The sequence below is a fragment of the Ziziphus jujuba genome, chromosome 10, assembly GCF_031755915.1.
Source record: "Ziziphus jujuba cultivar Dongzao chromosome 10, ASM3175591v1".
NCBI classification, from domain to species: Eukaryota; Viridiplantae; Streptophyta; class Magnoliopsida; order Rosales; family Rhamnaceae; genus Ziziphus; species Ziziphus jujuba.
The window spans coordinates 5701651-5814167 of NC_083388.1; the positions used below are offsets into that span (position 1 = coordinate 5701651).

The 112517-nt window shown below is 32.2% G+C and overlaps 10 protein-coding genes and 1 long non-coding RNA gene across 18 annotated transcripts in view; 6 read left to right on the plus strand and 5 right to left on the minus strand.

The window, feature by feature from the left end:
- Positions 1-16122: 16122 nt before the first annotated feature.
- Positions 16123-22240, minus strand: LOC107410661 (beta-hexosaminidase 3). Of its 2 annotated transcripts, XR_007239005.2 has the most exons (15): positions 21535-22240; positions 21066-21143; positions 20338-20373; positions 20097-20208; positions 19701-19771; positions 19487-19617; positions 19329-19394; positions 19077-19177; positions 18842-18901; positions 18601-18634; positions 18267-18365; positions 18121-18180; positions 17667-17917; positions 17260-17543; positions 16123-16339 (listed from the first exon to the last, which is right to left on the minus strand). XR_007239005.2 is itself a non-coding variant. In XM_016018113.4 (14 exons), the coding sequence occupies exons 1-14, from the start codon at positions 21859-21861 to the stop codon at positions 17374-17376; spliced, it is 1596 nt and encodes a 531-aa protein (XP_015873599.2). In that variant the 5' UTR covers positions 21862-22240; the 3' UTR covers positions 17145-17373. The 2 variants fall into 2 exon arrangements, 1 of the variants encoding a protein (XP_015873599.2); XM_016018113.4 differs by lacking the exon at positions 16123-16339 and having other exon boundaries at positions 17145-17543.
- A 4499-nt stretch (positions 22241-26739) lies between these two features.
- LOC107410665 (protein FAR1-RELATED SEQUENCE 5-like) lies at positions 26740-30548 on the minus strand. Of its 2 annotated transcripts, none has more exons than XM_025070337.3 (3): positions 30391-30548; positions 27850-29875; positions 26740-27119 (listed from the first exon to the last, which is right to left on the minus strand). In XM_025070337.3, exon 2 carries the CDS (start codon positions 29872-29874, stop codon positions 27898-27900), a length of 1977 nt encoding a protein of 658 aa, XP_024926105.2. In that variant the 5' UTR covers position 29875; positions 30391-30548; the 3' UTR covers positions 26740-27119; positions 27850-27897. The 2 variants fall into 2 exon arrangements, with proteins under 2 accessions (XP_024926105.2, XP_015873603.2); XM_016018117.4 differs by having other exon boundaries at positions 26740-27130.
- Positions 30549-32135: 1587 nt separating this feature from the next.
- LOC107410675 (type II inositol polyphosphate 5-phosphatase 15) lies at positions 32136-41093 on the plus strand. Of its 3 annotated transcripts, none has more exons than XM_016018132.4 (11): positions 32136-33077; positions 34388-34640; positions 35491-36283; positions 36964-37088; positions 37489-37573; positions 38171-38479; positions 38585-38852; positions 39145-39268; positions 39742-40102; positions 40275-40665; positions 40810-41093. In XM_016018132.4, exons 1-10 carry the CDS (start codon positions 32240-32242, stop codon positions 40626-40628), a joined length of 3510 nt encoding a protein of 1169 aa, XP_015873618.3. In that variant the 5' UTR covers positions 32136-32239; the 3' UTR covers positions 40629-40665; positions 40810-41093. The 3 variants fall into 3 exon arrangements, with proteins under 3 accessions (XP_015873618.3, XP_015873617.3, XP_015873619.3); XM_016018133.4 differs by having other exon boundaries at positions 32137-33077; positions 38171-38336; positions 38439-38479; positions 40275-41093; XM_016018131.4 differs by having other exon boundaries at positions 40275-41093.
- Positions 41094-41934: 841 nt separating this feature from the next.
- Positions 41935-42844, plus strand: LOC107410653 (auxin-responsive protein SAUR32-like). The gene has a single exon (XM_016018104.4). The coding sequence runs from the start codon at positions 42070-42072 to the stop codon at positions 42445-42447; it is 378 nt and encodes a 125-aa protein (XP_015873590.3). The 5' UTR covers positions 41935-42069; the 3' UTR covers positions 42448-42844.
- Positions 42845-44176: 1332 nt separating this feature from the next.
- On the plus strand, positions 44177-47420 carry LOC107410676 (2-alkenal reductase (NADP(+)-dependent)). Its single transcript, XM_016018134.4, has 5 exons — positions 44177-44784; positions 45353-45530; positions 46137-46303; positions 46440-46522; positions 46754-47420. Exons 1-5 carry the CDS (start codon positions 44557-44559, stop codon positions 47130-47132), a joined length of 1035 nt encoding a protein of 344 aa, XP_015873620.2. The 5' UTR covers positions 44177-44556; the 3' UTR covers positions 47133-47420.
- A 3384-nt stretch (positions 47421-50804) lies between these two features.
- Positions 50805-61744, plus strand: LOC107410679 (replication factor C subunit 1). The gene is made up of 23 exons (XM_048468256.2): positions 50805-50951; positions 51099-51175; positions 51311-51463; positions 52125-52706; positions 52797-52864; positions 53238-53313; positions 53393-53454; positions 53542-53687; positions 54631-54797; positions 54966-55154; positions 55268-55389; positions 55495-55702; positions 56232-56285; positions 56783-56952; positions 57144-57234; positions 57909-58090; positions 58233-58272; positions 59261-59385; positions 60096-60168; positions 60278-60370; positions 60451-60694; positions 61107-61163; positions 61311-61744. The coding sequence occupies exons 2-23, from the start codon at positions 51173-51175 to the stop codon at positions 61451-61453; spliced, it is 3048 nt and encodes a 1015-aa protein (XP_048324213.2). The 5' UTR covers positions 50805-50951; positions 51099-51172; the 3' UTR covers positions 61454-61744.
- A 665-nt stretch (positions 61745-62409) lies between these two features.
- On the minus strand, positions 62410-71018 carry LOC107410657 (acetolactate synthase small subunit 2, chloroplastic). 3 transcript variants are annotated; one of them, XM_016018108.4, is made up of 13 exons: positions 70710-71017; positions 69542-69755; positions 68658-68741; positions 67603-67671; positions 67225-67308; positions 66330-66482; positions 65281-65364; positions 64974-65078; positions 64765-64887; positions 63802-63954; positions 63515-63580; positions 62908-63038; positions 62410-62772 (listed from the first exon to the last, which is right to left on the minus strand). In XM_016018108.4, exons 1-12 carry the CDS (start codon positions 70928-70930, stop codon positions 62955-62957), a joined length of 1440 nt encoding a protein of 479 aa, XP_015873594.3. In that variant the 5' UTR covers positions 70931-71017; the 3' UTR covers positions 62410-62772; positions 62908-62954. The 3 variants fall into 3 exon arrangements, with proteins under 3 accessions (XP_015873594.3, XP_060668309.1, XP_024926891.3); XM_060812326.1 differs by lacking the exon at positions 70710-71017 and adding an exon at positions 70239-70330; XM_025071123.3 differs by lacking the exon at positions 64974-65078 and having other exon boundaries at positions 70710-71018.
- An 11589-nt stretch (positions 71019-82607) lies between these two features.
- On the plus strand, positions 82608-84874 carry LOC107415298 (putative glycerol-3-phosphate transporter 5). 2 transcript variants are annotated; one of them, XM_025072309.3, is made up of 3 exons: positions 82608-83628; positions 84106-84434; positions 84563-84874. In XM_025072309.3, exons 1-3 carry the CDS (start codon positions 82638-82640, stop codon positions 84590-84592), a joined length of 1350 nt encoding a protein of 449 aa, XP_024928077.3. In that variant the 5' UTR covers positions 82608-82637; the 3' UTR covers positions 84593-84874. The 2 variants fall into 2 exon arrangements, with proteins under 2 accessions (XP_024928077.3, XP_015879083.3); XM_016023597.4 differs by having other exon boundaries at positions 84106-84874.
- A 928-nt stretch (positions 84875-85802) lies between these two features.
- Positions 85803-87476, plus strand: LOC107415299 (uncharacterized). The gene is made up of 3 exons (XR_003055728.3): positions 85803-85915; positions 86065-86115; positions 86858-87476. It is a non-coding gene; the product is annotated as an uncharacterized LOC107415299 (long non-coding RNA).
- Positions 87477-90587: 3111 nt separating this feature from the next.
- LOC132799663 (uncharacterized) lies at positions 90588-97822 on the minus strand. The gene is made up of 3 exons (XM_060812098.1): positions 97307-97822; positions 97137-97231; positions 90588-90642 (listed from the first exon to the last, which is right to left on the minus strand). The coding sequence occupies exons 1-3, from the start codon at positions 97682-97684 to the stop codon at positions 90588-90590; spliced, it is 528 nt and encodes a 175-aa protein (XP_060668081.1). The 5' UTR covers positions 97685-97822.
- Positions 97823-109459: 11637 nt separating this feature from the next.
- Positions 109460-112517, minus strand: part of LOC107410658 (endoglucanase 12) — a 3982-nt gene continuing 924 nt past the window's right edge. The window contains exons 2-5 of the mRNA XM_016018109.4: positions 111355-111659; positions 110622-111219; positions 110244-110416; positions 109460-110070 (exon numbers count right to left, since the gene is read on the minus strand). Of these exons, the coding sequence (XP_015873595.2) occupies positions 109669-110070; positions 110244-110416; positions 110622-111219; positions 111355-111659 (1478 nt within the window). The 3' untranslated portion in view covers positions 109460-109668. The remainder of the gene's footprint in view (positions 110071-110243; positions 110417-110621; positions 111220-111354; positions 111660-112517) is intronic.

A 112517-nucleotide genomic window follows, 5' to 3' on the forward strand; every position in this document is an offset into this window, starting at 1 on the left:
AACTTTATTTTGTTAATTCCTATTTTAAGTTTAATAAGGTTTTGAGTTGATTAATTACTAACACAATTAATTTTTTTTTTCTTTTGATACAATTTTTTAAAGTCAATACTACACTACAATTCTAATATTTTAGTACCATTGAAAAATTATCTAACAACTATTGATCAATATGCCCTGCAGCCATTTCTATCACATTCATTCAACACAAAATAACACATTTTATTTCTTCCGAAAGCCAAGGAAAAAAAACCCAAAAAGAGAAAAAAATAGAAAAAAAAAAAAGAGAATATTCATATACATACATATATATATATATATATATGGAAAGTAATATTCTCATTTCATTTTTTTTCTTTTGTTCTTTGTTTTTCCTTTTTCCCCCTTTGTTAAATAAGTTCAAATGCATGATGGCACATAGCAAGGTGTATACGCCACTGGTATTTGTTTGGGCAAAAATGATTGGTCCAATATAGATGGGAGTCAAAGTTCAAACTAGTGCAATAGACTTTTGTCAAAAAAAAAAACAAAAAAAAAAGGTACAAAGGAGACCGGAAAATGGATCTATGCAGCCAGATTTGTAAAATATACGAAAACAATTTTTGTAGATTATATAATATATATCTATATAAATATATATATATATATATATATATATATTTTTTTTTCCTGTTATAGCTAAAGGTTAATTATGGCATTGAATATTTTTATGCCTCTTGCTGCTTTCCATCATTTTCGCCGACACCACTATGATTTGTTCAAGGTCGTTACTTGGTATGCCTGGCTCTGCAGGGAGATCCATACATGTAGACTGTAGTCTAGATCAAAAATATAAGCGACTCAATGGAAAAGAACAATTTAATTCAATTTTACTGGATCAATTGAATTAAATTGAATTGAAAATTCTGAAATCCAATTTGATTCACCGATTATGAATTTTGATGTTTAAAAATAACCAATTTAAACTGATCCAATCTAATATATAATAATATTAAAATTGTATTATATATATTATTTTTATTAGTTAAGTTATAAATTTCAAATACACACACCATATTAGATTATTTCTTTTACGACATTAGATTGAATTATTGGTTTCATTGTAATATTGCACAAGTTTTTTTTGTAGAAATTGAAGTGTTGGTTTTATTGTAATATTGTGGAAGTTATTTATGGAACTTGAACTTGGATTATAAAGCTTTTTATTTTGTTGATTATATTTCTGTAATATTGAAAATTAGTTTGGATTAGGTAACAATTAAATTTAATTTAAAACTAATAGAAATAACCAATCCAAACCAACTAATGTTGAATTGTACTGAATTAAATTTTTTTCTTACCCTTAAATTAAATTAGATTAAAAAATACAAAAACAATCCTACATTGGATTGGATTGAATATTGACCAAATCCATTGAACCACCTTTAATATAATCTCTTTCAAGATTTAAAATATCCAAATTTTTTTGAAATTTTTATTTTTTTAAGGGATTGAAATAAAATTTAGATTATAAATGGAAATGGATAAAATTTTTATAATATCCATTGAAATTTTCATGGAAATTTCCATCAAAATATCTACATTAAATCCTTAACAATTTGATTAAAAATCAATAATATCTATCGAAATTTTGAAAATTTTCATATAAATTTTTGAAAATTTCTACAGAAATTTTGAAAATATCTATAAATTTTTTTAAAATTTTTTTATAAAAAAATTCAAAAATATTATTAATGTTTTAAATTATTTTACTCAATTAACTTTAGTGATAGTTTTTTTTTATTTAACTTTTTAATTGTTTTTAAAGTATTTAACGATATAAATCAAATGATATGAAGTGAATTCAATAACCTTAATAAGTTATATTCATTGATAATATATATATATATATATATATACTTGCGATATATTTTGTATAAGATATATTCATTAGAATCGCATAATTACAAGTTAATAATTGATTATATAAGAATAACATAAAATAATAACATTAAAATAAAATAATATATAGAATTGATATTGATAGCATTTAAATTAATAACATTAAGCAAATAAAAATAAAAAGATAATAAAATATATTATACTAAATATTAAGGACAACTATATTTAAAAAATTATTAAGGAGATACATCTTTTAATAATTACTTTTCACATTTGATATTTCGAAATGAAAACAAGAAATATACTATATAATATAATTGTAATAATTGTTTTTTCTTAATTAATAAACAATTTATCAAATATATATATTTTTTATATATTTTTATCAATAATAGTTTATTTATGATCGTTATGGTTTACTATAAATTAAATTGATTAAGAAAAATATAATATCTATTCAATATTTTTGCAATTTTTATAATCAATTTGATAATTCATTATTTAAATAAGCTAATGCTAAAGTGTCAACAAAAATTTTTATTTTTTAAAATAAATTTTTATCATTTGTTGTAAATTCTTATCAATATTCGATATGTTTTGATATTTTTATAAAAAATTTCATATTTTAAACTTTTGATATTTTCACCGATACTGAAATTTTGAGCTTTGGTCTCTTTCTCTCCAACAAGTTCATTTGTTTATAAATTCTAGCTTTGTCTTTTATTGTTACATCATTTGGCTAATTGTCTTGTTTGGTTTGAAATTTTTTTGGCTGTTGATGAATAAGTATTTTGCACTAAACAAAAATAAATTTTGAATGAGGTTGAAGGTATCGAGCAAGGTCAGTTTAATGGAGATGGACAGATATGGGCAAACCCTTTCTAAAAGATAATTAATAATAAAAGAAAAATAAAAAGTTGATAACAGTGCTAGATGATGATTTTGACATCGTAATATAATGCGTGGTTAATGATACAGATGGCTTCTTTTTATTTGTTATGTGTACCAAATCATATGCCACTTGGTACACATTGAGCACTGAATGATATCTCCTTCATGAGACTTTGTCAGGATAGGCTTTTTTTCAACAATTAATCCTTCATTATGCTTTGGTACAAGTATGGGAGGGCCGAGGGGCCATAACTGAATAATTATGCTTAACTATATGAAACATCTTCTTTCTCAGGATAGGCTTCAAAGGGATTGAACCAAACTTCACCCCCTTCCATCACCCTCTTCAAAAGGTAAAATTTTAGTTAAGCATATTATTCTAAATTTGCACACTCTTGAGGCAACTGACTTAAAGTAAAGTGGCTCCCCGAAGATGTTTTGAACCACAAACATATCTGAAATATGTGCAGAAAAACCACAATTCCTAACAACAACATATGATCACATTATATGGGTCACACTATGTTGTGTTTCTCAATTTTTCAGAAAGTGCAGTGATGAAAATTTTGGCCTGAACATAAGGAAGCAGCGATAGGATGTTGCAATTAAGTCCATCCACTTGCTAAGATTTGGAGACCTTGAAATGTTAAATTTTATTTTATTTTTTTGGCTTCCCCTGGTACATGAAGTACCTGACTAAAAAGTTTTTTCTACATACATGTAGATGACAAATAATTTTGCTGCATAGAAATCTTAGGATTGGAAGAAGCCTTTTCGGGTGTCCATTCTGAATCCAAATAAACATGATTTGAGCTTACGTCAAAGCAAATTACCAACTGTGATATTAGGCAAGAAAGCGAAGCTTTTTTACAAGTTTCACTAATTTTAACCATCATGCTTAGTATTAAATATTGGCTGCAATTCATTTAGTAATGAGATTTGATGCATGTTCTTGATAATCTTGTGTATTATGCAGCAGCTTAATTAGCCTATTAAAGCTTTAAAATATATAGAAATCTCAAAAACCAAACCATAACGTGCCTAAACCATAATGTGGGAACAACCATCTAAGCCAAACCAAACCATAACGTGCCTAAACCATAATGTGGGAACAACCATCTAAGCCATTTGGGTGCTTATTTTGAATATGTTATATCCATGAACCAAAAAAAAAAAAAAAAAGGGAAAGCAGTTTACGTTAACAACCACTAAACAGGAAAATGCGCTAAATCTAAGCCAAATCAGAAGAAAGAAAAGCTTCAGTATTTGAACTTTGTGTTGAAGCTCTAAGCTTCTCATACTACTTGTACATTGAAGATTAGCTGACTAAGCACAATTGCAACTGTCACTAACTGAACAACGATCGTCACAACCTCACCGTTTCCATGCATATTTTAAAGTGTTAAAAGGACAATAAATCTCATAAAAAAATATATAACCATAATCTAATCTAATCTATTGATTTTGATTTCCTCAAGAATAAAACACAGAATTAGAGGTTCAAAAACTGTTGATTTTTATATGTTTAAAAATATATTTTATAATTATTCTGATACAACTTTCTTGGTCATATATTTGATTAAATCAAACTTTCTTGGTCTTCCTTTCTCTCTAAATGTAGTTGAAGGCGATGTTGGCTTTTCCATGGGCATCGAATATTAATTACACATCCTACATCTTGACTAACCTTTATTCTTTGGTCGTCCATCAAAAGTCTTTTTTTTTTTTGAACCCTCTTATTTAAAAGTAACAGGAAATAGCTAAAGCTCACCGTATTTGACCCGTTGATGTTTATATGGTCATATATTTGATTAAATCAAACTTTCTTGGTCTTCCTTTCTCTCTAAATGTAGTTGAAGGCGATGTTGGCTTTTCCATGGTCATCGAATATTAATTACACATCCTAAATCTTGACTAACCTTTATCTTTCGGTCGTCCATCAAAAGTCTTTTTTCTTCCGGACCCTCTTATTTAAAAGTAACAGAAAATAGCTAAAGCTCACCGTATTTGGCCCGTTGATGTTTATATGGTCATATATTTGATTAAATCAAACTTTCTTGGTCTTCCTTTCTCTCTAAATGTAGTTGAAGGTGATGTTGGCTTTTCCATGGTCATCGAATATTAATTACACATCCTACATCTTGACTAACCTTTATCTTTCGGTCATCCATCAAAAGTCTTTTTTTTTCCGGACCCTCTTATTTAAAAGTAACAGGAAATAGCTAAAACTCACCGTATTTGACCCGTTGATGTTTATATATGCATTATTGGCAAACACATGAAGAAGGTAATCAAAAGGTCTTTCATAATTTTTCTTGGTGTTGCAATAATAGTCTTTTGCTATAATAATTAATTTATTTATTTATTTGCACACATTCTTTCTCTCTATGCCAAGGTTCTAAAAGGCATAAATTGTGGCAAGGTCGTAGATCAAACTTGAAGCCCTATGAGCCTAGGTATTATTGGGCAAAGCCTTTTTTATTGTTACTTTAATTAAATAAAACCTCTAGATAAATAAAATAATTCATATTTTAAAAGTTTAGATATAGTTATATTTATAAGTTTATATCATCATAATGCATGAAATTAATATAAATTAGCAGACATATATTCATAACAAGTTCATAAAAGGACAATAAATCTCATAAAAAAATATATAACCATAATCTAATCTAATCTATTGATTTTGATTTCCTCAAGAATAAAACACAGAATTAGAGGTTCAAAAACTGTTGATTCTGCAAAATACCAAGAAATTGAGAAAAATTCAAAATATCATTCATAAATAACTGTTTTTTAACAATTCCAAAGCTGTCTATAAGGGGACATAAAACATGAAAATTTCCCTAAAACATAATAATTCGAACATTAATCCTGATTAAAACTACTCACTAAACTTTAATATATTACTTGTTGAAAAATCTGTTGATGGGCTTGTTCCATTTTTCAACTCTTGCCTTCTGGGTTGCTACCCCTCGCCACTTTGAGATTTTTGATCGGGCTTGTTGAAGGGAGAATTCCAAATCTTTGGTTTGCTGTTTGAAAGCTTTCACCTTCTGTTCACTTTCACCATAAGCAGAGCAAATGCAAGCCACGCTCTGATACAGATGGAAAGTAAAATAATTTGAGTAAAGTGTTTTTTTTTTTTTTTTTTAAATATCATCCTCCCTATGTTAAAGGATAAATAACCTCCCCAAAGAGATCAATTTATAAAATCCACATTAATTCTAATCATCATAAGCAAGCACCCCTTTTTCATTCAATTGGAGAATAATATATATATATATACACCAAAGAACCCCTAAACAAGGGACACTACTACCCATCAAATACTTTGTGATCATGATAGTGAATCACCCAAAAAAAAAAAACTTTTACCTGTTTAATGGTGATGATGGGTTGAAGGATTTGCTCGTGGGAAAAATTATTCTCTACCACTTAATCTGCTGCCTCAATCGTCGTACCCTTCTTCTCATTCTTCATCACTTTTCTCTTTGTTCCTTGTTGTTGTTGCTGGGTGGTCTCTTCCGTTGGCCACAAGGAATTCGTAGAAACCATTCAACTTCATTCTGGCTGACTGGCAAAAAGCACAGGAGAATCACCAAATTGACAACACTGATATGCGGACCACGAATATATGAACATCGACGACTTCTGAAAAGACTCTGATCAATACTATTAATTTATATATTAATAATATTTTTTTCAAAAATTATTATTAATATTAAAAAATTTAAAATTATGGCACACTTCGGAAAATAACACCTGAACCGAAGGCCAACCTTGAAAGTAATAGTATCACGTGGACCATCTAAAGTTTATTCTTGTCTTATACCAAAAAAATAAATAAATAAATAAATAAAGTTTATTCTCGTTTTAAATTGTACCAAAAAGCTTGTAAATTTTCCAAAACAACCCACGTCGTTAAGCATACTTCGTTAAGGTTAACTGAATCAAGTAAAATAGTAATTAAATATTTTTACAAATCTGAAAAGTGATATCTCTAGTAGATATATGTATTGGCAATCGAAATACAATATATGATAATAAAAATAGAAAAAAAAAATCCATTTTAACTGAATAAATATGAATTACTTTTTATAAAATGTATGGGAAAAAAAAAAAAAAGTTTGGGACAATCAATGACCCCCTCCTCTTCGTTTACTACAAGATTTTGTTCTTCCATGGTTTCCTCTACTTCTTCCTTCACTTATTTTGTTGTTTTTTTTTTTTTTTTTTTTTTTTGCTTCTTTCTTCTTCTTCTTTTACTGGATTCATATCAAAGCCAAATCAATACCCAAACAAAAGTTGACGTCATTGTGAGAGAAAATATGAGATTTGGCATAATCTTTATCAAAAAAAAAAAAAAAAGATTTGAACATATATTTCTTTTTATTTTGTTCAAAAAGATTCGGGTGCAAAATTTTTACTCCATTTTTTATTTTTTATTTTTATTTTTTTGGGGATGGGTAAGAAGAATGGTGTAAAAAGTAGAGAGAAGAAGCATTTGGGGCAGGCTTAAAAAGAAAAGGGGAAAAAAAAAAAAAAAAAAACAAGGAAGACAGTTGGTGGGTTTAAATAGAGGTGAGATATTTGGTGGGTTGAGAGCTACTGAGAGGTTTCAGGGAAAAAAAAAAAAAAAAAATGGAGAGCTACTGAGAGGAGAAAATAAAAGTTTTTCCTTTTTTTTTAAGCTTTTTTTTTAGATGAATAAGAGAAAGGATACTCCCATATAGCGAAAAATATTATATATAACAGTTACTTCATATTAACCTATTTAATATGGTATCAATATTTATCATCTTTTAACACATATTTTTGATTAAGAAAAAATGTGTTTTAATTTTCCAAGTTAGATTTCCAATTTAAAAAATACACAATAATAATAATACTACAAAAGGAAAAGGCATCATGGTTTTCCTCTTAAGGATTTGGGTTGCAATTTTTTATAGTGGCCGCATGGGCTAAGGTTCTTCTTGATTGCAGCACAAACTAGGGTTTTTTCTTGAAGGCAACAGTGTTAACGTTCTTGTCGATGGCGTCAAAGGCAAGGGTCTTCTTGATGGTAACAGGTTAGGGTTCTTCTAGGTAACGATGATGGAAGTTTTGTCATCAATCATATATATATATATATATATTTTTTTTTTCCTTTGCCAATTAGCAACTCAGATGTAAACAAGTGCCAAAAAATGAATAAATCTTGACAGCACATTAAATATGCTAATGTGGAATAACTGTTACAGACAATACTTTATCAAGAGAGAAAGAGAAAGGAAGAGCATGCTCAAAGAGATTAAAGAGAGAAAGGAAGAGGAAGAATACTGGCACGATTTTCATTTTTCAGTACTATATTAATTTTAGTGTTGTGTTTTTCTTTGAGAAAAGTTTAAATTTGTTAGAGAATATTTTTATTTTTTCAGTACTATAATAGAAATTCAAAAACATATTCATAAAATTATGTGATAAAATATTTTAATGATAAAATAACAAAAAAAATTTTTGCTAAAAAAAATATTTGTTTTTAATGAAAATAATTATTATATTTTTTAAATAAAAAAATTCATTTCATAATTATAAATTAATATATATATATATATATATATATATATATATATTTTTAAAGAAAATATAGGAAATCAAATTTAATATTTTACAATACATAGACATATAATAGAAAATGAAAATATATATGTAAATATTTAGCAAGCAACTAATCAGTGTATACTAATACTCACAAAACAAATGGTAAAAGGAATAAATTAGAAAAAAAAAAAAGGATAAAAATTATTTCTTTATTATAAGGGCACTTAAGTAATTTTATCATGCTGCATAGAAGAGAGATATCTTTTAGACAAAGGTTAACTTTTAAGGGGTACATTATTTTTTAAAATTTTTTAAAACTCTGGATATGATTTAAAATGAAAATAAATATTAAGGATTTAAGTGAAATTATCCCTTTTTAAAAGTGCATTAATTTTTTTTTGGAAAAATTTTGTTTAAATTTGTTTAGTTTTTCTAATTGTAGTTAGATCCTATGTTTTTTAAAAATCATCATTTGCAGTTTATTTATCAATTCTTAATAGTTAAAAGTCATTTTATTTTTTTGACAGTATTACTTAATCATAAAATATTAACTTTTAACCTCTCATCAGCCTTTAATTGGAAAAAAAAATTGATAAATAAGTCTATTTTATTAGATATAGAAAATTAATAATGATTTTTCAAAATATGGAATTTAAATATATATATATATATATATATGACAAAACTAAAAGGATCAAACTGAAATTTGCAAATTTTTATTGGAGATAAAATATTTAGTTTTAGGTGCCAAACATTGTTTAAGAATTGACAAATTACTTTTACATTTCTTTAGTTTTGTCATTATTTTATTTAGATATCACGCTTTAAAAAAATTATTATTAACTTTTTTTTAGTTTTTTAATCTATTGAACAGGTCTAAATGTCAGTTTCTTCCGTTGAAGGCCAAAGGGAAGTTAAAAATTAATATTTTATGATTGAATAATATTATAAAATATAATTTTGATTTTTTAACTGTTAAAATTAATTGGTAAAAACTAATTAATCTTTTTTTTTTTTGGGAAAAATTTAGAAAACTAAAGAAAGATAAATAATAATTTTTCAAAAATATGAAATCCAAATAAAATAATGACAAAACTAAAAAAAATATAAATGAGATCTTCCTTTCAAAAGTAAACTCTAATTATGGAATATTAAAATTTTAATTATGGGTCAAATAAATAAATAATATATATATATATATATATATATATCAATGCCTCCACTATATTGAAAAACGATAGAAATACAACTATGAGATCGGGTCCAACCAATCCGAACCATCCTCCATTCAAGTTTCAACCAAATGCAAAGATTGTGAATGGCGAGCTAGACCATGAGCTGCTTTATTCCCAATACTTAGAACAAAAAAGTACATCGAAACTGAGAATGAACTAACAATAAATACTAGACTTCATCTAAAATAATAAATTCCACATCTAAGAAGGGAGAAAAAACTTCAATGCATCGGTGAATGTGTATTGCTGACATGTATTAAAAAAATCCTACTATTATTTTTTATATTTTATATTTTCTCTTTTCATATTTAATGTTTTAATATTTAATATTTTAAATGATGATAGAGAATAATAATGAAAAACTTTTTTAATATGTGTCAGCAATGCATTGGAAATAGTATCAGATGGGCTGGTATCACTGATATACTGAAGTTTTTCTCTTAAGAAGGAATTAGTATCATAAATTAACCCTTTCCCCAAAAAAATAGTAGTATCATAAATTAACCTCACAGCCTCCTTTGAATCAGTGGACACTTGCCCCCACTAAAGAAACCGATATCCAAACAAAACAGCACCTGCTTCCTTAGTCGCTAGTAACTATGTCATCAAGTTCAACTAATGAAAACCGAAAATACTCTAGAACTGAATTGTGTATTGTTTGCTTTAATACGAATTCTGATCCTACTTTTTAGAAATTATCTGTAATGACTCTCAGGTGTATTCCCTCTGATGTAAGCCTCAATATTCAATGCTTTATTTTTATTATTACCAAAAAGCAGAACATACTTTTATCAAAAATAAAAATAAAAATAATTGACATTTAAAAAATAATTTTCTTTTATCGTATAGAGGAGAAACATAAAAATTTAATTGATTCATATGTAATACATTTTATCTATATATTTTATTTAATTATTTTAAATATAAAACTAAATGAGTTTAAGTGAAATTTGCCATTTATTTATTTAAGGCCTATATACATTCAGTTTCTCTCTCTTCCAGCTTTTCCAAAACATTTTGGCAACCCACTTTCTCTCTTTACAGACTCATGGCGGCTATTCAACTTTGGTGTGTAAATAGAATTGATTCTCTTCATGGTTCTCGTTAACTGTTTATAATACTAGTTTAATATATATGGTTGAATCCACTTCCCTTTACGATATGGTAATTTAAATTTGAGGGGCCTAGTTTGTCGACTAATTGATTTTTTGTTTAACATGGTCAGGTTTTTGAAATTTTTTTGTCAATGTGTCATCGTCTGTGGAAGAAGATACTAAAATAAATATGATGTCAATGAAGCAGAAGGATCATGTTTCAGAACCCTTTATATGAACCGCACACATAATCTTAATCTTATTCTTATTCCCTCCTAGTAATGAGTGATGATACCTCCACAAGCTGATTTTTTTGGGGCCAAATAAAGTAATTATATTGTCCTCTAATTTTTTTTTTGACCAAATTTTTTTTATTACATATGCACAAGCAAATTCTATAATCCTTAAAAAGATGGAAAAATTATTATCCATCATTTTACTCAAATACATTCTACATATTTTAAATAATGGACAAAGATTCTCTCTTCCTAATTACTAAATTAATTACCATAAAGTTAGGGCATAGTGTTTACTATAAGTGTTTTTCTAGCATCCAATTATTTACAATTATTTTATCAACTAAAAACAAATTTTCTTAAAGCGTCATTTCGATGGTTTTCAAATTTCGTCTTCTTGTTTAAAAAGGTTTCTGAAAATATAATTGGCTGCACAGTTTTATTTTAGAATCTTTTTATTATTATTAATTTTCTTTTTCTTTCTTTTCTCCTCTTTTAATTGGCCAAACAGGTTTTAAGTGAATAAGAAGATCCTGCATGCATGTTTCTTTTTAGCTGAAAGGAGAGTTATATTAACCAAAAGGAGCTGGCAAACATACAACAAAAAGGCGTCCAAACGAAACACAGATATGCTGCCTAGCAGGTCAGGAGGTGGAAAGAGAACCACTCTTCTGAGACCAAACGTTTACAAAAGGCTGAGAGTGTAACAAACAGGAAACAGGGAGAACAAAATTGCTAGTAGTACCCCATTTTGAAACTAAGTGAGCTAGTTGATTACAGTTACGTGGGATCCAAGAAAAAGTAACAGCATGTTTCATGTTTATATATCTTTATCATATTATCTCATCCAGCATATCAAAGTCCTGATAAGACATTCGTGTGTATTATTTGACCTATCTCAAGACAAGACGTACAATAGTGTTTTTTTTTTAAAATTATTTACAATAATTTTGTTTATATTTTTATATCTTGAATTTATAACCTTTCAAATATTAATATAATTTATTAGCATATTAACTGCGTGAATCTCATAACAAATAAAATGATATTAAAAAAGAAATATAGATCAGACGTATTTGGATGTGTAGAGCTTTAATAAGTGTTTTGAAAAGCAAAAAAGCACCTACAATAATGTTTGATGTAAAATTAAAAAGTATTTTTTTAGTAAAAAGTAAGCACTAAAAATGTTTCTCCAAATAAACTAATTAAATGAAGATTGAAGAATTTTGGTGCTCCAACATCTTGAAAGTCTTCAATCTTTTTCAATCCAAACTCTCTTCAAATTCTTCTATTTCTCTCTCTAAAGTCTTCTTTTATTTTTGTTTTTCTTTCTTCTCTCTCTCTCTCTCTCTCCCCTCCCTCTCCAAAAAAAAAAAAAAACTAGTCTCCTCCCTCATAACTCTTTTATCTTCTTGTAAAAACCCTACTAGAAAAATGAAGATTAACCCTCCATTTTTCATCAAAATAGCTCACGAAATGATACCTCAACCTCGCCTTAAGTTAGTCATGTAGGAAGAGCATGAGTGGAAGAAGGGAATAAGCCGGCGTGAGAAAGCAAGGAAATGGCGTAGAGCTTGTAAGAGACCACGCTGGTTCGGCATGGAATGAAACCAACCTTGCTCTGAGGAGAAGCTCCTTGGCATGGAGAATTTGAAGCGACATGCCAATCTGGTGTAAAGGAACGCCACTTCCACTACGAGTTGGAACCGAATTTGCGTGAAAGAGAGAGAAGGACGTGGAGCTACTCTTGGACACACCATTTTGACATGGCTCAACGCCACACCTACTTCCAGAATCAAGCTCAAATTTTGCTGAGTGAAAAGAGCATGGTATGGAGCACTTGTTTTAGGCGTGGAGATGGCTTTGGTGCAGACTAAGGTGACGTGGAGATGGTTTTATGCGTGGAGATGATGCAGATGCGGCTTAGCGTGGAGCACTTGATTTGGGCATCTATGGAGCTACTTAATTGCGGTGGAGAAACGCCACCCTTACATGCGCATTCCATGGAAATCACACACATGCCCAAATCAAGCATTAATGCTACAAAAATTTATTCCAAAATTCCACCCTTCCACAAAGCTTCCCAATTTCCCATAAGAAAAAAAAAAAAATTTAATTTTTTGCCACCTACAAAAATTCACCAAAGCATCAAATATATCAAGAAGTTTGAATTTTCAAGCAACTAATCAATGTTAAAGAGCCAAATAATTGAGTGCAAAACTTAATTATCAGTTTATTAAATGATATCAAATGACAGGTTTCAAGATATTATTAGTTAAGTTATTTATATAATTTTAAGTAAACCTTTAAATGAAACTGACAAGTGAATAAAAAAAAATAAACCAATTAAATATTACCATATCATTCACTATATTATTTAATAAATAAATTTGATAAATAATTTAATAACTTTAGAATTATTGATGAAAATTTGAAAGTGAATTGTTGTCTTGATAAAACAACAACATTCAAGTTTCCATTTTAAGGGATTAAAAAAAAAAAAGTTTCCAATTTAAGATTACCTAAGATTTGTTGGGTTTATTTACTTTATTTTATTTTTGTTTTCATTATTTAAAGCATTTAATGAATGTGAATTGTAGATTATGTAATATAAAAATTAACATTATTTAAATTTATGTGACACAAATGCACATTGTGTTTTAAAATTTTTCTCCAATGGAAGTATGTAAAAAACTATTTATGACTATTAGTTAATTATATATATTTTATTAAGTTTTTATTTTTTTTTTAAATTACTTTGTTAAGGAAAATTTTATTTTTAAAAATTTTTTACACTGTTTAATAGAACTTTCAAAAGTAGAAAATTATGTTGACAATGTCTATTTTTCTAAACACATAAATTTGATAGGATGTTTAAACAAACCAATTGGATATTATTTTTAAATAATTACCTATTTTTTTGATATGAGAAAAAAATCTAGAAATAAACAAAACTATTGAAAATGCTTTTTACAATTATTTCTTTCAATTACGACTCCTATCCACAACTTTTTAATATAAATATGAATAATATATCAACTGAACCTATTCCACTTGACAAATTAGGAAACATTTTTTCATTCTTTGTTTAATTTATCCCCAAAAACTTGTGTGCAAAGGAGATCTAAGTGGTATTTTGCTCACCTCAACGGCTCAAGCCGCTCTCTGTCTATATCTCATCTTAAATCTTCTAATAAGCGTAAGCAGCCTACAATTGCTGTAATTAGAAGTAATAAGGTTAAAGAATTCAGAGGCCTGTTACAGGCCCATCAGTTATAAGGACAGAGGCCCATCCAATAGGTCACGTTTCACAATTCGCACCATTCTTTTCTATTTTAATTGCATTTCCCAAATATTTACAAGAAACAAAAATAAAAAATAAAAATTTACCCCCAAAAAAAAAAAAAAAACAAAAACAAAAAAATTGCATTTCCCAAATGCCAAGCCAAACATATAAACAATCCTGACTCAAGGCCAGCAAGGTAAATTGATTCTAGTCCACATACACCAGTTAGGTTTTTTATTTTTATTTTTTTTCCTTCTAGTCCAAATATGGTATAATATTATACTATATGGATTTGATATTAGACTTTCTTAATTAAAAATGTAACGAAATCCATTTAAATATTTTAACATTAAAAATAAAGCTAATAATTTTTTGAATATTTGCAAATTTTTATAAAATTCTAACAAATTCATTATCCCACTATTTTGATAAATTTTATAAAGTCCAATTAGAACCGAATACATTAAAATTATTTTAAATTTATTAAATTTTAAGCTGAATACATTCTTTAATTTACTTAATTGGTTTTTTATTTTTTAAATTATTTAAAAAAATTTATTATTTATTATTATTGGTAAAGATGATTAGTTTATATGATAAATCTTAATTAGTAACATTTAATTTAATTATTTTTTATATTAAAACTTTAAAAGTGAACAATTTAATAATGATCATTTAAATTAACATTTGGTATATAAGTTCGTTAATGGTCATTCACCAACGACAAATAGCATCTTTTAATTATTTTAGTAGTTAATTGATAATTGTTATATAACATAATTAGCAAAAAAATTATAACAATTAACAATTGTGTGTGTGTTATCTGTTTCCATGTATGGTTGGTTGGGCGAATTTAACCGAGAGAAAAATAGAAGAAAAGGAGTTTAGAGAGAGAAAATTCGATTAGAGTTAGGTTGGTTGGATGAATTTGTAATTTACTAAATTGTCCTATATTTGAATATGGTTTGAATGTCAAAATGGAGATAAATTTGTAAATTTCAATAAAATATTTATCAATATCTAAAATGTTTTATAAATATTATTTTTGATACTTTAATATATCTTTAAAAAGTCAAACAAAAATATAAAAGTTAATCGCTTATATCTTTAAGATATTAAAATTCACTTATATCTATTAAGATTTAGGACTAAAAAAAAAAAAAAAAAAATTAACAAACAAACATAATCTTAATCAATGAATCATAAAATGATTTATCCAAATATATTATTTTGTGCTATAAATCTTTCAATAACCTCAAACTATCAATACACCTAAAAGAATTTCAAATTCATAAAAGAAAAAAAAGCCTTAGAAGAATTTAAAATTATAATTATCCATACACTTGGAAAGAACTTAAAATTATTTTAATATAAAGGAAAATAATTAATTAAATACTCAAAAATAATTTTTTTCATCTAAAATGTCTAAATTAGACCCCAAAAAAATATATATATGATAGCAAATTTGATTAAATTAAAAAAAATTTCTAAAAAAATTGCATATAAGAAAATGTTATAAGCATTTTTTTTTTTCAAAATAATAAATATAAATGAGAGTATCCCCTTAATAAAATAAGGACCATTGAATTATGTCGGCCATTGAGTTTACCAGCCACCTCAAATGACACAATGCAAACCAGATACATCAAACCACACATTACAAAGGGATTTGCCACGAGAAGAACCAATCATGGCAATGTTTCTAAAACACCAAACCGATGTTACACATCATCTAATCTAGTTTATTAATTTAATCAAATTTGTTATTAAATAACAAATAACCACATATATTATGTTTAGTTTATGAATAATTATTTATTCTTAAATAGTTACAAATAGCTTTTAAATTATATAAATAAGGCTTGGCTGAAAATTCAAACCCAAATTGTAATTAAAAAAAAAAAAATCAAATTTATGACTTTAGCAAGTTAAAGAATTTAGAATAATTTTAATATGTATGTACAATATTTGTTTAAATAATACAATATCTATTAAATACTGAAATAATTTGTACATTAAAAAATTGCTTTACATAAAGCTATTTGAATGCGTTGCCATGGAGTGTAGAAGCTTTTCTAGATGCAAAACGCGTAAGCGGAGCTGTAGTACAAGCGGTTTCTTCTGCCGACTCGTGGCCTATTTTCATAGCAAACAACTTTTCTATCAAGCAAGAAACTTCAGTACCAAAACAACAGAGGTGGTAGAGAAATAAACTGCATTAACATAACCACAACAATTCTGTTTCTTTAACTCTTTCTGAGTACAGAAAAAAATCCCATAAAAAAAAATAGAAGAAAAAATAAAAAATAGAAGTTCATTGTGTGTGTATAAATACATATAGGGCAGAAAAAGGCCTTCAACTATTTGGTACCTACTGATAATCTTCATGCCACTCTTTGAGTGTACACCATATAAACAAGTACACGACTTATTACCCAAAAAAAGAAAAAGAAAAAAACACAAGTACTCAACTCTCAGTGGTATACATAGAACAAAGGAAGCTAACCTTGATGCAAAACAGGCTTTGAGAAGGGTTTTGAACAAAACTCTATACCAGGGATTAGATTGCTAGACCCTCACTGCCCGTTTGTCTTGCAGGACTGTACTTGATTGGACTGGACTGATGGAAATCCCATCCAATCATATTGAGTTCAATTTAAAATACTCTAATTTGATTGGTCTGTATTTAAAGTAGTCCAGTCCAACCTTGCAACACTACAGGTGTTTACAGAATGCTAGTTTTGCTTGTTTACTGAAGTTTTTTCCTTTGTTGCCTTTTCCTGGCAAGATTAGCAGTTCTTTGTTCGTTATACAGCTGATTATTTTAGGAAATATGTATTACATTTAGATCACACATTGTCATCAGCCTATGGAGTCCAGAGTGATTTCTTTCATCTCTTAGACATAGTTTTTCATTTGAAGAATGCATACACCATAAAGATAAAGCAAAAAGTGCAGAATAAACACTTTTCATTAATAAGAACTTGGTAACGTTGACATGACAAGAACATAATCAATCAAGGAAACCCTCCTGGAGCTACAATAATGAAAGCTACCTGCTGATTTTTATCAGAAGCCTGTCTTTATTTCCTTGTCATTTCAAATTCATATGGTATGAATTTTTAATGATCTGCACGCCGACCAAGAACTAGCTAGAGATTTTCTGCAGCTTACTTTTGCACATAGCAAGAGCCAGGCTCTTCAGGGGCACCTCTTCCTCGTCCAGCTAATGGAGCAGCAGCAACTCCTCTTTGATTCAGTAGACACCTGAAATGTGCTAGCCTTCCAGTAACTTTGCTTGTATCTTTAGCCAGCCTGTCGTAAGGTGTCCACAGCCGCTCTTCACAACAAAGAGAAACAAGGAAAATATTGAATACTGGTTGGCACAAGATTCTTATTTTTTTGTGAAAAAAACACTCATGAAACTGAATTCAACATCAACATCAAAAGCATCAATAAGTACCTGCAGCTGCTGCAGCACGAGGCCATATGGTTTGTTCAATGTCTGATGCATCAACGGTTTCACCCCACATGCATACCTCTCCACCAATAACTAGTTTTTGCTGTGTGGGGTCTGTGATATTTGTGAGTGGTTCATTCAGATAGAATTGTTGCCATGTTACATCTAAGTGGTCCAAATACCATTTATCCTGGTTGCTTACAATGCACCTTAACCCAGCTGCGGTAACTTTCTGTGCCACACCGTCTCCAAGCCTGCCACGAAATTTGGTATGCAAGAGAAATCAACTACATGAAGCTTTCAAACAGGCATAATACAGATAAACTCCACACACTTTTAAGTTGTGAAAGTAGTTTCTAATTATATATTGTTTTGGAAACTGTAAATTGAAATTGCAAAATAGTAGTATAAGCAGAGTATATAATGCAGGATCTTCAAAATTTAGCCATAAACATACCAGTTGTGCACCACCGTCTTTTGGCTCAATTTATTGCCAAAGTTATTAAAAGTCTCTTCCCTGTAAATTTCATGAGTGGATGATAAGAAACGAAACTAAATAATTTTATATGCAGCACTTAAAACATAAGATTTCTGATTTCATACCAGTTAACAATTTCAAATCCATGAGACAAAGCTATATTTTGTGCTCGCAAAACAAAGTATTGATAGGCTTCGGACTGATTCAAGCGACGCGATACTAACCTGTTCATCAGGAAATATGGTCAAAAAGATATAGCCTTTCTCGTAATTTATCTGGCTACTAAATATCAGGCAGAATTTTTCAAATTTTCTAATACATGATGATTTAGAGGGAAAAATAAATAAATAAATAAAACTTATAATAGTGCTGGCTAGCAACTTTTAATTTACTTGATAGGAAAATGAATTTTAGTTGAAGGCCATGAAACTAAATAAGTAAGAATGTTAGTATTATTACCATCGTCTTACACGAGCAGTTGATGCCCAACAACCTGAAAATACAAAAGCATAAGTTTATCTAATCTAGGAAGATTATTATTTAGATAAGTTAAGGAGGGGCCAAAATATACTAAGAGATAATTGTATAAAAACATTTTCAATCGTAAAATTGACAGAAAAAGAAAAAAAAAACAGAAGAAGAAGAAGGAAAACATCAGATGAAGCAGATATGTAAGTTATTGTTTGTTTATGAAACTTACTTGTATCAACTTCGTCACCTCCCAAATGAACAAATTTGAACTTAAAGATCTTGCTGAAATCTGAAACATGTAAAAGAAGGAAGATAAGTTAAAACCTTATAAAAATGAAAAATTAATAAATAAAAAAAAGAAATGAAAAGAAAAGAAAAGACGAAAGAAGGTTATGTAGCAATATTTTGTGGTATTTTTGTGTCAAAATTACGATATTTGCATTGTAGAAAAATATGAGATTTACCTGAAAGAATTCCATCAATTACTTCAAAAGTGAACTCTCTGCTAACGTCGAGTGGTTGCGTACAAGCACTTGCTGGCAATAGAGATGGATAGCCAACACCCCTAAAGATTAAAATTCATAAGTTTCTTGAACAATATGGTGCAAAATTAATTCTAAAAGCAAATTAACATTTTTGTTTTGAAATTGCAAAAACTATATGGGTATCCATCTAAAAGCAAAGTTTATATGCAATTAGAGATGGATTTTAAATACCATGATTGAGCATGTCCTGGAACATCAATTTCAGCCAATACATTAATCCCTCGTCTTTGAGCATAGCTGCAAAATATATAAATCAAGCTATTAGAAAACAGAAATAAAAGGACTATGGAACAAATATTGCATATAGAAACAGGGTAGAAATCACTTGCCTCACAATTTCTTCAGCATCTTCTACTGTATATCTTTCTGATTCTGAATAAGCACCATCCCAAAGTTTTGGATATGAAGGTATCTCTAAAGGAAAAGACTGTGTATCTACAATGTGCCAATGCAACACATTCTGCATGAAATAAATGAATCAATACAAACATTGTTATCAAATAACAATCAGAAACTCTGCAGCTGGTTATAATTTTTTCATACCAGCTTTGAATAGGCCATAGAATCGATCACTTTCTTTATCACAGGCAATGGCAGATAGTGTCGAGATGTATCTGTACAAATTTTCACCCATAAATCAGACAATTTTGAATTTGACAATGTTATTGCGTCATTTTCTAAATAATATTAAGGAGGTATTTTTGTAAGTAGATAAACAAAGATTACCAGTACATATCAAACAAAGAGCATTCTCATACATAAGAAACATAGACTTAAAAAGTGTAAAATGCAGGTTGTATTTTAGCAAAAATGACCATGACTGGTTTGTTTAAGGTAAAAAAAATAAAAAATAAACAATATGATTGATCTCAATGCACCTATTCCCTTATACTTTTGCTGATGAAAATGTAGCAAATAGAGCATAACAAAGCATCTCACCAATTAAAAGCCCTCGATATGAGAATCTTGGCTCATCCACAATGGTCCATGGTACCAAATGAACTTCGATAACCTTGGTGGTGAAATTAAATTGGCATAATTGGCTGAATGTCTGCACGAAGCCATAACAAAGAAAGGAAGTTAAAAATAAAAATAAAAATAAAAAACTTTTATTTATCCATTTGTCTGATGGACATCCAGAACAGAACTAGTGTTGGTTGTCATTAGAAACAAATATAACCTGCAGTCCATGTAAGGCACCATAAACTGTCTTTGCCTGCATTATTCATGATAAAGATAAGTTTATTAGAGTTTTCATAACTAAATGGAAATTATATACATCATCTCTTCTATTGTTAATGATACATTTTCCATTTGCGCTATCTCATTGTATACATGTATATACCCAAGTCAGAGAATATATCAAGAATGGGAAATGCAACATTCAGTCTGTTTTAAGGCTACCTAGGCACAGAACATAATCCAAAGTAGACACTGACAATATCATATTAAAACTCCTTCAAACTAAGTAACACTGATAATATCATATTTAGACTCCTTCAAACTAAGTCTGCCAGCTTCAACGAACAATAGTTGCAGTGCTAAGTATGAATGTCTAGTCTCTCTTACTTAGGATTGATGGTGACTTAACATGAATATGCCAAACTAGCCATATCTACAGAGAATTTCTGCTATGTCTAGAAATTAAAGAGAAATAGAAGGGTCACTTGGTTAGAAAAGCAGACAATGTCCAGTTGATACGTGGCCAACGTAGGTCTCAATTTATCAAACTTACGTTTTTCTTTTTTCTTCTTTTTTTTTTTTTTTTTTGGGGGGAAAAAAAAAAGAAAAAAACTATTTGCCAGACAAATACATGTTCCTAGGTTGCATTAACCGGGAATTTTGCAGTAGAAAGTTCAGTTATCAAGTCAAGCAGTACTTAGCCAATTATGGATTAGTAACACCTACCTCAAGATATGCATAAAGTGGCTGTGAATCCGGCGAAGGGATCGATAACTTGTAAGACTCATCTATGCCATATTGTAACTGCAAAGTGGAAAAAGCAAGAAACTTAAGCACCAGAAACAACAAATGTGGTAGAGACATAATTGCATTTATATATAACAAATCACAAAATTTCTGTTTCTTCAACTCTTGCCGAGTACAGAAAAAACCCATAAAAGAAGGAAAAAAAATAAAAAATCCTTAATTTCGAAGAATGAAGCATCGAAAAAGTGCTTTTTTCAAGTCTTTACTTCACTAAGAAAAACCAACCACAATTAAGATACAGAAACCACAGATCAAATTTAAAACACAGATCAAATTTAAACTTTCAGTTGAAAAAGTTAAAAAATAAAAAATAAAAGAGAGAGAGAGAGAGATAAGTTTGGAATGGAAAATAGGACAGTAAAAAAAAAAAAAGAAAAAAGAAAAAAACCTGTTCATCGTTGGAGGAGATGACAACATTGATACCCTGAAGAATGAGAGAAGGATCAACAAGGCTGACATTTCCTTCCACAACATGTGAAATACGAATGATATCCACAAGCCTAGAGAAAGCACCACTGAGAATGGAAGAAGAATCAGGGTACTGGGTATTCAGATGGAAATCACTGCTCAATACCAGACTCTGCTGTCCATTGCTCACTGATGCTGGCAATGGCCAAATGTTCAATCCACTAACACCACCACCACCATTAAGAAAAAGAACAAAAAGAAGAAAAAAAAGCAGAGGCAAAGAGCTAATGCCTCCCTTTAACCCCATCAAGAAAAATAGTAGATCCCAACAAAGGGAATGAAAAGCTTAGAGCTGAAATAAATATTCACCGGTGAATGGGGGGGTTAATGGTGGGGTAGGTATGTAATGTGGGTCAGTGGATGGTGGGTAATGGTTTTTATTTAAAAAGAAAAAAAAAAAAATGGTTTCTTTTGGAGCTGGTTTGTTTCTTTTGGAACTGGTTTTGTGCCTGTAACTTTTTGGAGTTGGGAATCTCAAATACCCACCTCTCCTTTTTGTTTATTTTACGATCAAAGATGTAATATATTATAATAATAAAGGATAATTATATTTCGACAAGGAAGAAGATGATGGAAGAGTATACAAACTGAAACAACTGCAAACTCCGTGGCAGCAAATGAGCATGTGAGTTGTCTGTTCGTTTGTTGGCTTGTGATTTTTTTTCTCTCTCTTTCTCTTCTCTCTTTTATCTCTCTTATTCATGACTCACGTTTGCGTTTTTTTACTGGCCACATTGTGTTGCATGCTTTGGTGGTGATCAGGTCATGGGGTTTTTCTTCTTTTTTCCTCCTTTTCATTCATTTCTGTTTTGACCCATTTGGAAATTTATACCAAAATCCAATCTTTTTTAAGCAAATATACCGTATTATAGTATCATATCCAGGTGCTTTAAATTTTTGAGAATGTTTGAATCTTTTTCTATCTGTTTTATTGTGATCTTAGAAATTTTGAATTTATATATTTTTTTACTTTTTTAAAACTTTTCTTTCTAATTTTGAGGAAACAAATAAGGTAGAATTTTCAATTCAAAATAAGTAATAAGTTGATATATATATATATATATATATATTGAAATAATATTGGTCTTATCTTTACACTTGAAAAAACGAGAGCGTTTGAAAACATTTTGGGCCAACCTTCCTTGGTAATTTTAGTGTCATAAATTCACAAACCAAAACTCTTGATCAATCCAAATAATAATTAAAATAATAAAACCTTTTTATCAATTTTTTTCTGTTTTCATGTCACACCTTACAATACCAAATGTAATAATTATAATACCCCGTTTCGTTTATCAATTTTTATTTATTTATTAAACAAAATAAATAAAAAGATCCTATGAATTAAATTTATATATAAATAAACGGAGATAAAGATTTTATATACAAAATTACAATTAATTAATTATGTATAAATATTTTTTATGGAATTAATTATATATATATGTATATTTTTTTCAAAAAATTATATTTGTACATAAATGGAGAGAGATATTTTAAATAATACATAGTTGTACTTAAAATGTAATTAGCAACAAACAAAAAGTGGAAGGTTACATTAAGGCACTACCATAAATGGAGGTTTTGTTTACTATCCAACTTGTTTTCAACATCATCAATTTATTTATTTATTTGGGGGGATAAAATCAATTCATAGTTCAATACAAAATTGTTAGTTTTTGTTCCGAAAAATTTGTATTTATCTTAATATTACAGTTTCTAATTTCTATAGATGCCATAGATTCATATTAAGTCACTTACCAAAAAGATTGTCACAGCATTAAAATATAAATATGAGTAGTTCTAGTTGCACTATCATTTGAACTCTATACAGTTTTATTATTGATTTACATTTTTATCCCAATTTAATATTACTATTAAGGATATTTGTTAACTAAATCTATTTAAATAATTTATTTATATAGTCTCATTTTTCCTCTCAAATAATACGTTAAATATATCTATCTAATTTATACTTCATTAAAAATTAGGATTGCAGATACAATAATTATTCACAAATTATGGAAACTCAAAAATATGAAACAGTAAGATGAATTTATTTATTTTTTATTTTTTAATATTGTGTTGATTGCTTTTGTTTGGATTTTTTTCTATCGCTTACCAACAAACAGGTTGGAATAACATTCTTATATTTAATCCTGGTACATTAAAATTCATCTTTTATTTGGAAGTTCAAAATTGAAATTTTTTAATTGTTCAAAAGTGTCCATCTGAACATTATTAAGATGTTTAGAATACGTTTTTTACATGAAGTTTAAAACTGAACATTTTTTAATTATTCAGAAGCATCCATCCGAACATTATTAAGATATTTAGCTTTTATCCATCAAACATTGTATGTACATACAAATATTAAATACTGTACATTATGAAAAATATGCCATTTTTTTTTAATCATTGATAATTTATATGCAATTTAATATAAAAAAAATATGCAGGATGAAAAAGATATAGATAATGGAATTGTCTTGAAAAATAAGATTGAAAAATAATAATAAAACTTTTTGGTCTTGAAAAGAGCAATTATCTTGAAAAATAAGATGCTCATGTTAATCCCAATCTCCAGTACCCTTCATTTTCGTTGGTTTTTTGCTTTCGAATAAATAACATTTTATGCCATTAAAAAAAGAGAAAGAAATAAAAAATAAAATAAAAACTAACCCTAATTCAAAACGAGAAATAAGGAAAAAAAGAATAAGAATATTTTAGTCAATTTAATTTTTATGGGACTGTATATAGTTATTTTAGAATTGTAAAAAGAATTTTTATTTGTAAAAAATATATAATTTTGAAATGGTATGAATTAGGAATATTTTAGAAATAAATAATATTGTATTAAGTAATTTTATATTTTTTATTCATTTAAATAATAGTGTAAAAAAAATGAAACTACAAAGAGTTTTTTTGGAATTATAAAATAAATCACTCTGTAAATATATATATATTAAAAGAAGTTGTTTTACTGTCGCCAAATTGTAACAAAATTTATTAAAAAGAATATAAAATAATATATTTGATTATTATGTTTAACAAAATTCGAAGTTAATATTCTTTAAAAAATAAGTTCAAGAACTAATTTAGTAACCAAAAGTTCAATTAACCAATTTATAATTTACCCTTCAATTCATCAATCAATGCAGCATTCACTTGTTTACAAAAAACATAGTACTGTATAAGCAGATTATTATTTACACTCCTCCTTAATCTAAAACATATTCCTTTCAAAAAAAATCAAAACAAAAAACAAAAACAAAACAAAACAAATCTAAACACATTGCCATATAAGCAGCTAGATCGCAAATGTACATTAACAACATCTACTCGAAATAAATTTTAATAATTAATACTAAAAATTGACTAAAATATATATATATATATATATATAGGACAACAAAATTTCATATGGTTGATTGTCGTATTAAACAACTTATTTGATTTTATGCTGCAATATAGGTGTGATATTTTTTAACAAATAAAATATATATTTTTTTATATTAATTAAAATACGACAGAAGATAAGATGCCGTCCAAACAAGAATGGCTTTTCATAAATAAACAAATAAAAGTAGATATAATATGAGCATAAGAGCATTACAGCTAACTCTCACCTACAAATCTGGAAATGAGATTTTTTTTGTTGACCAAAAATCACATTTCATAAATGAGAAGCAACAAATTGCTGGTCCACGTTTTCATATTTTATATTTATATAAAATAACCCTTAAGATTCATTATCCGGTAACTTTCCCTCCACTTCTTCATAATTTAATATTTCAGTATTAAAAAAAAAAGGATTTGTATAAAACGTGATTAGTGTATATCCTTATTTGGTTGGAAAATATTCTTTTTGTATGTTCTTATTGTCCTTTGATATTACATTACAGATTCTCTACCTTATTTATTTATTTGAAAATGGATTATCAACCTTATTTATTACAAAATATGGGAATCCAGTAGATAACATAACAAGTACAAACAGAAATTCAACATGAGGTTCAAACTTTAAACTACAAACTAAAAATGGAAGCCAAACTAATGATGAATCAATGTTCAAAGCTCTTTTTTTTTTTTTTTTTTGGGTTATCATGTTGAAAGTCAATTCAATGGTGTGTTCCTTGCACTGTATGTTTGCTTTTATTTTTTATTTTTTTGGTATTTGCAATTAATTAATAGCAAGTGGTAACGAAGATTAAATGCTTAATAGCTATTTGATTTAACATTTTGATGGTGGGCTGCTTGTGGAGATCGCTCTAGTGCTAGCAAAAGCTTGATAATGGGCTTAATATCACAACTTTTTAATGAAAAAGGAAAACGAAAGACAGAGAAAGCCATTTGTTTACCAGATATTTTTAAGACTCGCGTGGGAGGAGCAAAGTGGTTAGAGCACCATAGACCGGCTAGTGGACGCTGGGTTTGAGTTTTGGGGGAAGGGAAGACAGGGACTGTTATCTGTTTTAAAAAAAAAAATTATTTTTAAAAATAAAAAATTATTTTCAAGATAAAAATGTATTGTTAACCATCAGTTTTCAAAAATTATTTTCAGAAAACAAATAGAAAATAAAACAAAAAACAATAAAAATATGTTTTTTTTAGTTTTTAAAAAAATTAAAAATATGCTGATTTATTATATTTGATATTTGAGCGTACAAAATCGAAAGAATGACAATTTGTCCCGCATAACTTAAAACTGCATACATTGCTCCTAAAAATATGTTTTTAATTTTTGAAAATTGTTTTTAAACACAATGGATCAAACACTAATTATTTTCATAAAACAGTAGAAAATTGCTTTTGTTCTATAATTTGAAAATAATGTTTTGAAATAAAAATAAAAAACATAGCCAAATAGGAAGCCTTTTTGGTTCATGTTATTATTAGGGGGAATAATTTTAAAATAAAAATAAATGGCTGTATAACTTGGAAACTATTCTACCGTTTTTAAAAAACAACATTTCTTGGGCAGATTCTTAGATCCAAAGATTTGATTGCACATGTTCGCTAAGCTCTCTCAGCCCACCAAATTCTTAACCCTACTAAAGCTCTTGCAGTCCAAGTCACCAAACAACAGATTCTAAGAAAATGCCCAAAGAAACAGAGAAGGGTGGAGAATAAAAAATAATAATAATCATTATAATAATAATAAAAGAAAGTTATAATAAATATATACATATATATATATATATATATTCCATAGAGAATGAAAAAATCCAAAAACAAAAAGGGTTGTCAAGCTACACAGATGCACAAATTGAGCCGGCTACCACACCAAAAAGGAAAGAACACTAACTTTTAACCTACAGAAACTAAAAAGAGACTACCAAAGATTTTCCAATCGCTCAAAGAGCAATCATCATCATCATCTTCATGTTCTGTCACTACTTTCTCTATGAATCTCTTGCAAACCTCCCTCAATCACAGCTTTTTATCTTGATGGTTCGCTTCCACTCTGGCTGTAAGTGAGTACACGATCCGACTGGCAGATTACTAATGAACACCTAATATTTCAAGTGCACATCGAAATATCAAGGAAAATAATGAACTTAGAAGGAGCGAGAATTCCACAAAGTGAATAGCTTTTTAAATTCTAGACAGACATGAACAAGTGGATCCAAAAATAACCAAAAATGAGTACAGGGCATTAATATTATACATCCAGAGCTTCTATAGAATGCTACTGATAAAGCCATGGAACAATGCCTGAAACATTTGAAATTCAATTCGTACCGAACACAAATGCCAACTGATAAGAAATAACAACAGTTTCAATGGTGTGGTTCATAGCACATGAAGTTTTTCTTTGCATAAATCCATCGCACATGAAGTTGCTAAAATCAAGTTTAGTACCCTGTTATTTAATCATAGCAATGTTCAATACAGAAGAAGTAGTCCTAGGTTAATCACATAAATGAAGTATATACTGTGCTTTCCCAACTGTTGACTAGATTTCACATCTCACAACTTTAGTTACTTTTAGATTTTCATGCCACAATAAACACCTAAAAGCAATCAATTTCGGATGCTTAAGAGGATATGAAGTTCAAGGCAGTCAGTTATTGAAGATGCAACTTAAAGAATTCAGCTTATATAGCTCTCAAAAGGGTCTCATGTTAGAACAAACATAAGAATGATATTAGTGGTTAATGTGAAAATGCAAGCAGTAAAGAGAAAGAGAGAGAGAGAGAGAGAGAGAGAGAGAGAGAGAGAGAGAGAGTACGCTTTTGATCTTCTGGAGATTTATACTCCAATATCCTTCAATGGTATTTCATCTTGTTGACACATGTTCAACACCATTACCCATATTAATTTTCTTAACTCTACTTTGAATGTCTTCCAACATATTCAGTAAGACATTAGTCCCTTCCTCAGTGAGAGATGCATCATCGATAACAGTTGAAAACAATTGAGACAATTTTGCATGCCTTGACATCAATGATCGGCTCTGGAAACTTTTTATTTCTCCACCACTCTTTTCCCAAAGAGGACCATTTTTTGCACCTTTCGTCCATCTTTGAAGAATATACTGAGTTGGCAATTGCAGGAATTGTTTAATCCTAAAATATGTCAGCATATGCCTACATGGAATTCCTTTATATTCAAACTGTTGACAACTACAAGATACAAAATCCGACAACTTATTATAAACAAGTTTTTGAGATTTTGATGAACATTCTTCAAATGTTTGAACAGCATAAGAGACACTCACTTCATCTTCACACAGGTTATTTATGATACAGGCACTGCTCTCAAATATCTCATCTTGAAAAGATTGAAAAACTTTTCTTGTATAAACCCTTGCCATTTGTTTCTCAATCGGCCACATGGATTGCAGTAGTGGTTGTTCATTAATATCATAATGGTCAGCCATCAACTCTTCATACCGTTGTTGTTGAAGTGCTCTATTAAAGCGTATGATAAAATCCATCAATGAGTGCTTCTTTGAAATGCGCCTTTCAAGAAATGAATGACAACTTTCTGTTGCTTGACTACTTGACACTTCTGCTGCAAACATGTGCTTAACATATATTGGGACCCATCTACCACGCTCTTCATATAATTGGCAAAGCCAATCATTATCTTCCAATTTATTTTTTTGTATCTTACCCCTCCAGCTTCTTTCAAACTCTTCAATTGTCTCTGAGTTCAAAATAATGTTCCTCAACAAATGATAGTTTTCTACAGAAATTAAAGGATTAATCTTTTCAGAAAATTGATATAAGATGTGCCATAAACCATAACGTTGAAAAGTCTTTGGAAGAACTTGGGCGACAGCTTTTGAAATTGCAGGAACTTGGTCTGTGACTATCATTTGAGGTACAACTTTAGACATCGCATTCATCCACTGATTAAATAACCAAACAAAGGATTCCGTTGTCTCATCACATAAAAGCCCACAACCCAACATAGTAACCTGACCATGATGATTAAACCCTGTAAATTGAGCAAAAATCATCCCATATTTGTTTGTGTTGTACACTGTATCAAAAGCAACAACATCGCCAAAAAAAGTATACGACCTCCTCGAGTAAGGATCGACCCAAAAGCACCTAACCAATCTGTCTTCTTTGTCTTTTTCAAAACCAAAGTAAAAGCCATGATTTTTTTCCCTCTCTAATACAAACAATTCAATCAACGTCTCTCCATCGATTTGCATCACTTCTTCTCTCAACTCTCCTTCATACAACTCTGCTTTACAGTTTCTAATATCTCTTTCTGTATCTGCACCATGTTCAATCCCTGTTACTCTTGCTTTTTTACTTGTTGATACATTTTCATCAGATGACCGTCGAACCGATGTCTCTTTTGCACTTGACAACCGAGAATGGGATCTTAGCAAGTGGACTTTACTAGGAGTTGCAAGTTCATGATTGTGTTCCTCTACAAATTTACTGACAGTCCAAAGGGGGGGATTTCGCTTAACCAAAGTTAACTTAGCCTTACAACCCACACGGACAATTCCCCGAGTCCTTTCACCACTTCGTGCCACTGCATATTTAAATTTTTTCTGATAAGTTTCATTTGTTTCTCCTTCCTTATAGCAAACAATTTTTTTCCAAATGAGTTCACCGGTACCAGGTCTCTTCCTACTATTACTCAATCTAACACTAAATCCAGCTTCTCTTGCATATCTATTATAAAACGCATATGCCCCTTCAATTGTTTGAAACTCCTGACCAACTTCAGGTTTATGTTCATCTGCAACTTGGGGTATGTATGGTTGAACAGAAGGTTCTCCTTTCATCCTAAAAATAAAAAATAAAAATAAAAATAAAAATACCCTTTAACAGTATTAGAATTTTCTGAAAAACAAAATTTTAATTTTATCAAATTCTAAAAGATTAAATTAGTCTAATAAACTAATTTAACAAAAACGCTCACATGCCAGTATAATACAGTGAAGTTGAGTATAATAGAGTAAAACTGTAGTATGAATATCGCTTGGTAAAGCATTGTATACTAGCAGTAATCTCATGCAACCATTTTAACAAATTACTTTTTGATTATGAGTTTGACAAATCTTTTACGTGCTTTCATTTGATGTATCTTCGGCTATGCATTCGATCAAAGGTAAAGATTGATATGAACTGCAAACTTTTACAACAAAAAAACAACCAAGAAAATCTACTTCCAATTCTAAATGATTAAAAAAAAAATAAAAATAAAAAAACCCAAAAACCCCCCAAATAAAAAATTGTATGAAATTTTTTTGTTAAGCTAAATTACATAATCCACATTTAAGAAGGATAAATAAACTCACACGAAGATTTGGGGGATGAATCGGTGAATCACGTCGGTCTGACGATCTTCCGGCGATGCTCCGGCGAAAGCGCGGGTTCCAAATGGAGTGAAGCTAAGAAATGGCAGTGAGATAGACTACCAATAGAGAAGCCAGTCGGTGAGAGTGCATTATTCAGTGGCAGTTTGAAAACGACGTCATTCTATAGCTTAAAACAAAACCACGTCGTTTTTCTCATGTGATTCTATTTTGTCTTTATTTACAACTATGCAAATGCCATTTTGTATTTTTCGCCTATACCTCTAAATTTTGCATTTACGTCCTAAACTTTGTAGAAATTTGCGCTTATGCTTCTAGATTAGAAGTGTAGTTGCAAAGTTTTTAATATATTTAAAGGTATAAGTGAGAAATATAAAATTTAAAAAACAACAAAATAAAGTATTGATTGAGTTGATAGTAAATTGTAATTCTAGAGAATCAAAATTAAAATTTAAATTGAAATACCTTTTATTGAAATAAAATATATCTATTAATACTTGAATATTACATAATGCTCTCAAATTATACATGCCGTGCAAGAAAAGAAATTCCATTATACAATAAATATTATACATTATTATTATTATTTTTTTTTGGTAGATACAATAAATATTATACATTATATATCTATGAACTGAAAATTTGATAAGTGATACGTGATGAATGTGTTATCTGCGTATGTTAAGAGAGGCTATGTTTGTATAGGTGTTTGAAAGCCTCACTTCTCATAAATAAATAATTAAATCAATCAATATATAAAATGCATATATGACTTTGAGATCCATCGGTGTAGCTAACTTTCACCTAGAAAGTTAAGAAAATAATTTTGGTGCATTGACCAAAATCACATTTCATAAATGAAAACACTACAAACTTATTCCTTCTCCTCCACCACTAATAAAATTTGAAAACAAAAAACAAAGCCACCAACTTGTTGCTCCTTATACACAGATCATCTTAATAGGCCATCTTACATGGCAAAGTTGATTAGCAATATTTCATATTCAATCTTTCACTTCCTTTTAATCAAAAGCTTAAGTCACATGTATAATATAACACGTTTATTGGATTAGATCAATAGTTAACGAAAAGAAACTATTGAACGATAAATTGGTTTTTTAAATTAAAAAATAGAAAGAAATAAGTATTCAATCAAAGCTCATGTATACTTTTTTTTTGATAAGTAAGCTCATGTATACTTCGTTAGAATGCCCGTACGGACAATTTTATGTAATTAATATTAAAAAATAAAAATAAAAATTTATGTAACTAATAATCATTGAATATGGCATTATTAATTAAATGTCCGTTCCATCTGACCGAAAAATTATTGCAACCAAACATGTGACTATTTTACAACCAAAAAAAAAAAAAAAAAAAAAAATCGTGTTCTTTTAAAAAATGGAAAAAAAGAATGAAGAAATATTTAAATAGTAAAATCTTTCAGTTTCGACGTGATATCCACACTAACCACCGTTGGATTCGAGATCGGATGTTGAGTTGGCGGTGGGATCCACATAGGACGTAAAAAAATGAATTACACGTCCACATCACATCATCGAAATCGAAAACATGACCTTCACGTTCTTAAAAATAACTTCTCGTTTTCTCGTCATTCACATGATCTCATCTACTATTCTCATATTCTCGTTATAAATCGTCCGAAATTCTCGTCACGGACAAACTTTACGCACTGTAAGGTTTTTTTTTTTTTTCCCCTTTATATTCTGTGCCTAGATTTTCTCACTAACTCTGAAACTCCTCTCTCTTCTTCATCTTCTTCTTCTTTCCATTTCCGACATCAATCTGAACATTTTCTTCAGCTCCTTCAATGGATCCGAATCTCGACGAGCCCGACTATTTATTCTCCGGAGCCGGCGCCGGAGCCACTCGTTCATACTCCGGTGACCTCTTAACTCCGTCCGCTCCATCTTCTCAATTCCTCGACTCTTCCTCCGACGATGAAGAGCAGCAAAACGACGTGAACAGAAACGACGCCGTATTGATGGAGTCCACCTCTAAGCGACTCGATAACATGCTCCAATTCCTCGACCGCAAGCTCTCCATGAAGAACGACGACAATACCAATAACTATTCCGCTACTTACTCCACCAACTGCGTCACTTCCATTTTGGATAACGATTACGTCCAAAACGACGTCGTTGGGCAGCGAAACGCTTCGCTTCCCGAGTTTGTCGCCGGTGGCGGAGGCGCCGGAATCTTCAGGCTTCCGCTTCGGGCCGCCGTGCACCCCAATCGACCTCCGAGCCTCGATGTGAGACCCCACCCGCTCAGGGAGACTCAGATTGGTCGATTCCTTCGCACCATTGTAGCTACACGCTCTCAATTGTGGGCTGGTGCTGAGTGTGGACTTAGGATTTGGGATTTGAACAATTTGTACGGAGCTTCTTCGACGACGAAATGTCATGGGGATACGCTGCCGTTTAGGGAGTCTGTAAGGACTTCGCCGGCTCTGTGTTTGGTGGCGGATGAGGGTACAAGGGTGGTTTGGAGTGGGCATAGAGATGGAAAGATTAGGTGTTGGAGGATGGAGCAAGAGATTGGTGTTGGGGTTGAGTCTGGTTGTGCTACTGAGACTCTTTTCAAGGAAGGGTTGTCGTGGCAGGCTCATAGGGGTCCTGTTCTTTCGCTTGTTATCTCTTCCTATGGTAATTGTTGCTCAATACCTGTTATTATTTGCATTTTGGTATACATCTGTGTGCGTGTTTTTTTTCGCGTTACTTGGTTGTTTTAATTTGATCGTATAGTGCAATTATTACATTAGTATTTTTAAGATGAGCAAGGAAATTTTGTTGGAGCCAAAATAAACCAGAGATTAGGATCTTTAGAAACAATAGATAAATGGGTTTATAAAGTACGGCCTCTTATTATCCAATAAATCAAAGACGGGGTCATAAACATAATGGCTCCTTCAGAAACTCAAAATTGGTTATTGAAATCCCATAACATATTTTTATGTCTTCAAAAAATCTTTTTGCTCAAAATTGGAAAATAAAATTACAATAATGCTCATTATGGTTTTACATATCTTCTCATATATTATTATTATTATTTTTTTCAGTTTTTTTTCATTACTTCTCCTTGGATTTTTATTCTTTTGCACTGCTTTCTTGCGTTGGTCACATGTCATCCAACAGTTAGTCGATCAAAATTATTTTTTTAATGGAAAACCTACCCACATATTTATAGACAAGTAGACTAACCTCTCATTTACACTTTATGGTAAGTGTTGCTTGCATATAGTTAATAAGAAAGTAAAGAATTAATGTTTGTTTAAGAGGAGGTTTAATCTAAAATTTTGTGTCCCAGTCGCAAATTCTGACTCCATTACATGTTGCTAGGGCATGAGCCAGAACAAGTTATTTAAAAAGAAAGTTATGTAACAATTAAGAATAGAAACTTATATTTTGGCAAGAATTTCATATTGGTAGTATTGTTTGGGTACATTACCCTATTATTTCTCCCCCACAAGGCTATATTTTTATTCTTTTCTCTCTACTATTTGTTTTAGATTGCCTATCCTATCTCTCAATAGTTTAATTGAATATTGTGATTGCAGCCTCTCTTTGTTTAGTTCAAGCTTGTTTTTTTAGGCAGTTATGAACAAATATAGAAAAGTTAAATCTTGATGTCAGTATTATCTTACCAAGCAATATGTTTCTTTGCCACCTGAAACTAAAACAAAGAAAGAGTGTCTGGCCAAAAGAGAAGGAAAAAGAAATGATATTACTTGCAATACCATAATTTTTTTTTTCTAGTATTATAAGTCTGTAACATCGTATGGTCGGTTATAAAGATACACATTTACAATATTATCAGTTGATCCTTTGATCTAATCAGTCAGCTTAGCAAGTGGGATTGCAAAGATAGTTCCTTTGTTTCATTTACAATATGATCTGTGTTGATCCTTTGTTTTCTGTTATTCATTATTTTGCTTTCTTCTTTCTCTTTGATGCAGGGGATCTATGGTCTGGTTCAGAGGCTGGTGCCATTAAAATATGGCCGTGGGAAGCCATCGAAAAATCACTTTCTTTAACCACTGAAGAAAGGCCCATGGCTGCATTAATAGTTGAGAGGTCATTTGTTGACCCTAGGGGCCAAGTGGCTGTAAATGGTTTTGGTAATATATTAACTTCTGATGTTAGGTACTTGTTATCGGATACTTCTAGAGCAAAAGTGTGGAGTGCTGGTTATGTATCATTTGCACTATGGTATGCCTACTTTATCCGTATATTTCATTTACAGTTTCGAAGTATTTACTGTTGCTGGATTTGCAGATTTGTCTTTGGAGTAAACTGGACTCTTCTTTGTATATGATTATAAAATAAATCTTAAACTCTTCTTTGTTCAATATCAAGTATTAATCTACGCGATAATTGCTTTACATTATTACTCTTGCTGAGTAAATTAATACTAAAACAATATCAAGTTCTTAACTTTTTTAGACTTGTTCAAGGAATTATATCTCTTGTTGTTTATGCTATGCTGGAACCACCTACTCCAGTCTGTCTTCAGTTATTTATTCATTTACTGTTTCCCTCCCTTTGTCTATGAAGTTGGGCACTCTAATCAGTTTACTTATTAAAAAATATCCACATATGATTACTGTGAGAAGAAATGAGTTTGATTTTTTTTTAACCACCATTTTGTTATCATATGCTTAGCTTCTTTTTCTAATGTAATGACCTTAGGCTTTTTGGTTTATAGCATATATAAGAAGAAACATTCTATGGGAATTTAATGGCTCATCAATGTTTGCTTATAAAACTTTAGAGCTAAAATGAATTATTTTTGTCACATCACTATCTGAAAATAAAGACAATATTGGTTTCTGGAGAGGGAAGAATTTTCATATTGACCTTAAATTTTTGCAGTTCTCTCCACAATTACATGCTTAATGTGCCATGTGTGGATCGAATATGTGCATTGTGTATTTTTGTATATTATGTGAAGTGGTACATGTTTCTACATTTCCAAGTGATAGCATGTAATTTCTACATTTCCAAGTGATGGCATGTAAGTTCATGGATTTAAGTTATGCTACTAGTTGTTATATTACAGGGATGCTCGTACAAGGGAGTTACTGAAAGTGTTCAATACAGATGGCCAGATTGAGAATCGAGTGGACATATCAGCGGTACAGGACTTATCTTATGAATTTGTTTCTGGAGCTAAAAAGGAGAAAGCACAAAGTTCTGTTGGGTTCTTCCAGCGCTCACGTAATGCTATAATGGGAGCAGCAGATGCTGTACGTCGAGTTGCAGCCAAGGGTGGCTTTGGAGATGATAATCGAAGAACTGAAGCACTTGTGATGACTGTAGATGGTATGATTTGGACTGGATGTACAAGTGGCTTGCTTGTGCAGTGGGATGGAAATGGAAACCGTATACAAGAATTTCATTACCATTCTTTTGCTGTGCAATGCTTCTGCGCATTTGGTCTGCGAATATGGGTTGGCTATGCGAGTGGTACTGTCCAGGTACTGGACCTTGAGGGTAATCTGCTTGGAGGATGGGTAGCTCACAGCAGTCCTGTTATAAACATGAGTGCAGCAGCTGGTTTTATGTTCACCTTGGCTAATCATGGTGGTATACGTGGATGGAATGTTACATCACCAGGACCTCTTGACAGTATAGTGCGTTCAGAGTTGACTGGCAAAGAATTTTTGTATACACGGATAGAAAATCTGAAAATTTTAAGTGGTACATGGAATGTTGGACAAGGTAGAGCTTCTCATGACTCGCTTATATCCTGGCTAGGTTCTGTGGCCATTGATGTTGGCATTGTTGTTGTTGGGTTGCAAGAAGTTGAAATGGGTGCTGGTTTTCTTGCCATGTCTGCAGCTAAAGAGACTGTAAGTTATAATACAATATTTTATGTTTTCCTTCTTTTGTTTCCCTTAACTTTCTTTCTTTTATTTCTCATTAGACTTGGGTTTCAAGCCGAAATTATTTTTAAGGAGCTTGCAAGCCTTTACCTAAAGAAGATTGGGTAAAAAGAAAAAAAGTTATTGAAGGTGTTTTATAGTGAAAACTAGCAAATGAAAAAGAGAACTTGATCATTTATAGAAAAAAAGCTTAAAAAGTGATGCTTCACTTATCCTGCTTTTCTAACTCTAAATCAAACTCAAATATGAAATGCACCCTCTGTGTGTGGCTCCTCTAACCAACTACAGTATTATGGTGCTCCTATTATGCTTCCTTATTGATCAACCTTTTGCTGACTCACCATGCTCTTCTACTCTAGTCTCTAACGATCCCATAATTTATACAAGCTGCTTTTTTGATTTATTAAAATGTCTGTTTATAATTGTGTTGCGTCTTGATTGTTAGTGATGTGTAATTTTCTGTATCTACTCATTTAAGTGCTTCTTAGTATGCTTTAATCTGGTGGGTTGATATCTTATTATTTTATTCTTGTGAATGAAAGGATGAAAATATAAAATTATGGTAAGATGTATTCATGTCTTTTTTATATGCATAAATATCCTTGGGTGTTTCATTTGTCACTGGCTTCTATTTTGCTTTTCTGTAGGTAGGTCTTGAGGGGAGTTCTGTTGGGCAGTGGTGGCTGGATATGATTGGGAAAACATTAGATGAAGGATCAACATTTGAACGTGTTGGCTCTAGACAGTTGGCAGGCTTGCTTATTGCTGTGTGGTCAGTTCTTTTCATAGGAATATCCATTGTGAACTTTTGTTATTCATACATATATATTCCGCTGTTAGCAAGTTGTCGTCAGCTTTATTCATATAATATGTAAAGCTGGTTTCTTTTTTCCTTCAAGGTTAAGTGTTTTTCTTTACATTAAATGAAGGCTTCTCATTTTTTTCTTTTTTTCCCCATTTATATGACGTTGTTACATAGTATGCTTGCATAATGTTGCATCAGAATTGAATATGAAGCAATGTAGTGATAGAATTTTCTTCTGAAGTTAAGGAAAACCACATTTATTTGCAGTTTTCAATAGTGTTTCATTGCATTTACTTATTTAATCTGTAATCATACTATGGCCTCTATCCTTCACTATTTTCTCATGTGGTTGAATTTTGTCTTTCAGGGTGAGAAGTAATCTTAAGGCTCATGTTGGAGACGTTGATGCAGCAGCCGTTCCATGTGGCTTTGGGCGAGCTATTGGTAATAAGGTCTGGCTTGCTTTTTCAGCTGATTTCATGGTTAATAAACTGGGGCATTGTTAATTTCATTCATTTTAAGGTCTGGCTAGCTCTCTTAGCTGATTTCATGGTCAATAAATTGGGGCATTGTTAATTTCATTCATTTTAAAGGCTTTCTGTAAAGAAAATGAAAACTAATAAGATAAGCTAGGTTACTTGGTCATAGTTAGTTTTTTGTTCTTGGATGGATTATTTTAGCTTTATAAATTGCATTTGGATATTATACAGTCAAACTATATATTTGATGAAAATTAATCTGAATGTGAGTTATAAACAACAAATGTTTCTGTTTCATTTTCCTTTAGATGCATTGTTAGTTATTACTGAACAAAATGTATTACCCACTCCACTCTTTGTTGATCAAAATGTCCCAGTTCTTGTCCTGATTTAAGTATTGCGGTATCCTCTAGATGGTTTGCATCTGCCTTTTGCATCTAATCCACTTCATGCACATAACTGTTGGAATTTTGTTCATATAATGTTATATTTTCCTCCTAGCAGAATGGATTTTCATTATGTCATTTAGGCTGTTCTTATTATTGATGTGGCAAATGGTTGTCTGAGCAGGGAGCTGTTGGATTGAGAATCAGAGTGTATGACAGGATAATGTGCTTCGTTAATTGTCACTTTGCAGCACATTTAGAAGCAGTTAGTCGTCGCAATTCAGACTTTGATCATGTATATCGAACAATGACCTTCAGCCGACCAACCAACATTTTCAATGTTGCTTCTGGTACAGTGCTGTACCTACTCTTGTACTGTTCACTTACCTTATTAATGTATCTATCATGGCTTGTTTATAGATCTGGCTTGCCATTGGTCCTTTCTATTGCAGCTGGTGCTTCATCTGCTGCTCAAACATTTCGTGGTATCAATGTACGTATATAATTTGATTGTCATTGTGACTTATTTGATCTTTAAGTAATTTGTTAAGAGCCAATTTTCTTCCGCTATTGTGATAAAATTTTGATTCTTTAACAGGCTCTTGGTGCTAACTCTGCAGAAGGGATGCCTGAATTATCTGAAGCTGACATGGTCATATTTCTGGGTGATTTTAATTATCGGCTTGATGATATATCTTATGATGAAGCTAGAGATTTTGTTTCACAAAGATCCTTTGATTGGCTTAGAGAAAGGGATCAGCTCCGAGCAGAAATGGAAGCTGGAAACGTCTTTCAAGGCATGCGTGAAGCAGTTATTACATTTCCTCCTACATACAAGTTCGAAAGACACCAAGTTGGCTTAGCAGGTGCAATTTTCTCTATTATTTGGTTCAATATAACTGTATTGGGTAGGAACCCTATAAAGGGAAAGAAATTTTAGTAATTTATGTTTCTGGTAACTACTTTATTTGTTTATGTAATTTCTATGACCTTTTTGGTGCCTGAAACTCATGTGATTATAAGTTTCTGCTTCCAATTAGATATTTAAAGGGGTGAAAGGTCTCTGAATAAGCATTTCAGTTTCTTTCTTGAAGACTTCTTGATCAATGCTGCTTAAAAGCTTCTTAATGTAGACTCTTTTACATTGTCTTTCTGTAGGGTATGATTCTGGTGAAAAGAAGCGCATTCCAGCATGGTGTGATAGAATCCTCTACCGTGATAGCTGCACATCATCAGTATCAGAATGCAGTCTAGAGTGTCCTGTTGTCTCTTCAGTATTGCAGTGAGTTTTATTTAGCAAATATATTCGTTTCATTTGTGGAGAATTCAATAGATACTGTTTTGCCTATTAATATTTTTGGACGTGCATTTTTCAAGGCCATTTTTACATCACTTCAATTCCCTAGAGGTTTCCTAGTATAATAGACCTTGTTCAACTTATTTGAACATGTCTGCTGTCAAGGCCAAATTTAGACCACATTTTACCAACGGCTATCATGCTCATCAAATTTCATGCTGGCTGGAACACTCTCACCGTTTGGTTTGCATGAAATCCCATCTTGATGTTTGATGTGTCAACAAATGGATACGATTTGTATGACAGAATATGCACCCCATGAATTAACTGATTTATTTGACATCCATCCAGTTGCAATTTGTATATACACATATAATTGTTAAATATTAATGTATAATATATATACGTGTTTTTCAACCATTCTTTTCCTGTGAAATTTGACACCCCCTGTTCAATAGGTATGAGGCTTGCATGGATGTCACAGACAGTGATCACAAACCTGTTCGTTGCATATTTACTGTTGATATTGCTCGGGTTGATGAATCAGTTAGGAGACAAGAGCTTGGAGAAATTCTTAATTCGAATAAGAAAATCAAATGTATGCTTGAAGAATTATACAAGATTCCGGAGACCATTGTCAGTACAAACAACATAATTCTTCAAAACAAGGACACCTCCATCTTAAGAATCACCAATAAAAGTGGGAAAAAAGATGCTTTATTTGAAATAACTTGTGAAGGACAGTCTACCATTAGGGATGATGGCCTTGCATCAGATCATTGCCCTAAAGGTTCCTTTGGCTTTCCGCTGTGGCTCGAGGTAACTTACCATACTACGAAATATGTGCTTTCTTATAGCAATCGTGCTCAAGGTGAATTTACATCAAAATTCAAAGCTATGAGATACGGACTAACCATCTTACTTACGAGCCGTTGTTTAAAAATCAAAATGTGTTCTTAAGCATTCATGTTAGTAATTCTTCTGTAACCAGGTCATTCCGGCAGCTGGCATTATCAGACCAGATCATATTGTAGAAGTGTCCATTCATCATGAGGATTTCCAAACCCTTGAAGAATTCGTTGATGGCATCCCACATAACTGTTGGTGTGAAGATGCCAGAGATAAGGAAGTTATATTAGTGGTTAAGGTGCGTGGGAAGTACACAACTGAGACTAGAGACCATCGCATCCGGGTGCGCCACTGTTTTCCAGACAAGAAGAAACAAATTGGTCATGACCCTGATACAAGGCAAATCAAAGGAACCGTTCTTCACCGGTCTGATGTCCAACGCCTCAGCAGTTCATATGATGTGGTTGACCACCTGAGAAATTTGCATAGCCCTTGAAGTTTCCAAACGTTTTCTTGAAAATGCACTTATTGAGGTGAGAGAAAAAAGGGGCTTAATCGTCCCCCTTTTAGTCAAACATTAATTCTCCAAGAATCTGGGTGTAAATACAGGAAAATCCAGGTTGGCTTTCTGGGGCCTTTTTTTTTTTAAAATTTTTTTTATTTTAATACTTTTGCAGAGTATTGTCCATAGCGTCTTCATCGAGTTTGGTGTCATTCTTTGAACTTTATTCAGTTTGCAAGCAAACGCCCAGTCCAATTTATTTTATAGTTTTCAGGGCTGGTTTTTAGTTACAAACTGTACAGGAAAAGGGAATACCAAAAGCAGCACAGAGGGTGTGTAAACGTATGAGTTTTTAAATTTTCCCATTTTCTTATCATAGTTTTTCGTCGAGTTCCTTCTTGAGGGTGTATTGACAATATTTGACATTGAATGATAAAAGCTACTTTTTGGCTTTTCTTCTTTTGTTCTTCTTTTCGGTAATATTCTCTTGTTTTGTTCTTGCTTCAATTTTTATTGCAACTATTCATAGGGGAGTATATAAATAATAAAGTGAAAAGTAAATTCTTCTGTACGGACTACAAAAAAAACCATGCATGGACAATATTATGTATCATATACTACCTTTTTAACCAATTATAAAAGCAAAATTTGTTTAATATGTACATTTAATATGATTATTATTAATATTGTTAAACCGACATGTATTAAATTTAATATTGCTAGCTGTGCATGAATCTCAATATTATCATAAATTACAAAAACTCCTAGACTATTCTATTCCCTTGTAATCCTAACGAATCCGAAGGGCTGCTTGGATCTCATACGAAGCTTCTTCTATGATAAGCACGAAAGATAAGGTAGAGGCAAGAGCTTCTGTACTGTACCTTGTCTTTTCATATCACTGTAAGGATATGCATGATTATAGAGATTAATAAAAGTTATATAATATTAAGTCTACATTATTTGTTATATGATATATAAATTTTACAAAAAGAATATGTAAATCCTGTATTATAAAAAACTTGCCATTAGTTTACTGTTGATAATAAATTTGAAAGTCTAATAATAATCCAATTTATTATAGCAGAAATGATATGTACATTGCCAAATTTATGGCACCGAGGACAAGTGGCTCCATGTGTAGCTCAATTATTTATGTCACAGTACACCATGTGGGGTCTTATCAAAGAAGGAAAAAAAAGGAAGGACAACATGTGAGGTCTCTTTGATACAAACGTAAATATTGTTTATGTGGAAAAGTCTCAATTCATATGGTCCATGCTGAGAGATATTTTATTAAAGAAGCAAGATGGAATGATCGGGTATATATATATATACGGTTAAGTACGCACACATTCAGCTCTGGGTAGAAAATTCAAGGTTTGTGTGCTAGAGGTTGTCCACACCTTCTTCGTCGACCTTCAACTACCACAATATGAAGAACTCTGCAAAAGAAGGTCATCAAAAACAGCAGGCAACAACAACGATGAAACGCAGAGTGGCCCCACAAGGTTGCTTCACTGTGTACGTCGGACCACAGAAGCTGAGGTTCGTGATCAAGACCCAGTATGCAAACCACCCTCTGTTCATGAAACTGCTTGAAGAAGCAGAGTCGGAGTACGGATACAACAGCCATGGCCCTCTTGTGCTTCCATGCAACGTTGATGTATTCTACAAGGTGTTGATGAAAATGGAGGGTGAGGATCGTGAGGTTGCTGATGGGAAAGGGGGTGGATTTGGTAGCAGGCCATGTCCTCATGCCTCCTACCAATATCTCAGCCCTTTCCATTTGTATGTTGTAAATCAGATATAGATATACATATATATATATATATATATACACATGGTCTTGATGGTCTCTGTCTCTGTTTCTGATCTAGATTTACATATATTATATATAATAATAATAATATTAGTTTCCTTAAATATATATATATATATATATGTGTGTGTGTGTGTGTGTGTATGATCTTGATAGGAGAGACATAAGAGGGTTTTGCTAGATGAGACTTATGCTTTTTGGGTTGTGCTTTGATTGGTTAGATAAAATTTTATACATATTGTAAAAGTCGGAGAGGTTTAATTTCTGCGTATTTTTGCTGTGCATGTATGAAAGGGGACTGATATATTCCCCAAAAGAATATTGTAATGAAGATGATGATGATGATGATGATAAATGAGTAACACTATTTTGGTTTTTGCTTTGTGTATATCGTTTGAATTGGGAATTTTTGAATCGATATTATATTTCTGATACATAAACATTGAAGGAATTATATATATATATATATATATAACTAAGAGTAATTTATTTCAATATGTATATATATATATATAATTATATATGTATGGGTTAATTGAAAATTATGAGTTGTGGTGATCTGCTAATGAATAAGGTAGGTAGATCCATCCAAGGCTATGAACATCAAAAGAGAATGATACACAAACTATTAAATCTGAAGCTAGTCTTGGAGTATTCTTAGTATATTCTTGGAATAAAAAAGTTGCGAAATTGTAAAGAAAGGAATGAATTTTTGTTTTTTATTTTTTTATTTTGACAAATTGAAAAGGAGGAATTTTTAGCATAAAGCCTTGAAGCAGGGAGATGGATATCGTCATTGCCAGAACGTTTTTACTGACTAATCAAAGACTTCTATTTCAATTTTGCTGACTAACAGCAGCACAAAACGTTTTTGGCCTAAAAAGTCTAATAACGTTAGCACCGACCTAAAAGAAAAACGTTGACCATCATAAAAGTTTCTCCTCGGTCCATGTCATGCCAACGATTTCATACATAGGAAGCCAGAGGAAAAATCAACAAAAGTTCACCATTTTCAATTGAAATTATAAGTCAATAAGTACTTTGTTATGTTAAATTCCATGAACATAATTGTTTATATGACTTAATTAAGAGCAATCATTTCCTAAACTCGAGTGTATATATATGTGTATATTTATGTATAAGCAAGCTATATATACATACAAGAATTGGTTAATTAGGCGAGCTTTAAGATTTTTTTATTATTCTTATTTAATGAAAATAGAGATTTAAGAATTGATAATGTGGATGCAGATTGTGTAAATTTTTAATGATGATTAATTGAGCTTAAAATTCAATAAAAATGTTATTAGATTATATATTAAGAATTTTAAATTAATACTTTTCAGCATCCTTTTATATTTTACCAAGCTTTATTTATTTACTTTTGCTTTATAGCATATGGAAAACTGTCATAAAACAAGCAAAATCCTTGGCATTATATACATGCCCTGTAAAATATATATGATATACCCTTTTTTTTATTTTTTGAAACTATATATATGGTAATATCGTTTAAACGTTTGCTCAAAAAATACTTATAATATCTACCCAAATTTTCAAAAGTTAAATATCATTGTTCTAATTTCCTCAGGGCCCCAAAAAAGAGCATGGTATACTTTTGGCATTTATTGTTACAAGCTGTGAACTGACCAATTCTGTGTTTCATTTTTTGTTGGAATTATATGTATCAACTATAAACTATAAATTATGATCATTTTAATAAGATGGTAGAATGGTAGCTGATTGCTTTGGTCGTCCTTTTCCGGTTTTCAATGCGAATGTCTTACTAACCAATCAGAAAGAGAAAGAAAATTTTCTCAAATAAAAAACTGGGTTTGGTTACATTGATAGCATGGTGAGGGTTAGGAACGTATGCCCAAAAAGACAAATTGGGACGGAACAACCATGGTTAGGTAGTTAAAAGCTCTGAAAGAGGAAAGGAGTGGTTGAGACTGTGAGACACTCCAGAACCCACATAGAAGAAAGGACTACAAACTCAAAAAAAAAAAAAAAAAAAAAAAAAAAAAAAAAGACCCTTTTGCTTTTCAATCAATTCCCTTCCCATTCCCACACCACACTACCATTTCGGTTTGCTTTGTAATGGAGGGAGTTGAAGTAGCTAACAAGCAAGTGATATTCAAAGGGTTTATAGATGGGATTCCAAAAGAGACAGACATGGAAGTGAAGGTTGGGAAGATTGAGCTCAAGGCTCCAAAAGGGTCTAGTGCCCTTCTGGTTAAGAATCTCTACCTCTCTTGTGATCCCTATATGAGGGGTCGTATGCGTGAGTTTTATGATTCTTATATTCCCCCATTTGTTCCTGGCCAGGTAATGTTATGGACCCTCCATCGGCTGTTTTTTCTTCTTTTTTTTTTTTTTTTTTTACCCTCTCATTATTATATGTTTCTTTTGCCTAATTTTATGTTCTGTGTTGCCTTGAGTTATGTGCTTTTCATATCCAAATCCTGGTTCTGGTTATTGATATTGTTCTTGTCTTCATTTGGGTAGTTGAATTTGACCCAATTCCCAAGAGATTTTTATATCATATTTGGGAACTTTTCTCTTTTGTTGTGTTTTTCTGTTTTCTAACGTGAATTATCATTTTTTCTCATTTGCAATTGCTGTGACATCTTTAACTGCTTGAATATGCTTAACTTGAACTATTAATTTACATCCTCTAATTACCTAGCTGACTTAAGCTGACTCAAGACCATCAAGACCACCTCTGTATCTTCCATTGTTCGCTTTCGATTTGATATGTTATCTTGTCTTGTTTATGAATGTAAAACCATAACAGCAAAACAGAAATCCCAAAAGTAACATTTTTACTGATGTATAGTTTTGTTATGCAAGTCCTTTTCCAAACTTTCTTAGCAATTTTGTACTTTTGATGAAGGCACTTGAAGGATTTGGGGTGTCCAGAGTTATTGATTCGGATAATCCAGACTACAAGCCTGGCGATTTCATCTCGGGGATTACTGGATGGGAAGAGTACAGCTTGGTTCATAGAACAGGACAGCTAAGAAAAATTCATCCTGATGACATCCCTCTTTCATTTAATGTGGGCCTTCTAGGTATGTTACCTATGTGGTACAACAATAAAATTAATATGCATCCATTAATTTGAGTGCTTTTCTTTGATATTCAGGAAAATACAAATCTAGACTTTACCTATAATTGTCAATTCTTTTGATACTTGGTGTCTTTACTTTAAATGGTGAAGATATTTCTGGTAGGAACTGTTTCATAATGTCATATTGCAGCAATTACACTGGTTAGGATGCAAAGTAAAAGAATGTTAAGAATTTAGATGAGGTTATGCTCTTCAAATCAATTAGAGAACACAGATATTATGTTGTTCAGCAGCATATACTAGCTATTGCTTACCTAGTGCTTTGTTTTGTATTCTTGCTTTAGTTTAGTCTTATTACAAAACTTTCCTTCTGATGTCGAAACCCATTGATATATCTTCCTTGGGAACCACATGTTGTGGGAAGCTAGCTCTTTTGCTTTGCTAACCCCAGAGAGAAGAATAAAGAAGCATCTTGTTAGTATTGCTGTTGTAAGGTCTTCCTTTGGCTGATCCACTCGATGACCTAACTCTGCAATTTTCAATTGATTTAGTTGTCTAATGTAGTGACATTTGAACATATTTTCAAACATCTTTATTGGATGTACAGGTATGCCAGGTTTTACTGCCTATGCAGGATTCTTTGAGGTCTGCTCACCTAAGAAAGGGGAATATGTATTTGTTTCTGCAGCTTCAGGAGCAGTTGGCCAGCTTGTTGGCCAACTTGCAAAGTTGCATGGTTGCTATGTAGTTGGAAGTGCTGGCTCAAGCCAAAAAGTAAGCTCTTTTTTCACCAATTAATCTTATATATAGCATATATGGATATAATGCGGCATAAAATGTTTATTATTTAGATATTCACTTTATATCTATCTGCAATACACAATTAACCTTTTACTAAATATATGACTAGGTTGATCTATTGAAAAATAAGCTTGGGTTTGATGAAGCTTTTAATTATAAGGAAGAGACAGATTTGAATGCAACTCTGGAGAGGTTAGTGATCTTTCTACTAAATATATATCACACCTGATGAATGCCACTGGTCGATCTTCATGAAAATGAATGGTAAAATATGCATAAAAATACAATTTAAACATAATCATATTAATATATTCTACTGCTTGTTGTGGGTAAATACATTTTCAAATGTGAATATAAGATCAAACATGTTTTCATTAACCCCTTATGCATTGAGCTGAACTTAAAACTAATGATCGAGCACAGATATTTCCCACAAGGCATCGACATCTACTTTGACAATGTGGGAGGAGACATGCTTGATGCTGCACTTCTCAAGATGAAGCCTTTTGGCAGGATTGCTGTCTGTGGAATGGTGTCTCAGCAGAGCCTCTCTAAAACCGAAGGGATACACAACTTGTTCTGTCTCATATCAAAGCGCATAAGAATGCAGGGATTTCTCCAAAGCGATTATTTGGACTTATTTCCGCAATTCTTGGAATATGTTAGCAGTTACTACAAGCAGGGGAAGATTGTGTACATTGAAGACATGAATGAGGGCCTGGAAAATGCTCCATCTGCTTTTGTTGGGCTTTTTTCTGGGAAAAATGTTGGTAAGCAGGTTGTTCATGTTGCCGATGAATGATTTTGTTGGCCATTCATATGCTGTGTTGGAAAGTTGAAGCATCTGCCAGATGAAGGAGTTTATGCAGATAATACAATTTGAAATCTTTACTGTGACTGGTGGTTGCAGAAATTAAAATTATTAAGGCCTAGGTTGCATACTTTAATCTTGGTAATTACTCAATTTAAAGTTAGGCTAAGTTTTGTAATATTCCTTACATTTTAGCTATAGCTTGTACTCGGTCAATTGATTCTGAGCACTCACCTCAGGTGAAATATTTTATTTTGTTTCTCTTTATTTGACCTTTTATTTTATTGTGTGCGTCTTGCATTCTTATTCTTATTCTTATTATTACTAGATTTTAAATTCCAAAAAATGGGATCGTTGTAGAATAGTTTGTCAAATGGCATCTAAGATTTGCTCCAACTTTCTTAAACAGCAAGCTCTGAAAATCTCAATTTTTCAACCATTTGTAATCATTGGGAAAGAAACTACGCTTTGAGCCTCCAGTGTCCATCTGCTACTCCCGACGTCTGCCGTGGCTGAATACATAGACAGCTGGTGCAATGGCAATGAGAAGAAAAAAAAAAAAAAAATGCTTGAGAAAGAAGGAAAGGAAAAAAAAAAAAAAAAGAATTGCCATCTCTACTCTAATCAAACTAATACATGTTCATATTCTACTAATTTTATGCAAATAACACCTACTGTCAGGCCAATAATACAAAATTCCTTGTAATATCAAGGTTGTCAAACATATGTGACTAGTCAGGCATAATTTAAGCACTAATTTCAATTAAGATTTCAACCAAAAAAAAAAAAAAAAAAAAAAAACACCAAATATGTGACCAGGCAGGCATAACTTAAGCACGAATTCCAATTTGATTCCAAGAAAAATCCAACCAAAATGAAAGATGCGACATATAGTTTAAAAATCAAATTACTCCAAGACAAGCGGATTATTAAAATTCAAACTCATGAAGCATGACAAGAACGGAAAATCGGGGTGTTTTGGGTCAAAGTCGAACGTAGGAGGAGAAAGTAGGGGTAAATTGGGTATAACATATTTTAATTGGATCAATTTATTTTATTTTTTCTCATTCGGGTGAAAAAACAAATAAAATCTAACCTAGTGCAACGGTAATATTGAAACCAGTAACAAATTCCAAATTGTAGCCTAGGCAGAGAAGAGGTTCTTCTCGTAGATGCCAATTCACATATTTCCGAATTCATTGACCATTCATTCTTCTCTTCTCTCTCTCTCTCTCTGTCTCTCAAACAAAACAACGAGAGAGAAAGAAAGGAAGAAAGAAATTACTTTCTCTACAAGTAACTTGGTTTGTCTCCCAGGAACTCCTCCATTTCTTTGTCAGCTTCTTGTCCAAAGTCCAAACCAATTTAGACACAGAGAGACTGTTTTTTTCCTCTCGTTTTTGCTGAATGCTTAACCATCTCTCTTCTTTTTCTGTGGCTCACCTCTCTCTTTCTACAATCTTTCTTTTTGATTTCCCCTCTCTAAAACTATCACTCTCCCAATTTTTACTCCATTTTCCCTTAGACCAACTTTCTGAAATTTTCTCTTTTCACTCTTTTTGCTATTTTTTTTCAATTTTTTATTCCTGTAAAGTATTTTCTTTTCCTTGTGGGTTTTCTTGGCATCAATCATTCTTTATCTTAATTATTGAAGTTTAACAAACCCATTTGAACAATCTTTCTCTTGCTCTATAGAAAAACCCATCTTTTTCACTTTCTGTACAATTCCTGGTAAGATCTTCGGAGATTAAGATGTTTGGTGGTCTTTAAGCCTAAATTCCGCAGCAAATGATTCGGCACAAACCCAAATTATCAGCTTTTTATATTTTAATATCAGATTTTGCTTTTTAAATTTTGGGACTTTCTTTTTTTATTTTATTTTTTATTACAGCAAACGACATATTAAGACAACAAAAATGAGACTGGATGAGATAAAGAAGAAGAGAGACGCAGTGGAAAATTATTTGAAAGACGATATTGCAGATCTTCTTAGAAATGACTTTCATATCATTGTGTACGGAAGGGTAATTATAATTTTGCTTCATATAATGGCATAAAATTCTTGGACTTGTGTTCTTCATGCATAACATGCATGATGATCATTACCCTGCATGGATTAAGATGTGAAGTAAACCAGAGATACATAAGTGCTCTGCCACTATTTTTAGGAGTGAAAAAAGCTGAAATTTTTCTATGTTGGGTTTTGGGAAGATTGAAAAATAAGTCGTTTTTAAAGCAAACAAAATTTGCATAGATTTGAATGTATATGCATGTGTCTTTTATTCACAAAGTCTACTTTATTTTATTTTATTTATTTATTTATTTTTTAACAATGATATAGTGCCAACATGTTGAACGTTTTTTAAGTCTTTATAATTTGATGACACATGCTGAGGGAGTTCTGGTTGAGCAAATGAGGTCCTTCTGTTATGAATTAATTGAGAATTTTTCCGGGACCATCTCAAAAACTCTTATGCTAAACCAGAGGTGTGCCAATTGCCAAACTGTCTCTGATAATTACCATGTGGTAGCTGGGAAATGAGTTATTTCCCTGACCATCTAACTCAGTTTAGCTGTTGAAAATTTTGTGTGAATTTTAAATGCAACAATGGAAGAAATATAACACTGCAACAAACTGTACAGTACAAAAACAGAAACAAAGGCTATAATAATAATAATCCTCTTGATCAAATAATAATAATGATAATAATAATTCTCATATTTTCAATGGAATGCCCCAAAGAATGCAGGGAAGCTGTTCCATCTTTGATATACGCTGCAGCAAGATTTGCTGATCTGCCGGAGCTACGAAACCTAAGAAATTTATTTACTGAGAAATATGGAAATTCCCTTGACTGTTGGACAAGTAAAGAGTTAGCAATTTGTTTTCTCATCTCAGAAATTCAAACATTTACTTTAAGAACAAGAACCAATATCAATTGTAGATTTTTTTTTTTTTTTTTTTTTAAAGTGTTTGACCATTTAATGCCTTAGAGATTATCAAACATTATATTCAACCCTTGAGCTAGTATTCATATACGTGAACTTAATTGGATGAATCCCTGTCCTCCTAGGGTAAGCCCTTGAAGGATTCCCCCAAGTGTAATAGTTGACATTGATGATACTCAGTGAATGGTATATGCCAAGCAGGAGTTATATGTTTTTTGTATAATTTCTTACTGTTTACAATGGAATCTTTTTTAATAATATGCCATTCTAATATGCTAATAATAATATCCCTGTTGTTTTTGGAGCTGTGGGAAATATTGTTCGAAATCAGCTTAATATCATAGTATTTGGGAAGCACAATATGATCCATGTAATGGTCTCACATCCTTATTTATAGCATTGATTTCAACTTTATTATTATTCACCTTTTTTTTGGCTGAAATTTATTATTATTCACCTTTTGGCTTTATTTTCAGCTTTTATAAATTATTTAATAATTTGTCCAAAAATATAACATTCAAATGGTGTCGTGTTGAATCTGAAATTTATGTTCAACATATTTACCCTTTTTGTCTTATAGCTGGGTTTTGATTTGGATCCATCCCAAAAGCTACAGAGCGGACTTTGAAACTTTATTGGGCTTATGCAGGCTTTTCAAATGAAAATCCATCAGCGGGCCGTATCGAGATTTCGGGTCCCCGAAAACTTTTCGGGTTTTTTTGGGTTTGGCTTCTCTTGGAATTCTTGGAGCGAGGCTGATCGTTGTATGTACTCTCTCTTCTGTAGCTACTCGGAGGTAGACACAGACGTCACAGAGACAGAGAGTGAGAGAGAGAGAGAGAGAGAGGCTGATCAAGAAAGGTATGAGAAAAACCCTAACTCGCATTGCTTCTCTCTTCTTTAACTCAAGCTTAAAAATACCTGCTTTTTTTTTTTTTTTTTTTTTTTTTTTTTTTTTTGGTTTTTTTAAAACCCTGATGGTTCTGCTCTGCATGCCCGAATTTCCAGATTGTGTGTTTTCTGAATGCAAAACTGACCGGATAGAGTTTTGGGATTTTTCCTACTCGAATTTGAATTCCAAAATGGTGAGTTTAGGTTTAAATTCTTGCATTTTTTTTTTTCGGGTTGAAATTAGTTTGTTGTTATTTTATAGTATTTCTTTCTTCGAAGGTTGGCTTTGAAAATTTTTGTACATTTTTTTTTTTTTTGGGGTATAAAAGTCACAGTCAGATATCCGGAAGTGGTTTATGAAGTCGCATGACAAAGGCAAAGGCAATGGCAGCACGGATTCTAAGCCAGCGAAACCTGCACAACCACCTGTGACACGTGTAGCGGAGAAAACTTCTCAAGCTAAGTCTCAGCCTGAAAAGCCGGTGAGTCTCATTGTGGGTTTAGTATCTTTCACTGGTCAAGAAGGGTTTTTTACATTTGCTTGTACATTTCAGTAGGATTTTAGTATCTGGGTTTTGAAATAAACTTGTAACTTTGTTGTTGCTTCGTGTTTTTAATTTGGTATGGCGAATCTCGACAAATGGTTATTGCCATTGTATACATTCTCCTAAAAATAATAGGACTGGCTATCTTTTTGGTCTTCTGAGAAAATAATGGAACGGAACGAAATTACCTTTTTACATTTTCAGTCCTAATGAAGGTTGAACTGCTAAAAAATTTCGCTAAAATTGGATTTCTTGGTTCCCAACTGATGAGATAGAAAACTTGTTGTTATTATTATCCTTTTATTAGGAGCCAAACATGACATAAATCAGGTGGATGATAATCTAAATATTGAAACTTGGTGGAAATTCTAGTAGGATCACTGGTTCAAGTAGTGGATAGCACACAATATTTGGAATCACCTGTGTGTCCGTTCATAGTTGTGTTAATCTCATACAAGAATACCAGAACTGGGAAATTACTGAAAAAAAAAAATATATATATATATATATATATTTTATATTAGGAGAGATTTATGAATTTCAAATCTGTTAATTTTTTTTAATATCTTTTTTATTTTAATTGTATTGGAGTTATCAGGTGCAAGCAAGCCAAGAAAATTCAGGCAGAAGGAAAACCAGCAAGTATTTTTCTAAAGACAAGCCCAAAGAAGAAGAACCAGTGGAGGTTCCATCCAAAAGAAAGAATCAAAAGGATCTTGATAAATCAGATAAACCCTTGCCTGGCAAAAAAATTCGCATAGCTGAAAGTGATAGTGACGATGATTTCATCTTGCCTAATTCTAAGAGCTCAGATGATGCTACTCCCAAAAAGAAATTGAAAAGTGGATCAGGCAGGGGAATTGTACAAAAACGTCTGGCTGTTGATGAAAGTGACGGAGACGATGTGGAAGATAAGGAAGCTTCTCTTAAGTCGACCGGAAGAGGTCGTGGTGGAAGAGGTGGATCAGGCAGGGGAGTTGTAAAGAAACCTCTGAACGTTGATGAAAGTGATGAAGATGATGTAGAAGACAAGGAAGCTCCTCTTAAGTCTACTGGAAGAGGCCGTGGTGGAAGAGGTGCCTCTGCAGCAGCTCCAGCTGGCGGAAGAGGCAGAGGTGCTGGGCGGGGTGGGTTTATGAATTTTGGGGAAAGGAAAGATCCTCCAAACAAAGGACAAAAGGTTAAACACAATTGAAATTTTTTATTCATTAAGTGAAATGATTGTTCTGTTCTTCATGTTATACTTCAAATTCTGTTTTACTTGCCTCAGGAAGTTCCTGAAGGTGCTTCAGATTGTTTGGCTGGTTTGACTTTTGTAATTAGTGGTACGCTTGACAGGTAATTCTTATAATATTTATATAGCTTCCTCAAGCTCGTTTATACGGAGATGAGTAAAATAGTTTGTCTCTGAAAGCTAGATTTAGGATGTTTGTTTGAGTGGTCTAAGATGAGTTCTGTTTTTGTTTACATCTTCTGTACCTGTTAGATCCATTTGTTGTTGTTTCAATATATTTATCACTTGTCATACCCTTTTGGAAATTATGATGCTTGGTATCTCTAAGATAGAATTTAAATTTCAGATGCATGCTTTGGATAAGAATGTTGATTGAGCTGTAGTTAATATTTTGGCCATCAATATTTTTATAGCTTAAATTTGGATTTGATATATTTTAGCTTCTGGATGTATTTTGAACTGTCCCCATGTTTACAGTTTGGAAAGGGAAGAAGCGGAAGACTTGATTAAGCGCCATGGTGGCCGTGTTACTGGATCTGTCAGCAAGAAAACGGTCACTTCATACTTCTTTCTTCAAATTGATTGGGTTTATGTAAAACTACATATGTGTGATTGACATAGTCCATTTGCAGAATTATCTCCTATGTGATGAAGATATTGGGGGGAGGAAATCCTCTAAAGCTAAAGAGCTTGGGTATGTTATCTTGGATCAACACATGTGAGATGCATTTCCATATTTTTATTTTCTAGTATTTATATCTTGTTTAATGACTTTATGTAGTACGACTTTTCTTACGGAGGACGGATTGTTTGATATGATTCGTGCATCAAATCATGCTAAGACACCTGCTTTAGAATCAAAGAAATCGATGGATAGTGCTGATGTATCTCTCACAAAGAAGAGTCCGCAGAAAGTAGAAACAAAGAGTATGCTTGTGTTAACCAAGTAGCTTCTTACTCATGTCTTAATGATTGCTGTGGTTGGCCTTACTATATCCCTCTCTACAATCTGATTTTGTTGCGTGTCAGTATGTGGCATCCATGTTCACTTAAGTTTTATGTTTTGTTTGCATCTTGGTGTGTCAAATCATTGGATTTCCTGATAAGATGTTATCGACTGTATCTTAGCACTTAATTTTCAGGTTTTGTTCAGGGATAATGGAGTAATTTGGATAAGGAAAAGAATTAAGGTCTTTTTTTGTGCATGAATCTTATTGTATTTTCAGTACACCATTCTTTAATGATTGTGCACACAGGTAGTTGGACACTTGTAGAGAAATCTGTTTAGGAATTGTGGTCTAAGCAAGCAGTGAGCCGGTAACAATATGCTTAAGGCATAATTGCAGCAGAAAACTGAAAATATTACTGCAGCATAGAGTAGTAAAACGGTTTCATAAGTAGAATGGTATTTCTATGCATGTTATTCATTTATTTATTTATTTTTATATATTTAATATCATCTTTGGTTTTTGACTGCTAATTGAGGCGAGAAAATCTCAGGGTAATGTCAATGTTCTAATTTTTTACTTGTCTGAAACAATTAATGATGAATTTTGCAATTCTTTTGAACTAAATATGATAAATACTTTATTGGTATCAACTAGATTTTGTAGTGATAATAAATATCATATTGTTGGTATTTATTTTTATGATATCATGTGATTAACTCTGTGATTAAGTGGTATGCTATTTTAAACTGTTTGATGTATAAGTTATATTGGCAACATGTTCTTTTAATAAGTTCATTGGTGTGTTGTATGGAGCAGCCTGTGAGTGGTTCTGGTTTTCAATGCTTTTTCAGCAGCATAATTAATTAGTTGATAATTCTTTGAAACTTCCTAATATAATTTTGGCATATTGGTTCTTCCAGAGATTCTGAGTGATAGCTCCTTGACAAAAAATGTAGCCAAAAAAGGTTTGACCTCAGGTGCTTCCCCAGCCAAGCAAAGAGGTAAATCTACTCAGTATTCTGCATTGACATGGACAGAAAAGTATAGGCCAAAAGTTCCAAATGACCTTATCGGGAATCAGTCATTGGTATGTTAGGATCATAATTTTTCATTATGGTATTTGTGGGTTAAATTTTGTTATTTGAGGGTTAAATTTTGTCTTTTATTTACTGAAATATTATAATTCACAACTTCTTGGTCACTTTTACATGCCAAAATGTGTAAATTTGACATTAAGTTTTTGGATGGTGGACAGGTAAAGCAGCTTCATGATTGGTTGGTAAACTGGCATAAGCAATTTCTTGATACTGGAAGTAAGAAAACGGGTAAAAAAGCAAATGACTCTGGTGCCAAAAAGGCTGTACTGCTGAGTGGAACTCCTGGAATAGGGAAAACAACATCGGCAAAGTTGGTCTGTCAGATGCTTGGTTTCCAGGCTATTGAGGTGAAGCATAATTTATTGGAAACACATAATTGTGGAAGCAGTTTAATTTTGCCATATTACAACAGTATCTACCTGCTATTTTTCCTCATGCATACTGAAAGTTATTTATTTAGGTAAATGCTAGTGACACTCGGGGGAAAGCTGATGCTAAGATCGAAAAAGGAATTGGTGGAAGCAATGCAAATTCTATAAAAGAGCTTGTCAGCAATGAGGCCCTGAGTATTGATATGGATCGGTTGGTTTTTCATTTTTTTATTATTTCTTACATTTTTCAGTTCTTTGTAACTTGTAGATTTGTAGGATTTCGATGCTCTTGTTAATTATTATATTTAAATTGCAGGTCAAAACATCCAAAATCTGTACTTATTATGGATGAAGTTGATGGGATGTCTGCTGGAGATAGAGGCGGAATTGCTGATCTTATTTCTAGCATCAAGATATCTAAAATTCCTATCATCTGCATCTGCAATGACCGCTACAGTCAGAAATTGAAGAGTCTTGTGAACTACTGTTTGCTTCTCAGCTTTCGGAAGCCTACCAAACAACAGGTTTGGTTTTCTACGATAGGTAGTATCATGATATCGTACATGATTAAATATCTTTTAGATGCTTGTATCATTTATTTATGAAGAAAATAACTAATGTATTCAGAAGAATTCTATTGTACGCTTCCTTATATGTAACCTTAATATTTAGAATAATTTGGTGGCTCAGTCCCCTCTTTTTTTTTTTTTTTTTTTCTGCTTTAATGGACTTTTTCTCTTATGTTGAATGGTCGACTAAGTTGAGACCAAAGAAATGCTTGTGAAGATGCATTTACTTGCATGTGCACGTAAGTACATGTCTTTGTCGCATTTCTGCGCATGAGCATGTATGTGTGTGCATGTGGAAGTACTCTGAGTTAATATTTTCACACGTTCTTGGATTTTTAATACCAGATGAATTGTATTTTGTTTTTCAGAACTGTAATACATGCATATATTTAAGATAGTTATTCTACAGAATAGTTATTGAAAAATATGTTCTGTTCTTTTTAGATGGCAAAGAGTAGTTGAAAATATGTTCTCTTCTTTTTAGGTGGCAAAGAGGTTAATGCAAGTTGCAAATGCTGAAGGCCTTCAAGCCAATGAGGTTAGCATCTTTCTTTCTCACATTGATTCTGAGTTATAATGGATAATTTCATATTTTTTATTTTTTATTTTTTATTTTTAAAGTTACCAAAGATTGGACCCTCACCTATATGATAGGAAAACTTCCTTCATTTATAAGAACTGAAATTTATAATAGTTCAAAACTAACTGGAAAATATCTTTGTTAGATTATATAGTATTAGTTACAAGGCATTGATGATACTTTTAACATAGTATAAGGTTGTTGGTTGTCTGTGTGGTCTTACATTTGAATTGTAGGGCCTGCTTTGAAAATTAATGTCTTGGTAATTTCTCGTCCTGCATTTGTAGGTTCTGCATTGCTTTTCTGGTTTCTATATGGATTTGAGTGAGAATATCAAGTGCGTATTTTGTAAATATTGATATAGATGGTCAGATCTGCTTTATAACTTAAACTTATGTGCAAGTATTAATAATTGGTGGATAATTCAATTACCTGTTTGCTATCTATTTTCTTAGATTGCGCTGGAGGAACTAGCAGAACGAGTGAATGGAGATATGCGTATGGCACTAAACCAGTTGCAGTATATGAGCCTCTCAATGTCAGTCATAAAATATGATGATGTGAGGCAGCGCCTGCTTACCAGTGGAAAGGATGAAGATATTTCACCCTTTACAGCCGTTGATAAGTATGACTATAACTTCAATTTGTATCTCTTGGTCTTTGCATTAAGATGCTTGATAATATGCTTTAATCTCTTTTCTGAAATATTTCTCTATGCCATTACTGGTTTTTTTAGTTGAATGTGGATTTGTCCAGCTTCATTCATACCTTTTGAGGTCACTAATTAAACATGCTGATTCACCTTTTGTGTTGCAGGCTATTTGGTTTTAATGCAGGGAAGTTGAGAATGGATGAGCGGATTGATTTAAGCATGAGTGATCCTGATCTAGTCCCTCTTCTTATTCAGGTGCTTTTCCCTAGAATTAGTTTTTGAGTCTGCATTAATGTGAATTCCAGAATTATAGACCATGATGCGATTAGTTATTCCTTGTATTTGTGGAACATGCTAATATAGAAGAGACCTAAAATTATGAATATACACATTCAGACCTAAAATTATGAATATACACAAGAATGTTATAACACACATGGTCCAAAAACGTTCCCCCGTAGTCAAGCATATGGAAAATTAAGGGTTGGGCTTTAGAACTAGCCGTCTTACATCTTTTAGTGGCACGTGAAACTGCTGTTAACCTCCAATATGTACCCTTAGAGCTGCCCCTCGTCTTTTTTTTCTGATATACATGTTAATGGTCCAAAGCTGATACTTCGTATATATGAGCAGTGAGCATAGTACGTACCATTAATTAGAAATTGAATTTTTTATTTTGTCCATTTCATTCTTCTATTATATGTATATCATGTAAACTCATACAGGACATGAATAATCATAAATGCTTCTTCACCCTCTAGACTCTCTCTCTCTCTCTCTCTCTCTCACACACACACACACACTCATGCAAAGCAATTTGTTCAATATTTAGATTATCATATCTTTAGTGCTCTGATGCAAATTAAGTGTCAAATATTTTTGCCAATGCCTAACTCTTATTTTTTTTTTTTTTGCAAATTATGTGGTAGGAAAATTATATTAACTATAGGCCAAGTTCAATCGGTAAAGATGACAATGGGATGAAACGTTTGAATTTGATTGCCCGAGCTGCTGAGTCTATTGGCGATGGGGACATTTTCAATGTACAGATACGAAAATATCGGCAATGGCAACTTTCTCAAAGTGGTTCTCTGGCATCCTGTATTATTCCGTATGTATCCTTTTATCAGATGGTGGTATTTATACCTTTTTATTTTTTTTTAGTTCTCCTTGACCTTATGATTCATGCTTCTATTGTATATTTACTTTCTTGTTTTCTTCTTTCTCCTTTTTTTTTTTGGGGGAATAAACAGTGCTGCACTGTTGCATGGGCAAAGAGAGACACTTGAGCAGGTAATGGATTTTCATTTCACTTAAATTTTTTACTAATTGTAAGCTTGTAATAATTTCTGTACTTGGCCTTTATTCTCTTCATATTCTTAGTGAATTACATGGAATTGTTACCTGCATCTAACCTCATTCATGGTGCTAAACTTATATAGAAGAAAAGAAATGTAAAACAGAACTAGACAACCATGTGTACTTGGTTCTTGAACAAAAAATTGAAAACAAAAAAGAGAATAAACAAAGTAGAGGGTTCTTCTAATTACAAAAACTGGGCCATAATAAAGAATGCTTCGCTCCTAATGCTCTACCATTCCTCTCCTCTCAACTTATAGACCACAAGGAGATAGATATTGCCATCCACGCCATCCAATTTTGTGTTTCCTAAACTTACCATATGATGCTGATAGCAACACTGCTGACGAATTGTGTTGTTACTGAAGTTGCGTTAAATTATCTGCGTAAAAAAGGACCAAAATAGATTAAAGTTCTACCTTCTACCCACATGGTAGCAACATGAATTTGGGCCACTCTACAGGGGATGATTTAATCAAACGGCACAAACATTATTTCCACCAACATTTAATACACAAGTTTAATTAAGTGATACTATACCCACTAGGCAACCATCATGTATTGTATGTTATCTGAGGTGAAGTAATTTTTTCCCTTCTGCGTTTATTTTCTAAGTATGTTAATTCTTTTCTAGATCCCAAAATTTCATGTACGATCTCATGTGCACTAGATTCTGTTGAAATCATTTCTATGTGAACTAGTTTGTGCATCTCTTTTTGTAAGGGTGAAATCCACTTCCCTAATTTGATTAAAAAAATAAAAAATAAAAAATAAAAAACACAAAGTGGAAAGAAATTCTACTGAAGGACAAAATGGTTGTGGCTAATGTAATTATTTATTTTTCTGCCTTGAATATAATGTCTGAATATAACGTTTTCCCATTAAGATTTATGCTCATCACATATGGGCCTTGTGTACGCAGGGAGAAAGAAATTTTAACAGATTTGGTAGCTGGCTGGGAAAGAACTCATCATTAGGGAAAAATAAGAGGCTTTTGGAGGATTTGCATGTCCATCTTCTTGCTTCACGTGAATATAATTCAGAGAGGTGATTCTCTGTTACATTACATATTGTAGGTCCTGGTCAATATAACGTTGCATCCTTGTATCTATGGAATATTCGCTCTTTGTCAACGTATACCGAATTAATTTATTTGAGGAATATGAGTTTTCTGCAACAGAATGATATGTAGTTATTTTATATGTACAAGTTTTATGGAGCTTTTTGGTTGACGTTCTGAATTTATATTTCCTTGGTGCTTTAGTAACCATGAGTATGGGCCTTTGAAAATAGTACAATCTCCTTCATCATTTCTACTAAATTTAAGATTCATACTTGTACAAAATTTAAGAGTCAATACTTCTTAGGATTCTTTTTGAGTTTCAGATAAATGGTATTTGTGTAGTTGTATCATATAGTTTTATTTAGACTTTCCTTGTTCTAATTGGTACTTGGTTTCTCTAATGTTCTTGGAAGTTTCTTGAAAGTATGTGCAAGGTCAAGTAGCTTTTTTTGTATTTCTTTTTATATCTCTCAGAATTCATTGTTGTTTCATTTGGTCCACCTTTTTTTCTGTTATTGGATGTGTGCTTGTTTTAGCTTGATATATGTAATTTGGTTCACTTCCTAATGACTTGAAGCTTTTGGGTTGTTTGTAATTCAACAAAAACTTTAGGTAGCTCTCTGTCTTTCATTCAATATCAAGTCCTAAGTTTTCTCCCTTGAAGCTGCCTAATTGTCTTGTGTTAATGGTTCAGAGAAACCCTGCGAGTTGAATACCTTACACTTCTCCTGAAACGATTGACTGAGCCACTACGGGTCCTGCCTAAGGTTTGAAGTTCTTGTGTTTTATGATATATGTTAGAAAGCATTGTATGGCAGGGGAGTTCATTAATTCCAATGCTAGTTGAACATCCATCTTTTGTGAATTACTTACCAGGATGAAGCCGTCCAGGAAGTTGTTGAGTTCATGAATACATACTCCATTAGTCAGGAGGACTTTGACACTGTTGTGGAAATATCCAAGTTTAAGGTAGCCTTAGTCTAATCAAATCCAGCAGCTTATTGCAACTGTTCTGAAATTAATGGACTATTACTCTGCTGTCACATCAGGGGCGTCCAAATCCTATGGATGGTGTACAATCTACTGTTAAAGCAGCACTGACCAGAGCATATAAAGAAGGGAACAAATTCCGGATGGTACGAGCTGCAGATTTTGTTACACTTCCTGGAATTAAGAAAGCCCCCAAGAAGCGGATTGCAGCAATTCTAGAACCATATGATGATGAAATAGGCGAAAACAATGATGACCAAGTGGCAGTAAGTGAAGATGATTCTTCAAATGAAGAGGACTTGGGTAAGTGCTTTTGTTATCTGTAATAAAATTGTTTGGCACTATTTTTGTCAAGTAATGGCTAATTTTAATATTCTATTAAAGGATAAAATGAAGTGAAAGTCCCATGCATACACACTATAATTAGCATAGATTGATTCCTTTACCCTATCTTTATCTCTAAGAAGCAGATGGCATGCATGGGGTTTGGGTTTGGAAACTTGTCTGGAACAGAATGGTGTATTGTCATGTGATAAGGGATAGTAATATTCATTTGGTTCAGAAGTTTATAATGTGTTGGATGCTTTATCAAAGTCTAAATGTCTGCTTGGTTTTGCTCTTTATCTGTGAAACCTGAATGCATTGAAAGCAATGTTTCGTGTCATTTTCTGATCATTGTCTAGAAACTTGATCTAATAAACATCCATGTTGGCAGAAGGTTCAGCTGTTGGTGAGAAGTTGCAACAAGAACTTCAAAGTTTGAACTCAAAAGGTAAATGATAATGATAATTTTTCACATGGAAGGGGACACCCACCCCTATGTTGTTGTTTGCTCTCTCATAAGTACTCATTTATCCTGAACCATTTTTGTTGCTGATATTCTCGGAAAAATATCTCATGTGTTGTTGATGCTTTGAAGGGGTGCAAGTCCAAGTGGATTTGAAGGGTTCAGGAAATTCAAATGGCAAGAAAACACCAGCTAGTAGAGGAAAAAATAATTCAAGTGCCTCGCAGAAAAAAGGCGCAGGAGGTTCAGGGTCCGGTACCAAGAGAAAGAGATAATAAAATGAAAACGAACTGGGCTTGATGTGTGCAGTTTTCGGTGTTTATAACCAATGTACTTGGCACTCCCAGTACATGAATGATTTTTGTAGATAGTGAGGATTTTTTGATGTGTTCCTCAGGCAGTGTTCTACGTGTACTGGGGTTGCTATGGGTATATAGTTGTAAGCTGTGATCTATATTTTTCAGTGAATGTTGGGTGAATTTAACCAAGGAATGCTGACATGGAACATTAGATATTTGCCATGAAGTTCACAGTCAAAACTCGTATAAATACTTCTTCAGGTGGTATCTAATGGCTAAATATACGACGTTTTTTTTCTGTTTTGGGGGGGGGGTGTTCTCAATGATTTCTTTGTTCCAGTTGATGCCTTGATGACAAATAATAACATACGAGCATAATGTCTTAAAAAAAATAATAATAATAAAATACAAAAGCCCGGTAATAATAACTGTGGTATCGATTATAAATATTGATAAAAGGTTCGAATAAAACGTATTTCTCATTCTCTTGATATTTAATATATTTTTTCAAGGCAAAAAATAAAATAGTGTATACATATTTTATATTACACCTTTCCAACTGTCGTATTCTACATAACGAATCTGATCGATGAATTATGAAGTTAGTAAAATAAAATGTATAATATCAACTTTTAGAAGATATCAATGAAATTAAATCCTATTATGTAAATAATCAAATCAATCTAACTCCGTTCAAGTTGCTTGATGCCACTTCATAAAAATAATCATTCTGGGTTCTGTTTAAGATAGGGAAAATAAATTTATCAGAAAAAAATAAAATATAGAGTGTGAGAGGGGGGAGGGGGGGGGGGGGGGGGGGGGAGGGGGGGGGTGGGGTGGGGGGAGGAATATGCTGAAACCGTTAGCACTTGGGTAGGTTATTGATTGGGAAAAAAAAAAAAGTAGAAAAAACGGCTGCTCTTTATGTTACATAGAAGAAAAATGTAATCATTCCTTCAGCTTTATTAACAACATGACCAAAAATACAATATGGGACAAATTACAAGAAGAAATAGCTGAAAGTTGGAAATAAAAAAAAAAACCAAGATATTATTAAACTCATGACTAAAATGTAACATAGGACCAATTATAAAAAGAAATAGCAAAAAGTTAGAAATAAAAATGAAAACTAAGATAAATGAGAGTAGAAACAAACAATGCCTCTATGAAGTTCCAAGCCTCGAAAACTCATCTTAATCCTTGGTGTAGGATCAAACATACATATTTAAGCTTCATGAAGTGGCTCCCTTAATCAAGATTAAACTTCTTAATGCCTATTGATTCAACTTTTACACCTAACAATGAGAATTGGGAAAAACGCAATTCATTTCTCTTCATTTTCAATACAAAAGAAAGCAAAATATAAAACCGAAAGAAAATCCAAAAAATCAAAAAGTAACCATCAAAAGATGGGGATGGGAAAAACTTACTAGAGACGGTAAAACCACAAGAAGAGGCTAAAGTGGATTCCCAATTGTCACAATGGAAGAGGATAACCACGAAGAGATGTGGAATCGACACCCGATTCACGCACCAATGCCACTCTTCCAGTCCTTGCAACCTTCAAGAAATAGAAATCAACTCATATATAGAAAAAGCAATATTAATATAAGCTAGCTAACTACAATTCAACCAACTAATTATATGAATTATATGTGGCTACAATTTCAAGTTTATTCCGAGAAGCAACAGGTTGCATAAGAATGTGCTCGGTGATAGCTTTTAATTCCTTGGATCTTTTTTGAGCAGGTGTGATTTGGTTGAACTTTAATTATACTTGTAATGATGCAATAAGGATCACATCAGAAAAATGCGATTGATTCAAAGGGTGCTTATTAGGACCTGTTACTGACAGGGAAAGCCTAGCTTCTTGATGCATTTGTTAATTGCATAATTGACAATCTAACCTATAAACTATGACAACATCTCATATATGAGTTTAACATAAGATTTTTTCTTCTGGTAATTCCAGGAAAAAAACCAGGTGCATATTTGCGATGCTTGGTGAGTAGATCGAACAAGAGTCTGAAGACAGACCTCACAAATCCCATAAGACTCTAATAACTTCTGCAGTGCAACCATCTTGTTGAAATCACCGGTGAGCTGGGAAAAACATGAAAAAATGAGAGTTCAACAACCGCAAGTGAAGGCGAAACTGTAAGAATAAAGAAAATGGTAAAATGTATTGGTATAAAAGCCAGCTGTGATAGGTCATCACTAGCATAACATTGCATGTGGATGTGCAGAAAATAAGGTAGTATAATGGCAGCTCTAAATATGAGTCTCCAAAAACGTGCTGATTGAAGACAGGAAAGTAATTTAACCTCAAGGGTTATTGTGTGATCAGACACATCAACAGCTTTCGCACGGAAAATATTAGCAATATCAAGAACATCCCTCCTGGCAGCAGGATTCACAGCAACCTTTATCAGCATCAGTTCTCTCTCTGCAAACGGTAAGTGACTGATATCCCGAACCTGAAGGAACAGTTACCATATATGCCAGCCATTTAGATTCATGTGGGGGAGTAAACTGGTTATGAGGCAGTCCAGTATTTACATTCAAACGGAATGATGGTTAGCAATGATTAATTAATTTCCTTTCTTAGGAGCTCGAACAAGAGGCAAAAATGAGCTTCACCATAAAAACATGTACTTATCAGCTCTGAAACATAATTAATATCCTTAACAATAGATGCACATACTCTCCCAGATCTTTCAGAAAATATGAATTTCTCTTAAACTTTGTTAAACCATCCAAGAAATCAGCAGTGTAAAAATAAAACTCGAAATGACTTTTTTTCTTTTCTTTTTTTTCTTTTCCCCAGCTGAGAAGAAATCAAATAAACTACAGACAAAAAAGGAAGAATCATAAAAGAAGAAAAAGAATAGGAAGAACTATAAAACAAGGAAAAGAATCGATCTTTGAACTGGCATATAGTAAGTTCAACTCCACAAGACATTAGTACTTCAAATCATACTAAAACCGCACATGGTGAAAAATTGCATGGGTACTTCAACGGTAGTAGCTGCTATCATTTCCAAACTTCCCTCGCAACTAGCCATCATGTTAATATGGGGTAAACAAAAAAAAAAAAATTTTAGCTTTGTGTATTGTTGAAAACTCCCTTCCAGCTAATCAGCATTTACTCACTTCAGCATGGAGAACAATGATGAAAGCTCAATACTGGGATGTTAAATCCTTTAGAGAGACCACTTAATGCACCTAAAATGAAGGCTGTAAATTCTCATTGGTTCAATTAAAGCATGTTAATTTCAGCTCCTCACCTCATGAAGTTCAATTAATTTGTGAAGTTGCTGAACCAACTTGCCGATTGAGTCGTCGGTACCAGGAACAACAGTTGTAATGCGAGAAAGTCCCTCCTTTTCGGCAGGTCCCACAGCTAGGCTCTATGAGCTCAAAGCAAGACAAATCATTATGTTAAGCTCATGAGAAACAAACATGAAGGTATCAGCACGTTTTAAAACCAACTGACCTGAATATTATACCCTCTTCGAGATATTACCCCAGTGACTATGTTGAGAACTCCAGGGCAGTCATTGACAAGCATTGTCAAAGTGTGTGACTGATGCCCACTAGACTGAAATATTAAACAGGATGGCCAAACATTTGCTAAAGAGGGACATTTATGTTTAAGATTTTATACTTGGCACCACTTATGAAGAGTTAATACCCATTATTCTATTTGCACACCATGAACAACTCTACAATTATTTTTTGCAGTCTCATTTAGATTATCTTTTCCAACATATAGACTTATAAATAGTGAAAAGGAAACTTACATCTTCATCATAGAGAACTCCCCAATGAGCATCAAGAATTTGACTCACTGAGAAATCATACGGCTCCACGGGATAAACATCTCCCTTTGATAATTTAATGGAAAATGAAAAACTGTTAGTATCAAACTCACCAGGAATTACAATTCACACGACAAAATATTAGCAGATAACAGCCTAATGTAAGCAAGTAACGAAGTGTTACAGACATATCAAATTATTGGAATCTGCTTGCACAGCAACAATGACTATTCTTGATAGTACAAGGTAAACTGAAAACAAATTTATCAAGCCAAACGTCTTAAATGCTGCATAAAGCACTGCTTATAGAGCACATAGTTGCGTGTGTGTGTGTCACACAGAGAGAGAGAGAGAGAGAGACTTGAAATAACTTGGGTTTTTGAGGTTGGGACTTGTGAGTTGTCAGGTATCATATAAAGACTTCAGAATTTTTTGATGATGGATTTTTCACCTATCACTTCTGCGTATGTTGGCAATCTTGGCAAACCATGTAAAATAGTCTGCTCTCTCTTTTACCCCTGACTTTTGCTAGTTCTTGGCTACTTTCATTCTCTTATGTACTTATTTATGTCTCCCTTTCAACAATAAACTCGTATTCAAGCCCCTAGCTCACTTCTGCGCACTGAATCTATTCTTCTGTTACGGTTACTTATGAATATCTAGGTTCCCCCTTGCTTCAATAATTATTTGGCTTTCCTTTCCATAATCACCAATTTGATGTTATAGTATCAGCTTCAATAAGTCATTCCCAATAACAATGCACAATTATATATATATATATATATATTTTTTTTTTTTTCCAAAAAAGAAAGAAAACAAAAAACTACACACACACAAGGTATACACGCACGTGGAGTAGAAAGTAAAATAAAATTTATCTGGACTACACACACACAAGCGAAGAACATTTATTTACATGCAAGTAAATGGTCTTGCTTATCTTACAGTAATTTTAATGTTATACGATATATCAAAAACAAGTAGTAAACAAGCATGGAAAAAACTATAGTACTGCACAAAGAGCTATTTACCCTAGAGGATGAGATGGCATCACCATTAGGTGAATGATTTATTTTTCCTAAAGGAGCATCATCAGGCACTGTCCTTTCCAGATCCGGATAAGAAGTTGCACAAAATCTCCAAAAAGGAGCTGTCTCACCCATCTTTTCTCGTCTCAGAGCAATCTATAAGAGGAAAAGGAATCACATTTAAAACCATCACCAGACATGACATTTCCATGGTATTCCAACATCTAACAGGAGTCCTAATTCATCTTCACAATTACATTCATGCAGATAGTCATCACCATCATAATTTAACTTACATACAGAGGTATGTGGTGAAAAGAAACAAAACTTCTATAAACTTTAATACATTAAAAGGTCCATGAGTGAAAAGCACATTGTCACTTAAGTTGAACATGAAATTTGCCTTTCTCTATCTAAAAATGCCCCAAGAAATTAGGGCTACGAGTAACAAGGATAGCAGCCCAGCTATAACATCTTTATTTAAAGTCCTTTATCTTAAAATTTAGCAGCACACAGTCCTTTTCCACAGGGGAAAATCCAGATAACGTCAAAGTGACTTCATCTTTGGACATTTATTACGTATAATATATAGTTGTTCAGCTAAATTCGCTAGAGCTATTGAGGATACCGCTTATTTGCTGGCAAGTGCATAATATATATGATTATTTTATACACATCCAATTACATAACTTTAAAAAAGGAATATCATTTAATTGGGGAACTCAAAGGCCAGTTTACCAGCGAAAGCTATCACCTTCAGTAATGTTGTGGTACAACCGAGTTAAAGTTAACCTGGTTGTGGTCCAACTGAGTTCAAGCTTACCTAGCTATTATGCAATTTACCTATAGATGTGTTGCATAAACACTAGTGCAGCACAAAATATTCTAGGCATCTGACCTTTCCAGTTCTTGAAAGTTCTTTGATTCCAAATTTTCGTAAGTTTCTTTGAACAGCAACCATTTTCCCAGGATCTCCAGTGACCTGAGACATCCACATAGAAGGAACCATTTATGAGACTTGATAGGCAGGAACAATGAGAATATGCAAATTCAAGATGAAAAGATTTCATATAGTGACCATGCTTTTACCAAAGGAATAAGAAATATCCCAACCTACAAATGCAGCCCAAGTGAACTAAGTTATGAAACATAAGTTACCAATATCTATCTCTAAATTCCCAAACCAAATGCATCTTAAGTGTCAGAGTAATAGACACAGATACCAAATTGACTCATGCAACCAGAAACAAGTACAGGGATCTTTGACAATGGTCACCTCAACTGTCAATGAATGTTCAGAGATATCCACAATTTTTGCTCTGAAGATATCCACCAACCACATGATCTGAAAATTAAAGCATAAAAGCACAATTAGGGACACAACTGTAGGAAAATTGGAAAATGAAAATAGCAAATTAAAAGGTGGTTATTGTTCAGGATTTAGTCTGCTAGATGAGATAATATGATAAAGATATGATAAACAGGAAAAATGCAGTATCATTCTCTTAGGCACTTAAAAGAGCAGGGGGAAAAAAATTCTAACAGAAAACAGTGCAGTCAAATATATTTCTGAAACTTTGTTCAAAACAACTATCAGATGAGCTTGAAAAAATCATCAAAATGATGTTTTCAGAACCTCTGTTTTTAGTTGAGAAAATAATCGGAAATAATTGAAAATAACATGTTTTTGGATGTTAGAAAACACTGTCAAACAGGCCCCAGCTTTATGGTAATTAATTTTTTTCAAAATAAATTCTTTTGGCAGAGAGAATCTTTATCCAATATTTAACATATTTTAGAATACAAGTAAAAAAAACTGATAACAAAGAATTACAGAATTTGCTTGTGCATACAGACTAATAATTTTGGTAAAACGAAAACAAAAATGAGGAATGGGAGGATTTGGCCCCAAGAAACGAGCTTATGGAGGTATCATCACTCATCACTAGAAGGGACTAATATTAAGGTCATGCATTCAGTACATATTAAGGTTATGCGTTCAGTACATACAAAAGGTCCTAAAACATGTCCTCCTGCTCCATCAAGATCATGTTTATTTTATTATCTTATTCACAAAACTATGACATGATTAACATAAATTTTTTTTTCAAAAACTAAGTTAAATTAAAGATCAACAAGACAACAATTAGGCCCTGATAAAAAGTTAATTTACCATATCCAAAAAAGAAAGCTAGACCCAACTATGTATATTAAACTAACAGCATAACAGTTAACAACAACCATGAAAAGAACCAGCTATATTTGCAAACTGAAGTAGTTCATAAAGGAGATGTCTTCTCAGGAAATTAGCTGGATGATCTGTATCATCACCTCTGCACGGGTACTAGGATCTGCATTAAGTTTGATAAGCATCAATTCACGTTCTACTTGTGGCTCCCTTGAGATATCTTCCACCTGATATAGCAAGCACAGACATGTTATGAAGATTAGCAGGTATATCTTATTTTGCCTGAAAATGACAAAATTCAGTGTGCAACACAATAGAAACAGACAGTTAAAGTAAGAAAGTCGGTGCTTCATAAATTCTCCTATTCGTCCTGTTCACAAGAGACAAAATCATGAGAGACGAATAAATATGCAATCATTCAGCTAAATAAAATGAACAAATTTTTGGGAAAACTTGTAAAAGTATTCTACAACATGCTTCTTCTGCAGAACAGCTTGTTCTAATCTGGTAATAAAATAATAAATAACCTTATAGCCCCATCTATGGTGCACTAGATTGCACATACTTGTTATGTACATATCTTCTAGAACTTCTTTAACATCAATAGAGAAAGAAAAGATGATTAAGCGGATGGCATTTCATTCTGTTTACTGTACAACCATCATAAAATTTATACGTTGAACCTCTTTCACATACATTTAAAATCAGCATGATAGAACATGTAGCCTGCAAGGTAAATACTAAATTTGAAAACAAAAAACTAGAAAGGTCAATATGCTACACATGCCCTCCCTCAAAAACTAATCAGATACAACAAAAATATTTTTATGGGAATTATGGTGATGTTGATGATGACATAAGAAGCAATGTAAAAAGGCTAAATTAAGTTGCACTTCTAAAAAACTTGAAGAGGCTAATAGGGTGAGCATGGACTCACAACCTAAACTAACAACAAGCAGCTAAGTCGAAAGGTACAACAAAATGTACATTCTCTAAGTAATACAAATATTGATGGGTAAATCATGACCTTTATGACATTCACAAGCTTGTTCAGCTGCTCTACGACCTGCTGCAAAACCTTTTCAGTTCCAGACACAACTATGGTAAACAGAGCCTTGTCCTTGTTCAATCCAACAGCTAGAGATTCAATGTTATAACCCCTCCTAGCAAAAACCCCTGCAATTCGGTTTATTATTCCACTCTCATCCCCAACAAACACTGAAATTGTATGGCGTTTCACCCTGAAATCAGATAAACAATAAGAGTCAACATAGTTGTGGTCACCATAAAAAAAGGAAGGGAAGAAGCAGATAAGCGGTCTGTCTATAATAAAATTTTTGGCTGAACTGTGGTGAAAATGTACAAAATTGCTGCATGAAGACATGACCCAGACTGCAGAATCTGCAGGAAAGAGAGACGAATCCTCTCTAATTTACAGATCTTAAAGCCAATCTCTAGAACAGAGTAGCAAAAAATCCTATAAAAACCGATCCTCTCATCCTTTCTCTTTAACCAAAATGTAAATGGCCAAAACCTTATCTAGTGTGTCAGGTGTATGGTCACAGACAATCACATCAAAGAATTAAAGGGGATGAAATGTATATGTGTGTGTGTGTGTATATACATATATATATATAGACACCCAGAAATACCTTCTTAGAAATTGCTCTCTCCCTACATTTTTATAAAATCATAACCAAAAGTCCCAACTTAGTCTTTCATACCATTCCGTTGGAATGTTTTCAATTAGACTTCGTCTGATTCTCTTCCCATAATGGATTACCGAGCCATCATACGCCATTTTTAATTGCATCGAAAGCAAATTTTTTAGTTGTTTGAGGAAAAAAATGATGTGAGTGATTAGTAAAAACAGTTATTTGCCCCAAATATGAATATATAAAGGAGAATAGTAACAAAGTAAAATGTTAACAGTCCCATGCAAAGCTACTGAATCAAAAATATCTAGGAACAAAAAATGCAACACATTAAAGGTACACCAAGTCAATTGGAAAAGTAACATCAAATTTAACCAAGACAAAAGGTAATAATCTATAAAGGGACAGTGTTAACACGATACACACACACACACACACACACACATATACATATATATATATATATATATATACACAAGAAATAAATGATCACTAAGCACAATTAGAGAGAAAATGAGTTAAAAGTTGAGGATTACAAACCCAGAGCGAGTAGCAGGAGGCACAGACTTAGTCACAGACACAGCATTATTACTGGTAGTTGCAGAGACAAGCAGCTGGCTCTTCTTGAGCTCAAAGGTCCTCAATTTGGGTGACGAAGAATGGCCAAAATCCAAACTTTTTGAGAGCCCATGTCCGAAATTCACAGTAAAACAAGGTTTCTTGGTCACCAGTGAAAATGGGCATGGCGAAATAGTCGCCATGGATGAGTAATACTACTGATTTTAGAGAGAGAAAGCGGCTGCTTAAGCGTTTTGGAAAAAGTTGGGACTTTGGGGGGTGAGAAACTTCAGTGGGCCTTAAATAAATTAAAATAAATTAAAAAAAATCTTTGTAAGTATTGGTTTCTGTTACACTTGCCAATGGGTATCACTTTCGGACAGTATAAAGTTACGCATTTACCCTCGTTCACTCTAGCGGTCAATTTTTTTGTATTGTTATGTTTTTGTAAATTGCACGTTGTCTTCCAAATTATTGTCTTTTTAAAATAAAAAGCAAAAAAATTGCTGTTCGAAGTTCCAACTGAAAAAAACATTATATCACTGTCTTAATACAGATTTCAAACACGTAAGGAGTGAAGGAGATACATTTCACTATCAACAAATTCATTAACATTTTTGGAAAAAAAAAAAAAAAGGAAAAAGCAAAAATCATTAAGATGCTTTTTTTCTTATGGTCAAAATCAAAAGTTGAAAATGTCCACAATTTGTTCTTGACCCAGTTTGACTCTTTTATTTCAAACATTTTATTTTCTTTTCTTGAGGGTTGCGTTTATAATGTTATAATTAACTTAAATTGTTATTGAATGAAAAGTGGGTTTCAAATCTATAAATATTAATATCATAGTATCTCCGGTAATTACCATATGAAATATATCATATCATAATATTTTCGGTAATTACCATATAAAATTAAAAAAGTATCCACCTTATCTATATCATATGAAATATAGCCCTCATTTTTTCATTTTAATTACATGAGTGCCCTTATTGACAGTTTTCTCCATTTAAATTTTTTTTTTGCTTTTAAAGTTTTTTTTAATAATATCATATGAACGAAATTGCTTTGGATGGGATTAAAGTTGGTGAGGCCACGGGTGTCTTAAATAGAAGAGATTTTACATACACATTTATATTTTAAAAAAAAAAATTCAAGAGGATTTAGTATTAAAATTTTTATTTTTATTATTATTAGAATCATTAAATTTATTTTCATTTTAATAACATTATTATCATTAAAAAAATTATTTATTAAATAGTAGATATCCAAATCCTAAGTGAATATCAATTTTTCTATTAGTAAAAGATGAAAAAGAAGGAAAATAATAAAACAACAGAAAAAAAAAAGTTAGTTAAAAAAGTGAAAAATGAAAACCAATAAGTTTTTAAATGATTGCTAAAAGACGACACAAAAAATAAAAAATAAAAAAATGGTTACTAAAAATTTTTAATTTGTTAAATTAATTTTCAAAACCAAAACGTAAAATTGTTAGTTGTACTTTTATGATCAACTTTTCAAAAATTAAAAGTTACAAATATGGAGGACATTGTAATATTTTTTTATTTTTAAAAAAAATTGCAAAGACAAGAGTTGAAGAATTTTAATTTAGCACATATACAACTAATAATTTTTGAGATTTGGTATTAAAAATTAATTAAAAATTTAAAAATTTAACGATTTTAATACTAAATTCTTTTGAATTTTCTTTTTTAAATATAAATGTTTATATTAAAATCTCTAATTGTTTAGAGATCATCCAAGGCAATTTCGTATTTAGGGTTAATTACATTGGACATTTTCAAAATTTTTCTTAATTACAATCGGTATCTTTAATATGTTCATAATTATATTACACACCCTCAAGTTTCTTTTAATTATAATCAGATACTTTTATGTTTCATAATTACATTGCACACCTTCGATGTTTTTCCCTTAATTACCATCGGATACCTTCATATTTCCATAATTACATCCGCTTTTCTTTCGACAAAACTTTATCTATAAAAATGTACTTTCTTTATCTTATATGGCAGTTAAAATTTTATTAATTGTCCTTTATATATATTAATTAAACGTGAATTTTAATTGATTTGAAAAATAAAGTTTTTTTAATTTGAAAAGGTTGAAGCCCAATAGATAATAAATACAAGAATAACTAGGTCACCTTTGTGATATTATATATTTTTATAAATTATGCCTTTTATAGTGATTCTAATTTGTCGCTATTTTCTTTTCTTTAATTTTTTTTTTCTTAATTTTCTTTTTTTCTTGGTAGAACTGTTATATATCATGTTAAATATCGTAAAGTGCAAGAAACATTTTTAAAATTCTATAGGCATGGATAACCTGCATAACTTTTAACGGTTACATATAGAAAAGAAACTTTATATATATGAACAAGTAAGGATCTTAGTCCTAAAATCCCACATTCTTTAATTGCAAAATACATGCTAGTCTTCATCTTTTCATATTTGGTTAACTTCCTAAAATTTTTCCATGAACAACTCCGACCCAAATGTGGCCAAACAAGAATGGCTAAACTTGTTTGGTCATTCATTTTCAAAGACAAGTTTTGAAAACAAATTTAAAAAAAAAAATTAAAAAACATAAAAATTATGTTTTAAACATTTCAAAAGGTATCGTAAAAATTGATAGTTATTCTTGTACTTACTATCCATTGGGCTTCAACTTTTTCAAATTAAAAAAAAAATTTATTTTTCAAATCAATCAAAATCCACATTTAATTAACATATACAAGGAACAATTAATAAAATTTTAGCTGCCACATAAGAGAGAAAGTACATTTTTATGGATAAAATTTTATCAAAAAAAAGATAGATGTAATTATGAAAATATAAAAATATCCAGTTGTAATTAAAGAAAAAACCTCAAAGATGTATAATGTAATTATAAAAATATAAAAATATTCGATTGTAATTAAAAAAAATTTTAAAAATATATAATATAATTATGTAAATATTAAAAATATCAATTATAATTAAAAAAAATCTCGATGCCTAATTAACCTTCGTATATATGATATTATTCAAAAAACTTTAAAAGCAAAAAAGAAATTTAGAAAGAGAAGACTGTCAATAAGGGCACTTGTGTAATTAAAACGAAGAAATGTGGGCTATATTTTATAGGAAATATGTATTGATTTTGGCAAAAAAATAAAGGACACGTGTAATATGTAATAAAAAAAAAAGAATGCACAAGCGAGTGTTAGAGCAAGTGTTGCTAGCACTGCTCAATTATTTTACACTCTGTGATCAAATCATTAATTTGGATGGTCTAAACGACAAATGGAGTTGTTGGATTGATAGATGACCCATGGGCTCCACGCTGAAAATGATTGGACCAAATTCCCAATTGTTTGATTCGGAATTTACAAGGGCCTAAACTTTTATTTATTTATTTATTTTTTTTTGGAAAACACTTCTGAAAATTGCCTTTGAGCCTCGTTGCCTCGATAGCTAATAAAAGTATTTCAATAAATTCATCAAAATTTCACCTCCAAAAAAAAAAATAAAAAAAAATAAAAAGCTATATCAAAAGAACCTCTCAGTTCAAGTTATAGAACTCCATCAACCCAATTGTTTTGTTATCCAATATTTTTATTTCATGTTTGCCCAAATATCCAATTCTACAAAAACAAACTATCTTAGTATGAATTTTAGCAACAATCCAAAAAATAAATAAATAAATAAATAGCTACGTTAACATCAAGAAGTTTAATTGTTTATTAGTTGGCGGTGCGCAGGTGGCACTTGCATACCTCAACACCCATGAGCAATAGTGTTTAATATCATATATTAAAACCACTGAAAGTTTAGCCATAATATAAATTGTTATCCTTGGTTTTAAATAATTCCAAAATATCCTCCACCATTAATCAATTTTGATAAGTTAACTTAGCAAGGATATTGTCGTAAGTGCGTAAAATTAAAAATTACCCCCCCAAAAACAAAATAATAATAATTTTTTTTAAAAAAACGTGCCAAAAAAGGTCAAGATAAGGTTTGCAGATTTCAAATGACCCACATCATCTCTTCTCTTCTCTTCGAAGATCTAAAAATTAGCAAAACATCTCATACCGACAAATCTAAGGGTGTTTATTGTTCGTTTTCGATCAATGAACAAAAATAATTGATCAATCAATCAGTTAATCAATCAGTTAATATCATAAAAGAAAATATTTTTCAACTTTTGAAAACTGATGAAAATCAATTTTGGACCAACAAAAAAATCAATTAACTTTGATTTTTTTTTTTTTTTTTTTATAGGTTTTTGGTTCATTGTTCGTTCACTTTTTTTCACATATTAAATATAACTATTTTAAAAATTTTTGGGTTGGTAAAGTTTCCAAAACCAACTAGGACAACGGCTGTCTTCGCTTGATTGGTTCAATTAATAAATTGGTCGTGATCGGTTTTTCGGTTAAATTGCAAACACTTGGCACAAATCCAACCCAAGAACAATATGAAAATCATTGAGTTTAAAAGGTAAGAGTTTTCAAATTTAAACGCTAGTAATCTTGATCTCCTCGACAAACCTCAACTAACATAGCAAAATGGGTATGTCAGAGCAAGTTTTAGTTTTGGAGTTTGGACTAAACAAAGGTTTATGAAATTTGGTGGGGTAATGGTATTAGCAAGGTTATGGATTTGGAAGGGAAAGTTTTTTCTATTTTTGTTATGGGGTTTTGATACTTTGAATTGTAGATTTGAGGTCATGAGTGGCATTTTACAACTAATTATGAGGGTTTTTGTTTTATGATGTAATTATCCCTATAAGTTTGGGATTTTTTTTTATTTTTATTTTTTGACAATAAACTTAGGTAGAATATTGCTTTGCTTTGATTGAATCTCTTGCTTTTTTATTTTATTTTTATTTTTCTTTTTTTCAATTGGCGTAATGAATTCATTGGATATAGTATAGTTTATGAGTCTATAATACATTTGTTGTTTTCTTGGGTGACAGTACTTTATGGATTGAGGGCCAAGCTGTTTTTCAGGCCTTGTTAAGTGCTAGAAGAATGGGCTTTTTCTAATGTGGAGGTGATGGTCGTTTGCTTGGAGTGGTCCGGCACGCTTGCTGCCAGGGAAAACATTCAAAAAGAAAAACACATACTTTTTATTTTTTTTACAATTAGAAATTATATATAATTTTATTATAATATTTTAACACAATCATATATCCATTTATTAACACAAATAAAAAACGAAAAAATTAAAACAAAACATAAATAAAAATAACACTTTTCATTCCTTTAAATCTTTAAAAGTCATTTAGAATTGATTCTATACCATTTTTTAAAAAAAAACATATTAATCTTTTCTAAATGAAAGTGCAGAAAATTAAAAAAAATAAATAACTCAGGACTTATTGATTCCTTGTGTGACAGGAAAAAGAGAACGGTTTTTTTTTTTTTTTTTTTTGGCTTGGAAAGGAAGACGTAAATAAGTAAACATAACAGAATGAAGTAGCTAGCCACAACAATCGCTATGTATTTTAGTAAAAATGAGACTCCACACCTTATGGCTTTTTTATTTTTATTTTTTTATTTTCCTATTTAGTGATTGAAATATATAATTTGTTAAAATTATATATGCTCTATTTTTAAAGCTTACACCTTATTTAAACATATATTGCTAAGTCTTTCTTACTTTTGCGAGGTTTGATAAACTTGATAAAGTCCCAATTATTTCGGATCCACCAAGCAAGTTTGGCAAAACTATAGAAACACAATTTGAAAATCATTTTTTTTTTCTTCTTTTGGACGAGAGAAATCTCATTTTTTTCGGACGAATGTTACAAAAGAAAAATGCTATGAACTATATATCAACTATGACTGTGGTAGTTATAGCAATACATCAGGGTACCGATATGGATTGATTGGATGCATGAAAGAATGAAGGGTTTTTTTAGTTAGGATTTTCTTTTAATGGTTTAATAGTGGGCCTCTATATTTTTACATTATTATTTTAAAACATAGTTTTTTAGCCAAAAAGTTTTAAATAATATTTAAAGTTCTATTAAGTATTTAGAACTAACAGTATAAAAATTATGAAAATAAACTATCTACAACTAACTAATTCTTAAACATATGACATCTTGTGAACACTTTTCATGTTATATGATATCTTTTCTACTTTTCATTTTATGAAAATAATAACTACAGCATCATAGAACTTCTGATTCTTATTTGATAGAAAAGTTTATATTTATCCATTTATTTCATGCAGAATGTGTTGCATTGGCACATTGTAGATGCACAATAATTTTCTTTAGAGACACATGTAACCAAAACTATGGTACTACTATTGCTTTCAGCAAATCAGCTTTATTTTTTTTTGGTTTTTTTTTTAATGGGATATTGGAATAATTAGTTTAAGAATTTGGATTTTGGATTTGATAACCTAGTTCGGAAGAAAACCTAAACCAATTATTAGTTGAACTCTAATATAAATAAATAAAATACGATATCAAGTAAAGTTTGTAAAATGCCTTAGTGGTTAGGTCTGCGAACCGAAAAGAAACAGAACTACCAAAAAGAATTCCCTTTTCCCTTCGGTCACCATGGCTGCCAAAAGAATCAGATGGACGATGAAGAAGAAGAAGAAGAGGAAGAAGACCGACTTTCAGAATTACTATCAACAAAATCTTTTCATACCTTCCAACCGTGGTTGCGGTGAAGATGAGTGTTCTTTCCAATGGTTGGAAGGACCTTTGGGTTTGGGACAGGGGCTTATACTTTGAGGAATGTTTGACGCTGTCCAAAGGCAAATTTGAGTGAAAGAAATTCATCGACGTCACGACAAAGTGTATGAAAATCAAACTCAAACTCCTCCACAACAACATAGATAGATTTAAGCTTTGTATGCGTTATATAGGTCGTGGTAAATTCATAGATGATTGGCTGACCGATATCGTCCGCAAGACCAATGTTATATAGGTCGTGGTAAGCTTCCCCCCCTTTCGGGTTTGGTACGCTGTAAGTTTTAAAAAGTTATAATCTGATATCAGAAGTGTTAGATCCTAATAGATTCCTAATGATTCATCCATTTTTTTAATCTTAATTTCATTCTTTTTCTTTATTTCATCAATAATGGTGAGTTTTTTAATCATCTGCGATGAATGATAAAGTTCATAAAAAAAATAATGATCTTGTCATCAGATATAAATTTATGAAATTTAAAGGGTATCAAATGTAAATAAATAAATTAATTAAAATTTTCAAAACAAACTAACCTAACTACACGGTAATAAAGTGCATTTAACCATAATAAAAATACATAATATATATATATATATACACTAGTTAAAAAAAAAAAAGACTTGGGTGAAAAATAAGTAATAAAAAAAATATATTTTTTTCTTGAAGGCTCTCATATTAGAAATACTGATAAAAATAATATAAAATTGTTAATAAATGATAATTTTATAAATTAATAATTAAAAATGCAATTTAATAATTACATTACATTATTATTAAGGAAAATTTTCATTTTACATCTTTTTGTTTTGGGCTAACTACACTTAGATTTCATGCTTTTGAAAAATTGTCACAAATCTTCCATGTGGTTAATTTTTACCAGTTAGTTTTAACAATTAAATGATAAAATTATATTTTCATAATATTATTCAATCATAAAATATAAATTTTTAACTTTTGTTTAGCTTTTAATTTTTAAAATTGACTGATAAAAACTGATAAATGAGCTTGTTTTGATAGATATAAAAAAAATAATAACATCAAAGGGATCTTAACAATGATTTTGCAAAAATATGGGTCAAAATGTAATTACAATATAATTGAGGGGATCTATATGAAATTTGTCCTATTATTAATTCTTAATGTTATTTGAAAATTTAAAATGTTAAGATTAGTTGATATGTAAAGTTACAGATTTCTTTCCTTCTATTTTTTATTTTTCCTTTCTATACTAAACAAGTGATGGAAAAGTAGGTAATTTTGATCTCCTTGATCCTAATCGGAAAGCTAATGCATGGGTCTAGTGCTTTCCATTAACTGTTCAAATCTTGTGTTTGATGAATTTTTGGTACCTTCTTTTTAGCGCCAGGCTAAAACTTGTCCACGCTTCGTGTTTGAATGATCATTTCCCATCACTTTTTCGGCTCTTTCATGATATACCAAACAAAAAGGAGATAGATTGGAATCTTTCCATCCCTTCATTCTTCCATAGAAATATTTCTTGGAGACTTTTAAAGTTTGCATTAATTTTAATTTAGTTTTCTAGGTTTTAAAATTACAACTAGCACCCTTATAAAAAGGTGTTGATGATATTATTCTAATGGGTGTGAATAAAATAATAGAAGGAAAATGATGGTTATTTACAACCTAAAGGGAGATTAATAATATTTTTAAAACTAGGATGATTAAATTATATTTAAATTAAACCTCAATGGAATGGATGAAATTAACCATTTTTCCATTCCTCCTCCTTCTTCCAACATTCCTACCAAATCGAAGCTAACTCTAATTTTGGTCTAAGGAGAAAGACAAATGATTGAAGAAAAATAATATTTTCACTTTTCAAAAATGAAAAAAAAAAAAATTCAATTACAATGACTTGGCAAAGTTGTTATCACAGCACTAGAAGAGCCCTCGAAGTTGGATTTCCTTTTTAAAAAAAAAATAATAATAACAGACCTGAAATTTCAATAGAATTCAATTTTAAAATTTCAAAACTAAAAAGGGAAAATAAATATGGCTACTTTTGAATATTCAAATCTGTATAGAACTATATAAAATTATTTTTGCATTGCAAAACAAATTTTTTTTTTTTTTTTAAAAAAGAGCTAAGCTAAGTAAGAAGCTTAAGGATAGTTTGGCTAAGTAAGAAGCTTAAGGATAGTTTGGCTAGCTGTTTTTAAATAGTTTTTAATTTTAGATTACAAAAAATTGTTATTTAAAAAGCTTATAAGATATTTGATTGTTATTTTTTGAAAACAAAAACAATGAAAAAAATAAAAATTAGTACATAACATTTCTTTGTTTTCCTTTATTTTAAAAATAATTTTAACACAATAAAAAATATTCGAATAATTAATTTGGTATCACCTAACCAGATTGAGACCTAAAATCACCTAAATGGGGTTGGAATCCTTGATCGTTCGAATGAGTCTAGGGTTCGAAACACCCAAATGGGTTTGATGTCCAGGGATTGCCCGAATGGACTTGAGGCTCAGAACCACCACAATGCGCCCAATCATAAGACTACTTGAATGGGCTAGGTACCTAAGATTGCCTGAACGAGCCGAACACTCAAAAGCACCATAACAAGTTTGAGATCCTAGATTGCCAGCTAGTTGTTTTTAAAACTATTCTCTAAAACAATTATAAAGCATTTCGCCATTATTTTCTGAAAACAATTTCTAAAAACAAAAACAATGAAAAAACAAAAATTAGGAAACAACATTTTATTATTTTCTTTTGTTTTGGAAATAATTTTTACATGCTAAAAAAGTCATCCAAAACACCAATATTTAGTATCACCCGAAGGGACTGAGGCCTAAGATCATGGTTGAGGCTTGAGATTGCCCAAACGGAGTCAAGACCCTGGGCCTAAAAATACCCGAATGGGCACCGATGTCTGGGGACTGCCTGAATGGATTCAAGGTCTAGGACCACCTGCACGGGGCTTAACACATATAACTGCTCGAATGAGCCAGATACACAAGTCTGTCTAAATGAACCGAGCACTTGGGAGCGCCATAATGGGCCCAAGATCTTGGATTGCCATACAATTCTTACTTTTCCAAAACAATATAAAATTGGTTTTTGTTCTTTATTCAAAAAAACAATATTTTAAAATTAGAAAACAAAAAACCTAACCAAAGAGGTCTCAAATATCTCTTTTTTTTCCTAAATAATAGAAAATTATTTTTTGTTCTCTATTTAAAAATAAAAAACAAGGACAAAGAAGCTTCTAAGTTTTTCACAAGGACAAAGAAGCTTTTAAGTTTTTCTTAGATTGTAGGGATGTGAAAAAAGCCTAAACACGCAAAACTCAATCAAACTTGTTTGGAAAAATCTATAAAACGTAAATTGTAAAATATTTAAAAATGTTAATTTATTGCATATTTATATTTCATTTGACTTGTATGAATCATATCTTGTGATGAAAAAAAGTTTTAGTTGATTTTTTAAAATTATTTTAACCTAATATCAAGCCCTTTTATATAAATTTAACCTAAATTAAACCCATTTGTATAAATCATTCTATTCCACGTATATAAATTATGGTCATTCATTGTATTCATGCAGATCTAGTTGATAATATTTTTGTTTTACTAATTGAACCACAATAAATAACACCTATTTAAAAACAAAAACAAAAGCAAGAAAACCAAAACAAAATCATTAAATAGCACTAAATAAAATTTAAGTAATTGAAAAACCTAATTTAAATCAAAATTTTAAAAGTTATTCACATTCTTAAATAATAGCTTCTCTTTTCCTTAAAACAAAATAAAAAATTCTAAAATCATGTTTATAGAAATGATTTGACCAAAACTAAAATTACAAAAATATAAACTTACAAATTTAGCATAAGCCCAAACCCACCTAATTTTTATTTTGAATTGAGTTTGGTCTTTATTTGCTATATAAGCCCCAATCCAAAATCCAGCTACTTTCTGGATGGCTTGATGCCCAACCTAATTGATTCACTCATTATAATTAGATAATTATTTTCTCTACTTGTTAAACTTATTACAAATAGCCTAAGCAAAAAGCTAGGATATTTGGGTTTAGTCCAAATTTACACTCATAATATTAAATTATCAATTTTTTTTATAAAAAAGTCAAAAAAAGCCCAACCCAGAAGAACCAAATCTGAGCCAAATTTACATTTTGATAAGGATATTTAGAGTTATTAGATTGCCTAAAATTAAAAAAAAGCCCAAAAAAATCCAGTCCATAAAAACCAAATTATATCCCTATTAGTTGGCATCTAACACTAAGTAGCAGATAATGTATGATACCATAGATATATATATATATATATATATCACAAGCCCAAAGGGAATAGAAGAATTTGTACAAGTGCTTTAGCCCAAGCTTTCTCTAACGCCAATGGCCGTTAACATTCTTGGGCCTGTTGAAGGAGGAGACATTGAAGCTGATCTGAAGCAATCCTTTCTCTGCCTATTGGAGAAGAAAAGGGGGAAAATTTGTTTGTGGGCCTCAAGAAGTTGATGGAGTGCATGAGTCCAGTTTTGAAGACGATCTAGGGGTTACTCTCGAGGCTATTGTAGGGGGTGGATTAGGGGGAATTTGGCCCAATACCCCTGTAGGACCGAGCTTCATGAATTTTACCCCCTCAATTCATTTCTTTTTTGATCTACCCCTCCAATCTTTTAAAATCCCAAAATACCCTTATGTGTTATTTGTTTTATATGTTTTTTTCTTTCCTTTCTTCGACTTTTCCCCTCCATCTCTTTATCCATAACCAGACCTTAGGAGCCCTCTGTTTCCTTTCATGAATCGGCCGGATTGTAAGCGTGGAGACTGCGCGTTTTGAAGGAGATGGTGAAGAGGCGACTCAGAGAGAAAACTGCAGGATTTTAGAGAGCCCTAGGAGCAGAAGCAGAAGCAACAGGTAGGCAACAGCTCTAATTTTGGTTGTCTGTTAGTGATGGATTCTATCAAAGCTCTCCAGAATCATAGTTGTCTTTTTTTATTTTTATTTTATTTTTTTATTTTTATAATATTATAATTAGTGAATTCACAGACCTACTAATTAAGGCCCTCATCCATCATTGTCTTCTTCTTTGATCAATATATTTAGGGTTATATAAATTTTGAAGCTTTTTTTATGTCTAGGGGTTTCTGTGTAGATTGCTGTGTTGTTGTTGTTGTTATTTTGAAGTTGGATTACAATGCCATCCAAAAATCTAAACCCACCTCCAGGTCTCAATCTCTTCCCATCTCTCAAACCCCCACAAAAAACTTTAGCTTTCCACCAAATCTTAGTCCTAGTAATAACTTTCCTCGCCTATGCTTCCTTTCATGCCTCTAGAAAACCTCCAAGCATTGTTAAGAGTGTTCTTGGACCAAATGATCACTCAAACTCATCCCTAACCGAGAGTAATTTGAACTCAACCTTATTGAATTCGAGCTCGATTGATGCTGGTTGGGCTCCTTTCAATGGTCCACGTGGAACACACCGGCTAGGCGAGCTAGATCTCACATTTCTTTCCGTATATTCCATTGGAATGTATTTTTGCGGCCATGTCGGTGATCGGGTCCATTTGAGGTACTTTCTTGTGTTTGGTATGATAGGCAGTGGCATTTTTACAATAATGTTTGGCCTAGGGTATTGGTTGGGAGTTCATGTTTTGGGATTCTTTCTTGCTGTTCAAGTGGTTTGTGGATTGTTTCAGTCAGTTGGGTGGCCTTGTGTGGTGGCAATTGTGGGAAACTGGTCTGGGAAAGAAAAGAGGGGCTTGATAATGGGATTGTGGAATTCGCACACCTCTGTGGGAAACATTGTTGGATCAATTTTAGCATCAGGTGTTTTAGAATTTGGGTGGGGATTTTCCTTTGTTTTGCCTGGAGTTTTGATGATTGTGGTTGGCATTGTAGTGTTTATGTTTCTCGTTGTTAGTCCGGATGATTTGGGGTTTGAGTCTCCCGGCAAGGAGATTGAAATGGATGCGGAAGTTGATAGTGTAAGGAGTTCAGAGGAGAAAGTGGAGTCAGAGAAAGCTGGTCTTCTTGAAACAGGGGACTCTGATTCTTTGGCCGCAATTGGATTCTTTGAGACATGGAGGCTACCAGGTGTAGCACCATTTGCTTTCTGTCTCTTCTTTTCAAAGCTGGTGGCTTACACTTTTCTATACTGGTTGCCCTTCTACATAAGGCACACAGGTACTTGGTCAAATAGGATGAGTTTATATGAATATGCCATAAAAATTTTCCTATAGGTTGTGCTATGACTTTCCCTTCAGAGTTGGATTATATTTGTCTTCTTGTGGTTAGTGCTCTATAATGCATCATGAATTGGCAATGGCAAGATGAGAATCTTGTCTCTGTTTCTTTGTTATTATTGTTATTATTATTATTATTTACTCTTTTCTTTCATGAAGAATGATGAGCATAAGAAACTCTTTGGCATCTGTGAACATACAGCTAAATCTGCTTTGTTTTGGGACTGCCAATAGGTTTCTTTTTCTGTGTCTTTCCCCATAAAGATAAATATGCCTTTGGGTATTTAATTTTTATCATGAAATAATTAAAGACTGCTAAACGATCAAATCTGCTTAATTTTCATGGGCTCCCCTATGCATTTGAATGTGTTACAATTTACAAGGTTCTCTTATTTATGAATTCTGTTTGGCATTTTAGCTGTTGCGGGAGTGCATTTGTCACACAAAACTGCTGGGATCCTTTCAACTATATTTGATATGGGAGGAGTCCTTGGAGGAATTTTGGCGGGATTCATCTCTGATGTAATTGAAGCTCGTGCTGTTACATCAATTGTATTCTTGTTGCTATCAATTCCAGCCCTCCTTTTCTACAGGGTTTATGGAAGCATCTCCATGTTTGCCAATATTAGTTTGATGTTTCTTTCTGGATTGCTTGTAAATGGTCCATACTCACTCATTACAACGGCTGTTGCTACTGATCTTGGTACTCAGACCATGGTTGGAGGAAATTCTCGTGCATTAGCTACTGTAAGTGCAATTATAGATGGCACTGGTTCTGTTGGGGCAGCTTTAGGCCCACTATTGGCAGGGTATATTTCCACTAGGGGATGGAACAGTGTCTTCTTAATGCTAATTCTTTCTATTTTCCTTGCAAGTTTGTTCTTGATTCGTGTTGCCAGAACTGAGATTAAAGCGAAGTTGAATGAGGGAAAATGGTTTTGGAACAGCATAGGCGGTCATTGATGGATGGAGGATTTCTTCTAATGCTTCATTTATGCATGGGTTTTTTCTGGTCAGATTAGTTCATTTGGGGAAGAATACGGTCATGGATTAGTTACTTGAGCCATTATACATGTATGTATTTTGTATCTTATTCATTTTACACAGGTTAGTAGCTCTTATACATGTATAGAACCTATAAATTCCACAAGATATAAAATTTGTTCAACTTCTTTTTGGTTTCGGTATTTATCCCTAGTCCCTCTATCTGTTAAATCAGGTTTTTTTTGTTGTTTTATTCCTTTCATAACCAGGCATTGATAAATGTACCCTCTAATAAAGTTTATATTTTTGCTAGAAATTTTTGATGTTTTTAAGTTGACAATTCTTTTACATACCCTTTTTATCTGATTTGCTTTTTCGTCGATGGAATGTACGATCCTGGAGCTGTGCAGCGGTTTTAAAGAATTGAAGTATATGGTGCCATATCATAAAGGTAAGCCATAGCGGCTGAACCACTGGCTCTTTCCCTATAATAACCCCTCACCGTCCAGTAATATAATGGAAAGAATGATACATAAGTAGGGGAATTTGGCCCAATACCCCTGTAGGACCGAGCTTCATGAATTTTACCCCCTCAATTCATTTCTTTTTTGATCTACCCCTCCAATCTTTTAAAATCCCAAAATACCTTTATGTGTTATTTTTTTTATATGTTTTTTTCTTTCCTTTCTTCGACTTTTCCCCTCCATCTCTTTATCCATAACCAGACCTTAGGAGCCCTCTGTTTCCTTTCATGAATCGGCCGGATTGTAAGCGTGGAGACTGCGCGTTTTGAAGGAGATGGTGAAGAGGCGACTCAGAGAGAAAACTGCAGGATTTTAGAGAGCCCTAGGAGCAGAAGCAGAAGCAACAGGTAGGCAACAGCTCTAATTTTGATTTTCTGTTAGTGGTGTTGGGAATTTTTTTTTTTTGGGAGAAATTGTGAAAGAGAAATTGTGAAAGTTGTGGGAGGCATTTCTTGCTGAGAGATATGTATGATGATATGATGCTGGATGGAGTACAGCCAAGTAGGGATACATTCCATTCTGTCATCAGTTAGTGGAAAGGTGCTTTCATGTTTGTTATCATGGACTTTCATTCTTTCTGGAATTTTCCATTTGGTTGATTTTGTTTTGTTGCAGGTGGGTAAGCAAAATGCTCATTTCTTTGGTGTTACGATCAACGAGCAACAAGCCGAGTGTGGTATTGTAGTAAGAGTTACTTCAAATGCACAAAGCAAATTTAAGGTATGTATATTTCATATTTTTGCATTTAAATTGTTTATATACCATGTTTGATGACTATGAACTCTCTCTCTCTCTCTCTCTGCATCTGCATTTTCTTTTGTGTTGCTGGTGTGACATTAAATTTATAATCTAATTGCTTTATTTTCCAGTTACTTTATTTCGAGCAAGATGTGAATGGCGGTTATGGTTTGGCCCTACAGGTACCATATCTTCTTTCCTATTGTGTCTCCAATCCATTTTCCATTTTATAGTGCATATGGTTTTTGCATTCTGAAAGTTGTCATGGTTGTTTAAAAAATTTGAAGCATAGATGGAGTCAACAGTGCCAATGATCATATACAATTGGTAGAAATGTTTTGTAATAATCTTGTCATGTTAAACTGTCTGCTGTTATATCCTTCAAATTCTAAGTACTATGCGTCTCTAATTTATTTTCAAAGCATAAAATTGTGGCTGTGAAATTGTGATTTTGAATATCACACATGGGTAGAACTTAAAATTAGTAACCTACCTGTGAATGTGACAATGATGCTCAACTTCTCTTTTCAAGTGAATGTCATTGCATTGTTTCAAGTGGTCAAGTGGTATTGGTGTGGCATTTCAATGTATTTCTGTTCAGTCCTCTGACCTCAGTCCCAAGGGCTTTCTTACTTGCAATTTGACTACAATCCTTTAAACAATTGACTTATATAATTGTACTATGATTTTATGTAGCATGCTTCTTTTTATTTTACTTTGGTTCAGCAAATCTTTACCTTTAGTCAATAATTTTGTCATATGGAAATGCTTTTTTCCCCCCACCCCTCATCAAGCCATCTAAATTTCAATATATATCATTGACACACAAAAATCATGACAGTCAATTGCCTATTTAATTAAAATTCATTTAGCAGAATCTCTTCCTATGCACATGCATTTGACATTAGTGTGGTCTCTTTACAGATGGATAATTGATCCTCCTCTGGATGTCAATGTACCATCAAAACGCACACCATGGCCTGATGCCCCTCCTGAACTCCCTACCAATGAAAATGTAGTGTTGGGCATCCAAGAGCATGCTGTAAAGCATCCTACAAAGACCCGCACATCTAGATCAAAGAGACGAAGCAAGAGAAAGCATGACACAAGAACGGTGGACACACAGGTTGCTTCAAAGCATTCTGAACAAATTTGAAAATCTTAGCACGAAGACGGCTAGAGATACATGCTGCTGTGTGAATTTTAGGCATCATTCTTCAGCATCATAAAAAAATTTGAATTGCAAAGGCTTATTAGCACAGAGGCAGATGGCCTAACCTGGTATATGTGAAAAGAATCCTTCACGCTGGGCCAGTTGATAACAGGCATTGGAGTTTGAATTTTCACTTAATTTTTCACAAATTTTTTCTTTCTTTTATATATTTTTGTTTGGGATATCAGGATTCTGGTTCAGCATGCGGTATGCCAGCAAAGTCTTGCCGTGTCTGCTACCTTGTAGGACTTTGTATCCAATATGTTTTGAATCTTATACATAATCTTGGAACATAGGAATTATATAGTTGTGTTCAGCTGGATTTTCGTAGAAAAAAAGATACCAAAATGTAATAAACAAAAAAGAAAAAAAAAAAAAAGGAAACTTCCATATTTGTGAAAGGATCCAATTTCTTCCATATTCAGATTTTGTTTTTAGTTTTTGTACTTGATTCTCGTGTCAATATGATGTGTAAGGAAGGATGATAATTTAAATGGATGGTATCAATCACTTTTACATGAATGGCTCCATGGTAGTATGTCCAAATGATACTTGTTAGGAGGGAATTAATTGTCTGGCTTTTGTAAACTATTTAAATACATGGATACCTATGAAAGTGTCAAGTAAAAATAACAGTTTTCTCATTGACTGTCTCGAATACAGGTGATAATATTAAAACAACTTTTTTGACCATCCCTCATTTCTATCTACCCCATTAACTTCTGTCCTGCTACCACATTAAATGTATACTGTGTCTTCCTCTCTCTTTCTCTTTTGTTGGTTGTGTACCTTTCAGCCTTCTTTCTTTGCATTGACGAACATTGCAGAAAATCCCAAAATCTCTTCAGTTCAGTTCACTCTCCCTGCATCATCTGAAAATATTCATTGTGGAGCCCATACACTTCAAAAGTATGTAATTAAATTGTACGTTTGTGCAGATCGGAGTTAACGATTACCTGGTATGTGGATATATATACATATATATATACATAATTTGGCTTTATGCTACTTCTTTACATAATTTTTTTTATCATTTATAATAAATTTTTTCCATCTTAATGTTTTGAAATCATGAACTCCCAATAGTAAACATAAATGGGTTAATAAGTAAGCCAAAAAATAAATACAATATACTTCATATTAATTTTGTTAATTGATTTTACGAAAAAAATTTCCTAAAATATATTTTACGTATAGGTGATAGATAAAGTCAATATATTAGCCTAAGAATAAGAATTTAATTAGTCAATATTGTATTAAAAAAATAACATTTACTATAATTCATATGGAAATGGTCTCAGTGATCATTATTTTCCTACCAATTTACATGCAAGGTCATTGTTGACAGCTCCACTTAATAATGAATAAAGAAAAGGAGCAAAGTTTTTTCGCCTGGACCATCTCCAAAAGACCACAAAACTTTCTTTTTTTTTTTTTTTTCCCTAAAGCAACTGGGTTTCAAATTTCAAACCCATAATTTATTTATTTATTTATTTATTCCCAATTCAGTTCTGGTGAAAATTTGTTGTCCAGTTAACCAGATAAGTGAAAATTCGCCGAATGAGCATGGATATGTACCTGCTGCATTGGAAAGGATCGAATAATAGGACTCCTTAAGTCAAAACTTTGTACCACAAAAAAAAAAAAAAAAAAAATAAAAAATAATATAAAAATTGGCAAAAGGTACGAACTGTACACCCTCGGGAAATTACCGACGAAACTGTCGGTAATTTTTCCAGAAGGCATTTGTAGTTTCCCGACAGTTTCGTCGGTAATTACCCGAGGGTGAACAATGTAAATATTTTTTGCAAACTTTCATACACTTTTATGAAATTTTTTGATTTTCTCTCCTTAGTACAATTATAGAATCCATGTTTTGCATGTTTTTTCATTCAACACACATTAGGGGGCTTGTGGGGTAAAAAAAAATGGCAAAATATGCGTACTGTACACCCTCGGGAAATTAGCGACGAAACTGTCGGTAAGTTATCCAGAGGGCATTTGAAGTTTCCCGACATTTTCGTCGATAATTTCCCGATGGTGAACAATATACATATTTTTTGCAAACTTGGATACACTTTTATGAAATTTTTTAATTTTCCCTCCTTAGTACAATTATAAAATCCATGTTTTGCATGTTTTTTCATTCAACACACCTTAGGGGGCTTGTGGGGTAAAAAATATTGGCAAAATGTGCCTTACTGTACACCCTCGGGAAATTACCCACGAAACTGTCGGTAATTTTTCCAGAGGGCATTTGTAGTTTCCCGACAGTTTCGTTGGTAATTTCCCGAGGGTGAACAAAGTACTTATTTTTTACAAACTTTGATACACTTTTATGAAATTTTTTGCTTTTCTCTCCTTAGTACAATTATAGAATCCATGTTTTGCATATTTTTTCATTCAACACACCTTAAGGGGCTTGTGGGGTAAAAAAAATTGGCAAAAGATACGTACTGTACACCATCGGGAACTTACCGACTAAACTGTAGGTAATTTTTCCAGAGGGCATTTGTAGTTTCCCGACAGTTTCGTCGGTGATTTACCGAGGGGGAACAATGTACAAATTTGTGTACAAATTTTTTGCAAACTTGGATACACTTTTATGAAATTTTTTGCTTTTCTCTCCTTAGTACAATTATAGAATCCATGTTTTGCATATTTTTTCATTCAACACACCTTAAGGGGCTTGTGGGGTAAAAAAAATTGGCAAAAGATACGTACTGTACACCATCGGGAACTTACCGACTAAACTGTCGGTAATTTTTCCGGAGGGCATTTGTAGTTTCCCGACAGTTTCGTCGGTGATTTACCGAGGGGGAACAGTGTACAAATTTGTGTACAAATTTTTTGCAAACTTGGATACACTTTTATGAAATTTTTTGATTTTCTCTCCTTACTACAATTATAGAATCCATTGTTTGCATGTTTTTTCATTCAACACACCTTAGGGGGCTTGTGGGGTAAAAATAATTGGCAAAATATGTCGTACTGTACACCTTCGGGAAATTACCGACGAAACTGTTGGTAATTTCCACAAAAAGGATTATTCACCGAAACCGCGTATTATTATTATTATTATTATTTTTTGTTGTTGTTCTAGATGGGAGAATAAAGTTGCAGAGAGAAATTATTAGACAGAGAGTGTGATTTATGAGTTGACAAGTACTTCTGGCTTAAAGTGTAGCAAATTCACAATGAATTTGGGAGGAGTGAAGCGGGACAATTTACAAATTGACAAGGAACACCTCAGGGTTATAGGAAAGATAAGATCATTGGTTTCCAGTCAAGATTTTGGATGACTCAATTGGACTTGGATTTTGGAACACAAAATTTCATTTAAATTTAATGAGTGTAATTTTCATTATTGGGGCTTGCAAACCATGACTTTTTTTCCTTTTTTTTTTTTTGGATTTCATATTTTTGTTTCAGGAAAGACTGTTAACATATTTGTTTCCTTTCTTTTACAATTTTCATATCAGTCAATTTCATATACCTACATGAAAACGATATATTTATGTTAAATATTACAAATACTAAATTTAAAAAAGCCAGTCATCTTCAAGTAATTAGATCTCAGATTGTATAAGATTACGAAGCTAGGTAATAGGGTTCCTTTTTTAGTAGCACTTTAGTACCAAGAAACATGTTCTCATTGTAGGGTCCTCAAAACTCGTTTGTCTTCTCTATCCAGCAGCTAGTACCTTCTATCAGATTTCACAGGGTGTGTTATAAATATAAAAATGTGTACATATATGGCAACATTTTTCCCTTAATCAGCACTTGTACTCATTTACATAAAATGCATTCCTATTTTATCTTTACTCATTTACTGAAAATGCATTTGTATTTGTATTTAAAATGCTATTCCAGTAGGCGTTAATAACATAATTGTTTGGCTTATTTTATGTACTCATTTACTAAAAATGTATTTGTATTTTTTCATTACTTTTGCTTCAGGATTATAGTTAAACCTTCCAGCAAAGATTCTACGATTGCAGAAGTAGATACTTAGTATGTTTTGAATTGGTAAACTCTTTATGCTCAATGTCACAAATTTCAGTTTTACTGTTCTACGATGGAACATGGAGTGTATGTTCTGAAGGTACCTGGAGATACCAACGTCAAAGAACGAAGATTATACGTATCAAAAGGAATTGTACGTTGGCCGAACTTGAAGATGTTGTCTACAACGCTCTCAACTTAGATTCTACACAACATCAATTAATCTTCAAGTTCATATACCATGTGTGTTTGTCATGTGAGCCGTACGTTGTGGAAAATGATGAAGACCTACAAAGTTTTATAGAAGAGTATAGTTCACACAGACCTCAAGACAGATCTCCACTTATTGTTGATGTGTTATCCAGGGTTCCAAAGAGTATTGATAGTGCTGGATGTGTGGTGAATAGGATACCTACAAGTTCTGGATTTACGACTATTGCCCCACTATCTGCAGTTCCCGAGATAGCTACTTGTACCTCTGATGCCGACATGCAGTCCCCAGCGACCGAAATTCATGTGCCGGAAACTCAACCTGGATTCTCTGAAAATCAAATGTGTGAAAACAATGTGCAATCTGCGAAACATGATCATGATAACGAGCACTTCGAAATTAATGATTTGAATGAATATCGTGGACATGATTATGATCAAGATGAACAATTTGAGGTTGAGGTCAACACTGATCGTAGTGAAGATGGGTTACGAGACATTTTACATACCCAACATTCGGGACTTTCAGCTGGTGATAGTCCACATGGTGAGTCTCCTTGTGGTAGTACTTCAATTGATAATGTGAATGATGATGTGCTTGCCTCTCCTTGTACCGAAAACCATTTGGACCTTCGACAGGATTCGACGGCAACCATGGCTGAACGTAGGGTCAACCATCGCTTCTCATCCGTCAATGCCCATGAAATCATTCGAATCAACCAAATCTTTGCGAGTAAGAATGTGCTACAGAAGAAGATTAGTCTTTATGCACTAAGGAGAAACTTTGAATTCAAGGTCAAGAAGTCGGATAGAGTCCGATATGAGGTTGTATGTGCAAATGACAATTGCGTGTGGCGAATGTGTGCTACCAAACTACATGGTGATAATACAGAGGCCTTCATGATTAGGGCCTTCAAAGATGAGCATATTTGCTCTTTAAATATCATGAAAAGGGATCATCGTCAAGCAACAAGTTCAGTTATCGGAGACATCATCCAGCCAATGTTTGATGGGATTTCAAGGCAATACAAACTTTCGAGATATCGTGCATGACATTCGCTCTAATTACGGAGTAAACATAAGCTACAACAAAGCATGGGCCGCTAAGGAAGTTGCACTATCGGGTTTGTGGGGCACGCCAGAAGATTCATATGCAAAAATTCCTTTATGGAGTCACGTTTTGAAGAGCAAAAATCTGGGCACGTTTACTCGAATTGAAACTGATGATCAAAACAGATTTCTATATTTTTTCATGGCACTTGGAGCTAGCATTAGAGGGTTCCAGCATATGCGGAGAGTCGTAGCTGTCGATGGAACTACACTGAAGAATAGATATAGAGGTTTGTTATATATTGCATCATGTTTGGATGGGAACAATCAAATTTATCCACTTGCTTATGGAATAGGCCCTGGGGAGACGGATGCGGCTTACACATGGTTTTTTGAGAGCTTTAAAGAAGCATTTGGGGATGATCCGAATATAGCTTTTATATCGGATAGACACAAGAGCATTGCAAAAGCAATACGTACAGTTTTCCCTAATAATCACCATGGCCACTGCACATATCATCTTGGTACAAATTTACGTGCTAAGAAGTTTAAAGGTAATGTCAACGCGATTATATCAACTTTTAATGATGCAGCTAGAGCATATATTGTTGAGGATTTTGATAAGGCCATGCAGCTTTTAGAAGGGGTTAGTATTGAAGCTGTACAATATCTCAAGGATGCAAGTCCTTCAAAATGGGCTAGATCACATTTTCCGGGCAATAGATACAACATAATGACAACTAACATTGCAGAAAGCATGAACTCTGTGCTTATTGATGCTAGGGATAAACCTATTTTGCCATTACTAGATCACATTCGTGATGTCTTGCAAAGGTGGTGGTATGAACGTCGAACTAACGCTGCTGCAATGCAAACTCCTGTTACTAATTGGTTGGAAAAAATCATGCAGGACCGCTCAAATATTGGCAGAGGCTTACGTGTTATGCCAATGAACTTATATGAGTTTCAAGTTGTTGGCCATGGCATGTTCGTTGGAGTTGTTAACTTAGAAAATAAGACGTGCTCATGCAAGGAATTTGACATTGATGGATTTCCTTGTGTCCATGCAATTGCAGCATGTAAGCATCGACATATTTCTCCATATTTCCTTTGCTCGACGCATTACTCAGTTGACTCACTCCGTTATGCATATTCGGAAACCATATATCCACTTGGAGATAAATGTCAGTGGCATGCTCCAGATGATGTCATAAACCAGGTTGTACTTCCACCTCAAATTGGCAAACAGTCAGGAAGACCGAGAAAGAAGAGGATTCAATCTCAAGGAGAGGAGCGTCATCAATATAGATGCGGGAGGTGCAAACAGGTTGGTCACACCAGCCGATCATGCTCCGCCGCCGTACCTCTTGATAGCACTAACAACCAACAGCACCACTGAAACGAACTCCCATCAATCGCATGATGCTATATTCAGACAATGAGGCCATGTATTGTGGTATGCGTGTGTATGAAATGTAGTCAGGAATGCAATTAGTTGGTCAACCGCGTAACATGTGTTTTGGCGTAATAGACGTTGGCTTTATGTGTTCTTTTATTGTCAAATTCATCTGTCGTATTGTTTTGATAACATATCATTCCGTCTTCAATTTAACTGATAACAGTTGTTTGTATGTTTCTTACTATTGCATGGATGATATTACTGCCCAATGGTAATGACCAATGCATCATCGGTAATTTTGCCAATTTAACTGATAACTGTTCACCCTCGGTAATTCCCGAGTAAATCGTCGGTAACCACCAAATTCCCTCTGGCAAATTTACCGACAGTTTCTTCGGTAAATACCGAGGGTCTACAGTATGGCATATTTTGCCAATTTTTTTGACCCCACAAGGCCCCTAAGGTGTGTTGAATGAAAAAACATGCTAAACATGGATTCTATAATTGTACTAAGGAGAGAAAATCAAAAAATTTCATAAAAGTGTATCAAAAGTTTGAAAAAAATTGATGACTGCTCACCGTCTGGAAATTACCGATGAAACTGTCGGGAAATTACAAATGCCCTCTGGAAAAATTACCGACAGTTTCGTCGGTACTTTCCCGAGGGCGTACAAACAGCATATTTTGCCAATTTTTTTGACCCCACAAGGCCCCTAAGTTATGTTGAATGAAAAAACATGCTAAACATGGATTCTATAATTGTACTACGGAGAGAAAATCAAAAAATTTCATAAAAGTGTATCAAACGTTTGCAAAAAAGTGATGACTGTTCACCGTCGGAAAATTACCGACGAAACTGTCGGGAAATTACAAATGCCCTCTGGAAAAATTACCGACAGTTTCGTCGGTAATTTCCCGAGGGTGTACAGTAAGCATATTTTGTCAATTTTTTTGGCCCCACAAGGCCCCTAAGGTGTGTTGAACGAAAAAACATGCTAAACATGGATTATATAATTGTACTAAGGAGAGAAAATCAAAAAAATTCATAAAAGTGTATAAAAGTTTGCAAAAAATTGATGACTGTTCACCCTCGGGAAATTACCGACGAAACTGTCGGGAAATTACAAATGCCCTCTGGACAAATTATCGACAGTTTCGTCGGTAATTTCCCAAGGGTGAATAGTCATTAATATTTTGCAAACTTTGACACACTTTTATGAAATTTTTGATTTTCTCTCATTAGTACAATTATAGAATCCATGTTTAGCATGTTGTTTCATTCAACACACCTTAGGGGCCTTGTGGGGCCAAAAAAATTGGCAAAATATGCTGACTGTGCACCCTCGGGAAATTACCGACGAAACTGTCGGTAATTTTTCCAGAGGGCATTTGTAAATTCCCGACAGTTTCGTCGATAATTTCCCGAGGGTGAATAGTCATCAATTTTTTGCAAACTTTGACACACTTTTATGAACTTTTTGATTTTCCCTCATTAGTACAATTATAGAATCCATGTTTAGCATGTTTTTTCATTCAACACACCTAAGGGGCCTTGTGGGGTCAAAAAAATTGGAAAAATATGCTGCAATGTACACCCTCGGGAAATTACCGACGACAATGTTGGTAATTTATCCAGAGGGCATTTGTAATTTCCCGACAGTTTCGTCGGTAATTTCCCGAGGGTGAACAGTCATCGATTTTTTGCAAACTTTGATACACTTTTATGAAATTTTTTGAATTTCCCTCATTAGTACAATTATATAATCCATGTTTAGCATGTTTTTTCATTCAACACACATTAGGGGCCTTGTGGGGCCAAAAACATTGGCAAAATATGCTGACTGTACACCCTCGGGAAATTACCGACGAAACTGTCGGTAATTTTTCCAGAGGGCATTTGTAATTTCCCGACAGTTTCTCTTTAGTACAATTATAGAATCCCTATTTGCCATGTTTTTGCATTCAACACACATTATGGAACTTGTGGGGCCCAACAAATTGGTAAAACTTGATGGACTGTACACATTCGGAAATTACTGACGAAACCGTCGGTAATTTTTCCAGGGTTTATTTGTTGGTTACGAAAAAGCGTTTCTGTAATTACCGATGGTGAATTGGGAATTATCAATGCACCATCGATAATCATCTTTCCTTTAATTTTTACCACAACCGAGGGTTTTTTTTTATCTTTTTATCTTTTTTCTTTTTTTTCAACGGTTGTCATTAGTAAAGATAGGTTCAGCATATTAAGATAACATTAGTATAACATTAGTATAGACCGTCATAACATTAAACATACGATCTACATTGAAAGTTTATTAAAGTACAAATCAACAGCATATTTTTTTCTAAAAAACATAATGTCTTGCGGACCAAATGAAGGGTTCTCCTCACTACTCATGTACTCAATAAATTTCAGAGCGTAGACGCCACAATCACCCCTGCAGAATAGCATTAATGATTAGCATTAATGAAAACCAACTACGTGTATTTTCACACGTAACCACAATAAAAAACAGCAGCAATACAAGTTGTTTGAAATGACAACACATTCATACCCATTATCTTGGCGGGGTGCATATTTGATCATGGTCATCGTGAATGGATCTAAAGTGGGAGACACGTCCGGATTCTTCCCGTAATATCCCCCATCCCTCAATAGGTAAGGCAGCATATACGCAAGGCATTCCGCATTCTTCAACTCTCTATTCTGGACATATTTATTTCCCATATTTGGATCGTATAAATGCACTAAAGTAAAGTATACTAAGTTGTCTAAATGATACCTGATGCTTTTGTTGGTCAATAACAGAACTAAGCATCTTCCTTAACGCTGCCATCTCTTTATTTAATTCATCAACTTTTGCCTCCAAGCAAGCAAGCTAATCATTATCAATATCCAAAACATAAGTCAACATATATTAGTACAACATATGAAATACAAATTTGCGTGCAAGTAACAATTGCATACCCTGAAATTAGAATCTGGAGGGCCACTAGAATGCTCCCCAGCTTTGGACGCATCTTTAGCTCTAACATCTTTAGCGCCAACTATTGGTGCTACAATTGGAGGTGACGTGTAGCGAACTTCATGTATGTCAACTGCTATTGTTCGCCAGTAATCCATAGTCTTCTCCTTATCGGTAGCATCTAACGTCCAGTGCACAACATACTACATGCAATGAAGAAAGGAAAAAAAAGTAAATTTGGAAACTGACTATGGGTAATGTAACTTGAATGTAGTCGTACCATGTAGTCTAAACAAAATTTGCCTTACACTGCTATTGGAGGAGAACCAATTATGGACAGCAAAATGGTTTGGTTGCCTTGGAGTATGCCATCCAAGGATCCTCGGACAACGGGTTTCCAACCGGTCGGCAAATTGGTTACCAAAATCAGGGATTGCTTCAAACCCCCACACCTACAAAATACAAATTATAGGTTATTAAATATAAATTTTAAGTAAAAACTACATGTATTAAATATATTACCGTACCTGAAACACCAATGGAAAACCTTTTAGGTCATAATACTGTGATATATTCTTTACTGCACGTCCTCGTCCTCGTAGCTGGAATGCATTGTGGAATGAGTTGATCGTCTCCTTGTAGCTCAGAATGCCCCAAGGGTAGGAATTAAATACGTCGAGATCAGCAACCAAATCAATGAATTTTTTTTTTATTTGAACCTTCGGATCCATTCCGAGTACACCATGAACTAAGAAATATAGTAACGCAATTCTAACAGCATCCCAATCATCCACAAAAAGTGTATCCTTGAATAGTCGTTCCAGTTCGGGCGGTTTCAAGTCACTCCTGTCATCTAGCAACCTCGTGCGCAGCTCATTTCTTTTGGAAATTTGCAAATAATACATCGAAGGGTACCTACAAAACTTTAACCCACTAATGAGTGCGAATTCCCACTTCGTAAACCGCACTGCAGATCCGCCGAAGTTAAACTCCAGTACTTCTGGATTGTTGGACTCAACTTGTCTGCAAAGCAGGTGATGCACTAACTGACCAGAGAACCGAAGGTTCTTCATGTCAAGTAAGTGTCCAAAACATGTTTGTCTATACTTTTCGAGCTGCTCACTTGTGAGGACGCTTGTAATTACTTTGTTCGCCCCTATTGGATTCCCGAATGAATGTGCCCTACCTTTATTTATATCGGCATCCTGCAACATCCGTTCCTTTGGAGCATCGATGGGCTGCAATATGAATTACATAAATGGAACTGACATCAACGATTTAATCATACCCTATTTTTCCACCCTAACTTGATAATAATAATTTCCAACTAAATCTTAAGACATATGGGTTCACATTTTTGAACTGTCGGGAAATTACCGATGAAACCATCGGTAATCAACCTACAATGAACTAAAAAAAAAGCCCGATGGCCTATCGGCAATTACCGATGGCCATCGGGTGAAGTTTTTCTTCAGTTTTCACATTCATGAATAAATACTGTCACATGTCTTATCATTTACCGCACAAAACAACCTAAATGCATATAAAACTTACCGTATCAGATGGGGGAGAGGAAAGTGAAACGTGCCCTCGAAGTTTGGTGCTTTCCGTCTCAGATTTGGATTTCTTCCTAGTAGTACGTATACGCTTAGAGTTGGGTGCTGCTGCTGTGCTACCACCGCGTCTCTTACTTTCCACATTCTTAACTCCCTTCTTCGGTTGACGTCGCAAGTTCCTCTTTGGTGCCATTATAAAGTACAACCTACAAATGTACATTGACAACATTAATAAACTTTTATCTACCTTTAACAACATTGTCAACTATGTATACATACATGTATAAATATCCGCAATCCTCAATTTCATACGCTCTCTTCCTAAGGATGGGTATGTTGATGTTGCTGCTTGTAAGGGTCCTTTTGGTCTTAGTCAACAACCGTTAAAACATATTACCTTTATCTAGACAGGATGCTTTTATGCTTTTTGGATCAAATAAACGCCACCCTAGTTTTCATACATATTTGTGACCCAAAATTCATAATATATTTCATTATTTTGTATATGAATACAAGGAAAAAAATCTAATAGGGAATTCTTGACGGTATTACATTCCTTTATGAATTACTATTAATTTCTCTCTCTCTCTCTCTCTCTCTCTCTCTTTCTCTCATTCTTTCCCAAAAAATACCCAAAAAAAATAATCATAAAGTATTTCTCTCATTTTTTCTCTAATTAATTTCTCTCTCTCTCTCTCTCTCTCTCTCTCTCTCTCTTTCTCTCTTTCTCTTATCTTCAATTATATATATATATCTATACCCAAAAAAAAGCATTTTTTATAAAAATTAAAAAAAAAAAAAAAAAAACGACGTGTCGTCTGGGTGTCGTCCATCCCAGACGACATGTCGTTCAATCCATCTTCAACCCTTGTCCGGGTCGACCCGAACCCGCCTAAACCAGCACGACCCGATTCGTGACCCGTTTATTTCTTCCACCTCCGGCCACCGATCAAGGCCAAACCGGTCCCATTTTTTTCCTCTCTTCATTTCCTACTAATTCCCAATATCAATCTATCCTAAATCTTCAAAAAATAAACCCACCTAAACCACTACCGACCCGATTGTTCACCGGCCTATTTCTTCCACCTCCGGCCACTGATCAAGGCCAAACCGGTCCCATTTTTTTCCTCTCTTCATTTCCTACTAATTCCCAGTATAAATCTATCATAAATCTTCAAAAAATTTAAACACAAAAATTATAAATAAAAACCCACTCCACGGCAACGAAAGAAATAAACATACAGCCAAATCCACACAAAAACAACCCATACCGGTCCCACGGCAACAAATAAAGAAAGAGATTCAACCAATTACCTTATTCCCTGTGCTGAAATGAGATCCTAATGTTTGCCTTTTCCACGACAGCTTCGGGTTGTTTGTATATGTGTGTTCGTGTATAAAGCCGTTTGTTTTTGTTTGGTTTTAAAAATAAAAGGATATGTAAGTAATTGATTTTTGTTTGAGGGTTATAAAGGATATTAAGGGGTAGATCAAAAAAGAAATGAATTGAGGGGGTAAAATTCATGAAGCTCGGTCCTACAGGGGTATTGGGCCAAATTCCCCGGTGGATTAGATGAGAGTGGATGATCCAAAGAAACCGAAGAAGGATATTATCAGACCTATTGAAGGAGAAGCTGGTCTGGAGCTATCTTTTTCTTTGCCTGCTGAAAGAGAGAAGGGGAAAAGTGTTGTCCTTAGGCCTTAAGAAGTTGAAGGGGATGATCTAACTGGGGTGGCAATTTAGGTCATGACACAGTGACATGACTAAAAAATGATACGAAATTAATAGGTTTGGGTTTATTATAAATAAGTTTGGGTTAAATTTGGATCAACTCATTTAACATGATTGATAAATGTATTAGTTTCAGATTGATTCGTTTAATCCGAAATTGATCCAAATTGACCCGTTTAATTAAATGTGTCAATTTTGAATTAACCCGAAATTGATCTGTTTAACTAAATGTGTTAATTCAATCCGACACGATTATAACCTGTTTAAATTATAACTTTAATATATTAAGTTTATCATTAATAAAACTTTAACTGATGCTTTTTTGTTACTAAATATCAAACTTATTGAAGGTTGTATTATTAATTTTTTTATATTAATTGAAAAATAAAAAATAAAAAATTATTAAAATAATATTTATTTACTTAAAAATAAAAATTAATATGCCTTACAATATTAGAGATGTAGAAAATTAAAAACATAATTTTTAATAAAGTTTTTTATATTATTTTTAGAGAAGTTAGATTAGGTTTATTATGTGTGTGTGTGTGTATATATATATATCAATCTATATTTAACTATTATATGAGATTGTTATACTATCAAATTATATGCTATATTATTGCAAATTTGTAACTATAATTATATGTGTTTACATATATATTTTAATTTTGGATTAATTAATGATTAAATTATTTTTATTTCATACGAAATAATTAATTTAAACAAGATAATTTATTTAATTAGATAAATTTCATGTAAACGGATTAATTTCATATAAATGGGTCAATTTCATGTAAATGGGTCATGTTGACCCAAATTAACCCATTAAATAAATAGGTTATATGGATTGTGTCAGGTTATCTATTTATTAAATATGTCGTGTTCGGGTTGAAGATTTCTAACATAATTAACAAACGGATCAAATTCGGATTGAGCAATTTCAACACGATTAATAAATGGATTAATACGAAGACAACACGTTAACACGAATTGCTACCCGTATGGTTTAGCGTTTAGTCTCAAGCTTGTTGCCAAAGTGGTGGATTTTGTGCCCATGGATGATTCAAAGAAACCTAAGAAGAATAAGACATTGGAGAAGACCATTATTGTTCAAAACACGCAGAATGAGAAGAGAAACAACGCTTGGGCACCATATGAAAGGGAGTTCCAAGTAGGTGCCAGGAGCTATCCTGCGCAGAATGATGTGAGAGGGTATTATAGCTTTGTTGAACTTTCGAATAATGATTACACTTTAAGAAAATGTTTAAGAGAGATCAAATCGATAAAAATTCAAGCGTTTTAAGAAGGATCTTAAGAACAAAGGTCAAGCAGAAGGAATTTAAGATTAATGAAGGTAAAAGCTTTTATGATCTTAATTATCTTGTTAGCTTTTATGATCTTAATTATCTTGTTCTTGGTATTTATTTGATTAATTAATTAATTGATAATTGTTTGAAATTTATAATTAGGTCTTATAGAAAATTTAAGAATGTTAGGTCTTATAGAAAATTTGAGTGACAGTGCTTTGATAAAAATTGTTGGACAGAAAAACATAGGTCTAAAGATCCATATAACTTTGTTGGGAACGAGTCATTGGTATGTGAGAATCATTTATGGTTTATGTGGGTTAGATTTATTAATAAATATGAAATATGTCAATTTGACATTAAAATTTTGAATTGTGGACATGTCAAGAGGCTTGTTGAGTGGTTGCTAAATTTGTAGGCCTGTTAAAATCTCACATAACACGATACGAACCTACATGATAATTTATGGGTTTGGATTGATGATATCGTGTCGTGTCCATATTAATATCACCCAATAACATCCAATAAATTAATAGATTTTAATAGGTGAAACACGAAAATACACTATAAATCCATAACACCCATTAAATAAGGGTATTTTTGTAATCACACAAGTTTTATAATATTAAAATTATTTAATTTATTGTTAAGCATGTATTAATTTGTTCTTTTTTAGTTTAATTTTTAAAAAATTTAAAAACAAATAAGAATTTTTGTTATTATTTTTTAAAAATTATTTTATTATTTGAAAGCTAAGTCAAATTTAAATTTTTAAATTTATATTCATTCTTAATGGGTTAACGGGTTGGGTGACGGATTACACGATAATTTATCGAATGGATTTGGATTCATTTATTTTCACACGAAAGCTTAACAGGTCGTGTTTGAGTTAATTAAATTCTACACGAACATGATTCAACATGATATGTTGCCAGGTCTATAAATTTGCATGACAATTTTCTTCAGGGTAATAAGGAAAATGATTTTGGTTCTGAAAAGGCTGTACTATGGAGTGGAACTCCAGGTCTAGGGAAAAGAACTTTAGGAAGTTGGTCACTGAAATGCTTGATTTCCAGGCTATTGAAGTAAAGCATAGTTTTAAGGAAATTCACATAATTTGTGGAAGTAATTGAATTTTTGCATTTTACGTCATTCCATATTTCTTCTATTCTATTTTCTCTCATCTTCTGCCACTGGAGCATTATTTTTTTACTTGTTCCATCAACATGCTGTTCAATAAAACTTAGCTACATCTTGAAAGGATGGTGTTCATTAGAACCTACAGCTAGTACCATCGATGATTTGCTCTCTGCTTCGTTTGCTCTTGCAACTGCTACTTTAACAATGGATTGTTTACCATCCATAGAATTTGGATGTTCCTAGTGCATACAGAAGCATAATAAATCTATTATTTTAGAATAGTTACAATCAAATTCAAATGCTTCATCCCATTGTCATCTTTAGCAAACAAAGCAGGGAGCAAATCATCGACAGTACTAGCTGCAGGTTCTGATGAACATCATCCTTTCAAAAAGCAGCTCAGTTTTATTGAACGGCATGTTGATGGAACATGTGAAAAAAATGATGCTTTAGTGGTGGAAGATAAAGATGATTTTTCAAGTATAGAGGACTTAGGTAAGTTCTTTTCTTATCTGTAATCAGATTAACAATTTTTACTTGGTATTGTACTTTGTATTATGTCTATGAAAATTGAATGCATTTAAAGCCATGTTACTATGATTCATGTCATTTTGTGATCATGTGTCTAGAATCTTGGTTTGATAAACATTTATTATTGGCGTTATATATAATTGATTCATGGTATTGGTATTGTTCTTTGCTTATGTCTATGAAAACTGTATGCATTGCAAGCCATGTTACTGTGACTCGTGTCATTTTGTGATCATTTATCTAGAAACTTAGTTTGATAAACATTTATTATTGGTGCTATAAATAATTTTTTTCTCACTCAATTTCTAGGAAAGACACGAGGTTCATTGTCCCGTACCAAGAAAAAGAGTAAGAGAAAACGGTTCACCGATTCAGACCTTAATGTGTGTGGTTTTACATGGTACAAGAAATTATTCCATACACATAGTGTATAAGTTGAGTTGGTACACATAATTAGTTGAAGAATAACACATGTATTATTATTTATACATCAGATTAAAATAATAAAGTACCATTTTTAACTTCATGCCGTTATTTTTTATCTTTATTTTTTTATTTATTTTCTTTTGCTTTGCCATTATTCTTCCCAAGCAGTTGCAGATACTCCATTACAAATCCATCTCCCACAATGTCCGCCTCTGCAAATAAGAGTTTTCAGTCGTCTTTTTTTTTTTTTTTTTTTTTTTTAACCTACCATTTGTTTTCTTTTTTATTAACTCTATTGACATACCCACAGATCAATCATTTTAAAAATAAAAAATAATAATATTAATCCATCAATCAAACCATTAATTTCCTAATTTTTCCCAATAAAATAAAAATTTTTACATCCAATATTGATGCTTTATTTCTTCATGTAGAAAATATTGGGCGTTTCATAATTACCCTCTTGTTGAATTGATTTAAATTAATAAAAAAAAATCTAAATAATTAACTTTATTGTGCGTGGTTTTTTTATAGGAAGAGAATGAATTTATTAATAATAAATTGAGAGAGAGAGTCAGACTGTGCAACTATATAGATGGTAGACCAAAGAGAGAATCAGTGATGGAGGATCCAGTTCTGTAGGTGGAAAAGAAAGGTGTTTTACGGCGGTAGAGCAAGATAAAAAAAAAAAAAAAAAAGTTAAAGGAAACTAAAGGCGTTAAAGTCCCAAAAAACTTATTTAGGCTTTTAATCTGATGTAATAATTAATGACACATATGACTTCATTTTATTGGTCATGTGTACCACATCAGTATCTATGTCAATACACAACGGGTATTCAATAATTTCTCTCCACGGTACATGCTCATTTTTTGTATAGTTCTCTAACACTGGAAATGTATTTAATTTAAAATTTGAAATATTTTAAAAGTATTTAGAAATTTAGAAGTATTCAATTTAGATTTTAAATGAGAAATTACAATTCTAATGATATTCAATTCAGATTTTAATGGATTTTTATAAAATTCATTAAAATCTAGATGTATTCAATTATAATTTTGTAGAATTTTTTTAAAATCTACATGTATTCTAAAAGTCATTGATTTAAAAATATTTTGAAAAATGACGAATTTTAATATATTTGAAAGGATTTTAAAAAAAAATTAAAAAAAAAATTGTCAATATGAAATTTAACTTTGACCTCAAAGATTTCATTGGATTCCTATGAATCCTTTATGGAGTCTATGGAATTCCATAATAATCCATTAAATCTTTTAAATTTTGATAACTCATTTTAAATCCATCAAACTCTAAATTGAATACAGAAACTTTTTTTATGATGAATGGATGCCCTCTTTTGACCTTTTTGATGATGGGTTGATGCCTTCTTTTTGTAAAGAGAGAGAAAATGATCACCTACTCGGACCTTAATTTCTGCATGGTTTTCCATACTATACGTTCATTTTTTTGTATAGTCTTGTAAAGGGATTAGCATGTTGTAAATGAGATATAAATTGTATGCTTCATTGATGACTCTTTAGATCACGGATTGATGCCCTCCTTTTGTAACGAGAGAGAAAATGATCACCGACTCAGACCTTAATGGGTGTGGTTTTTCCATAGAGCATGTTCATTTTTTTTTTTTTTAATCTCTTGTAAAGAGATCAGCATGCTGTAAATGACGTAAAAAGTGTATGCATCCGAAATATTTTTGATTATTTATTACTGAATAATGATAACAAATAGGGAATATTTCATTTACATTAAAATCCGGATAAATACAAAAACATTTTTGAGGTTTCAAATAAATTATCTATATCCCTGAGATAGTCTAAGCTTATCTTTCTACTTTCTTAAATTAAGTTATTTTTAAATTTATTTTGTTTTTATTTTTGCAATAATTAATTTAAAGATTTCAAACTGTTTTCTTTGTTTTTAATTACATTTTATTTAAATTATGTGATAATTTTTCTCTTTTGTTTTTTTTTTTAAAAAGCTATTGTATGATAATTTTAATTTCATAAATCTTTTTAAGTAAGTTAATATATTTCGCAAATACTTTAATTAATATATTTTAAAAAGTATAATATATTTGATTAAATATATTTGATAAATTATAATATATTAAATATATTTGATAAAATATGATACATTTTAATACACTTAATTAAATATATTTGACAAATTATCACTTAGTTAAAAAAATTATCTTATTAAAATCATTACATTTTTTTTTAATTGAAAACCTATTACATAGTTTAAATAAATTTAATCAAAAATATAGATTAACGATGCTTTCAAGTTTTCAAATTAATTTTTTCAAAATGGTAAAAAAATATTTTTTTTTTCAAAAAGAAGAAGAAAAAAACAAAAAAATCAACAAAGCATTTAAAGCTAATTTAATTTTATTACGGATATAAAGGTAATTTAATTTATCATAAGGGGCTGGATGATTTATTAGAAGTGATATTTTTGTATTCATCTCAAAGATATAAATCAAATATTCCCTAACAAATATTGATGAGTTAATAGAGAGATTGGAGGCCTAAATAACCTGAAAAATATTATTTTAGGATAAATCTTATATTCTTGAAAATTTTAAGGTAATGGATAAATATTTAAGGCCAAAATTTGAATTCAAAATTTAAATGACTTTAATTGCCTCAATTAAAGAAGAGAAGTTCATGGAATCAACTTTAATTAGACAACAATGACAACATAAATCATGAATTTTTGTGAAATTTTCATATTCAGAAGGGTTTATAAAATGAAGCTACTATAATATGAAAATGGCCCTCTCTGCACACATCAAAACTCCATTATGGAAATTTTATATTAGAATTTCTGTACAAATCTCTAGAATTTACACTATGTTTGGATTAACAGAATAAGATGGAATAGAAAGGAAAGCTTCAAATTCCTCGTTTGGATAATTAAAATGGGGTGTAAAGAAAAGGAATAGAAAGGAAAGATAGTGATTTGATCTTTTTATTTTTATAAGTTTGTTCTACATCCAAAATTGAGGGGAAAAGGAAGGAACTGAAAAGAATTTAATAAATTTTTTCAATATTTCAAAATTACCCATAATATTATTGTCTAGTTGGTTTATTAAATAATTGAGCGTAATTTTGTAAACAATTCAATTTTGTTTCTCTTCTTTCCCTTTTCATTTGTTAATCATCGAACTACCAATTATTAATAAATACAACCATTTTTTTTTTCTTTCTTTCTTTTCCTTATTAAACTTATCTTTTCTTTTCCTTTCTTCTCTCTAATCCAAACATGGTGTTATTTTAGTATTTGATTTTCCAGCAAGTCTTGATTATTATCCTCATTTTACTATTTATCTAAAATCTACTATTTTGTTTGAATGAATTTTATTTTATTAAGTCCTATTTGTTTAGCACTAAAACAACCTTTGAATTATTTTGTTTTCTATAATTTTAATAATCGTTTGATAGTCAAATTTTTGTTTTCTTATTCCAATTTTCTCAAAAATATTATAATTTTTAAGATGGCACGCTCGTATCATTACGGTCTTGGAAGAAAAATCCAACACTCATAAAATAAATCATGCACTACATGTAAAAGCATGTCTTTTTACTCTCAAAAAAGGGGAAATATGGAGGAGGGGAAAAAAAAAAAACTTAAAATCTATCTTATCCTTCTGAAGGTTTGGATTATTGTTTGAAAATTATTTAATTCTTTTAAATATCTTCATATAAATTAAGCCTTTTGATACTAATTAAAAGATATAATCTGTTAAAATTAAATTTTAGTACCCGAGAAATATATGCTTTATTTTTAAAGCTTAAACCTTATTTAAACATTCCTAGTTTTTCTTCCTTTTGCGAGGTTTGATTAACTTGATAGAGTCCCAGTTATTTCAGATCCACCAAGCAAGTTTGGCAAAACTAAAGAAACACAATTTGAAAATAACTTCTTCTTCTTCTTTTTTTTTTTTTTTTTTGGTTGAAAGGAAAATCACTTTCTTTGGACGAATGATACAAACGAAAAATGCTATGAATTACATATCAACTATGCATGTGGTAATTAAAGCAATAAATCAGGGTATCGATATGGATTGATTGGATGCATGGAAGAATGAAGGTGTTTTTTAATTCGGACTTTCTTTTAATGGTTTAATATTGGAACTCTATATTTTTAACTTGTTATTTTAAAACATAGTTTTTCAGATAAAGTTTTAAATACCATTTTAAGTTTTATATTTGTAATATGCATATTTAAGAATTAAAACGAATGTTATCTTATTTATTGCATTTTTAGATTTAACAGTGTAAAATTTATCGTAACTTTTTAATTTTAATTTTTGAATTATTATTAATTTTTAGATGTACAGAATCAAAAGTTAAGATAATTTGTCAAAAAATATATGTCAAATATCTTAGTACATAAAACAAGTCCCATATATTATATATTTTTCTAAAAGAATCAAATTAGTGGCTTCTTAAAATGTAGGTGGTAAAATTATTCCAATGCATTTTCTTTAATGGATCATTGTTTGATTTTAAAATTTTTGTGTATATTCGAAATCTTTATTGGCAATTTTGACCTTTTAGCTGTTTTCTCGATCTGGGCTATTGGTTTCTCATGCTAATTTAGCTAAATAAGGTGATGGACCTTGTGTGTTTTGTTTTAGCCTGTTGGATTTTTGTGTCATTCTAAAGAGTTTAATGAAGCGGCTATTTATCTTTTTCTTTATTCTCATTGAATCGTGTTACTGTTGAAGAAGACTTTTGGATTTATTTGAGTGTCAGCAGAAAGTGTTGGTTTCCAATTTATTTTCTTTTTCTTCTTTCAATTTCGCTCATTGCTTGAAAGTTGAAATAAATGTGATACAGATTTGTATGAAGATGCAATTTTCATGGATTCCTTTAATGTCGATTTGGTATTTTCCTTTTATCATGGATTTCGTGAGTTGGGTATATGAGTTGTGATTTAGTTGTAATGTATAATATTCTCTTTTAGAATTTTACTAACATATTTTGTTGCAGCTGCATGCGGGAGTTGAGGTGTTTTTGTAAAATGTTAGTGGGAAATGTTAAGGAAGTTTGGTATTGATTAATTATGATTACCTGTTAATCTTTTCACTTTTGATGTAATATTATATCTTTTGAACACTTTTCTTGTTATATGATATCTTTTATACTTTTCATTTTATGAAAATTATAACTATAGCAGCATGGAACTTCAGAATCAGAAAGATATGAAATAACAGATGCTGAAGACATTGTTAGGCAAGTGATTTATACCCTGTTTTTACATGTAATATTTTATTCCTTAGTCCTTTATCTCTGTTTTATAATAGCTTGATTTAAATATTTTGCAGCTATGCCCTAAGACGAGGGATTAATGTATTGGCTGAATTTGATGTTTTAGACATGTTCAATGATGGTATTTAAAACCCATCTCTAATTGCATATAAACTTTACTTTTAGATGGATACAATTGTAGTTTTTGCAATTTCAAAACACAAATGTTAATTTGCTTTTAGAATTAATTATGCACCATAATTTTCAAGAAACTTATGAATATTAATCTCTAGGGATGTTGGTTATCCATCTCTATGGCCATAGTCAGATACTTGTACGCTACCACTTGATGTTAGCAAAGCGTTCACTTTTAAAGTAATTGATCGAATTCATTCAGGTAAATCTCATATTTTTCTATGATGCAAATATGGTAATTTTGATATAAAAATACCACAAAATATAGCTACCTAACCTTCTCTTGGTTCTTTCTTTAATTTTTAGATTGTTTTAATCTGTTTTCCTTTTTTTACATGTTTCAGACTTAGCTTGTCGTCTTCTGGCCGTATTAGCAGTTTCTTTGTTCCATGTACCGCCGAGTGTTTTAGGAAACCTGGATTACATTTAGATTACACATTGTCATTAACTTATGGAGTCCAGAAAATAACACAAAGGGCCACAAACTAGTCTAACGTTGCAGCGGATCAAAAGGTCTACGTTAAGGTCACAAAATATTGTACATAACATATATTAAGGCAGCAACCATAAAAGTCCATATGGGAAAATCAAAGTATGTACAATATAACATAAAACAATGCCTGATCAACTGAAGTCTCATATGAATAAACATATCAAATTTTTGCCTTATAAACAGTAGCTCAAAAATAAGGAAAAATTTAGACACAGAAATGATCGTTTCAGATGTGCTCATGGCTTCCAAGGTGGTGGCGGTGGGGGGTTCCGTGGACCGGGTGGTGGAATCTCCGAAAATATGGTGTTCTTGTCAATGCCATCGCCAGCAGTTTTTGTCAGCGAAACAAGTGCGGCAACCAGCCCTGCATTACCAGCTAAACTTGGCTCTGTATTGTTGTAGTGACTGCGAATGTCTCGGAACTGGTCAAACCGATCAGGCCCTCCGACCATGGCTCCGGTGATGTTGTTAGGATTGGGTTTTTTTAGGTGGAACCACTTCCATCCATCCTTGCAGGAGTAAAATTTCTTGTTATTGGGTATTGATGCACCACGGTGATGCACTTGTCTTGGGAACTTCTTGCCAAACCCCACCACGTAGCTCATATGCATGGGGTTTTTGCCTAGTATATAGTCCATCTGACCATAATAATACAAACCAAAAATATGCACATTTTAAGACAGAGTATATTCAAGCAACCAAAATAGGCCATCAAGTTGAACATATTGTATAGGATGGCATTAATCTTAAGCAGAGTTTGCACATGAAATGGGAAATTTTATCTTTGGTTTCTAATAGTGAATAAACCTACCTGAGAGGTTGCAAAGCTCCGAAGAGCATCGATTGTAATATAGTTGGGGCCACAGTAAAAACCAGGAACACCAGAAGCAGTCAAATAATCAGCAAACAGAGATGCCAGGAAAGCAGAATTAGCCACATACTGAAGAGGCTGTGGCCCTCCATTGGCTAGCAAGATCATTCCTCCTGCAAATTCAAACACTACTATTAAACTCTCTCCAAATCCTTCTAAAATATTGTGCATTAGTTTGATGCATACGGTTGGATAGATGGTAAATTGAAAGTATAGGTTTTAGAAACAAAAATGTTACATAACCAAATGTTTGTTAAGTAGAAATAAGAGTTGAACAAAATAACCTAATACATATATAATGCATAATGGTATACATACCTCTGGTCCGGTTGAAGACATGGAACTTTTGGAGATAAGAACACATGTTAAGACAGGTTGTGTTATGGTACATTCTCAACATGTCCTCAGCCGGGTAGCCTGGATTCAGGAATAGCCTTAACCTTGTCAACAACAACATAGCCGCCGGTAGTTTGTTATTCCAACTAAGGTAACTCAACTCACGGAGGCCATAAAACGCCTTGGCGTTTCTAGGTATTCCCGGGTTGGTTGCCAATGAAATATAAGTTGAATTTCCCGTAGCATAGTACAACCAAGCAGCACCCCACATGTATTCGTCGTAGTAGCCTGTGGAGTTGTAGTAGGGAGAAATATAAGTATTGTCTCGGCTGTATGATCTCCTTTTCCCAGAGTCTCTTGCAAAGCTAAACACTGTTTCTGCTCCTCGTACCAACTTCTTGGAGTATGCTGCATTGTCACGGAAAACTATGGAGGCTGCGGCAAGGGCCGCCGCCATTTCACCTGCTATATCCGGCCCTGAGTAGCATGTTTGCGTATGACGTTCATAGTCCATGTCTTCTGGTCTCTGCCAGCAGTTGTGATCATCTTCTATGGTAGAACCATTTTGACCTCCACCCACCTAAGCCAAATTGGACAAGTTAAACGAGTTTTTTGGTAACTAAAGTTTGTAATGAACAAAATGTATTTAATTGAGACTAATCTTTGTTAAATTTTCTAATACCAACTAACAACTTAAGTATGTTAAATGGGGTACCTGGCAATAAATTTGGTTGATTTTGGTGGCTGAGGAATTGAAGGTTAAGAGCAAGTAATCAGTACCCCATTTGATGAGCTCTCTAGCATGTTTATACTCTCCGATCGATTCATATTTGTGACTGTATTCAATAACACTCCAGCTGAGCATGGTCATGGCATACGCCATTGGAAAATGGAACTTTACATTGTCTCCTGCATCATAATACCCTCCAACTAGATCTCCTTTGACGTTTGTATCATTTCCATCGCTTAGTCCTGAGTTTCCTCTCCACGGAATTCCATTGCTCTTTGGCAGTTTCCCAGCTGCAATGTCCAATTAACCATTGACACATATAATATATAAATCATTATCCATATATATATATATATATGTATTTTAATGATTTAATCCCATTCACAATGCTTTAGATTTTCTCAGGCAATAATTTGAGTTCCAACCCTTATATTTCAATATAAAAATAAATGATTAAATAAATAAATTATGTTCTTATTTTATTTTATATAATATTTTAGGATGAAGGAAAAAGTTACATTTGGAAGCATCTAATATAACATTAGAAAAGGGGCAAAAAAGTAATAATAATAATTTAAAAGAACAAAGAACAAAGAGAGCTTTAAGATGTTGACAATGGCTGATCGAAATTGGTAACATGCACCAAATTGCATTCGACCAAATTTAATTATATCTTAATATTTGTAGACGTATACAAATATATAATGAAATGTTGACATTTTCCAAAGAGGTGATTCATATCTGATTTATTTTTTATTTAAATTAATTAAGATATATAGTTGCATCGTGTATATTACACCGCACATGCTTTTGGCCGGCCATTAGGCCCGTGGTTCCCTATATTAGAATGAACAAATAAACGAAAAAAGCACCGAAAATCCATCATGGACGATGACCAAGACTTTGCGAGTCTCATCAATTTTCTCAATCAACTAAAGCAAAGAAAAACAACCTATAAGGTAGTCATCTATAATCTCACTATCATATAAAAAAATATAGGCAAAATTAGATCTAGACCACCCTAAAATCTTAGGGTTAATTATATTCCTAAGCAAAAGGGAATAATAATAATAATAATAATAATAATAATAATAGTACGAACCCGTGAAAGTAATACATAAGCCCTAGCTAATTTACAACACATACTT

Excerpts from the sequence above, each read along its gene's own strand:
- LOC107410661 (XM_016018113.4), bottom strand. The coding sequence starts at position 21,861 with ATGGGGTTAAAGGGAGGCATTAGCTCTTTGCCTCTGCTTTTTTTTCTT. Across the intron at positions 20,374-21,065 it reads CACTTTATGCATATCTTGAG|GCAAAGACAGTTTATGGTGC; the intron begins GTAGGTGTTACT and ends TGAATAATGCAG. Across the intron at positions 18,181-18,266 it reads GGATTTGAAATTGTTAACTG|GGAAGAGACTTTTAATAACT; the intron begins GTATGAAATCAG and ends TGAAATTTACAG.
- LOC107410665 (XM_025070337.3), bottom strand. The coding sequence starts at position 29,874 with ATGAAAGGAGAACCTTCTGTTCAACCATACATACCCCAAGTTGCAGAT.
- LOC107410675 (XM_016018131.4), top strand. The coding sequence starts at position 32,240 with ATGGATCCGAATCTCGACGAGCCCGACTATTTATTCTCCGGAGCCGGC. Across the intron at positions 34,641-35,490 it reads TATGTATCATTTGCACTATG|GGATGCTCGTACAAGGGAGT; the intron begins GTATGCCTACTT and ends GTTATATTACAG. Across the intron at positions 40,103-40,274 it reads GCTTTCCGCTGTGGCTCGAG|GTCATTCCGGCAGCTGGCAT; the intron begins GTAACTTACCAT and ends TTCTGTAACCAG.
- LOC107410653 (XM_016018104.4), top strand. The coding sequence starts at position 42,070 with ATGAAGAACTCTGCAAAAGAAGGTCATCAAAAACAGCAGGCAACAACA.
- LOC107410676 (XM_016018134.4), top strand. The coding sequence starts at position 44,557 with ATGGAGGGAGTTGAAGTAGCTAACAAGCAAGTGATATTCAAAGGGTTT. Across the intron at positions 46,304-46,439 it reads GTGCTGGCTCAAGCCAAAAA|GTTGATCTATTGAAAAATAA; the intron begins GTAAGCTCTTTT and ends ATATATGACTAG. Across the intron at positions 46,523-46,753 it reads TTGAATGCAACTCTGGAGAG|ATATTTCCCACAAGGCATCG; the intron begins GTTAGTGATCTT and ends GATCGAGCACAG.
- LOC107410679 (XM_048468256.2), top strand. Across the intron at positions 55,155-55,267 it reads TTGGTTTCCAGGCTATTGAG|GTAAATGCTAGTGACACTCG; the intron begins GTGAAGCATAAT and ends TTATTTATTTAG. Across the intron at positions 60,371-60,450 it reads TGGAAATATCCAAGTTTAAG|GGGCGTCCAAATCCTATGGA; the intron begins GTAGCCTTAGTC and ends CTGTCACATCAG.
- LOC107410657 (XM_016018108.4), bottom strand. The coding sequence starts at position 70,930 with ATGGCGACTATTTCGCCATGCCCATTTTCACTGGTGACCAAGAAACCT. Across the intron at positions 65,365-66,329 it reads ATGCCATCTCATCCTCTAGG|GGAGATGTTTATCCCGTGGA; the intron begins GTAAATAGCTCT and ends AAATTATCAAAG. Across the intron at positions 63,955-64,764 it reads AATTAATTGAACTTCATGAG|GTTCGGGATATCAGTCACTT; the intron begins GTGAGGAGCTGA and ends CTGTTCCTTCAG.
- LOC107415298 (XM_016023597.4), top strand. The coding sequence starts at position 82,638 with ATGCCATCCAAAAATCTAAACCCACCTCCAGGTCTCAATCTCTTCCCA. Across the intron at positions 83,629-84,105 it reads CTTCTACATAAGGCACACAG|CTGTTGCGGGAGTGCATTTG; the intron begins GTACTTGGTCAA and ends TTGGCATTTTAG.
- LOC132799663 (XM_060812098.1), bottom strand. The coding sequence starts at position 97,684 with ATGTATTATTTGCAAATTTCCAAAAGAAATGAGCTGCGCACGAGGTTG. Across the intron at positions 97,232-97,306 it reads GTTTTCCATTGGTGTTTCAG|GTGTGGGGGTTTGAAGCAAT; the intron begins GTACGGTAATAT and ends TGTATTTTGTAG. Across the intron at positions 90,643-97,136 it reads CTTGGATGGCATACTCCAAG|GTATATGAAATTGACTGATA; the intron begins GCAACCAAACCA and ends GTTTTCATGTAG.